The following is a 144,179-nucleotide window of genomic DNA, read 5'->3' on the forward strand; positions in this document are numbered from 1 at the left end:
CTCCAGTTGGCTGATCTTTGGGACTGTGTTTTCTCTCACTGCCCTTGGGCTACTCTTGACCCCCAGTGGGCCCCCCAACCCCAGGCATTGGAGTCTGTGGTGATACAGACGGACACCAGAAGAGCCCATAGTAGACCCTGCACGAGGTTCTTGCCTCCACCACCACAGAGACCTCTTGCTCTTTGGAGATAGGCGGAAGGTCGTGTCCAGCGATTCCTGCGATCAGTCCCAGCTGTTCGGGATATTGGCATGAAGACCCCTGAAATGGACCCTTGCCCATGGTACTGCAGGAATTGTTGCTGCCAAGAGACCAAGACCCGACGTGGCTGAATGGATGGAAACTGACAGATTGTTCTGAAAAATGGCTGCTGTCGCCTTTACCTTTTCTACTTTCTCCTCTGTGAGATAGATCTTCTGTGCCACTGAGTTCACCAAGAACCCTAAGTAGTGCAAGGCCTGTGTCAGGGTTAGGTTCGACTTCTCCCTGTTTATCAACCACCCCAGCTTTTCCAGAAAGAAAATGGTCACCCGCAGATCTCCTTGTAATTGGAGCGTGGAGGGTGCAAAAAATTAAAGGCTGTCCAAGTATGGGATGACAGATATTCCTTTCAGTCTCAGGGGGGCCAGTGCCTCCGCCAGGATTTTCGTAAAAATCCTGGGGGATGAGGACAGGCCGAATGGCAGGGCTCTGAATTGAAAATGTCGGACCTGCTTTCCCCACTTGATTGCCACCCACAAAAATGTTTGAGATTTTTCGTGGATCGAGAAGTGTAAATAAGCGTCCCTCAGATTGAGGGAGGCCATGAAGCAATCCGGGGAAAGAATTGACTTCACCATAAAGATTGTTACCATCTGAAATTTCTTGTAGGTCACCCATTTGTTCAGTGACTTCAAGTTCAGTATTAGGCGGAATTTGCCTGACGGTTACCTTTGTACAAAAACTTGAGTAGAAATTGTGGTTTATTTCTCGCTGTGGCACTGGAATAAGAACCCGCTGGTCTATCAAGTCGCCAATTTGTGACAACAAGGCTGTCGTCTTCTGAGGATCCCTGGGAGGCATGGTTATGATCGTCCTTGCGGGAGGAGTGCCCTTGAACTGGATTTGATAGCCTTCCCTGATTATACTCAGTATGAATGCGTTTGGGGTAGTCTTTTCCCACTGAGGACGGAACTTCCCCAATCTCCCTCCCACGTGAACTAAGTCACTGGGATTTGGTGGTTTTCTTAGGAAACAGGATACCTTTCTGTTTCCCCCTTCCCCACTGTTTCTTAGAGGTTGACCCTTTAGGGGTCTGCCCCAGTTACGGCCCTCGTCTTTGGGGGCAAAAAAAGCGTTTCCCCAGGGCTTTCTTACTTTTAATAGGAAAAGCCTTTTTCTTGTCGGCAGTACGGTCTAGAACTTTTTCTAGATCTTGCCCAAACAAGAGGTCTCCTTCAAATGGGATGCCACACAGCCTAACTTTTGAGGCCACGTCCCCCGACCAGGATTTTAACCATAAAGCCCTATGAGAGGAATTTACTAGGGCCATCTCTTGAGTCAATGAGTGGCTCACTCGTGGCTTGTCAGCAGCTGCTTGATGAGCCTGTGTCTGTGGCGCCAGCCCATCCATCCAGCGGTCTTCTCATCTATTCTGAAGCAAGGATGTGTCCCTTTTTAAGGCTCTCTATTGGAGGAACTGTGTGACGCTGTTTATTCACCTTCACTTGTGAGTTTATCGATTTTATCCTTTTATATCCAATAAAAAGACATTATTGCACCATGAACCTGTGCGCTCGTATTCCCTTTTGTTTTAACAGCTATCAATTCCCGTTGATCACGAAGCTGAAAGGAGTATGGTGCTGACCAGATTGCTTCACACTAAGCATTCTCATTAAAGGATTCTGTGGTTAGTGTGTTATCACTTTGAACTGGACAATTTTAGCATAAAGACAATTTTGTTTTATTCAAAAGAGCTTAAAACAGCTAATCTTAAAACCCCAGTCTGCTTTGAAATTTTTTTACCAGAGAGAGACCTTGCTGATGCAGTCTGACTGTTTTGTTGCCGTCTCAGTCTTACCATGGTATATGACCTATGATATGAAACGGTCTTCCACAACCTCACCTTAGTAGCGGAGTTTGGCTGTTCCGTACCCGGTTTTAAGCCTCCTACACTCTACACAGCTGTTTCTGTTAATGGCTGTATTTCAACCTATATATGAAATTGATGATCCTGTTTGGTATAATTGGTTAATCATACACCTGACGCTAATCCTACAAAATCTTTGTGTGCAAGTGTACAAAGTGTGCAAGTGTAAGAATTGATGCAGATTTTAATTATTCTTCTGTTTGCTTACTTTGCATTTTGTAAACTGATAAAAATTATTAAAATATATATTAAAAAGTAAGTATTCTCACTTTACAGCATTTCTTCACATCTGACTAAAACATTTGCATAGTAGTGTAGATATTCCCAAAACACATCAAGGAGAAGAGGGGACTTGTCTGACCACCTTTTGTTTTCCACCTGATAAATTAGCCTTTAGAAGAGTCTGCAGTGTACCTCCCTTCATAAGTTAAAGCAGTATTAAACCCAAAAGCAAACATATTATAGTGCAGCTTACCAATTTCTAGTTGTGATGGCTGCATTCGTTCTTTTTCAGGCTTTGTTTCCTTTTTCATCTAGGGATCCAGTCAGCAAGTCTATTGTTTTTCAAAAGAGTAAGCTGTGCGGTAGATGTAGCAATTTAGAGGGTTAAGACAAACAATTTACCACTGATAAAGGTTCTTACAATGATCAGCTTTTATTTATTCAAAACCTTTATCTCCCCCCCCGACCCAAAAAAAAAAAAAAAAAAAAAAAACACATTACTACTTGTGTGACTGCAGTGTGGGCTGGAGTTTGGCTTCCCCCTAGTTCTAAAACTGCCAATACACCTAACAATCCCCTCCTCCTAGTCTGACAATGCTGCTGCTGTCCAAAAGGTGTCCCTGTTGTGCAGGGAAAAAAGCCTAAAAAAGTAAAGTAATGCAGCCACCACTTCTAATGATTGGAATATTGCTATCTAATGATAGCAATATTTTACATTTTTAGTTTTGAGTATAATACAGCTTTAAACATGAGCCTCTGTACAAAGGTTTAAGGCTGGCCAGCTGCAATCAGATTAGGGAAAAAAAATGAATGTAAAAAGTTCAAAAGTTTTCCAAAATCTGTAAACAATATGCTAAGCTTGACAAACATATTTAGGGCGAAAATGACAGCCTCTCTGGTTTAGAGCATGTATTCATTTACACAACCTAAATATACATTGCAAGAAGGTGTTTAAAATAGAAATTGCATAATCATACCTGTTTTTCTGCTAGTTTTACCAGCTTCATGGAAGTAAAGTGGAATATATTACTTTGCACATAAAGTCATCAGCAATGACACTAATTGCAAGTGTGATGCTAGTCCTATAATTGTATGTCATTTTTTCTAAATCAACTTACCATATTATGGAAAACAGAAGAACAGTAATTACATACATAAATGGATGTATGAAGTGCACACTACACAGAATGATACATAGAGTTATCAACAAATCTGTACCTTAAATACATGAATCTAATCTCTGCAATAATAATTCAAAATTCTTCTGTCATTTCACAATAAATGTTAGTATATTCTAGGTTTCCATGACTGTAGAATAATTTTAATTCAGGTACACATAACAAAGATACTTTAGAGTTTTAGAATAGTTTAATTACAAACATATAGAACACTATTAGATAATACAATCCATTAAGAAAACACATTTATCCCATTGAAATGCATGGTTCCTTTCCATATTCCTCCAAATGAAAGCCTTTTTCATAGAAAATCATACAGGTATCTAACAATATCAAAGTTCACAGTCCTAAAAAAAAAAAAAAAAAAAGAATGAAAAGAAAAGTCAAGACAGCATCCTAGCAAAATTCCATCTTTTGGGTCATTTAACTATATGTTTATCGCAGATGGATATAAATAGCAAGTTATTAAATTACACAGACTATTCACAACACAGTAGTACATGCCTCAGCAGAAGCGCAGGAGTGTCGTTGTGGGTGCAGTAGCTACTGCCTGAATACAAGTGATAAACATGCAATTTACAACATTTCATATTTATCCTGTCATTTTCCCACATACCAAGGATACCGTACCAAGGATATAACAAGGGCAGAACGTTCAAAATACTTATGTCATTTTCCAGGTAGGTTTTCCGTGTGCTTATGCAGATGGTTCTTAGTATATGTATTCCTAAAACTACGTGCAATCGGTTTTCACAAGTTTAAGCAGAATGGGCAGACAGAGGCAGTGTGGGTGCAATAATTTCCACCTACCCAAAGTGTTTTTTTTAAATCGGAACCAACATCTAAAATTAAAAACATACATGTCCTGCAATAAAAAAAAAAAAAACCCTGCCCGCCTGCTCACAATCTTCTGTAGATCGTACACTCAGCTGCGCAGTGCCTGTGGGCTGGGACGTCTGCACCTCTGCCCATGTGCAGGGTAATGTAATCCCCCATCAGCCAATCAAGATGGCCAAAGACCAGCACCTGGAAGAACCCGGGAAGTCAGACCGTTGAAGCAGAAGTATTGTGGATTACGTGCTACTATATGAAAGCAGTATTAAGCCCAAAACCAAAAATAGAATATATTGCCGTTTACCTATCGCTAGATGTGGTGGCTGCATTCTTTTTTTTGCCTTTAATTTTTACCTTGCGATCCAGCCAGTGACAAATTTCCTGTCAAAGGGTGTCTTTGCCCTGGATAGAGAAGCATGAACGAAGACACCTTTGTACAGCAGCATTGTCAATCTGGGGAGAGGGTAGTGTAAGAAAGATGCACTACTAGATATAGATGGACTTTACCGACAACTTAAGGCCTCTTGCACACTGCAGCTTGAAAAAGCTTAGTACAGCTTTTTTTTTTACTGAGCTAAAATACAGCCCATTAAATTGTAATGTGCCTATGCACACAGGCGTGTAAACAAGAGCCGTGCATTCTTCAGTTTAAAAAAAAAAAAAAATGTAAAAAAAGGGTAAGCATTTTTAACCAGTAATTTAAGCTTCATGCGCACAAGATGCCTATTCACATATTGTGCAGAACATAAAATGCAAGAATACGTTTTCTCGCGTGCACGCAAATTTGCATGAAATTGTGCGAAAATTGCGTGAAACGTATATGCACAAAAATGCACGCAAATACATACAAAGACAAGGCCCAAAGCTCAACTCCAGCTGCAGTTGGGGGGGGGGGGGGGTGGCCTTAAAATCACACAGTTCAGCCACTTTTTAGCACCATCTAAGCTATAGTTTAAGGTAAATTTTACTTAAGATTCTACATTTAGAAATCTGTTGTATATGGTATTTTTTTACTGTATGTATTCAGTCTTTACAAACAAAATGTAATGCATGACGACAAAAGGATTCCCAAAGCTCTTTGGTTTTGCTAAGACAGCAAAATTAATAGCTGATTGCTTTACAACTACCTTTATCTAATTAAAACCCCAGATTGAGCTGTCTAATAAGACATCTTTCCGTTTTTTCAGGGCCAAACAGTTCTAGAAGCAACATGAATCTTTCAGTGTTGCTTCAGCAACACTACAATTCTAAAATCTTTAAGAGAGACTAGCGCGCCACCTTCTGGCTATAACAGAAGAATGCATGTTATGAATATGCAATATATTTATATGCCATATATTTCATAGTTATCTGACCAAAACAAACATTTTATTTTTTTAGCCCAGAAAAAATTTAAGAAAATATATTTCATTTAAGGCTTCTTTTGAAAAGCTGCTTGTACACAGAGTGACACATTACCATATATTTTTTACTTGGACCCACACTAGATAATACAGTCAGGTCCATAAATATTGGGACATCGACACAATTCTAATCTTTTTGGCTCTATACACCACCACAATGGATTTGAAATGAAACTAACAAGATGTGCTTTAACTGCAGACTTTCAGCTTTAATTTGAGTGTATTTACATCCAAATCACGTGAACGGTGTAGCAATTACAAACAGTTTGTATATGTGCCTCCCACTTTTAAGGGACCAAAAGTAATGGGACAGATTAACAATCATCCATCAAACTTTCACTTTTTAATACTTGGTTGCAAATCCTTTGCAGTCAATTACAGCCTGAAGTCTGGAACGCATAGACATCACAAGACGCTGGGTTTCATCCCTGGTGATGCTCTGCCAGGCCTCTACTGCAACTGTCTTCAGTTCCTGCTTGTTCTTGGGGCATTTTCCCTTCAGTTTTGTCTTCAGCAAGTGAAATGCATGCTCAATCGGATTCAGGGCAGGTGATTGACTTGGCCAAAATTCCACTTCTTTCCCTTAAAAAACACTTTGGTTGCTTTCGCAGTATGCTTCGGGTCATTGTCCATCTGCACTGTGAAGCGCCGTCTAATGAGTTCTGAAGCATTTTGCTGAATATGAGCAGATAATATTGCCCGAAACACTTCAGAATTCATCCTGCTGCTTTTGTCAGCAGTCACATCATCAATAAATACAAGAGAACCAGTTCCATTGGCAGCCATACATGCCCACGCCATGATACTACCACCACCATGCTTCACTGATGAGGTGGTATGCTTTGGATCATGAGCAGTTCCTTTCCTTCTCCATACTCTTCTCTCCCCATCACTCTGGTACAAGTTGATCTTGGTCTCATCTGTCCATAGGATGTTGTTCCAGAACTGTGAAGGCTTTTTTAGATGTTATTTGGCAAACTCTAATCTGGCCTTCCTGTTTTTGAGGCTCACCAATGGTTTACATCTTGTGGTGAACCCTCTGTATTCACTCTGGTGAAGTCTTCTCTTGATTGTTGACTTTGACACACATACACCTACCTCCTGGAGAGTGTTCTTGATCTGGCCAACTGTTGTGAAGGGTGTTTTCTTCACCAGGGAAATAATTCTTCGGTCATCCACCACAGTTGTTTTCCGTGGTCTTCCGGGTCTTTTGGTGTTGCTGAGCTCACCGGTGCGTTCTTTCTTTTTAAAGATGTTCCAAAACAGTTGATTTGGCCACACCTAATGTTTTTGCTAGCTCTCTGATGGGTTTGTTTTGTTTTTTCAGCCGAATGATGGCTTGCTTCACTGATAGTGACAGCTCTTTGGATCTCATGTTGAGAGTTGACAGCAACAGATTCTAAATGCAAATAGCACACTTGAAATTAACTCTGGACCTTTTATCTGCTCCTTGTAAATGGGATAATGAGGGAATAACGCACACCTGGCCATGGAACAGCTGAGCAGCCAATTGTCCCATTACTTTTGGTCCCTTAAAAAGTGGGAGGCACATATACAAACTGTTGTAATTCCTACACCGTTCACCTGATTTGGATGTAAATACCCTCAAATTAAAACTGATGGTCTGCAGTTAAAGCACATCTTTTTTGTTTCATTTCAAATCCATTGTGGTGGTGTATAGAGCCAAAAAGATTAGAATTGTGTAGATGTCCCAATATTTATGGACCTGACTGTAATTATTCATCATGTTCCATGTACTGTTATGAACATACCTACCTTGCTACAGCTCTAATAAAATCCAGCGATACAGTACATTTGTATTTTGGTCCATCCAGCTGATCATCGTGACCCACCAGGGTTAACAGCTGAAGTGTCACAAGAGAGGAGATCTAGTAACAAAATAAATAAAAATAACAGTAATAATCTAAGAACACTATTTTACACATAATGTAGTACATGTAAAAGCACAAGCATACAGATTAACATATTACGTACACAGATAACGTAACAGCTCTATTCATTTTCTGCTGCTTTGCTGTTTAGCATTTCCATTTGCACAGCTGTGACACCACAGGCAGCTCAGATGTAGTTTACACACATGTTCAAACAACTGTTAAACACAGATGTTTAGTAACTACACGTATTGATTGACAGCATACCTGAGAGAAGATGTTTGCAGTTGGAGCAACCCTACTGTCCACTACACTGTACAGAATGGCCAAAAGTCTATCCAGAGGAAAGGGCTTGGGACCAAGAAGATGGTTGCTGGTCTAATGAGAAAACAAATATATGATTATGGAATAGGAGTGAGGAAATGCAGCCGAAATATTTTAGCTCTGCATAATCAAGAAGCATCTACAAAATGTCCAAGCAATTAGTCATACAAATCGGATAATATATTATATATATATATATGACACATACATGGTTAATCTAGTTGAAAAAAAAAAGACAAGTCCATCCAGTTAAACCTTAAAAAAAAAAAAAAAAAAAAAGGGGGAAGACGACCAAAACACATAGAAAACCACCATTTACACAATCCTATACCCACAGTTTATCAAGAGGAAGGAGGAAAAAAACAAAAAAAACAAAGCATGGTCCAATTGGCTTCAGCTGGGGGAAAGAATTCCTTTATGTGAACCTGTGCCCAAAGCTGAACTTCATATTCCAGATGAGGTCTTACTAACGATTTGTACAGGGACAAAATTATATCTCTCTATCTGTAGTCCATGCCCCTCTTAATACAAGAAAGTATTTTGCCTCCTTTGGAAACCTCAGCTTCTATTATTAAGCTTATGATCTACCAGAACACCCAGATCCTTCTCCACCATTGATTCTCCCAGTTGTTTTCCCCCTAGTATGTAAGATGCATGCATATTTTTAGCCCCCAAGTGCATTACTTTACATTTATCAACATTAAAGTCCCAGGCTAAAATCCAACTAGGTCTTAAACAATACAGCACTCAACACCCCCCAGCCCACCCTTTTGGATTTTTTTAGGTTTTTTTTTTGTCTTTTGTCATACCTTATCTGCTGTTTTTTTATAGCTGAACTTCCGTCCTACCTCACCACAGCGAGGTAAGTCACTTCTGCCATTGCTTCGGGCCCTCCTCCATTCCCCCGCTGCCTTCTGGGACCTGTGTGTCCCCCAGAAGACAGGACCATTCAGAAAGCGCAGCACAACTTGTGCATGCACAGTAGGAAACCGGCTGTGAAGCCTGAAGGCTTTACTGCCGGTTTCCCTTACTTTCTTGCAATGCTGGCACCTGCACCTGAATCCGATGGACACATGGGCTTGGGTGCCGACATCTGGCAAGTGTCCTTATATTAAAATTATATTCCTTATATTATTTTTTTTATTTTTTTTTAATACAGGCTGGAACTTCGCTTTAAACCTCCTTTGCCACATAGTTGCCCAATTAGACAGTGCATTGAGGTCGGCTTGTAAGTTGGAGACATCCTGTAAGGATGTTATTTCACTGCATAGCTTGGCGTCATCTGCAAACATTGAAATAGTACTTTTAATGCAAGACCCTATATCATATATAAAGATATTAAACAGTAAGGTTCCTAATACTAAACCTTGGGTTACATCACTAACAACAACCTTAGACCATTCAAAGTATGAATCATTAATCGCGGTTCTCTGAATTTACAAAACAAATCTGAGGAAACACACCTTAGCAAAAGATACTTATATTTAAACCCTAATTCAATTAAATTCAAGTAAATTCAATTAGTGCAAAAAATAGGATTTTTATACCAGCTTACCTGCAAAATCCTTTTCTTGGAGTACATCACGGGACACAGAGCCATAGTAATTACTATGTGGGTTATAGGCCACATTTAGGTGATGGACTCTGGCACACCCTAAGACAGGAAGTCCACTCCCTATATAACCCCTCCCACTACTGGGAGTACCTCAGTTTTTGTAGCAAAGCAATATATGTGTATTAAAAGAGGGGAGGGACCTCTGTGTCCTGATATGTACTCCAAGAAAAGTATTTTACAGGTAAGCTGTTATAAAAATCCTATTTTCTTTATCGTACCTCACGGGACACAGAGCCATAGGAATTACTATGTGGGATGTCCCAGAGCAATGCCAACTGAGTGGAGGGAGACAACAAAAGTAGGGCACCATGAGACCAGAGGACTTATACTGCTGCCTGCAGCACACTGCGCCCAAAGGCGATATCCTCATGCCTTTTTACATCAACCTGATAGAATCTGGTAAATGTATGGACTGAAGACCAAGTTGCGGGCTTGCAGATTTGAGCCATGGAGACTTGGTGATGCACTGCCCATGAAGCACTAACAGCCCTGGTGGAGTGCGCTTTGATTTGAGAGGGTGGAATCTTCCTCTTCAAACCATAAGCTTGAACAATTACTTTCCGAATCCATTTAGAAATAGTAGATTTTGATGCTGCCTGTCCTTTTTTAGGACCTTCAGGCAACACAAACAAAACATCAGTTTTTCGAATCTGAGCAGTCGCCTACAAGTAGACTTTGACTGCTCTCACCACATCAAGAGAATGTAGTAACTTCTCTGCCGTAGAACCGGGTTCTGGAAAAAACTAAGGTAGAACAATATCTGGTTTAGATGAAATCCCGAAATACTTTTGGTAGAAAGTCAGGATGAAGACGCAATACTACTCTATCCTTGTGAATAATTAAATATGGCTCTTTACAAAAAAGAGCAGCCAACTCTAATACCCTTCTTGCAGAAGATATGGCTACCAGAAAAACTAGTTTCCTTGTCAAAAGGACCAAGGGAATATGTCGTATCGGTTCAAAAGGCTTTCTGCAATGCCGACAGAACTAAATTCAAGTCCCAAGGGTTGAGAGGTGACCTAACTGGTGGATTAAGCTGCGTTAACCCCTGTATAAAGCTACAGACCAAAGAATGCGAAGCAAGTGGTCGTTGAAACAATACCAATAAGGCCCAGACCTGGCCTTTGATAGTACTCAAGGCCAGCTTCATTTCTAACCCCATCTGCAGAAAGTCAAGGATTCTACCTATGACATACTTTCTGGGGTGCCAACCCCTGGATTCATACCAGGAAACATATGCCTTCCAGACTCTATAATATACGATTCTAGAGGCCGGTTTCCTTGCATTAATCAAGGTAGATACCACTGAATCAATAGCCAAACCTTTAAATTTTGCTTTTGTAAGGTAGGATGGAATACCGGACCTTGCGAGAGTAGGTCTGGACATGGTGGTAGGGTCCATGAGTCCCCCAACGCCATCCTTATGATCTCTGCATACCAAGATCTTCTGGGCCACAAGAATCCCCAACTTCCCTTCCTGCTTGATCCTGCAAAGAAGTAGTGGAAGCAGCAGAATAAGAGGGAATGATGCATAAATCAGTGAGAACAGATTCCACGGACCACCAAGGCATCTGTTCCGCATGCTAGCGGATCCCTTGTTCTTGACACAAAGTTGTCGATCTTCTTGTTGAACCTGGACGCAAAAAGATCTACGTCCGGGATCCCCCATCTTTGGCATATTGCCAGGAAAATCTAGGGGTGAAGGGACCATTCTCCCAGGAACAACTGCTGATGACTGCCCAAGTTAGGATAGGATTCACCTCTCTCTGGGCCGCACGACTTCTTGTGCTCCCTTGGTGATTGATATAAGCCACGGCGGTGGCATTGTCGGATTGGATCCTGACAGGACAATTCCGTAACTTGCTCGTCCAGGACCTCAGGGCCAAAGGCGCTGTCCGAATCTCTAGAATGTTGATGGGCAAGGCAATTTCTGATTTGGACCATTTCCCTTGGATGGTAGCCTCCTCCAGGACTGCTCCCCAACCCGAAAGGCTGGCATCTGTTGTTACCACCTACCAGGTAACTGGAAGGAAGGATCTTCCCTTTTGCAGATTCTTGGTTATCAACCACCAACTGAGACTCTGGCGCACCTTTGGAGACAGATACATTTGGAAATCTAGAGCTTGGACTTTCTTGTTCCAAGCTAATAGGATACTGTTTTGCAGCAGCCTCAAATGAAACTGAGCATAAGGAACGGCCTCGAATTAAGCCACCATCTTTCCCAACAACCTCATGCAAAGCCGAATAGAAGGATTCTTTTGTGCTTTGACCACATGAATTAGTTCCTTTATGGCGCTCATCTCTGCCTGGGGCAAGAATACCTTTTTCTGGGCTGTATCTATGATCAGACCCAAGTATTCTAATCTCGTTGACGGTTTTAAAGGAAGATTTCTCTAGGTTGAGAATCCAACTTATTATTCCAGGTAGTTGACTGTGGTGACCACACTTTGCTCTAAGCGGGCTACCGACTGGTCTATCAAGAGCAGATCATCTAGATAAGCTATAATCGTTATACCTTGGGCCCTTAATCTGGCTAGAGGAGGGGCCAGGACCTTTGTAAACACTCAAGGTGCAGTAGCTAGACTAAAAAGGCAGAGCTACAAACTGAAAATGAACATTTTCTACCTCGATACATAGATATTTCTGGTGAACGGGGAAAATCGGCAGATGGAGGTATGCATCCTTGATGTTGATTGACGCCAGAAGTTCTCCTCCTTGTAGGATGGAGACTACTGATCGGATTGACTCCATGCGAAAAGAGCGGATATTCAGGAACCAGTTTAGATCATTGCGATCTAGAATGGGTCTGACATCTCCATTTGGTTTTGGCACCATGAAAAGGTTTGAATACAACCCCAATCCCTGCTCTTGCATGGGGACCACCGAGATCACTTTTTGAAACAAAGGACGGTCCAATGCTTGAAAGAGACTTTTTTTCTCTGGATCCTTGGGAACGTTTGATATGAGAGAACGAGGAGATGGGGCCTCTCAGAACTCTAGCTTGTACCCTAGAGCTATTGAGGAAGTCACCCATTTGTCTCGACACTCTTTCTGCCAGATCCTTGAGAACTGCAGAAGTCTTCCCCCCACTCGAGCAAGCGGGGGCGCCCCTTCATAAGGGGGCTTCAGTATTTTGTTTTGTAGGTTTCCTCCCCCAGGACTTTTGTCCCTGGGGTTGACCCTGAGGTTTACCTCTTGAACCTGATGGCAGAGGCTGTCGTGACTGCCTGGGAGACTGATGCCCCCGGCACTGGAGAAGAAGCTCGTTTAAATGAAATACGTTTACTCCTTTTCCTAACTGACAAAAGGGTACTTTTCCCACTAGAAATTTTTTGGATGTGTTTATCCAAATCATCCCCAAACAGCCGTTTACCGCGGAAAGGAAAATTAGCCAGGAGCTTTTTGCAAGGTGCTTTGGTTGGCCAATTTTTCAACCATAGTATTCTACGCATATGTACCAGCCCAGGCGTAAGGCGCGAGGCCTGAAGAATAGAATCTCTCATAGCGTCTATTGCAAAACATAAAGGTACCTGGTGGCTCAGGTAAATCCTGGGCCTGCTGATTAGGGATAACCTTGAGCACCTGTTTAAACTGGTCTTTCAAGGATTGACATACACCAATTGCTGCCACCGCAGGTTGAGTCACTGAACCTGCCAGAGAAAATGCGTTTAACAGGAATTCCAATTTTTTATCCGTTGGATCCCTAAGCATTTGAGCATAGTCTACCGGACAAGTCAAACTTATTCACAGAGGATATAGCAGCGTCAATCGCTGGTATCTCCCACTTTTTAGTGAATTTTTCCTCCATAGGATAAGGTGCTGAAAACTTTTTGGGAGGAAAAAATGCTTATCTGCGTGAGCCTACTCAGAAAACATAAGCTGTTCCGGCAATGAATGGACAGGAAAGCTTGAGGAGGCTTTAGCAAACCCAAACTAGAAGTGGGCTTATCAACCGACTCAGTTAAGGGTAGCATAAAAGCGGAGCGGACCAACTCAGTAAGAGATTGCACCATCAATCTCTCAGATTGTGAAGCTGAAGGAGGTCCTTCCGTATTTGGCCCCTCAGAAGAGGAGTCATCAGCCTCTTCAAGGTCCCATGAGAGAAATTAGTCTTCTCCCGCCCCCAGTTCTTCTGTTTGATGGTCCCGGGTAGTGGAAGGAGACCTGTCGCATTTTGTCCCACTCTGGGAAGATGAGATTAAAGCCACTAACCTTTCCTATCATGGTTGAGGAAAAATTAAAGTTACGTACCGGTAACGTCTTTTCCTGTAGTCTTTCAGGACAGCCACAATAGAGAGATAGTCTCCTCCCCTTCCTCTGGAAACACTGCGCCAGCCCATAAAATCTCTCCTCCCCTGCCAGACCTCAGTTCTTTCAAGAGTACCTCCGGCCAGCTGGGGAGACACAAGAACACATTAATAACATACCAATCAATATCATTACCATATTGCGTTCTGGTCTTTAATAAGACCCCCCCAAGCTTAGGGTGGGTAACTAGGGCTGTCCTGAAAGACTACAGGAAAAGACGTTACCGGTACGTAACTTTAATTTTCCCTTTCCGTCATTTCAGGACAGCCACAATAGAGAGGATAATCGAGCACTTACCAATTAGGGTGGGACTACAGCTTGCAGAACTTTTCGCCCAAAAGCCTGCTCACCTGCCGCCACCAGGTCCACTCTGTAATGTCTAACGAAAGTGGAGTAGCTGGACCATGTTGCTGCCTTGCATATTTGCTCTGGCGTTGCTCCAGCCTTCTCTGCCTGGGAAGTTGCCACTGCTCTGATGGAGTGTGCCTTTATGCCTCTAGGGACCTCCTTCCCCGCTAAAGAATATGCCTGCCCAATAGCTAATCTAAGCCACCTGGCAATCGTGCGTCGGGACGCTCTGAGACCCTTTCTGGCCCCAGAAAATAAAATAAATAGAGAATCAGACTTCCTTATTGTCTTAGTCATCTCTAGGTATTGTAGGATACACCTCCTTACATCTAAAAAATGAAATCTTAGTTCCCTTTCACCTGAAGGATTGGGACAAAACGAGGGTAGGACTATTTCCTGGCTTCTATGAAAGCTTGACGCCACCTTAGGCAAAAAAGCTGGATCAGTCTTAAGGACTATCCTGTCTGGCAAAATAACACAAAAAGGAGGTCTAATTGATAACGCCTCAATTTCGCTGACCCTCCTGGCAGTTGTTACTGCAACTAAAAATACTGTTTTTAGGGTAAGTTCCTTTAACAGGCACTTGTCCAATGGCTCAAAGGGACTTCCCGTAAGGCTCTGTAAAACCAGAGATAGGTCCCACCCGGGAAAGGGAGGACCCCTGGTAGGTCTCTGTCTTGACAGTGCCTTAAAGAATCTGACCACCCATGGATTGGTAGCCAGAGACTTCTCCAGATAAGCACTGAGTGCTGAAACCTGACTTTTAAGGGTAGCTACAGATAAACCCTTGTCCGCTCCACACTGCAGAAATTCCAACGCAGCTACGGGACTCTGCACCGAGAAGGAGTTTTCTATGCACCATTTGTTGAAAAGGAGCCAGACCTTTTTGTAAATCTTACGGGTCTCCTTTTTCCTACTGTTGAGGAGGGTAGAGATCAAGCTCTCTGAAAACCCCTTGGATCTTAATATACCCTCCTCAGTAGCCAGGCCGCTAATTTCCACTGCTGCACCTGTGGGCAGAGGACTGGACCCTGCGACAGAAGATCCTTTCGAGGTGGAAGGAAAAGGGGAGGTTCCGCTGCTAACTGACTGAGGATTGAAAACCATGCCCTTTTCGGCCAATGTGGAGCTACCAGAATAAGAGAGGTGCTCTCTAATTGAAACTTCCTCAGAACCGCCGGTAATAGTACCGGAGGAGGGAAGGCATAACATGTCCTGAAATGCCAATTCTGATAATGCGTCCACTCCCAGTGCTCCTTCCCCTGCGTTTAGGGAGAAAAAACAGGGGGTTTTCGCGTTGTCTTTTGAAGCGAAAAGATCCACTTCCGGGGGTCCCCATTTCTCGGCTATGAGATTGAAAACCTCCTGGTTGAGGGCCCAATCTCCTTCCTTTAGACTCCTCCGGCTGAGAAAATCTGCGATTATATTCCTCTCCCCTCTCAGAAAAACCGCTGAGAGTGAGAGAGTGTTGGACTCGGCCCAGCTTAGAATGTCTTCTGCTAGGGCCAGCAGACTTCCGCTCCTGGTGCCTCCCTGCTTGTTTATATAGGCCACGGTGGATGAGTTGTCCGACCGTACCTGTACATGGTGGCCCTGGAGTTCCTTTTTGAAGAATCTGAGGGCTAGGCCTACTGCCCTCAGCTCTTTCCAATTGGAAGACCTCTGCAGCTCGTCGCCCTTCCATGTGCCCTGCGCTAGAAGGGATCCCAGATGTGCCCCCCAGCCCTTGCCACTTGCATCCGTGGTTAGGATCTGTGGGACTGGGATGAGCCACAGACGTCCCTGTGACAAGTTCACTTCCTTCCTCCACCACCAAAGAGATCTCTTTATTTGATGGGGAACCTGTACTAAGGTGTCTAGATCCCTCTGACTGTGGTCCCATACTCTTAGTACATATGATTGTAGGGGGCGAAAATGTAATCCTGCCCACTGCACTGCTGGAAGAGTAGAAGTTAGAAGGCCTAATGTTGACATTATGGACCTCTTGGACACCAGATGGTTGCACTGGAGGGAGAACACTGCTCTGTCCAGTTTTAGAATTTTTTCCCTTGGAAGAAAAACTCTCGAGAGCGTAGTGTCCAGCAGGTACCCCAGGTACACAATGCGCTGTGAGGGAATGAGACTGGACTTTTCTAAGTTCAGCAGCCACCCCAAACCTGTTAGAACCCTCTTGGTTAGATCGAGGTCTCGGATCAACTGTTCTGGGGATACTGCAAAAAGAAGCAGGTCGTCCAGATAGGCTATAACTGATACCCCCTGGAGTCGCAGGAAGGCCAACGCCTCTGCCAGTACCTTTGTGAATATGCGGGGCGAGGAGGATAGCCCGAAGGGCAGTGCTTGAAACTGCAGATGCAGTATTGTGCCCTGCAGGTCTACTGCTAAACGGAGGAACCTCTGGGAGGTTTCTGCGATAGGGACGTGTAAATATGCGTCTCTGAGATCCAGAGACACCATATAACAGTTGTGTGGTAGCAGGGCCCTGACCGTAAAGATTGACTCCATGCGGAACCTTTTGTAGCAAATTGACCTGTTTAAGGGTTTTAAGTTCAGAATCAGTCTGAATTTTCCCGAGGGCTTTTTCACCACAAATACGTGGGAATAGAACCCCTCTCCTTCCTGCCCCCTTGGTACTCTGTGAACTACGTTCTGAATCTCCAGTTCTTTCAGGGCGTCCACCAAAGCTTCGGCCTTTGCTGTGCAGCTGGGAAGCTTCGTAATAAGGAACCTTTGCGGGGGTGGTCTTGAGAATTCCAAGAGATACCCCCTTCTTATGACCCCCAGGATGAATCGATTGGGTGAGAGGGTCTCCCACTGTGGAAGGAAGGCCCCCAGTCTTCCTCCCACCGTCCCTAGAGAGTCATTGATCTTTACGGGCCTTCTCAGGAGGGCGAAAAATCGCCCCTCCTCTGCCCTTACCTCTTTGGCCCCTAGTTTTCTTCCCTTGCTTGGGAGATTCCTTGCCTTTTTTCGGACGAAACCCCTTTCTCGTCTGAGCTGGGGCTTTCCTCTTAGGCGGAAAGGACTTCTTTTTGTCCGCTGTACGGTCTAAGACCGTCTCTAAACCAGGGCCAAAGAGTAGATCACCTGTCAGGGGTATCCCGCACAATTTGACCTTGGAGGCGGTGTCCCCCGGCCAAGTTTTCAGCCAGAGCGCTCTTCTGGCCGAATTCGCCAGCGCCGCTGATCTGGCCGACATACGGACCGACTCTGCTGAGGCGTCTGCAATGTATGCGATTCCTCGCAGAATCGTGGGGAACGAGGCTAGGATAGTCTCCTTGGCTGTGCCAGCTTCAATGTGCTCCTGAATCTGGAAAAGCCAGTGCTCTAAATTGCGGGCTACGACCGTAACAGCCATTTCTGGCTTTAAGTTACCCACAGTTGAGTCCCACGTCTTTTTTAGAAGTGAGTCTATCCTTTTGTCCATGACATCCGACAAAGCCCCCATATCCTCGAATGCCAGGTCTGTGTGTCTAGAGACCTGAGAGAAGGCGGCATCCAACTTGGGATTTTTATTCCAAATGGACGCTGGATCCTCTGAAAATGGAAACCTTCTCTTAAGGGAGCTAGAAAAGAAGGGTTTCCTCTCAGGATCCTGCCACTCCTTCTTAATCGTTTCCACCAGCACTTCATGTACTGGAAAAACTTTTCTTTTTTGATCTCCCAAGCCCTTATACATAAGGTCATGGAGAGATAGGGGTTTTTTATCCTCGTGTATCCCGAGGGTTGTATATATTGCCCCCAAGAGATCTTCCACCTCATCCAGGGACAATTTATACCTGGAGATTTTCCTGGACTCCCCGTCCTGGTCCTCCCCTTCTGATTCCTCATGGGAATCAGACGTGCCACTGTCCGGTTGCCTCCGCTCCACCCCGGAAGGGCCTGACATCTCCTCTGCCATAACTAAATTGGTAGATCTGGCAGGTGCAGAGCCCTGAGCATGAGGCGGGGTTGTGTCCTGCTGAATGGGTTTAGAGGGAAGCTTGAACGTCTCAAATAAGGTTTTAAAAGATGAAAAGGTGGATGACAGCTCTTTCACAGAAGCTGCCAACCCAGACTGCTGTTCAGATTCCCTTTCCTTAACCAGGGAGTCTATGCACTCTTTACACAAAACTTTAGTCCATGCTTCCCCTAAACTGTCTCTACAAGAGGCACACTTCCTTTTAGAGACATGAGTGGACTTTGTTTTTTCTGTAGATTTCTGAAAATACATACAAAAAAAACACATATTACTTCCAGCAAGTTTAAGTGGAAACAACCCTGGGGGTGTACCAGATCCACCTTAAGGGAACTGCGCTCACCCCCCCACCCCCTGACCACCCAGGGGGACTGCCCTCCCTCTAAGTAAGGAACCATACAAGAGGGAGAGCAAACCTTAGATAGAGAGGACCCCTCCCCAGGGAACTCTTACCTTTGGAAGGCTGGAGACAGCGTCCGAATGAGCTGCAGCATCTGCCTCAGACATGACTGCAGGTGGTTGCCTGTGTAGAGTCTCACACTGTGTACATGTGAAGCGACTCACTCCAGCCTGAGCCCGGCCCCCTATCAGCCCCGCGACCCGGAACCGGAAGTCGCGGGTCAAAGGGAAAGCGTCCGCCCCCCCGCCGGAAATGACGTCACCCGTCGTCCGGCCCGCTGGTTCCAAACTTTTGCGGCCTGTATGGATACAGGGGAGAGCGGACTGTCTCCATGCTGCGGCCCTGTGGACGCGATAGGGGTCCCCCACGACCTGATGCCGCGCTCGGCAAGGAAGGGGTGGCTTCAGCTGCGGTATGTACCGCCACTCTTCATCCTGGAAGCCCCTGCTTCCCTAGGGATGATTTTTTAGAAAGAGGCCACAGTCTCCCTGACTGCACCCGGCCTGGTTCCTCTGCACAGTGTCTCCCCACCGGAGGAAACACTAATAACTGAGGTCTGGCAGGGGAGGAGAGATTTTATGGGCTGGCGCAGTGTTTCCAGAGGAAGGGGAGGAGACTATCTCTCTATTGTGGCTGTCCTGAAATGACGGAAAGGGAAAAAACTGTTCAGCAATATAGACAGGGGCTGCAGTGTTGGAAACAGGTGCAATATTTGACGGCCCCAATGGCTCACTCTGACCAACCACCTCAGATCTCTCAGGGGAGTATGCCATTGTAGAGATAAGACTAAGCTTCTGAGAGCTTGAGGGAGGCACTTTTGAGCCCTTTTTTGGGGTGTTTCTACCTCCTCTTCTGACCATAGCCCCACTGGTTGAGCAAATAGTCCAGCAACTGCTGCTGCTATCAATGCTCAGCCTGATGCTTCGGTAAATGTGCCAAGGAAATGCCTGTGTCACCACTTACATGCCCCCTTCTGCTCGTGTCCCTCCATCAGCTGCTGTCAGCAAAATGAAGCTTTTTCAATGTACTCCCCTGCTGGGCGTTGCCACACGCTAACGCCGCACCAAGACACGCCCCCTCCATCTTCCCACTGCGCCCCCTCCTCTTCTTTTCAAAAACAGCATTTTCCCGCGCAGGCTTCCGATCCAACGGGATCGGCGCATGTATGTGGAGGGGCGCGGCGAGGAGGAGAGCTGGTGAAAAAACGCAGTGCAGAGGCGGTGGAGAACGGAGTGGCATCTGACAATCGTTCTAGCTTCCCCCTCTATCCAGGGAGAGGTTCTGCCCAGGTGGGGGGTGTGTTTAGAAAGAAATCCCTCCCTCAACATCTTACCAGAGGCCTGGGACTGCTAGCCGGAGGGAAGTCTGCAGCTTCTGCTGACACAGAGCGATCTATGTAAAGCATGAACCAGGTAGGTGCTCTATACAGCCCCCAGTGGTAACTTTAGGCATGACAACATTTACTTTTAAGGGAGACAAGCCATTAGAAAATTTTAAATTCCTTAGTAATCTCCACTTACCTTATCCCGCCGCAGGGATTCTGTGGTAAAACCAACAGACCCAACCTTCACCCCTCACGGTGGGCTCCTTTACCGGGGGCCCCTTTTTAATCAGGGGATCCACACCCCTGGACTTGTAAAGCACTACACCAGGAAACTTTCTGGCTGAAAAAAAACAAAAGTACTGGATCCCGGGGTCCAGCTCTCTAAAAAGAGCAGCGTTACGGGCTAAAACCTTGTTTCTTCTGCCACGAGGCCCAGGTACCATTCAATTCGGCCTAAAAAGACACTTTGAATGGATCCGTTGCATAGCACAGCAAGGAATATTCCAGTGGAGCTGAGGATAGCACATCTTAACTTGTGACCAACACCTAAGACACTGGCAAAAAAACTGAGGTACTCCCAATATTGGGAGGCGTTATATAGGGAGTGGACTTCCTGTCTTAGGGTGTGCCAGTGTCCATCACCTAAAGGTGGCCTATAACCCACATAGTAATTACTATAGCTCTGTGTCCCGTGATGTACGATAAAGAAATACCTGTTGACCCCGCTAGAAATGTGAGTCAATAACTTCCTGTGCTGCACTATTATCAGATACACTGAGGAGAATGTATTAATACCGGACAGAATCTGAGCAGATATGCATGGCAAGCAAACAATCAGCTGCTATCTTCAGCTTTTTCAGGTAATTCCACCCAAAAGTGGAACTCCTACTTTAAGAACTCCGGACCCCCTGACATGCCACATTTGGCATGTCATTTTTTTGGGGTGGGGGAGCAGGTACCTAGTTTTGACAGGTATCCAGCTCCCACTACTGCTCGGGCCGCCTAGGCAACTCAAGCAGAAGTTTTCCTCTCCCTCCCCAAAATCTTCTGGGACAGGTCACAGAAGATTGCCCGGCCATTCAGGGCGCGTAGCTGCAAGCCGTCACAGCCGGATGCCCACACTAGTGATGCCGGCGCCAGAGAGAGGCAGGGAGAGAGAACCGAGGCTTCGGGTGGCTGCATCGCTGGATCGTGGGACAGGTTAGTGTGTAGTGGAAGTAGAGCTATGATTAAGCACTATAGTGTGAAACGCGTCAGCTTCCCTGTACTTCTTGCTGTGGCATGTACTTTTGTTGTTTTTTATCAATAAAGGCGATTATCATTTTGAGTGCGGCTGTCCAGGACTTTTCTCACATTTATCGCTACTAGCATTTCCGGCAACTGAGGCTTCCAGTTTGGAGGAGAGGTTCCTGATTGCCCTCCTTAGAGCCGTGATTTTTCTTTCTCACAGGTTAGTGTGTGTTTATTAATATCAGCAGCTACACTTTTTGTAGCAAGGGAAGAAAGTGTCAAGCCGGCATAGATTTAATAAGTAAAATACCAAATAGAATTCACAAGCAGGTGAGGGGGAGAGAGAGGATGACAGTCTGCAGTGGATTGTAATGAGCTGGGAGCTGTGTGGTAGACCTTGGTGGAGAAGAAAGCCGGCTGTGGTGGGGAGCAAGATTAGCCTGGAGTCCCTGCAGGGAGACTGGCATCAGGCTGCCTGTGGGTCGTGATGGTATATCCAGAAAATCGGATGTCCACCAAAAGACGATGTGTCCAGCTGGAGTAGTTGAGAGGAGCTGTCAGGCCAACCGCTGTGTGAGTCAATCGGGACATGTTTCAGAAGCTTAACCACGCCTCCATCGGCCTGATTGTGCTACACTATGCTAGTTTGGCACTTTCTTCCCTTCCTATTTTATAGATTGTGGATTTCCAGCCCACAAATGAAAGCAGCCTTGCCAGCACCACAGCGTCAGCCATGTTCTACTAACTGACATTTTTACTCCTATACCTCCAGGAAGAAGTATCTTTCAATACCTCTTTTTTAACTTAGTCTATGACATTTTAACACTATAGGATGGGCACAGTGTCAGCACTGTAGTGTTATTTGGTTATGACACTTTTTGTAGCTGCTGACTTAATAAAACACAGAAAACGGCTGGAACTCCACTTTAAGCTTTGAAAATGAAAGATAGAAGCTGACTGGTTTCCAACAGCAGCTGATCCAGATTCTGGCTGCTTAGCTTTTGATAAATTCTGCTCACTGCTCTCAAATGTCTCTGTGGACTACAAAGTAACTCCTCTGTATGTTACGGAAATGAGGAGGGGGAGGTGTTCTATAGACATTTCCTGGAGGGCAACACTGCTCCTCCATAGATATAGTACAGTAAAGTTAATGCTGTCACTGTGGATAGGATTTGTGTCTATTTGTCAATGACACCTGTGGGCTTTCTTTTTAATAAGCTTACAATGCAATAAAGCTGCCAAGAAAAAAAACAAAAACAAATGCTAGCATCAATAAAAATACTAAAATGCCATGTTAAACAAAACTCCCTCCCCCCCCAATATGGCTGACCACTTAACACCAACTCCAGAAAGAAGCGCTTATATCTAATCGCCCAAATAAGATCTCACGGCCGTTTTAAAGAAATTACTGCATTTACCTAGGCGTTATACAAGACACAGTCTCCCAAAAAAAAATAATGTTTCTTCCTTTGCCTGCAGACAGTCCTGTGCATATTGAAAATATATAAACGACAGCAGTAATTGGGAGGTAAAAAAAAACATCCTGGACATAAAAGGGTACTTTAATTCACAAAGCTCCCTCCCTTCATCCCTCCAGAGAGAAGCCGTGACTTATAAGCCAGCAAGGGGTTGTTTTGCATATTAGGAAAGTTGGCAGCAGGAACCATAATTACCACAGTATAATTTGTCCATGCTTACAAAATGGTCATGCAAATATACATTGCTTTTTGTATGGTTCTACAATTCTTCTTCGACACTCTTAAATGTGACTAATGCCGCGTGCACACGATTGGACTTTACGGCATACTTTGTCCAGCGTACCGGATTTTGACGGATAATTCGATCGTGTGGGCTCTAGCTGACTTTGTTTTCTCAAAAGTTTGACGGACTTGGATTTGAAACATGATTCAAATTTATCCGACGGACTCGAGTCCGGACGAAAAGTCCGCTCGTCTGTATGCTAGTCCGACGGACAAAAACCAACGCTAGGGCAGCTATTGGCTACTGGCTATGAACTTCCTTGTTTTAGTCCGGTCGTACGTCATCAAGTATGAATCCGTCGGACTTTGGTTGATCGTGTGTAGGCAAGTCCGTTCATTCGGAAAGTCCGTTGTAAAGTCCGTCGTAAAGTCCGCTGGGCAAAGTATGCTGTAAAGTCCGGTCGTGTGTACGCGGCATAAGAATTACCGACCATGGGCATTCACCCCTCACGCCCCCCCCCCACTTTTTTTTTTTTTGCTGAGGAATGTAATGTAGGTCCAGTACCTGCTGTCTCCCTTCTCAAAGGGATGATCAACATAGAACTTCAAGACAGAATTGTGTAAGCACCTTTGATCACTGTCCCATAACAAGAGCTTAGCAATTCTCCTAATGCTCTACAAAGGCCTCCAATGTACCCCAGCACACAATGCAAACATCCTGCACTCTCACGCCTCAGATCAGCCCCAATTCCTGCAACTCCACATCTCAGATGAGCCCCAATTCATGCACCTTCACACCTCAGATCACTGTCCCCCCTGCCCATCTGTTTCACCACTGTAACCCCCTGCACATCTGCCTCACCAATACACCTCCTTTCACATCTGCCCCACTGCTTTTCTGCCCCAACACTGAACCCCCCTGTTCATCTGTTCCACCACTGTAACCCGCCTGCACATCTGCCCCACCACTGTATTAGCCTGCAAATCTGCCCCACCACTGTACTAGCCTGCACATATGTCCCACCACTGTACTAGCCTGCAAATCTGTCCCACCACTGTACTAGCCTGCAAATCTGGCCCACCACTGTACTAGCCTGCACATCTGGCCCACCACTGTACTAGCCTGCACATCTGGCCCACCACTGTACTAGCCTGCACATCTGGCCCACCACTGTACTACCCTGCACATCTGGCCCACCACTGTACTACCCTGCACATCTGGCCCACCACTGTACTACCCTGCACATCTGGCCCACCACTGTACTACCCTGCACATCTGGCCCACCACTGTACTACCCTGCACATCTGGCCCACCACTGTACTACCCTGCACATCTGGCCCACCATTGTAACCCCCTGTACATCTGCCCCACCCTTGTACCACCCTGCTCTTCTGCCCCACCACTGTAACCCCCTGCTCATCTGCCCCACCAATGTTCCCCCTTTTTCATCTGCCCCACCACTGTCCCTCCATGCACATCTGCTCCACCACTGAACCATCTTCTCATCTGTCCTAACACTGAGCTTATCCGCTCATCTGCCCATCTGTTTCACCACTGTAAGCTCCTGCACATCTGCCTAACCAATACACCTCCTTTCACATCTGCCCCACTGCTCTACCCCCTGCTCATCTGCTCCACCACTGTAACCCCCTATACATCTACCCCACCACTGTACTAGCCTGCACATCTGCCCCACCACTGCACTAGCCTGCACATCTGCCCCACCACTGCACTAGCCTGCTCATCTGCCCCACCACTGTAACCCCCTGTACATCTGCCCCACCCTCGTACCACCCTGCTCTTCTATCCCACCACTGTAACCCCCTGCTCATCTGCCCCACCACTGCCCCTCCATGCACATCTGCTCCACCACTGAACCATCTTCTCATCTGTCCTAACACTGAGCTTATCCGCTCATCTGCCCATCTGTTTCACCACTGTAACCCCCTGCACATCTGCCTCATCAATACATCTCCTCTCACATCTGCTCCACCACTGCTCTACCCCCCTGCTCATCTGCCCCACCACTGTACTAGCCTGCACATATCTGCCCCACCACTGTACTAGCCTGCACATATCTGCCCCACCACTGTACTAGCCTGCACATATCTGCCCCACCACTGTACTAGCCTGCACATATCTGCCCCACCACTGTACTAGCCTGCACATATCTGCCCCACCACTGTACTAGCCTGCACATATCTGCCCCACCACTGTACTAGCCTGCACATATCTGCCCCACCACTGTACTAGCCTGCACATATCTGCCCCACCACTGTACTAGCCTGCACATATCTGCCCCACCACTGTACTAGCCTGCACATATCTGCCCCACCACTGTACTAGCCTGCACATATCTGCCCCACCACTGTACTAGCCTGCACATATCTGCCCCACCACTGTACTAGCCTGCACATATCTGCCCCACCACTGTACTAGCCTGCACATATCTGCCCCACCACTGTACTACCCTGAACATATCTGCCCCACCACTGTACTACCCTGCACATATCTGCCCCCCCACTGTACTACCCTGCACATATCTGCCCCACCACTGTACTACCCTGCACATATGCCCCACCACTGTAACCCCCTGTACATCTGCCCCACCCTTGTACCACCCTGCTCTTCTGTCCCACCACTGTAACCCCCTTCTCATCTGCCCCACCAATGTTCCCCCTTTTTCATCTGCCCCACCACGCACATCTGCTCCACCACTGAACCATCTTCTCGTCTGTCCTAACACTGAGCTTATCTGCTCATCTGCCCAACCACTGTAACCCCCTTTCTCATCTGCCCCATGACTGTACCTCCTGTACATCTGTCCCACCTCTGTTCCCCCTGCTCTTCTGCCCCACCACTGTAACCCCCTGCTCATCTGTCCCACCAATGTACCTCCTTTCTCCTCTGCCCCAACACTAAACCCCCCCCACTCCTCTTTCCCACCCACTGTAACACCCCCCCCCCGCTGGCCGAACACTGAACCCCCCCCCGCTCATCTGCCCCACCACTGTAACCCCCTGCTTTTCTGTCCCACTGCTGAACCCCCTTCTCATCCCTTCCACCACTGTACTTGTTCTTATGTCCCACCACTGTATCCCCCCTGCTCATCTGCCCCATCAATGTACCCCTTTTCTCATCTGCCCCACCACTGTGCCTCCCTGCACATCTGCTCCACCACCGTATCCCTATGCTCTTCTGTCTCACTACTGAATCACCTTCTCTTCTGTCCTAACACTGAACCCATCTGCTCATCTGCCACACTTCTGTACCCCCCTGCTCTTCTGCCCCACATCTGTACCCCCCTGCTCTCCTGCCCCACCACTGTAACCCTCCATGCTCATCTCCCCCACCAATACACTTCCTTTCACATCTGCCCCACTGCTATACCCCCCTGCTTTTCTGCCCCAACACTGAACCCCCCTGCTCATCTGGCCCAACACTGAACCCCTCTGCTCATCTGGCCCAACACTGAACCCCTCTGCTCATCTGGCCCAACACTGAACCCCTCTGCTCATCTGGCCCAACACTGAACCCCCCTGCTCATCTGGCCCAACACTAAACCCCCCTGCTCATCTGGCCCAACACTAAACCCCCTGCTCATCTGGCCCAACACTAAACCCCCCTGCTCATCTGGCCCAACACTAAACCCCCCCTGCTCATCTGGCCCAACACTAAACCCCCCCTGCTCATCTGGCCCAACACTAAACCCCCCTGCTCATCTGGCCCAACACTAAACCCCCTGCTCATCTGGCCCAACACTAAACTCCCCTGCTCATCTGGCCCAACACTAAACCCCCCTGCTCATCTGGCCCAACACTAAACCCCCCTGCTCATCTGGCCCAACACTAAACCCCTGTGCTCATCTGGCCCAACACTAAACCCCCGTGCTCATCTGGCCCAACACTAAACCCCCGTGCTCATCTGGCCCAACACTAAACCCCCGTGCTCATCTGGCCCAACACTAAACCCCCCCTGCTCATTTGGCCCAACACTAAACCCCCCTGCTCATCTGGCCCAACGCTGTACCCCCCTGCTCATCTGGCCCAACACTGTACCCCCCTGCTCTTCTGGCTCATCACTGTACCCCCTGCTCTTATGTCCCACTGCTGAACCCCCTTATCTCTTCCACCACTGTACCTCCTTGCACATCTGCCCCACCGCTGTACCCTCCTGTTCTTTTGTTCCACCTCTGAACCCCTCCTGCTTAAAGTGTCCCCACTGCTGTACCCTCCTGCTCATCTGCTCCATCGCTGTACCCTCTTCTCATCTATGATATGCAGAGTGGTGAAAGGAAGCAGAGATGAGACACATCTACATGTCCTGGCACACTCATCCTGATCCACCTCTCGCATCCAGTCCACGTGCTTGTATGTGATGTCTGTCATGTCACATACAAGCATCTGGAATAGACGCGCAATGATGAGCTCAGGTCATTTTCTGAAAGCAGTGGGCCTGTGTGCAGGATCATAAGTTGGGCACCTGCAGCTGAGAAAAAGTGGATGGGTGTGATTTTCATTGCACTGAATACTGGCTGTGGCTTAAAAGGGACACAGATTGCCAGGGTTCAGTAGTAAGTGACGCAAAGGTTCAGAAATAATTTCAACAGTTCAAAAGTTCCCAGAAGCTCAACAGTAATTACACAAACGGTCACCTGATTGGGGTTTTCTCAATCACAGTGAAATCCCTTCTTTCTGAGATTGGTAGTGGCAACCAAGCTAGTCATCTTCCTCCAGATGGTGGGTGGGGCTAGCAGGACTGCGATTGGCTTTAGCAGTGGCCAAGACAGTCCTCCTCCTCCTGGAACAGGGACTGCGCCCCCCCCCCCCCCCCCCAGCAGAACTGCACCCAATCTCTTCCCCATCACAAAAACAGACGATCACATATACAGCAAAGTTAGAAAACCAAACAAAGATTCCCATCTTTTACAATGTGCGGGGGCACAGTGCCTCCCCCTCAGTGCAGGTGCGGCGTGAGGAATTCTGAAATTGGAATGCATTAGTGTCTCTCTGACACTTCCCTGCGCTGCTCTGCCGATGGGGAGGTAGGCGAGTGCTGGCAAAAGAGGCTTGGCGTTCTGTTTGCGGCACCAGTGCCGGGGGTTGCCTACCCCTGGGCTAGAGCATCCATGTTTTTTAAGTCATAGGATGTTCTGTATTTTGAGGCTTTATGCATGTTAAGCATGCTCACTGGGATGAATGGGAAGTGCAGTTTTGTTGCATCTGAACAAGGAAAAAACAACGTTTTGAAAAATGTGTCTCTCAGTTTGCATAATGAATGGCCAAAAAATAAAATCCTATAAAACCCAACAAAACTGTGCATAAAAGCACATGAAAGTGCATAGGGGCCCCGACAGATGGCAACCAAGCTTAAACTCTCTCAATGTACATTGCATATTTTTAACCTTTATGCTGCTAGCATTAGTAAATACATAGAAAGGTATATAATTTACTTGGTTTTAAACTTTTTGTTACATTTCTTTAGTTACTTCCCAGTTTCCAGGCCTAGGCAGAAATGATGTCATACATCCCAGAAGTCTTCAGGAGACAAGGGGTTTGCTCAGCGAAGCACGCTCATGACTGCATGCCTGAACTAAGGGCACATGGATTCCTGGAAGTAAATGCCATATGAATCATCTGCCCTTACTCGAGTTGGCCAGAAATGCTAGGGGGGGGGTATTTTCCAAAGTAATTTCTCAGCAAAATAAAGCATGCAACATGGATGGATGGGAGAGTTTGCTCAGGATATTAAAAATGAATTAAATAGCATATTCACATTGTGGCACTCAGATGCAGTTTAGCTCTGCTTCAATAAACTCAGGAAACCCTTGCACACTGCTGTACAGTTGAACATGTTTACAATTATGTGCAAAACAAGAATCCCAATTCACTTGTTACAGGAGAATTGTTTACAGGCTCATAAAAAAAGAATGAAATAGCCTAGTGGTCAAAAAATGGTGACACAACAGGTGAAGATATGTAGAAGATCAGTGTTAACAGAAAATATTCTTGAAGAAAAGTAACAGATTGTAGCAATATTTATTGACATGTATGTAGCATTTAAATTACCAAAAAGGTTACACTTGACCAGCACGTAATGCAGAGGTTTTGCTTTATATGAACAAAGGTATCAAAGGGAGTAGATGTATGGGAGGGAATAAATGGAAAGGGTCAGTCTGGAGGGAGAGAAATGGGGAACAGGCAAGGCAGCATGGGTTGAGGGTATAGAAGGATAAGGGGGGTGGGAAGGGCTAGTGGCTGACCCTGGGTTGATTCCTCCATTGGCATGTCATGGAACAACACAGTTTGACCCTGGCAAGAAATTGCAATTTGTTTTCCCTGGGGGTAGGGCTTGTAGTCCCACTTGGTACAGCTAGTATGTATTAAGCCAAAATTGTAAACTGAAGAAGATTACAATTTGCTATCATCATTAAATGTGCCATAAGAAAGAAATGATTAATAAGAATAATATTAATAAGTCATTACCTTTTCATGTTTTTTTAGGAAGTCCGTTTTCTTAATTTTTCCATGATGCTTCAAAGAAAGAAAAACAGTTTATGCCATTTGGTAGCAGAGTGAGGAAGCAACACACAAAAAGAACTGGCTGTCATAAAGGAGCCTCTGAGAAAAAAAAACACGCATGTTCCAAGGTTATCAGCCTTCTCTTGGTTTCACTACCCAGTGAGTCGCTGACATGAAACAGTAAAGTGCGACAAGCGTAAACTCCCACATGCTTATTCGTACACATTACAAAAAAAAGATGCTCGTACACATTACAAAAAAAAAGATGTTCGTACACATTACAAAAAAACAGAAAGGGCAGCTCACACATTTCTATCCTCACAAAGGGAAATGGTGTGAATGCAATAAATCTGCTGTTTAAAGTGATTGTAAAGGCAGAAGCCTTTTTTATCTTAATGCATTCTATGCATTAAGATAAAAAAACCTTCTGTGTGCAGCAGCCTAACTCACACTTACCTAAGCCCATCTCGATCCATCGATGTTGCAGGAGAGACTTGTCTGCCTTGGACTCCTCTCCTCATTGGCTAAGGTACAAGCTCAGCGCCATTAGCTCATGCTGCTGTCAAAGTCAGTAAGTCAATGAGGAGAGAGAGGGGGGGCGGGGCCTAGCCAAAGGCTCCTTGTCTGAATGGACACAGGGAGCGGCAGCTTGGCTCAGGAACCCCCATAGAAAGTGGCTTGCTGTGGGGGCACTCAACAGGAGGGAGAGGCCAGGAGCACCGACGAGGGACCCGACAAGAGGAGGATCCAGGCTGCTCTGTGCAAAACCATTACACAGACCAGGTAAGTATAACACATTTGTTATTTTTAAGCAAAAAAAAAAAAAAAAAAAAAAACACAAGACTTTAGTATCACTTTAAGTTTTATTTAAAGCTTGCTAAACTAGATGTGTACATGAAAGCAGCCATACCTTTCCATCTGTATACAGATTTGGCTTCTTGTTAAAGTGGAGTTCCACCCACTTTTAAAACTCTTCAGCATTCCTCACTAAACTGTGCACTGTAAACGAATTGGATATTTTTACATTTTTTTTCTCAGCACTTACTGTATATCTGCTGTATTCATTTTTCACTTCCTCCTCCCTGGCCGCGGCCCATAGCATCATTTCCTGTTTGCAATGCCTTCTGGGAAGGGGCGGCAACTTCCTCTAACACTGCCGTTGCTATGGAAACCTGACCTGAAACCTATTACACTGCTTGTACTGCACTGAGCATGTGCGAGATCTGCAAGGATGAGATCCAGGAAGAAATAGTCTGGCTTCAGATGCCCAGACTTAAGATGGCCACGGCCTGCTGTAAGTTTATAGCAGTAGTTTGTTATTTTATAAACTAACAAAACAGACCTTAGTTTAAAGACTAACTTTACTAGAATATAATAAGCTTGTGTATTATAGGGGTATTTTTATTTAAAAAGTATAATTTTTGGCCGGAACACCACTTTAATGATGCTGCACAATATCTGAATTTATTTCTCACTTTAATACATGTCTATTAGGACTAACTGAAAAAAAAAGACGACTGCGGTAGACTATTCTACGATTTCAAAAGTCAAACATCAAGTGTGTTCACATTTTAACTGGCAGACAGTCACTAAAGAGCATTGCGCTGCTTTGCAGGGTTAAATATAGTTGGCTAAGGCAAGCATTCATTCAAGGCATTCAAACTGCAGAAAAAGGAGTCGGAAAGGTATGATTAACCATTTTTTTGGTGCCTGCTAGTACTATTTGAGTAGGTAGAGGTGTATCTATATTACTCCTGCGGCACAGATGTTTAGTAGGAAGCAAAACTACCATTGCTTATAAAATCCAGCCAAACAGTGCCTCTAGTGGCCAAAATAGAATTAATAGGTTCTGATTATTCCACAGAGCAGTTTTATCCTTTGCAGAAAGTGCTGTTTAAATGTTATATCCATCACCTTTCACAGACAGCTGATACTAGAAGTGCAGTTGCACTAATTTTCCCCCGAACTTAGTGAATGTGGTGAAACTCTGCCGTTTTCCATCATCCAATCATATGCAAGCACAATTCTGTTTTTTTTTTCCTTGCACCTGATTGGGTATTCTTTACAAAGTGAAGCTTTGCCACATTCACTAAGCTCTGAGGAAACAAAGTATAACTGCACTTTCAAAGCGCAGTCTTTTTGCCTTTAGTACATCAGCCCAGGCGTGTTTTCAGAGAGTATGTTTGGCATTACTATTGCAGGAGTTACCTTAAAGCAATTTTTGGGGGAGCCTTTCACATTTTACATGCTTGCCTCTGGGAGGGAGAGGCTATGACTACGCAGGGAAATCATTCATTTAGGTGCTTTGTGGGAGCTTTGGGTGGTGCTGAAGAGGCATCTAAAGCTGGCCATACATGGATGGAAATTCAGCCGGTTTAGCAGGGACTGGCCGAGATTCAATCCATCTATGGACAGGCTGATTGTACCCAAGTCAAACCTGTCAGTTTTTTTTTACATGCAATTACTGCTGGCAGCTATGGCCACTAGCAGTAGTCATTGTGTTCTGCTGGCCAGGAAAGCTCCCCACCGACAAAACACAACAGCACTGTGGGAGGCATTCCCCCATCAACACTGAGTGTGTTGGAGGAATCCAACAGTTTTCTTTCCTTCCACCCAAATCAAATCATGTATGGGCTGCCTAAGGTTGTCAGCTATTAAAGTATTTGATAAAAGTTTGATTAAAAGGTTAATTCAAATTGTTTTTCTCATGCTTCTACAGATTTCCTTACTTGATAAAATGTTTTCACTGTAGATATGTCTTAGCAGTTATCCTCTACAAGGTCTTGATTGGCTGTCTCAAGTGTGCAGTATGGCTAGATATTTGGAGGAATATCACTGAAAAGCATGTATCACGGAGATACAATTCTCAAAGAACAATCTGGTTTCCAGAGAACAATTAGCTGTAAACAAAAAATCTCTGCCGCCATTTGAAGAATCCCTATAATGACTAGGAGTGCACTGGAACAGATGATACAGGATAACATGTCATTAGAATCTCACTGTGTTGTTCTCCAGATTACGTGTGCATACTGAATAAGGCCAGCCATAGACAGAGCGATGCTGTGGTTGCGGGAAAGAAAAAAAAAAAAAAAAAAAAAAATCGCTTGATAACCCATCAGTACAGTCAGTCTTGATGGGGGAATCCCTCCCGTGGAGCCATTGAGTTCTCCCAGTGGGGCAAGCAATAGAAATAATCGCATGTAAAATCCGCCAGGCTGATTGTACCTAAGTTGATCTGTCAACTTGGGTACATTTAGCCTGCCGATACATGGTTCAAATCTCGGCCAGTCCCTGCTGAACCAGCTGAGATTCGAACAGTCCAAGGCCAGCTTAGGTGTTGCAAAAATGGGATCCACTAGGTCACACTCTTCTACACTCCTATCAGCACTGGTAATTACCCATATATATCCAACATACCTTGACGAAAAACCTTTTGTCAGTCCTGGCAGGGTTATACGAGGCTAAATATCCAGCAATGAGTAAAAATTTTGAGTAATAAGGCAGTTCCACATGAGCATGGGCAGACAGTCCTAAGAGAACGAATCACAAGCATTACTTTTCATTAATCATACAGATCTTTTTGAAAGTGGAGACAAACTAAAGTGATTACAAGGCAGTGTATCAATCCACCCAATACTATTACAGCAGTAACTGAGCTGAGCTATCTGCACTTTTTTCCTCTCTAAGAGACTCAAACCTACCTACCCTAGGAGCTTAGCTCTGCTCCCCCATCCCTGCCTTGGATACTCCCTTCTTCTGTAGTAAATAACCCCCCTGCCCATATATAAGGCGGGACACAAAGCTGTCTGAGACAGTCTGACTGTATTGCACTACGGGGTGCTATCAAGCCAAAATGTTTTCTAGCACGACGATCCAAATGGCAGATATTAAAGGGTAGCTTAGAAGATGAAAGAAGTAAAGAGGACGTCAGCAGTGTGATATGGTGCTTTCATTGTTCAAGAAGCTGGACAGAGGTAGGGAGGTGACACAAGAAGTTGCAGAGCTGCAACAGGGCAGCATATATAAGATAGAAATTGAGAGATGGGTAAAAACCTTTGAGTTGCGATGCTTCTCTGTCCTCCTGCTGTATCCTTTCCCACTCTGAACTGTGGAGAGACAAAAAGAAATTGTTGACGTGCCTTCAGTGACTGAAAGCGACATACATTAATTAGACTGCGATTTAGAGGTTTATGTTCCTAGATAGAGATGGATGCTTACATTCCAAGAAACCATACACTAACGTCATTCCAAGCCGAGATGCTGAAGTGGAGGATAGAGAATCATAATCGTCAGAAAATAACCTTCTATCATCCAGCGGAGAAGCAGAGACTCAGCATTAGGAGAGCCTAATCTAATTAATTAGACTGAGTGATCTGTGCATGTCTCTGGTTCAGATCCTGATAAGAGCCAGCGCTTTCTAACCTTGGACAAATCCCTCCCTCTGCTTTTCTAAGAGGTATTAAGTGCTTCTAATGCAACAAAAAGCCACAGCAGCCAAGCTTAAAAAAAAAAAAAAAAAAGAAACAACTTCAAATGGAAATAAAATAAAATCCTTAGAAATCCATCATGTAAAATCAGGACATATTGCCAACTTATAAATTTGTTGGTATTCTTCCCTTCTCAATCATCCAATATTAGTTTAAGAACTGCCCTCTTACCAAAGCCAGCAAAACCCACACACTGGCGTACAAGTCCTGTAATAAAGGACATGTTCCCTCCCAGAAGTTCAGTGACACATAAGAAGAACTGTGCCACAGTGGAGTTTAAAAAAACCTCTTGACAAAAGTTAATGTTGAAGAATATCATATTATTTTGTTTTTTTTTATGGTTTTACTGGATATATAAAAAAAAAAAAAAAAAAAAAAAAAAAAAAACACAACAGGGAAGAAAGCAACATTTCAACAAAAGTATTAAACATAAACCTTTTAGGCTCTGAACATATTGGGATAAGGAGTCATCCTGATGGTTTGTAACTATTAAATAAATGAATTACCAGTACACCCAAGATAAAAACAGAAAAAATAAAAATAAATAAATAGATAGAAGTCAGTGTCATTTACGAGGGGCGTTCAAGTCAAACCAGGACTTTTGAGTTTATATAATAAAAGAACAAGGAGTGGAAACTGCATTCATTTTTTGACATACTCCCCTGCTACATTTATGCTAGCATTTCACTAATGCCTGGAAAGCTTTGGCGTAGAAAGATTTGTCAGTACTCCTGAACCATCCTAGGACAGCCTGCTTCACTTCGTCATCAGAAAAATTCAGAAAGATTTGTCTCTATCCAGGATCAGGTGTTCCACGTGCTGAATGTTCACAGGAATGACTGCTGTGGGCCATCACTGATGGAGGTACGGCCATCTTCGAAACGTTTACACCATTCAAATCCCTTAATGCGGCTGAGCGTCTCACTACTGTACTGTGCTTGAAGTCTTCTGTAGATATCTTTTGATTTTTTGCCTTAGTTCACAAAAAACCTCATCACCACTGTTTACGCTGTTCCATGCAAGCACTAACACTGTTGTCTGCCATCTTACCGCTTCCTGATGACTTATTAAGAAGAAACATGCATCGAGGCGCACCCCGGTCACATAATTTCTGGCCACTTCTAGTTTCACTACACCAAGGCAGTGGAATGCACGCAGTTCTACCAAGTGGAAGCTGGACGGCTGCACAATCCATCTGTCTGGTGTTTCATGCTGCTATCCTCAGTGCTGGGAAAAGGCACCAACTAATGTTAGCAGCTATTTGGCTTATGTTTTTACCCTTTTTTTAAATAAATTGTGTTACGCTATGGTCCCGTTTCTATCTATTTCCTAATGGGCCATCGCTGTGGAGAAAGAACAAGGTTCCCAGCCACATCCCTAGTGGTACATCAGCAGGACCATTGACCCACATCAACAGCCTGATCTGACCTTTTTAGTTAAAGAGGTCATGGTGGTCTGGTGAGTAGGCATTTCACTCACATCCACTGGGTGATTTACATGAAGTTTGCATGAAGTATGGACTTTGCTTTGAGGAAATATTTGATTTACTGTTAACAAAGTCAATTCAACACTGGAAAAGTAGTCATGAATTGTTTATATTATATTAATTAATTAGCACTAGGCACTTTATTTTGTGTATGCACTAAGATTGTCCCTATTCACAGCACCCCCTATTATTACACATCCTAATAAGGTTCCCTGGACCGGCCCACAACATGTGCGCCGCCCCTCAGTAATAGGAAAAATTTGCCACTTACTACAGCGTGTAGTAACCACCACCCTAGCATCCCTTTTTTTATACCTGTAAATATAGTTTGACTTGAACGTCCCTTGTGCTTTTTTAACCATTTCCCATCCTGCTTATAGTAATATGACGGTCACAAGGTGGCTCTGCCATCCCGGGCGGCCATCATATGACGTCCTCGGCTTCCTGGCGGTCTAGGGGGCGCGCCCACCGCGTCACTCAGGAGCCAATGTACGTGCCTGGCGGCCGCGATGTCCCCCGGGCACCCGCGATTGCTGGTCACAGAACAGGAAAGTGGCTCTGTGTGTGTAAACACACAGAGCCACGTCCTGTCAGGGAAGAGGAGACAGATCGTGCATTCCTTGTATATAGAAACACTGATTGGTCACCTCCCCCAGTCAGTATCACTCCCTAGGTAACACATTTAACCCCTTGATTGCCCTCTAGTGTTAACCCCTTCCCTGCCAGTGACATTTACACCCTGTTCCAAATTATTATGCAAATTCTATTTCAGTGTCACAAAGTTTAAATATTTTGTTTTTCAGTTTAACTCATGGATGGCTTTGTGTCTCAGAGCTCTTTTGATCACTGAGGCTGGGTTCACACTGGTGCGACACGACAGCCGTCCTACTTTGGATCCGACTTTGCCCTGCAACTTGAAGCCGGCATGCCTCCGACTTTCAATGAACGGGGATCCGACTTGGATCCCCGCCAATACCAGGCACTGTGTTTGGTATGAATCTTGAGGGGTAACTCCGCATCAAACTTTAAATAAAAAAACGGCATTGGTTCCCCCTTCAAGAGCATACCAGGCCCTTGGGTCTGGTATGCACCTTAAGGGGAACCCCCTATGCCGAAAAAATGGCATGGGGTCCCCCCAAATCTATACCAGACCCTTACTTGAGCACACAGCCCAGCCGGTCAGGAATGGGGGTGGGGACGAGCGAGCCGCCACCCCCCCTCCTGAACCGTACCAGGCCGCATGCCCACAACATGGGGGGGTGGGTGCGGGCCCCCCCACCCCAAAGCACCTTGTCCCCATGTTGATGAGGACAAGGGCCTCTTCCCGTCAACCCTGGCCGTTGTTTGTCAGGGTCTGCGGGCAGGGGGCTTATCGGAATCCGGGAGCCCCCTTTAATAAGGGAGCCCCCAGATTCCGGCCCCCCAGCCTTTGTGAATGAGTATGGGGTACATTGTACCCCTACCCATTCACCTAGGGAAAAAAGTGTTAATGAAAAAACACAGTACACAGTAATTTATTAGGCAGCTCCGGGGTCTTCTTCCGACTTCGGGGGTCTCTCCGGCGTCTTCTCCCGGCTCCTCCGCTATATTCTGCCACTCTTTTGCTAGCGGTGGCCCGGACTTCTGCCTTCTTGTCTTCTTCCCTCTTCTCTTCTTCCGATGTTGACACAATGCTCTCTCCAGCTGGAATGCTCTCTGAGCGCTCCGCAATGGACTTATATAGGCGGTGACACCGCCCCCTTATGAGGTCACAGTCCCTGGGCATGCTGGGACTGTGCCGTCATAAGGGGGCATGGTGACCGCGCCACTGCTAGCAAAAGAGCGGCCATAAGATAGTGGAGGAGCCGACAGAAGATCAGGACACCGGGAGAAGACGCCAGAGAGACCCCCGAAGTCGGAAGAAGACCCCGGAGCTGCCTAATACATTACTTTAAAAACCTGTGTACTGTGTTTTTTCATTGACACTTTTTTCCCTAGTTTAATGGGTAGGGGTGCAATGTACCCCATACTCATTCACAAAGGGTGGGGGACCGGGATCTGGGGGACCCCTTATTAAAGGGGGCTCCCGGATTCCAATAAGCCCCCTGCCCAGAGACCCTGACAACCAACGGCCAGGGTTGTCGGGAAGAGGCCCTTGTCCTCATCAACATGGGGACATGGTGTTTTGGGGTGGGGGGGGCCCGCAGGGAGCACCCACACCCTCATGTGGAAGGCATGCGGCCTGGAACGGTTCAGGGGGGGGGGCGGGCTGACCGGCCGGGCTGCGTGCTCGGATAAGGGTCTGGTATGGATTTCGGGGGGACCTCATGCTGTTTCTTTGGCGTAGGGGGTTCCCCTTAAGGTCCATACCAGACCCAAGGGCCTGGTATGCTCTTGGAGGGGGAACCCATGCCGTTTTTGTGTCGCGGAGTCCCCCCTCAAGATCATCTGAGCACAAGTCGCATGCTGAAGTCAGATCATGCGAGACGGCGATCCGACTTCAATGATAGTCAATGGGCTGAAGTAGGATTAAAGTCGGACCAAAGTAGTACAGGGAGCATTTCTAAAGTCGGACCAGTTAGGACGGCTCCCATAGGGAAACATTGATTTTCACACGTCATGCAACATGAGCTCCCAATGTCGGAGCGTTTGTCGGACCAGTGTGAACCCAGCCTGAAAACAATCTCGGACACCTGTGATAATTAGATTGCCAGGTGAGCCCAATTAAAGCAAAAACTACTAAAGGAGGGTGTTCCCCATTAATAAGCAGAGCACCATTTTCAAGCAATATGGGGAAGAAAAAGGATCTCTCTGCTTCTGAAAACAGTGAAATAGTTCAATGCCTTGGATGAGGTATGAAAACATTAAATATTTCACGAAAACTTAAGCGTGATCATCGCACTATTAAGAGATTTGTGGCCGATTCAGAGCACAGACAGGTTTCGTGCAGATAAAGGCACATTGAGGAAGATTTCTGCCAGATTCAAGCATCGGATCAAGAGAGCAGCTGCTAAAACACCATTACATGGCAGCAAACAGATATTTTAAGCTGCTGGTGCCTGTGGAGTCCCACGAACATCAAGGTGTAGAGTCCTCCAGAGTTTTGCAACTGTGCATAAACCTTCCATTCGGCCACCACTAACCAATGCTTACAAGCAGAAACGGCTGCATTGGGCAGAAAAATACATGAAGACTAATTTTCAAACAGTCCTGTTCACTGATGAGCGCCATGCAACCCTGGATGGTCCAGATGGATTAGTGGATGGATTAGTGGATGGTTGGTGGATGGCCAACCTGTTCCAACAAGGCTGCAACGTCAGCAAGGCGTAGGTGGAGTCATGTTTTGGGCTGGAATCATGGGAAGAGAGCTGGTCGGCCCCGTCAGGGTCCCAGAAGGTGTAAAGATGTAAAGATGACCTCTGCAAAGTATGTGGAGTTCCTGACTGACCACTTCCTTCCCTGGTACAGAAGGAAGAACTATGCTTTCCGTAATAAAATTATCTTCATGCATGACAATGCACCATCCCATGCTGCAAAGAATACCTCTGTACCAATGGCTGCCATGGGGATAAAAGGAGAGAAAGTCATGGTGTGGCCTCCATCCTCCCCTGACCTCAATCCTATTGAGAATGCTTGGAGCATCCTCAAGCAAAAGATCTATGAGGGTGGGAGGCAGTTTACATCTAAACAGCAGCTCTGGGAGGCTATTCTGACATCTTGCAAACAAATTCAAGCAGAAACTGTCCAAAAAAAAACATCCAGTTCAATGGATGAAAGACTTGTGAAGCTGCTATCATATAAGGGGTCCTATGTTAAAACGTAACGTGACCTGTTAAAATGTTTAAAAAGTTAAAATGTTGTTCAAAGTTTGACTGAAATAGTTTTTGATTTCAGTAAATATGCTGCAAACACAACAAATGATAATTTTCAGTTCTTTACAACCTATAAAGTGTTTTGAAACTTACTGTGCGTAATCATTTGGAACAGTGCATTGTAAGTTTTTTATTTTGAAAAAAAAAAAAAGTTATCATTAGGAGGTTTGTTCAATAAAATTTGAATTGTACTCTTAATAGTTGATAACATGAGAATTATGCTAACTGTTGTGTACATCAATTATTTAGGTAAATGAGAAAAATATCATTGGCATAATAATTTGGAACAGGGTGAATACAGTAATCAGTGCATATTTATAGCACTGATCGCTGTATAATTGATATCGGTCCCAAAATAGTGTCAAAAGTGTCTAATCTGTCCACTGCAATATCACAGTCCTAGCAAAAATCACAGATCGCCGCCATTTCTAGTAAAAAAATAAAATAAAATAAATAATTAAAATGCCCTAAATCAATAACCTATTTTGTAGGCGCTATAAAACTTTTGCGCAAACCAACCAATATACACTTGTTGCAATTTTTTTTTTACCAAAAATATGTAAAAGAATACATATCGACCTAAACTGCGGAAAAAATTTTGTTTTTGATTTGTTTTTTAATTTGGGATATTTATTATAGCAAAAAATATTGTGTCTTTTTTCAAAATTTGTCTTTTTTTTTTTTTTTGTTTATAGCGCAAAAATTAAAAACCGAAGAGGTGATCAAATACCACCAAAAGAAAGCTCTATTTGTGGGGGAAGAAATTATCAAAATTTCATAGGGGTACTGTACAGTGTTGTATGACCGCACAATTGTCATTCAAAATGTTACAGCGCTGAAAGCTGAAAATTGGCCTGGGCAGGAAGGGGGTGAAAATGTCCTGTATTGAAGTGGTTAACCACTTCAGCCCCAGAAGAATTTACCCCCTTCCTGACCAGAGCACTTTTTGCGATACAGCACTGCATTGCTTTAACTGACAATTGCGCATGCGACATTGCACCAAAACAAAAATGACGTCCTTTTTTCCCCACAAATAGAGCTTTCTTTTGGTGGTATTTGATCACCTTTGCGGTTTTTAATTCTTGCGCTATAAACAAAAGAAGAGCGACAATTTTGAAAAAAAAAGCAATATTTTTTTAAACATTCGTATTCTCTCATGTTTACAGTCCCAGGGACAACTGTCAACAGCAGAGGCAAAGGCAGCAATATTCTACAGGTATTCTAAATCTTCCACAGCTATCAAAAAAATAAATAATTTTGTCTTTAGAATAAATAACTTTTTATGGAATAGGGTAATATTTGGTTGGCGATCATGAGAAGTACAAAAATTTGGCTTTATACCTTGAAATCTCACGAAGATAAATAGTCTGCATGGCCCTCTTCAAATGTGGCTCAATGTTTCTCCACAACTTGTGCGCATCGCCTTCCTTTGCTGAAAGTATATAAACATATTAAATATAATGGACTTTCCATAGTATTAGGTTGACAATAAAACCCAGTTTAAAAAAAAAAAAAAAAAAGTATTAAGTTAATGGTTGGTTCATGCTGATTTCCTCGGTCTGGATTCTGACTCCCTCTGTTGCAGAGTCTAGCAGAAAGGGAAGTTTAACCTCCTTAAAGCAAAGGTCCACCCTAAAAAAACATTTATACATTCAAATTTTCTTTGAAATAAATTAAAAAAACATAGAAAAAAAATTTTACTTAACAGAAACCCCTGTTGCTAGGCAGTCTTCCTAATCTGCCTCTTCCTAGTCCACGGAGCTGTTCCGTCACTTCCTCCTCTTCGGCGAGCTCCCTCGTTGTCTTCTGGGACCTGTGTGTACCAGAAGACGAAGGGGCCATTCACAAAGCGCTGCGCGACTCGCACATGTGCAGTAGGAAACAGGCAGTGAAGCCGCAAGGCTCCACTGCCAGTTTCCCTTAGTTGCAATGGCGGCGCCGGCACCCAATCAGATAGACCGATCGGCCTCGGCGGGCCGACATCGCGGGCTCGCTGGACAGGCAAGTGACCTTATTAAAAGTCAGCAGCTACAGTGTTTGTAGTTGCGGACTTTTAAAAGGAAAAAAAAAAAAAAACGGCTGGAACACCGCTTTAAAGAGGAACTGCAGTCTGCTCACTTAATTTGTAATAAAAGCATCTTTGCCATTCTGAAGCTTCCCTCCAACCACTTTGCATATTATTTTATATATACTGCGATCCCGTACTTGCCAAATATGCTGCAGAAATCTCCCTCCACTGAGTATGGCTAAAACAATTTTAACTGTGGGCAGCTGAAGCTGCTGCCTGTTCACTTCCTGGATTTACACAGACACACAGAGGCAGCCCTCATTGGCCCTCTTATGACTCATCCCCCCTCCCTTTCTGGCAAACTTTCAAGTGAGTAAGAGAAAGAGAGCTGTGCATGGTGTCATAAGCCTAGGCTTTTTACCAGACAAGAAAAGGAAGTGGGCTGTAAAAGGTATTTACTGGCAGAAAAAACACGGGCAGAAGATTTAATAGATGGAAAGACAGAAAAATGACTGAAGTTCCCCTTTATCTGCATTACCCAGAATATAAATACTAAAGCTGAACTCCGGCACAAAAACATTTAAATATACTCCTCAACACAAAATATATACAGCAAGTCCACTTTGTGCACAACTGCATCTGCCAACCCAGATATTACTGTGTAAACTTACAAGTGACATCATCACTGGACCGCACAGCCTGTGTGCAGAGCTGAGGAGAGACCCAGCAGGCTCATCCACTACAGGTTGCCTGAAGAAAACTACAGGAGAGGACAGATACAAACTAGTCACTGCACACAGAGAGAGCAGCAGTCTCCTGCTATGCAGGGTGACTAGGATTTGCAAGAAGCTTATGCACAAATGCAAATTTTCACTGGATTACTGCACAGATATGGAAGAAATACACAAAGCACATCAAGATTTAAGAGCAGACATGCCCAAATTTAGACAATATTTGCCTATTCCGGATAATAAGAGTAAATCTAACCCATGACCAAAACCTCATAAGCTTGAACATGTTAATGTAATTCGAAATGGTTTGAATTGTATTATATCTGCAGCTTTCAATAAAGTCGTGCCTGATGATCCTGCCCTGAAGTTTTTTTTTTCAGGCACTTCCTGTTATGGGGGGACAATTTTCTCAAATTGCGGTCTTGCATTGTCACCCTGTCCATGCCTCAGAGTTGTCCATCTGCGCATGTGCACCTGATGGATATAAAAGCATCTGTGGTGACGCACATTGTGCAGACATAGTCCACCACTGTCATCAGAAAACCGATCCAGAGAATATTAAAAGAAAAAGTATGGGTTTTTATACTTACCTAGGTGGATGCAGCATCAGACCGATGCTGCAGCTGCCCCCCGGCATCTCTGCACTAAGAACCGAGCCACCGAAACACCGCCGATGGCTCGATTCTCAGATTCCCGAGAGGAGAGCTGCTGACTGCCAGTCTGCAGCTCTCCTCTCTGTTTCTCCATGCTCATTGGAGCGCTGAGCTGTGGAGGGGTGGGGAGCGGCCATCAGCAGCTCGCTGAGACTGCCAACCATCAAGGCAGCTGGTGAATCCAGACCTCGGAAGTCGGGATGACACGCTGCCTCGACTGATGGCAGTGACGTCAGGGGAGAGCAAACTTCAGACCGATCTCCTCTGAAAGTGGAGTGCAAAACGAACTGCACTCCTGTGACCCTTAGGAGAAGCCCAGCCTAAAAAGCTCATGCTGGACTTCTCCTTTAAGTAGCTGAAACTGGAAAGAGTATAAGGCAATGGGAAGTGTTTGAAAAAAGCTATATGAGATCAGTAGCATTAATATAAAAAAAGGACATATGAGGGGAAAAAAAGCTATTTTTATTTATTGGAGCTATTTTAAAGCAGACCGCCTGACAAAAAATAAATTAAAAAAATCCAACTTTTGCTGCAATCTTTGCCTTCAGTCCAGAGAATTAGTCCACAGTACTTTTTTACTCCCACTAGATATTCTTAGTCTGATGGCCAGCATCATTCAACTCACTACCTCTGAGCCCAGGTCATCCTGGACCCACCCCAATATGAGACTGGAGAATAAAAGGAGAATCAGAACAGAGATTAGATCATCTCCCTGACACTTCTTTTTTTACAAACTTCTAGAGAATTCTATTATGCAATATAAAATCAAATTAAGTTGGCCATAACATGGTTCAGGCTTTTTCGTTCAGTCAGTGGGCTGAACAAAACAAAAAAAAAACTGAACCAATTCCTCCATCTCCACCGCAGTGCTGATCGAGCTCTTTTTATCCAACAAAGCAGTTGAACAGAAATCGATTGGTAGAATATTCAACTGTAGTGGCCACATATGAAGCAAAATTCACTCCATGTTTGGCCAGCTATGTTGAAAGAGCAATAGCACTGTCAGAGGGCAAAATATCAAGCAAGTTACAGAGAAAATGAGGTGTATACCAATTGTAAATGTCATTGAGCATTTTAGCAGGTTTTGTATGCATTAGTAACCCTTCACAGAGAGCTTAGGTGTAGGATGGTTTAATAATGGGACAGTGCCGTTTTTGAGCAGGAAACCTCATGAATGAAGCTTTCAGGCAGGCAGTTATCTGGCACTTGGGGCTCCATATCAGTGTTGGGGGTTGCCACTACCCAACTCCCATTGGCAGTATTGATGCAAAACGTACACATGTGGCATCTAGAGATGGGTTTGGGCGTGTTCAAAATCACACGTGCCTGATCCCGCCGGGAAGCCGGCACATGGCTAATCACAGGCAGTTAGACATTTCCCGGTCCGCAGCTGCACAGATAGGGAAATGTCGAACTTCCTGGCGGGATCGGGCACGTAGGATTTCAAACTTGCCTGAGCCCATCTCTAGTGGCATCAATCACAAATCCTCCAGGAGGCAGACAGAGGCAGCTTATGCCAAATAAGAGTTTTGGTTGTGATAGCTAACAGACTAAAGCATTGGTTATGGTACTGTTGAAGATCAAGAATCACAAAAAAATTTGAAAATAGTGACTTAATTCCTTGAGGCTTGGTTCACATGTGCAAATTGGATGTGTTTTGAGCCACATTTAATTTGCGTGACATATGAAGTAACATGGATTTCCATTGAAGCTGTTCACATATATGTGGTGCATCTACAATGCGAATTTAAAAAGAGTACTGTGCGTTTTCTGAGCACTGCGGTGCGGTTCAGGTGCAAATTCCAGGCTCATCGAGTTCTATGGGAACACTTATGAATAGCACGTGTTAAGTTGTGTTCAGGATTTAGGTCAGAATTTCAGCATGGATTGCTCTCCTACTACAGGAGTTGACACCCTTTATCTACTTTGTATTGGCCAGCACATAAACCGCAGCTGTGACAAAAAATGGTCCTGAGTCTTGCAACTTTGCATCAGACCCACATCAAAAATGGACCTGAATAGCTTTACAAATGCTTTTTTTATTCGTAGTGAAAAAGGACATACAATTCGCACCGGTCATGTGTTAACCCAGCCTTAGAGTGCTTTTATACTATACCTGAGCCAAGACATTTTCTCCATACAGGCAACCAGCAGGAAACCTGCAAAAAACCCTTAAGATGATCGTATTGGTCCAACCAGGCCAACTGACCATTATTTCACTTATCCTGCTTTGAAGGTCAACTCTAATGCCCCGTACACACGGTCGGATTTTCCGACGGAAAATGTGTGATAGGACCTTGTTGTCAGAAATTCCGACCGTGTGTAGGCTCCATCACACATTTTCCATCGGATTTTCCGACATACAAAGTTTGAGAGCAAGCTATAAAATTTTCCGACAACAAAATCCGTTGTCAGAAATTCCGATGGTGTGTACACAAATCCGACGGACAAAGTGCCACGCATGCTCAGAATAAATAAAGAGATGAACGCTATTGGCCACTGCCCCATTTATAGTCCCGACGTACGTGTTTTACGTCACTGCGTTCAGAATGATCGGATTTTCTGACAACTTTGTGTGACCGTGTGTATGCAAGACAAGTTTGAGACAACATCTGTCTGAAAAAATCCTAGGATTTTGTTGTCGGAATGTCCGAACAAAGTCCGACCGTGTGTACGGGGCATAACTCTGATAACTATATAAAAAAAAAATCTGTTGACAGCAATAATAAATCACTTAAACTTGCCTTCTCCTTTTATCACTGGTTCACAATATTTAGAAAAGTTCAGAGCAGCCTGCAAGAAACCAAGAAAAAAATGCATACAAAATATTAATAATAGGATATAAAAACCCAACAGAATAACTGTGCTGGTGTGTTAATTATAGAGAAGAAAATGGAAATATATCACTCATAACAACCAATCACTTTCCCGGTTTTATTTTCTAGCCAGAACAGAAAAATTACCCACAAATTTGACTTAAGACTCCAAATAATAAAGCTAACTGTGGCCAGTGTTTTATCTAGGAAAATGTGCACTCAAAATGATTTGAAAATACAATTTAGAGAGAAACTAAAGCCTCGTACACACGATCGGATTTTCCGCAAACAAAACGTCAGACTTTTGAGCGAAGGGTGTTGGCCAGGAACTTGTCTTGCATACAAACGCTACACAATTGTCAGCTCTTTAGCACCACCCTTTGGGCACCTTCTGCTAATGTTGTGCTTAGTGAGCTTTGATTCCGAGCATGCGTGTATGTACTTTGGACTTTAATCTGACGGACTTGTGTACAGACGATGGGAAAATCCAACAACAGACCGTTGTCCATGGAAAATTTTAAAGCCTGCCATCCAACATTTGTCCGCGGAAAATCCGACAACAATTGTCCGATAGAGCGTACAAACGGTAGGATTTTCCGCCAACAGTCTCAACACATAATTCCCGTTGGAAAAACAGATTGTGTGTACGAGGCTTAAGGCTCGTAGACTGCGATTGTGCCCGCGATTCCAGAATTGGAACAAGACGCAGAACGCATCTGCAATGCCATTTTAATGAATTGCACCCCAAACGCGGCGCAATTTTGTCACGGTTATCAAGCCACAAAACGTGCTACAACTGCAGCAAAAATAGCAACTGCTTCTGCCTCTGTACCAAGATTTGGTACATGAGCTTCTTTGGAGCATTTTTGGAGTGGAGGGCTGCTCAGGTGTGAATAGAGCCTTAGTAATTTCCGTAATCTTTACACCAGTTGGCTGAACATTAATGACATTCTTAAACTATCTGATCCTTAATGGTAAAAAACACACAGAGGGGCATACTCAAAGCAAGGAATGCAATGTTAACTACATATTCACTGTAGGCGATTCTCTCACTGCAATTTAAAACCATTGTACCAGGAAGATACAACTCCACCAAACCTTTGTTAAATATCATATTCGCTGCTTTTTTAAATATACATTTATGAGGTACACTTGACATATAAAATATTACAAGAATACTCCCACCAGGAGAAAAGTAGTGTTATTTCAATGGGAATCATCATCTACCATCTGTCTGTGCTAGGCTAAAAATTGATCGGTCAGAGAAAAGAACAAGTGTCTGGTATGTTACAGGGACTGACAAGCTCTGCACGGAACTCATCCACTTAAAAAAGCTATAAAATATTTCACCAGTACACAGTAAAACAATGTGAAGTTAGAGTTTTTCTTTCAATTGACAAATCTCTGCATTATAATGTTATTCATGTCTAGCCAGGCTTGGAATCATGCAACTTCAATTAAAACATCTTACCAAATGTCGGAGTTCCTTAATGTCCCTGCACACAGTGTAGAAGACACCCAGGAGAATATTGATGTATGATGCATAGAACTCAGGCGAGTACTCCTCAGGATAGTCACTCGATAGAATCTTTTGTAGTTCCACTATAAATGGAAAGTACAGAATGATAAAATTTTACAGAGCACATCCGAGCAACAGGTAAAATCTGTAAACTCCATAAATGTGATCTGCTTTTCTTTCACAAAAGCTGTATTGAATTTTCAACAAACATCAGGTTTATAATCGAAGTGTGTCAAGGTCTACATTCAGTTAGGCCTCATGTACACTACTGCTGGTAGACGGACGTTTAGGAGCAGTTTTTTTCAGCTGCCCCCCTACTCTCCTCTTTGTTATCTATCAGTATATGTACACCGTGTTGTTTACAGTCGTTTCTAGGCAGTGGAGTTTAGAAGCCTTTTTTGGAACGCAAAAAAAAAAATGGGTTCAGACGGATGTTCAGAGGCATTTGAAACGCCAAATGCCTGCAACAGCTTGTAAACGCTTTTTTACACAATTAACGCGGCTTAACGCGGCATGTCAACGAGGCTAAATAGACGTTTTTAGACTCCGGTTTCTAGCTGTCAAGTTAAATTGTTCAGGAGAGGTTAAACAACGTCCCGTGTACATGAAGCCTAAGGCCTCATTTACACTGCTGCTGGTAAACGAACGTTTAGGAGCAGTTGGGAGTTTTTAACATCGGTTACTATCTGTCGAGCTAAATCGTTCAGGAGAGGTTGTAAAAACGTCCCATGTACATGAAGCCTAACAATTAAGATAATACATGTACATTTTATAAAGAGGAGAAAATAATTCTTAGGCCTCATGCACACTAGACGTTTTTACAGCTTCTTCTAGGGGTGCCTGACGATTTTTTTTCCAGCCTCTAAACGCCCCTCCATGTTAGCCTATGTGTCTATACACACAGGCTTTTAGCAGCGTTTAGTGGCAAGAGTTTTTAGAGGCAGTAAAAAAAAAACCCACTGCCAGTGCGTTCAGGAGCAGCAGAGTTTGGGCAGAAAAAACATTTGAAGCCACTAAGGTTTCACGTACACAGGATATTTTTACAACCTCTCCTGAACGATTTAACTTGACAGATAATAACCGACAATTAAAACGTCCATTTTGCCGTGTTTACATGCCACGTTTGCGTTCAGAAGCTGTAAACTCGGCTTCTGAACGCATTTTTTTGTGTTCCAAAAAAGACCTCTAAACTCAGCTGCCTAGAACAGGGATCCTCAAACTACGGCCCTCCAGCTGTTGCGGAACTACACATCCCATGAGGCATTGTAAAACTCTGACATTCACAGACATGGCTAGGCATGATGGGAATTGTAGTTCTTGAACAACTTTAGGGCCATAGTTTGAAGACCCTTGGCTTAGAAACTTCTGTAAACTACCCTGTGTACATGGACAGATAAGATAACAGAGGAGAGTTTAGGAGCAGTTGAAAAAAATGCCCCAACTGCTCCTAAACATCCGTTTAGCAGCAGCAGTGTACATGATGCTTAACAGCTGCTAACAGCTTCTAAAAGTTGATAAGAGCTTCTAAAAGCTGTTAAACATGAGTGCTTGAGCATTAATTTCAATGACCAGAATAAATTATTTATTCTGGCCAATGAAATGAATGAACGCCCAAGAGCTTAACGTCTGTAAAAGCTTAAAGTGGAGTTCCACCCACTTTTACAACTCTTCAGCATCCCTCACTAAACTGTGCACTGTAAACAAATTGGATATTTTTTATTTTTTTTCTCAGCACCTACTGTATATCTGCTGTATTCATTTTTCACTTCCTCCTCCCTGGCCGCGGCCCATCGCATCATTTCCTGTTTGCAATGCCTTCTGGGAAGGGGTAGCAACTTCCTCTGAAACTGCCGTTGCTATGGAAACCTGACCTGAAACCTATTACACTGCTTGTGCTGCACTGAGCATGTGCGAGATCTGCAAGGATGAGATCCAGGAAGAAATACAGTCTGGCTTCAGATGCCCACACTTAAGATGGCCACGGCCTGCTGTGAGTTTATAAAATAACAAACTACTTCTATAAACCAACAAAACAGACCTTAGTTTACAGACTAACTTTACTAGAATACATTAAGCTTGTGTATTATAGGGGTATTTTTATTTAAAAAGTATAATTTTGGTCGGAACACCACTTTAAGACACTTTTTCTGCAAAAACGCTGCTGGCTTCTAGGAGAGTTAAATAAAAGTCCTGTGTGCATGAGGCCTAAGAATAATCATGAAACAAGTGGATATGGTGATAAAGGAACAAATGTAAGTCTTTATTAAAATCTCTATATAATACATTAGTGCATTTAACAGAGTGTACTGAGATTCTATTGCTAATATGTATTCCCTCACCCTCTACATAATGTAGTTACAATATGAATGATAAGGAGAGAGTAAAAGAAAATGATTCTAAAAAGCTATTAGCAAACCTGGGTTTGGGGTAACTTATATTATTGACTTCATAAGAAAGAGGGAAAAAAAAAAAAGAAAAAACAAGGGAGAAGTGGGGCAGATTGGGTTAAGAGAGCAAGGTGGGATAGGGGAGAAGGGATAGGGGTGAGCCGAGTCATGGGTACTGGCTAGACGCAGGCATATTCCAATGCCCTGACTTGTAAATTGTGAAAGGAGAGAGTGATCAATAATCATATGGCTGTTGTAGTCTAGCCAGGGTGCCTAGATTTTAAAGAACTTGGATTAGGTGTCATCAAGTACTGCAGTGCATATTTCAAGGTACCAAAGTTTCCAAGCTACCGTTTAACTTTTAAAAAAATGATATTTGGCCTTTTCTGTGCCCTTTGCCTGGTTGCAATGAACACAAATCAGACCCACTTTTGTTCTGCCCTAAATAAGTGACATATTGGTCTATATAGCAAGGCTTCCCAAGGGTTCTGTGTTAAGTGACAGTGCAAGACAGCCTGTCAAAGACCGCACTCCAAGATATGAAGGAATAAGTTACTTTATTGAAGATAAAAATCCATCAAAATGACAATGCAGACACAGCATAGATTGACACGTTTCACGAATCAAAAGTCGCTTAATCATAATCCGATTATGATTAAGCGAATTTGATTAGTGAAACGCGTCAATCTCTGCTGTGACCTTTAACCTTGTCCCCTATACAGCTCTAAAGCCGAATTCCAGGCACAACAACTTTTGAATAAACTATATTCCCTTGAAACAAAAAACAAATACATCTTGTGAGCATCAAATGCCCTTAGACACCCAGATTCCTGTAAAAATAGCAGTGACCTCAGGCTGTGTGCAGAGTATGCAGAGAGCGGAGCTCTGGGAGGGACCACCCACTACAGGCTGCCTGCAAAAACAACAGGAAGGAGTGGAGACAAGCCACCCTGCTTAAGGAGAAAGAACAGCAGTGGCTAGTTTTTAATACAGAACATTTTTCACACTGGGATTACTGCACAGATCTGGAAGAAATACACAAAAAACACACCAAGACTTAACAAAGAATACACACATATTACTTGTATTCATAAAGTCTTTGCTTATCCCGGAGTTCAGCTTTAGGCTACTTTCACACTGGGGTGGTGAGGGCGTCGGCGGTAAAGCGACGCTAGTTTTAACAGTAGTTTCAGGGGCGGTTTTTGGCCGCTAGTGGCCGAAAAAGGGGTTAACCACTTAAGGACCGAGCCTCTTTCTGAGATTTGTTGTTTACAAGTTAACAGTTTTTTGTTTTTTGCTAGAAAATTACTTAGAGCCCCCAAATATTATACATTTTTTTTCTAACATCCTAGAGAATAAAATGGCGGTTGTTGCAATACTTTCTGTCATGCCGTATTTGCACAGCGGTCTTACAAGCGCACTTCTTTTGAAAAAATACACTTTTTTGAATTCCAAAAATAAGAACAACAGTAAAGTAAGCCCATTTTTTTTTATATTGTGAAAGATGTTATGCCGAGTAAATTGATATCACAAAATGTCACGCTTCAAAATTGCACCCGCTCGTGGAATGGCGACAAACTTTTACCCTTAAAAATCTCCATAGGCGATGTTTAAAACATTTTACAGGTTGCATGTTTTGAGTTACAGAGGAGGTCTAGGGCTAGAATTGTTGCTCTCGCTCTACCGATCGAGGCGATACCTCACATGTGTGGTTTGAACACCGTTTTCATATGCGGGCGCTACTCACGTATGCGTTCGCTTCTGCACACGAGCTGGACGGGGCGCGTTTAAAAAAAAATTTTTTTTTTTTATTCTTATTTATTTTATCTTTTATTTTTACACTGTTCTTTAAAAAAAAAAAAAATTGTGTCACTTTTATTCCTATTACAAGGAATGTAAACATCCCTTGTAATAGAAAAAAAGCATGACAGGACCTCTTAAATATGAGATTTGTGGTCAAAAAGACCTCAGATCTCATATTTACACTAAAATGCAATAATAAAAATAAAAATTTTGTCATTTAAAAAAAATATATATAAAAAAAAATGGCCCTTTAAGAGCTATGACGTCACTTCCACCCTGCAATGATATGGAGACGAGTGGGGGCCATCTTCCCCTCACTCATCTCCAAGTCACACAGGGGAGAACATCCGATCGCCTCTGCCGCTGGCTCCAGTAAGCAGCAGAGCGCGGCGGGAGGGGGCGGGCCCCTCTCCTGCCGCCGATAAAAGTGATCTTGCAGCAAATCTGCCGCAGAGACCACTTATCTTGAAGCAACCGCCCGCTGAAGAAGAGGATACCGGGGTTACAGCAGCTAGCTGCTGCCATAACAACAATATTTCTCTTCAAAGTGCCAACGTATAACGACGGTGGGCGGTCCAGAAATGGTTAATGCCGCCCGTGTAGTGGCGCTTCGGCAGCGGTTCCCATTAATTTCAATGGGCAGGGGCGTTTTAGGAGTGGTGTATACACCGCTCCTAAACCGACCCAAAGATGCTGCTTGAAGGACTCTCTTTTTTTTTAACGACCCGCAAACGCACCGCTCCAGTGTGAAAGCAAATTGTGCTTTCACACCGGAGTAAAGTAGAGGTGCTGTACAGGCGCTTTGCAGTCGCTATTTGTAGCACTAAAAACACATGTAAAGCGCCTCAGTGTGAAAGTGGCCTTAAAGTAAATTAAAGTCTGCAGATACACAGCTGCAGCAACATGGTGCCGACATCTTCTCCCTGGCTTCTTCCAAGCATAGGATTTTTGGCTGTCTTGTTTGGCTAAAAGGGGATAATGTAACTCCTGCACATGCGCACAGGAGTTTAGTCATTCCAGCACTGAGGCGTGCTGAGGATTTTAAAGAAGATTGTGAACAAGCAGATAAGCTTGTTTTATTGCATGTCTCTTCTGCAAGATGCAACTTTAATGTAGTTTTAGGTTCTCACATTTTTCTACATGTGGTGCTGGGTGAGACTCCAGCTTCTTGTGCAGTACATCTTATGAGTCAACAAAAACTGGGTACACCTGGTCATTAAATATACATGTATGTATGTATGTATGTATGCATGCATGTATGTATATCAGTATGTTCATGAGTAATGTGACTTCATGGTCCTATAAGCAACAAAACGAACTGGACCCAGCTTAGGATACTGTCATCTTCAGCATCATCAGCCCTAAAAGTTTTCCTGCACTTCTTGATTTCATGCTAGCTGTGAGGAGATACGAAATAATGGGCAGATTTGTGTTGTGTCACAAAGTACAAAAGGATGCTTACAATGACAAATAAATAAGGGAGAAAATACCTTTGCTGTAGTCAGGAAAGTATATTGTTATAGGCTCAAAGCAGCCAGTGTTTGGTCGGAAGGTTTCCCAAACAATTTCAGTCAGGAATATCACTGTCACGTTACTCTGTGTCTACAAAAAAAATGTAGAGAGACAAATATAAGCATTTGTGAGATATAGATTATACATACACACACAGAACATATACATGAGAATAGAAGAGCTGCACTTTGAGATAAACTCTCTCAAATTTTATGAAAACTACTAAACAAATATCACAACCAATAATATAAATCTCCCAGCAAGGCTGCATAAAGAGGAGGTCCAGCCTGGGTCAAAAAAAAAATAAAATTCAGCAGCTACAAATACTGTAGCTGCTGACTTTTACTATTAGGGAACTTACCTGTCCTGGGAACCCGGATGTCAGCACCCCAGCCGATCTTCGGATCTACTCCCGGGTGCTGCCGCCGCTATTCCTGGTAAGGGAACCAGGCAGTGGAGCCCTTCAGCTTCACTGCTGGTTCCCTACAGCGCATGCGCACTTTCCAACTGGCCCGGTGGTGGGAGAAGGAGGAGCCTGGGAGATTGGGCTGCAACCTGTCTCCTGGAAGTGGGGAAGGGGACCCTGTTCCTCCCTGAAAGGTGCAAATATGAAACCAGAGGGGGGGGGGGGGGGGGGAGGCATATAAGTGAAAGTTCCACTTTTGGGTATAACTCCGTTTTAAGCTTAACGGACAACTAGGAAAGCTATTGTTTTTGGTAGGCCAAAAGATTGTACAATATGTATGGTAGCTAGCTGCCATAACCCTGGTATCCTCTTCAAGAGCAGGTGGTCGGCTTTCAGATAAAAGTGGTTTCCGTGTCAGATTCGCCACAAGATCACTTTTAATCATAGGCGGGAGAGGGCACCCTCCATTGCCCTCTGCCGCTTATCGGAGCCGCCGGCAGTGGTGGAGGTGATCGGATCCTTCTCCGTGTGTGGTATGAAGCTGAGTGAGGGGAAGATGGCCCCCACCCACCTCCATACCATTGCAAGGCGGAAGCAACGTCAAAACGTCACTTCCCCCCATAGCTCTTAAAAAGGGACTTTTTTTTTTTTTTAATTATTATTTTTACAAATGACTTTTTTTTTTTTTTTTTTTATTGCATTTTAGTGTAAATATGAGATCTGAGGTCTTTTTGACCCCAGATCTTATATTTAAGAGGTCAAGTCATGTTTTTTTCAATTACAAGGGATGTTTTTTTAAAAGAACAGTTTAAAAATAATAAATAAAAAAGTTAAATAAATAAGATCGTTAGAGCAAGAGCAATAATTCTAGCCCTGGACCTCCTCTGTAACTCAAAACATGCCACTTGTAGAATTTTTTAAACATTGCCTATGGAGATATTTAAGGGTAAAAGTTTGTCACCATTCCAAGAGCGGGCGCAATTTTGAAGCGTGACATGTTGGGTATCAATTCACTTGAGGTAACATCATCTTTCACTATATAAAAAAGAAAATTGGGCTAACTTTACTGTTGTCCTATTTTTTAATGCAAAAAAGTTGCGCAAATATGGTGTGACAAAAACGACTGTCATTTTATTTTTTATTTTCATTTTTCTATCTATCTAAGATATCTATAGATATAGATAGATAATCTATATATAGATCTATATATATATATATATATATATATATATATATATAGATATAGATATAGATAGAGAGAGAGAGAGAGAGAGAGAGAGAGAGAGAGAGAGAGATATCTCTATATATAGTTTCGGGTTCCCCATAGCAGAGCAGATGTCTCACCAAGAGCCAACAGACTGCAAGACATCATCCTAAAGCCTAGTACACATGGGCGGAATGTTGGGTAGCATTCTGTCAGGTGTACTACAGCTGAGATGGCTTCTGTCTATGGGGCATGACCGAAAAAGGTCTGCCAATCAGTACTTTCAGCCAATGGCTGAACACAATATCAGTCGAGGAAATCGTTGTACTAACATTAGATAGTTAATACAGTAGCTCCTCCGGAGCTGTCAGTATTTTTTTCATTCAGCCCTGCTGGGTTGAATGAAAAAAAATAACTACTAGCGTGTATGAGGCTTGAGGTTTGTTTGTAATGCTCAAGGACCTGCCACGATCTCTTTTCTCAAGAAGCAAATAGGGAAACGTTGGTATATAGCAACGTACCGACACATTAAAGATCTCTCGGTGCATTAACAAGACTTGGAGACTTAAAAGAGAAGTACGGGTTTCATTTAAAAAATTATACTCACCTGGGTGGATGCAGCATCGATCCTATGAAGATTCTGTACACCGCTGCTTTTAAGACTGAGAACTGAGTGACGAAAGCCAACTTATCGCTCAGAACTCAGTCTTCAGTGAGCAAAGAGCTGGTGGCTGTCAGTTACCAGCTCTCTGCTTTGCCCCTCCAGCGCTTACTGGAGTGCTGGGCTGTGGAGGGGGCGGGCTTTAGCCTGCTGTCATCTTCAAACAGGTCACAAGAGTGCAGAACGAACTGCACCCTTGTGACCTACAGGAGAAATATAGCCAAAATAGCTTTGGCCATACTTCTCATTTAAAAAACTTACAACAACCTCCATTTATCACATATGAAGCCACCGTAGGTTTCTCAATTCAATAATTCGCAAACACTTGCTCATTCATATTTTTATGGACCCTGCTTTGTGCACTGGTCCAAATCATTTGGTGGAGGGGGGATTATGGTGTGGGGTTGTTTTTTAGGGGTTGAGCTTGGCCCCTTAGTTCCACTGAAGGGAACTCCTAAGGTGTCAGCATACCCAGACATTTTGAACAAAATTTCATGCTCCCAACTTTGTGGGAACAGTTTGGGGATGGCCCCTTCATGTTCCAACATCCCTGTGCACAAAGCAAGGTCCATAAAGACATGACTGAGCGAGTTTGGGATGGAGGAACTTGACTAGCCTGCACAGAGTCCTGACTTGAACCAGATAGAACACCTTTGGGATGAATTAGATCGGAGACTGCGAGCTAGGCCTTCTCATCCAACATCAGTGCCTGACCTCACAAATGCACTTCTGTCCACACTCCTAAACCTTGTGGACAGTCTTCCCAGAAGAGTTGAAGCTGTTATAGCTGCAAAGTTTGGACCAACTCAATATGGAACCCTACTGACTAAAACTAGGATGTCATTAAAGTAGCTCTCTCTCTCTCCATCTATATCTCACACATACATAGTCACAAGGGTAGGCACCTCACTTCTAGGTTTGTGGTAAATGCCCCAGGCGCTCAACCACAAAGAAAGCCATACAATTTCAAAACTGGTAAAGGAGGCACTCACGGGTCTTAGAGGAAATAGATCAAAACAGCAGTATTTTTATTGTTGAAGTTTCGATGAAGCGCAATCCTTTCTCAAGACACTACAACATGGAAGTGAACACAATATCATATTACACAGATTGTCACCACGTGTTGTTTTGTCGTCACTATATAGGCAAACTTTTGCTCCTTTGGTCTGAAAGTGGTGATGATATTTGAGTTCAGTGATATGCCTACCCCAATCAGATTTATCGTTAAAGCGTCCGATACTGACACTTCCTGGATCTTAACATTTATAAAATAGTCATTGATGACAACACAATCTTGGGGACTCCGCTATACCGTAGGAGAAACTCCAATCCCGTAACAGCTGAACTACATCTTGATGAAATAACAGAATTATTTTCTGAACGTTTCTTTTCAAGAAAACTCCTCCAGGAACAGAGACAATGAGTAGTGTGTAGAAAAACTGCTGGGGAGTCCCAATTGTGCCCCCAGGATAAAATCCCACAAAATCTAACCTTTTTTACAACTTGGTACTCAGGAGAGAGTCAAAGTGAAGAATGGTGTCTATTCCTATTGGCAGATCGTTTCAAGCAATCAAAGCTTAACATTAGCTAACACACCTCCCCTCATGAGCTGTCGGAAGGAAAAAAGCTTGAAAGACCTCCTTATGCACACGGAATCACCACCCATTACTAAAACATCCACCTAGCTCAGTCCTGGCAAACCCCAGCTGTTACCGGTGTTCAGATTGTATCACATGTTGCCATATGCTTACCGGTCAATTATTTCTACGCCTGCAATTGGCCTAATGCATGTATATAGAACACAGATTTTTAGTACATCAGTATATGTAATATATTGTCCCTGAAGTCTGTACTATATAGGCAAGACTATCACCTCTTTTAGGGATCAGTTCAACAACCACAGATCTGCCAGGCAATTGCTTCCTGGACTTCCAACCAACCAGTGGAACGCCAATTTTTGGAAAAGAATCATCCTATACCAACTTTAAAGTACATTCTGTTTGACCACGTTCAACCCTTACCCTGAAAAGGGAGGGGGACACCAGCCATTGGATCCAATTACAAACTTTGGCTCCTAAGGGGCTTAATGAACAGCTAAGCCTCAATTGCTTTCTATTTTATTTTGGAACTTCTGGGTGACTACCCATTGGTGATTCCTGATGATGGGCAGAACAGTTAGCAGTATATATACACCTCCCGACTAGACGTATATCCAGTTAAAGGCCTTCTTTATAGTTATGCGTTCTGACTCTGATCTTTGGCAAACTCTTTGACTATATGTGCTAACTGTATGGTTTGCACTTTTTGCAATTTATATGCTATACAAGATTCTCCTGTGTGGTTTTCTTAGTGTCCAGACCCTTTTTCTTTAACGGAAGAAGATTTCCATATCCACTCCCTTTGTTTGGGAAGGCATGTTCTTTTTCCAGTGATGTTAAGCTAGCCACATATGGGCAGGCTTGTTGTACTGAAGTCAATTGATTTTAGTACAACCAGCCTGTCTTTTTTTGTTTGATCACTGCCAGAAGCTATAGACAGCAGTGATCATTGTATTCTGTCAGCTGGCGAAACCTTCTGCTGTCAGAATACAATAGCGCAGTGGGAGGGCTTGCCCCATCAACACTGACTGTGATGATAGGGGAAAGCAAGCAATTTTCTTTATTAAAGGAAAGAAAACTGCAGAATGTATGGGACTGCCTTTGTCTTGTGGTTCTCACCATCATTGCTCCTCGGCAACTATTCATATACTCCTCAGGTTTCTGCTATCTGGTTGATTTACATTTTGAAAAACTAAAGGGAAACAAGAAAAGAAGGAGGGCACACCAACCTAGTGCATTACCACTGGTAAAGCTTTATTAAAGCATTAAAACAGCAAAATGTATACTCACAAACGAGCATTCGTAAAAGGCTTTGACAAGGGAACAGGTGCGCTGTTCTGAAAATCGACACACCAGGACCTAATGTCGAGAGGGTCAAACCGATAATAAAGTTGGTCACACCACATACGTAGTCACTGGACACCTGAGCGCAGGAGAGATTTCTACTGTTTTTGATTTACATTTTGTACATTAGTATGTATTTCCATCTTTGTGTACAGTCTGTGTTTTCTTTGTATCTACGGTCTTTGTCTTGTGAGGGGTGCTATTCACTCTTATACTTGTTTACTTTTGGCACATGTGGGGTGTTTGGTCTTGTGTAGCTTTTTTGTGTGTATTTGGCTCATTTGTTGCTATGTTGTCCTAGCATCGCTTTTCATTTTTATGTCAGGTTACTAAATATCACTGGTCCGTTCCTGCCTGCTGTTTGCCATGTGCAATGGTGGACATCTTGGGAATGTTTATAATACGCTTTTTTTTCCCCACCACTTTCTGTATTTGACATTTTTTATGCAGGAGCTTGTTCTGGATAGCTTTATTTAGAGCCCTTTTACACTGAACCGCACCGGGCATTAGTGGTAAAGCGTAGCTAGTTTTAGCGGTGCTTTACCATCTTAGCGGCGTTTTTTTGTCCGCCAGCCGGGCGCTTTTAACCCCCGCTAGTGGCCGAAGAAAGGGTTAAATGCGGCCAAAAAGTGCCAGTGCCGAAGCGCTTTGGCATCGCTGCCCATTCATTTCAATGGGCAGGGGCATACACGGCTCCTCCACCGCCCCAAAAATGCTGCTTGCAGGACTTTTTCTAACGTCCTGCAAGCGCACTGCTCCAGCGTGAAAGCACCTGGCCTTTCACCCCGGGGCTGCAGAGAAGGCGTTTTTTTCAGGTGCTATTTTTAGCCCTTTAGCACCTGAAAAACACCTCAGTGTGAAAGGAGTCTTAAGGTAGGATGTTGTATATTTTGCTTTTTTGATGGACTACCATTTTTATTTGCTCCTTTTGTGACCTTTTCTTGACCTCTAACCTGCATGTGTCTTTTACCCTTGCACAGAGAGAGAGAGAGAGAGAGAGAGAGAGAGAGAGAGAGAGAGAGAGAGAGAATCTATTTTAATTATTTTTTGTGTGCTAACAGTTGAGACTGAGAAGTGTGTATACCTACCAGTTCCTGAAGTCTGAGGAAACCAGGCAGAACATTTGCCTCCATTTCCCGAAGGAGCTCAGCTTTATCCAAGACCTAAAGAAAGCAAGAGCATTATGGTAACACAAGACACTCACAAATAAAACATTGGGGGTTATTTACTAAAGGCAAATATACTTTGCACTAAAAGTGCAGTCGCTGTAGATTTGGGGGGGACATGCAAGGAAAATAGAAAAACAGCATTTTAGCTTGCGCATGATTGGATGATAACATCAGCAGAGCTTCCCCTCAGATATACAGCGACTGCGCTTCCAAGTGCACTTGCCTTTAGTAAATCAACCCCTAAAACTATATATAAATATATAATTTTTTTCTTATTTGGGTCTGTTGCCTGTGAACGGTGATGAATAGTTTATGATGCACCACTTTGCCCCCCCCCCCTGAAAACACAGCCAATCTTTTCTTTGCAGAGTTAATTTGAAAAAAAAAATGCAGTCCCAATTCTGCTAGAGCACTTGAAGTGGTTCTAAAGGCTGGACATTTTTTACCTGCATTAAGGCAAAAAAATATCCCACTAGCTGTATTGCCCCCTCAACTCCCTTGATACTTACCCGAGTCCTATATCAATCCAGTCCTGTGCCTGTCTGCAGCAGCACTGATCTCTCTCTCTCTCTCTACAGGCTCAGAGACAGCAGTGGGGGCTGTTGGCTTCTGCTGCTGTCAAACAAATCCTTTGAGAAAAGAGTGGGGGCGAGGCTGGGCGTGTCTATGGACGCACACAGCCCGCCTTGAGAGCAAGCCTGCAGATGTGCCACCATAGGAAGATGCTTCCTACGGTGGCACACAGAGAAGAAGAGGCCAAGAGCACCAGCAGGGGATCCCAGAAGAGGAGGTTCTGGGCTGCTATGTGCAATACCACTGCACAGAGCAGGTATGTATACCATGTTTATTATAAATACATAAAAATACCCTTTACAACCCACTTTAATATGGAGGAGCAAAGCAGCTCCAGCTTAGAAAACCACGACTTCTGGTTATTCGTCAGTCTACACTGTGCTACCAATTGAAGGGTCTTTCACCCACCGGAAGTAAATGAACTTCAAAAAAGGTGTACCAAGTCTGAATGGCAGCAATAATGCACCCAATTGGTTAAAAAGCAAGCAATGCAAACAAAAGCACAACTATGCAAGAGACCGCGTTTCCAACCAGAAGGAAAAACATCACTTAAATTGAAATTCCACTTTGAAGCAGTAGGTTAGAAGTAAGTTTATAGAGGTTTCATGCTGGCGGTATATACGAACATGCACCTGCAGAACCAAGTGGTAACCTACATCAAAAAAGGATGCACCGACATGTAAGGCCACTCATATTGAATATCACACCAATCAAAGAATACAAAGAATAGTAGTCATTTCCGACTCTTGTGCTCCAAGGGCTTCTTCACACCGGAGAGCATGCATTAAGCTGCATTCAAGTTGGATGGGGGATTCACTCCTGCTGAGTTATTGTGTTCGAACATTGGGGAGACTTGTTTATTTTGAGTTATTCATCATAGTTGCTCGCAAGGTTTCACTTTCTTTGGTAATACAACGATCAGCTATATTTGGATGTGCTAATTGTTTGGGAAAAACCCAACAGGCTGGTTGTACACAAGTCAATCAATAGATCGACTTGCCTACAACTAGCCTGCCCATACATGGATTGAAATTTGGCCGGTCCCTGTTGAACTGGGCAATTTTTGATCCATGTATGGCTGGTTTACAGCTGGCCATACATTATTCATTTAAAAAGGAGGATATGGAGAATGTGGATTGGAGAATGCTTCCCACTGAGCTATTGTATTCTGACAAAGGGGAGACTTCCCCACAGTCAGATTACAGTGATCAGTTTTGCCAGCCATACCCGGCAGCACTGATCGATGCAGAAAAACTTGACGGGCTGTTGTACATAAGTCGATCAAAAAAGATAGACTTGTGTAGAACCTGCCTGCACATGGATCAATATTCAGCCGGTCCTGGCTGAACCGGCCAAATTTCAATCTGTGTATGGTCGCCTTAATACACAGTGCCTCCAAGAGGCACTAAATTAGGAATAGCGGAGACACAAAGGTTTATGTGAACAGATAACACTGGCACACTTCACATGTCAATATACTCACAATGTAAATGGTTTCATTCCCAAATCCTTGACTTGAAATTGCCTTCTTATACAAGCGGATGAACTCATTAAACGTGTCACATCTCTCATAGGAGGAATACTCATTGTCAGGAGCTGGGCGGTGATTGTACAGCTGATTAAGTATTTGTTCAAACAGTAACCGTAACGTGAAGCACTCCACACAATTTACAATGGCATATGGCAGCTGTAAAACAGAGATTGCACATAATTACTATGGAGTATACATTTACTAAACTCACAAGTTTCTAACAGATGGCTTTATGGATTCTTTAAGCATGTTTCAAGATAATTTGACAGGCTATGCTTACACAGTATAATGAGAAATATAAGCTATGGTCAAAATTACGTATTTCTTTTCATTCATTCCATCAACCTTTAAGCGATCCCTGAAAACTCATCTTTTCAGAGAAGCCTATCCTGCCTTCCACCTAACAAAACTTATTCTCCTTCAGATCATCCTCCACAGTTATTACCTTTTATATCACTTAACCCTCCATCTTAGATTGTAAGCTCTAACAATCAGACCCCCCCCCCCAATTCCTCTTGTATTGAATTGTTTTGTAACTAAAATTCTGCAATCATTTTGTAAAGTGCTAAGAATACTGGCTGCCTCCATATCCTCAATGAATCCTGGATTTTTAAAGTGGAATTTCACTCTCTCAACCAACATTGACTATTTTTAATCCTCATGCTGCTAGGATAGGTAGGGAAGTATATAATATTTACTGGTTTTAAACTAATTTATTTTTTTTTAATAACAGTTCTTCAGTTACTTCCTGGTTTCTAGGCCTACATAATTTGCCTGGGCCTGGAAACCAGAAAGTAACTGAAGAAATGTAAAGAAAAAAGAAAAAAAAAAGAAGGATTTATAAAGGAAGGGGGAGAAGACTGGCATGACATCATATAAACAACACTTCCTTCTCTCTAAAACTGCACATGGACGCGTTGCATTTTGATCGCTAAACAGTGTGGATCCTTCTCCTAGAATAATCTGTGGAGATGATATGAAATAGAGTATAAGACATATGACTGGAAACAAGACATTGCAAACATAGAAGGAAGAGTGAGAAACACACTGTAGTGGGAGCTATTATAAAAAGGATCTACTAAGATACTATGGAGTATATTTATATATTTTTCAACAAAGATTCATACAGTTTTACCCAGGATTGACACATTTTGCAATTTATTCCAGGAAATATGTGGATCTTGGCTAAAAGTTGGGTGACTCTTCTGTGAAAACATTTATACACAGACCCGTATTGTATGTGATATGTAGGGGAATGAAGCAGAGAACTCTTGTTTGTTTCTTTTTTTTTAGGTACTGTATAACAAATGCAAAAATAAATAAATAAATAAATAAAAATGGACCGGGGGTGCACAGGCCTTCTTTGACTGAAAGATAGTAAAGTATGTACGTGTAAAGTTCAACTCTACACAGAATTACTGGTTTCTCTGAAAAGACTGGGACAAGCCTCGCTAATATCGGCTGCAAACATTGCACTAGGGACAAACACACACCACTTCTGTGCTTCACATTACTGCCCAGGAGGATAAATACCCAACAGCTCCCTTTGTACTATGTGCCCTGCTACTCCCTCCGCCTGCAATTTTTTTAAATTTAATTTTAAAAACACAATAATAAAAAAAATTATATAGGAGAACCAATGGCAACATAAAACACATTTCACAAGATATGGGCGTGCTGGCTGCACTTTCAACAGTGCAACACCTTTATAGTTCTAGAGAAAGCAGAGAATGGAAGCGGGACTTTATGTGAGGCAAGTTGGTGAATGTATACAAATTGAAAAAAATGTCAAAATTAAATATCAGAGGCAAATCTTATATAGGATGAGGTTATTCAAAAGAAATATTGCAGGGTAATACTGGTATAAAATTTAATAACAGATCTTGAAACCAGGTACAATCGTGAGTGAACACGTAATAAATCACCATGAAGCATATTGTAAACAGTATATAAACAGACATAATTCAATTATCGATTATACAGTTGCAGAGAAAAATACATTTTACTGTAAAATATTATGTGCATGATAGGTTGTTAGCTCTACGCGTTTCTTGGCTTGTAACCAATCGTCAGGAGTCATGATGCAATTGAGCTGCATTGAAACAATAACCGTATATTAATATATGTACAGAGGTGTGGAGGAAAGAGACATTGGGGATGCAAGTAACTGATATACTCACAGATAATGCATTGGTCAGTATTGACCCATACATAAAAGTGCAGCGTTGATCCGGGTCCACCAGATCTCCCCCGGGGTTGAGGCAGAGAGCGAGCCCTAAGAAACGTCAGCCACGGCCATCAATGGGGCCAAGGCACCCACGGGGGTCGCCAGGCCGAGGCAAACAACGAGGCCCAGGAGACAGAGGGAGAACTGTGGAGGTAAAAGGAAAATAAAGTGTAAGAGGTGTCCTAAATGTAGGAGGTGGAGAGTGAATGTGGGGGGAAGAAAACTGGAATGAGGGGCCAAAGAGAAAGTGAGTGTCCATGTGTGAATAAAAACGAAGAGCAGAAGTTAAGTGTGGGGGAATGAGTGAAATAGGTGTTAGTGCATCTAAGGAAGCCACTGCTGGTGTCAGTGGAGCAGTGTGGAGGTGTGCAAGGGGATTACCTGGGAAAAGAATGCCGGGCCAGGCTGCATGCCGCAAGGAGAACATGGCGAAACCTCGAAAGTACCCGGTCAGTGACAGCCGTTATATGGCCGCGGGCCAGGGGGCGTGCTCACGCCAGCGTCATGCAAGGACGTGATGACGCGACGGGGGAAGCGAGGGGAGGGGCAGCTGGGGAACACATGCGGCCACCTCCCAGCCCCGCAGCGCCAAAGCGCTAGATGGTAATCCACTGGGTGCCCCACTACGCGGAAGCCAGCGGCGCCGCTAGTGGGACGTGGAGAGCATGACGCCGATGCGTCAAGGTCAGGACCCGCCCCCGTCAGGGGTGGGACGGGTGACGGGTCATGGACTGGGCGCATCGCAACCCCGGGGGATAGATCAAATAGATCCCAGCATCAGCTGCATCAGAGGAATGATTGGATGAGACTGTGGTGAGGAACAAAATGTTATAGAAGGAACTGAAAAAGGGAAAAAGAAAATAAAAAGAAAGAAAGGCAGAACAAGAGATGCAGGAGCAAATAGTCTCTGCCTTGAATTAGATTCATTGATAAAAAACATTGACACAATAGACACACAATCTTGCATAGAGTTAATTCGATATGCAAAAAAGTGTGAAATATAAATAATAAAAAGCTTTAGCCCTGAATTAAATCAGTATATTGCCTGACTAAAGGGAAAAAACAAAAACAAAATATATATATATACTTACACAAAAGACTTGAAGGTAAAAAGAAAGAAAGAAAAAAAAGGAGAAAAAACAAACAAAAAACAACTTTAGCCCTGAATTGAATCAGTGTTTTGTCTGACTAAAGGAAAACAACTAAGACATAGATTTTTAGCCCTGAATTAAATCAGTATTTATTTGACTAAAAGGAAATGACTAGGACAGAAAAAACAGAAAAATTAGATAGAGTGTTAATGATGGTATCAATGAGGTAGGATGGGCTGTAGTAGTATAAATCCTATATGGCGTTTAAGGAAGAAAAAACACAGATCAAACACATTTTTTTGATAGGATCAATGTCTGGCTGATTGAGTATATATATATATATATATATATAAATAATACTTGTACGACTCTTGCACTGAAATTAATCAATGATCAAGAGGGGGACCATGGGTCTCTATAAAGTAAAAAATACTCGAGAAAAAAAAATGCAGCGTTGATCTGGTGGACCCGGATCAACGCTGCACTTTTATGTATGGGTTAATACTGACCAATGCATTATCTGTGAGTATATCAGTTACTTGCATCCCCAATGTCTCTTTCCTCCACACCTCTGTACATATATTAATATACGGTTATTGTTTCAATGCAGCTCAATTGCATCATGACTCCTGACGATTGGTTACAAGCCAAGAAACACGTAGAGTTAACAACCTATGATGCACATAATATTTTACAGTAAAATGTATTTTTCTCTGCAACTGTATAATCAATAATTGAATTATGTCTGTTTATATACTGTTTACAATATGCTTCATGGTGATTTATTACGTGTTCACTCACGATTGTACCTGGTTTCAAGATCTGTTATTAAATTTTATACCAGTATTACCCTGCAATATTTCTTTTGAATAACCTCATCCTATATAAGATTTGCCTCTGATATTTCATTTTGACATTTTTTTCAATTTGTATACATTCACCAACTTGCCTCACATAAAGTCCCGCTTCCATTCTCTGCTTTCTCTGTAATTATTGGGATGGAGGCACGTTGGTGCATTCTCATAAAAATCAAGTGGACAGGTCACAACCCCATTTCTTACCTTTATAGTTCTGGTGGCATTTACATGATTGGAACTGCCTTAAGCTCAAGAAATTCTGCAACACTGGAGCCCCAATAACAATGTAGTATTGATATCTCTTACGGTATAGAATATATATTGTTAGATGAACTAGCAGAATTAGATACACTAACTGAAGCAAAACTCTAGTTCACACTTTATAAGGAGTCACAGCAAACATTGTTTTCCTTTTAGGAAAAAGGATTTGCATTAATAATAAAAAGTTGATCATTGTAAACACCCCCTCTGCTAGTGTTAAATGGTTTTTATCTCATGCCTGTAAACTGATACATCTGCAAGAGATGGGACAAATAAATCATTTACCACTGACATGTGTGCTTACAATGATCAGCTTTTATTCATGTAAAACCTTTCCTCAAGAAGTAAAAAAAAAAACTAAATGATGTAACTGCTTATAAAGTGTTAACTGGAGTTTTGCTTCAAATTGTTAGTGTATCTACATCTGCTAGTACATCTAACACTCCCCTCCCCCAAGATTAACAATGCTGCTGTCCAAACATGCCCCTTGTGCTCATTCATCCAGAGTGGAAGCACTCCAATATAGGTGGCGTGTTATTGGCCAGACTACCGGGTAAAAAAACAGAAGGAAAAAAGCCTAAAAAAAAAACAAAAAAAAAAACAAAAAAACAAACACATACAGCCACCATATCGAATGGATTGGTAAGTTGCAATATATTTTTGGTTTTGGGTTTAATAACGCTTTAACATTTTCAGAAGGAAGCTAGCGATGACAGCCCCCGTACTTCTCACAGTACAGATTTTCTTTAAATTGTCCACACACACACACGTACTAGAGATCACAATGCTGTGGGCGTTTTAGTCTTACCTCTAGAGTGCTCAGCACTGACTTCACAATGTAGGTTTTCCCGCTGCCGGTGTGACCGTAGATGAAGATGGATGGAAAGCTTAGATGAGGACGCTGAAATGAATTTACAATTTATTGACTATAAGACATTTCAGAGGCGAGTTAAGGGAAGGGCTGTAGATGAAGACAAACATATTCAGTGTTATAAGGCAGTGCATCCAAATAAAGTGAACCTGTGCCTTGCTCAGGAAAGGCAACAGATTTACTTATTTCCAAACGAATACCTTTGCTTCATATTCCTACCATTCGGCCTCCAGAAGCATTGAAAAACTCCAAGCTCGCAATCAAAAGCTATACACTACAATTTGTAATACATTTAATAGGCAGTGACTTACAGATCAGGTAGAAAATGAGACCCCCAGGCCAATGATCTTGAGAAGTCTACAGCTGAGAAAAGGGTTGGATTAGACAGAGAATGACCGAATTCTGGTGCCTCATTTTCCATCTGATCTGTGCACCACAGGTATTGTATACCATTGCTGACACTTTTTCTATTCTCTGTAGCACCTCATTGCATGGGAACAGTTCAATAATTTTGTGTGTACACACACACACACACACGTGAGTACACCCCTCACACTTTTATAATTATTTTATTATATCTTTTCATGTTACAACACTGAAGAAATTACACTTTGCTACAATGTAAAGTAATGAGTGTACAGCTTATATAACAGTGTAAATTTGCTGTCCCCTCAAAAGAACAACACACAGCCATTCAGGTCTAAACCGCTGGCAACAAAAGTGAGTACACCCTTAAGTGAAAATATCCAAACTGGGACCAATTAGCCATTTTCCCTCCACACTATCATGTGACTCCTTAGTATTACAAGGTCCAAGGTGTGAATGGGGAGCAGGTGTGTTAAATTTGATGTTATCGCTCTCACTCTCTCATACTGGTCACTGGCAGTTCAACATGGCACCTCATGGCAAAGAACTCTCTGAGGAACAGAAAAAAAGAACTGTTGCTCTACATAAAGATGGCCTAGGCTATAAGAAGATTGCCAAGACCCTGAAACTGAGCTGCAGCACGGTGGGCAAGACTATACAGCGGTTTAAGAGGACAGGTTCCACTCAGAACAGGCCTCGCCATGGCCGACAAAAGAAGTTGAGTGGACGTGCTCAGCATCATATCTGGAGGTTGTCTTTGGGAAATAGACGTATGAGTACTGCCAGCATTGCTGCAGAGGTTGAAGGGGTGGGGGGGGTCAGCCTGTCAGTGCTCAGGCCATACACCGCACACTGCATCAAATTGGTCTGCATGGCTGTCGTCACAGAAGGAAGCCTCTTCTAAAGATGATGCACAAGAAAGTCCGCAAACAGTTTGCTGAAGACAAGAAGACTAAGGACATGGATTACTGGAACCATGTCCTGTGGTCCGATGAGACCAAGATAAACATATTTGGTTCAGATGGTGTCAAGCGTGTGTGGCAGCAACTGGGAGAGCAGTACAAAGACAAGTGTGTCTTGCCTACAGTCAAGCATGGTGGTGGTCATGGTCTGGGGCTGCATGAATGCTGCTGGCACTGGGGAACTACAGTTCATTGAGGGAACCATGAATGCCAACATGTACTGTGATATATTGAAGCAGAGCATGATCTCCTCTCTTCAGAGACTGGGCCGCAGGGCAGTATTCCAACATGATAATGACCCCAAACACACCTCCAAGATGACCACTGCCTTGCTAAAGAAGCTGAGGGTAAAGGTGATGGACCGGCCAAGCATGTCCCCAGACCTAAACCCTATTGCGCATCTGGAATGGAAGGTGGAGGAGCGCAAGGTCTCCAACATCCACCAGCTCCGTGATGTCGTCATTGAGTGGAAGAGGACTCCAGTGGCAACCTGCGAAGCTCTGGTGAACTCCATGCCCAAGAGGGTTAAGTCAGTGTTGGAAAATAAAGGTAGCCATACATATATTGACACTTTGGGCCCAATTTGGACATTTTCACTTAGGGGTGTACTCACTTTTGTTGCCAGCGGTTTAGACATTAATGGCTGTGTGCTATTTTGAGGGGATGGCAAATTTACACTGTTATACAAGCTGTACACTCACTACTTTACATTGTAGCAGTGTCATCACATGGATACAATAAAATATTTACAAAAACGTGAGGGGAGTACTCACGTTGAGATAATATGTATTATATATATATATATATATATATATATATATATATATATATATATATATATATATCTATCTATCTATCTATCTATCTATATCTATATCTATCTTGTATTACAGGACTAGACCAGGCACGGTCAAGTAGCAGTGTGCCATCTAATTTTGGCTGATTCCTACTGAATTGGTGAAATCCAAGCTTTGGGTGGTCCTACAAGCAGCTTCCACCTCAAAAAATGTCAAATGAATGAACTGGATAGAAAAGTGTCGGCTGAATGTAGTAACTGTTTAAGTATTCAGACAACTGTAGGTGCCACAGCTTTCTGAATACAACAGCCTGTATGAATAATTCCTCCAACAACACTATTAAACATAGATGAGAAATGGAGCAGTGTATGGCTAGTTATAAGCTGACCGTACTAGTAGCTTTTCATATAAACATCCATATGAAAATTCTCAGTACATTCGATGACTTGACAAATGTCATTCCAAAGTACTTCAAAGTTTTGTTCACTTTAACACTTGATATTGGAATGAATAGACTTTACCCACTTCAGCTCAAGGAAATTTTACCCCCTTTATGACCAGGCCATTTCTGGCGATTCGGCATTGCGCTACTTTAACTGGCAATTGCGCGGTCATGCAACACCGTACCCAAACAAAAACAATTTATATAATTTTTTTTTTCACACAAAATAGAGCTTTGAGTGGTGTTTGATCACCACTTTTTTTTTTAACATATAAATGAAAAAAAAAGAAGACTGGAAATTAAAAAAAAAAATAATAATCAAAACGACCTCATAAACTTTGACCAAAATGTATTCCGCTACAGGTCTTTGGTAAAAAAAAAAAATAATAAAATATCATAAGTTTATATTAATTAGTTTGCGTGAAAGTTACAGCATCTACAAACTATGGCATATATACTGCAGTTTTATTTTTTATACTAGTAATGGCGACGATCTTAGACTTATAGTGGGACTGTGAAATCGGACACTTTCTGGGAACTGATACTGACATCCAGTGACACCAATACAGTGATCACTGATAAGAATATACAGTCACTGTACTAATGACAATGACTGGGAAGGGGTTAACATCTAAGGGGAATCAAGTAGTTAATTGTGTGCCTAACAAGTGTTAATGTGTGCACTGTGTGCTGCTTTTTACTACATAGCAGGGAAAAGAAACAAAAATCGATAATTCCCTCTGTATAGAGCCCTGTGTTGGTTTATCAACACAGGGCTCTATGCTGTAATTTGACACAGATGATCAGCAGGTCCCGGCTATGAATCATTTGCTGGGATTGGTTGATGAACTCCCACTGTTGTCAAATCACGACGTACTGGTACATTTCTGCCTGTTCCTGGATTTTGGGCGTCACCGCTTACTCCCCTGTGATTTGACAGCAGTGGGAGCTCATCAAGCGGTGTAGCTGCCACCCAGCTGCAGTATATGAACTGTGGCGGGTCAGCAATCGGTTAAAGAAACAAAAATCACATTCACCATCAGAAATGTGTTCCTTTGAAAAAAAAAAAAAAAAAAAATCATCATGCTCCTTCAAACTGTCTCCTCACTGCAGTCAACAATGAACACTGATCTGACCCTATTAATGATTAGAAAATCGAATTAAAACTTTCTTAAAGGATTAAGTTCACCTTTTTACAAAAAAACAATAAACGCACATTATTCGCAGACCTGTCAGTATATATATATATATATATATATATATATATATATATATATATATATATATATATATATATATATATATATTTTTTTTTTTTTTTTAATTCCTTTATTTTCATAGAAAGTGCATTTCACAGCCAAAGTAGTTAACAATGACATCTAAAAAAATCAGATAGCAGGAAGGGTCACATAATGTGTTCAACACATCAACTGTTCCGGCATTACACAGTATGGATGGCATGAATGAAAACACAGCATGTATAAAAAATATTGTCGGTGCATAGAGCCGGGAGGGCATTCCATCAGTTACATGAAAGAGACCCAAAACTAAGCAGCAAAATAAAACTTACAGTACATCGGGAGACAAGGCGTCCCGATGGCCAGCTAAGCCCGACGAGTCCCACAAAGTCACATAGATGGAGCCGGCCGCACACAGCCAGTCGCCTAAATTGAGGATTCTGAAGGCCAGGTGGGAATTCCGGATTGCCCAAAAAAAGCACCATAGGGGAGGGTAGTGGTGCCACTAAGGAATGTTGAAAGGCATCTCTGGCCACCAATAGCGTACTGCCCAGTGTAGGGCGGTCAATGAGGTTTTTTGGCAGAGACGAGGTGATCCATGGCCAGCTCTTGGCTGTGTCGTTAAGAGTCTTCCATTTCCATGGCCACCCATAGTTTTGTCTCTACGTGGCAATGCAAGTCCACCAACCTGGTGATATGGGCCGCTCTGTAATAGGCTCTCACAGAGACCCACCCCTCCACTATGCTTCGCAAGATGGAGAAGTTGAAGCCTAATGCGTGGCCTGCGGTGGGACCAGACAAAGCCACGGAACATAGTCTACCCGCTTGGAGAATACCAGTGGAAGGTGGATAGGTAGAGCCTGCAGCAGGTAAAGTACCCTAGGCAACATGGAAATCTTCAGGGCATTGCAGCGGCCAAACCACGTTAACATGAGCGTCAATGAAGGAGGTCTGTTCGAAGACAGATAAGTAGCGGGGCGAAGTTCGTCTTATACAGGTTAGAGGGGTCGGAAGTATTGTCCACTTCCAAGTAGTGAATAGAGTCAGTAGCCCAATGCAAGGGGAACGCAGAGCGCAGGCATTTGAGAGTGTGTTCTTGCCCACTGTAATGTTAAGAATGGAGGATTTGGACAGGTTGATTTGGACTAGAGAGAGGGCACTATACTTCTGCAGAGACTGGAGCAATGTCGGGAGAGAGGTAGGCGGTTCCATCAGGGAAAAAAATTAAGTCGTCCACAAAAGCGGCCACCTTGTGGGTCTCCGAGGATTTTTGGTAGTCAGTGATGCTAGAGTCTGCCCTAATTTTGCACAGAAAGGGCTCCAGAGGGAGTATGAATATCAGAGGTGACAAGGGGCAGCCCTGCCGCGTGCCATTGAGAATTTTGAAAAAGTCTGGCCTAGTCTCATTAACCTTGACCGTGGCGGTGGGATGAGAATAGATGCATAGTATCCAGCTCAGCATGGAGGATCAGAGGCCAATGTGCTCTAGGGTCACACGCATGAAGGTCTAGTCAACGCGACCAAAGGCCTTCTCCGCGTCGGTAGACAGAAAGAGAAGGGGCTGATTCGATGACCGGGCTTCATGAATCAGGTTCATCACCCGAATGGTATTGTCGCAAAGCTTTCGTAGGGTACAAAGCCTGCTTGATCTCTATGGATGAGACTCGAGATATGCGAGAGCAACCTGTTTGCCAAAATTTTTGTAAATAGTTTCAGATCAGTGTTTAGGAGTGCTATAGGACGATAATTCCAGCATCGTAATGTGTCTTTCCCCTCCTTCGGGATAAGGGAGATATAAGCTCTCAAAGTATCTACCGGAAAGGATTCCCCCTCCGTGATAGATTTAAGGGCAGAGATCAGGGGTCGTGATAACTTCTCAAAGATGACTTTGTAATAGGTCGAGGTAAGACCATCTGGGCCAGGGGCCTTCTTCGGCCAGGGCCACCCCCAGGTCCTCAGCTGTGATAGGCTCTTCCAGCTCCTCTTGGATTGCTGAAGGGAGTGATGCCATGCCAGATGAGGCAAGATATGACTGTGGGGTGAATCCGCCACCAGGAGGGGGGTTAGTAGTGGAGGAACTGTCCAAATTATAAAGGCCTTCGTAGAAGGAACGGAACTCCGCTGCCATGTCGGAAGATGTATTTAACCTTTGCCCAGAAGAGCCCATAATATGGGAATTGTAAGTTTTCCTGGACCTTGCAATGCCTGAGCCAACAGTGTGCCGGGTTTGTTTGAAAAGTCATACATGGTAAGGTGTGCCCATGCCAGTTTTTGCTTAGTTTTGTGGAACAAGAGCGAGCGGCGTTCCTCGCAAACTCTAAGGAGATCCCGATAGGTTAAACGGGCAAGGCAGGCCTTATGTGAGTTCTCCAGGCTGCGCATCTGAGCGAGGAGTTCTTCCGTGCAACGGGTTCTCTCCCTTTTAAAGGGGGGCTCCGATTCTGATCAGCGCGTCCCGAACTACTATCTTATGTGCCTCTCAGACCACCAAGTGATTGGAGTTAAACATGTATTAGAGAGAGGCTTGAATTAACAGGTTTTAAATAAATATAATGGTGTCTGTCATTCAGCCCCTAAAGTAACTGTAAACACAATACATCCCAAACAGGAGGGGGCAAGAAAAAGTTGGGGCTTATCGAGTAACAGTAAACACTAGTGTGATAGTATCAAAACAATTATTTATTGATAGAATATAAAACATGAAGGTACGGTAAATAGGAGTGGCAGGTACTAGACTAACCCAAATCATGTGATGGCAAGCCACAATGGACTAGCCAAAAACATACACAGACATGTGGGGCATAGACAACATAAAACAAGTTAAACAAAACGTCCGTATGCCAGGTAAATCGGTCTCAGTGGTGCTCACTCAGATATACCAAGTATTTAGCAGCAGCTATGAATAAAGCAGACTGACAATAACCCCCTGGGGGCTCGAGCCATGGGAAAGTGTGGGTGGGGGACGGAGGAGAGAAGGGGATTGTAAAATTCAGTCATTACTGTATGTAGGAGAAAATAGATGGTAGAGCGGTTATAAAGTCAGTGCTGCCATAACAAGAAGATTCTCAAAAGAGAAAATGTATCCATCAAAAATTCAGGCTTCAATATAAACTTGAGTACTACCAGATTATGGAAATATGCTGGTTATAAGTGCACTATAGGCTTTGACTTTGATTAGTGGGCATTCAAGAGTGGCAGTGCAGGAGTGATACTGATGTATTGCATGAGCCATACATTAACAGTCCTAATAACGGTTTGTAGGATCAGTCAGCGCAATTCATCCTCCCAGGCAGCGCAGCTCTGCTTTGCCTATGTCTCCTAGTGTATGGAGGGACCTTCCATTCAAGTATCATATGGAGGCACAATGCTGCATGGAATAGGGAATCCTGCTTCCACTGTTACTCTTTCAAAGACTGGAGTCAATCCATAGGGAGATAAACTCCCCTGCTATCTCCCATCCATCTTGAACAGGCGATCGTGACCCATCGCTCTGACAGCGGGTTCACAAAAACCATGGGGGATGTTGCCGTAGCGTGGCATCTGGACAGAAGTGATGGCAATGCGTTTCACAATGCTGATGCGTAGCTTCGTCTTGACGTAGTAGCGGCGTACGTTTTGTTTAACTTGTTTTATGTTACCTATGTCCCACATGTCTGTGTATGTTTTTGGCTAGTCCATTGTGGCTTGCCATCACATGATTTGGGTTAGTCTAGTACCTGCCACTCCCATTTACCTTCATGTTTTATATTATATCAATAAATAATTGTTTTGCTACTATCACACTAGTGTTTACTGTTACTCGATAAGCCCCAACTTTTTTTTTGTCCCTTCCTGTTTGGGATGTATTGTGTTTACACCAAGGGATTGGAGACTGATGCTTCATTAATGGAGAAGAAATCCCGCAATGTGGTCAGTAGCTCAGAACAGGTCTCCTCTGACTGGAGCAGGGCCTCATTCAGCCTCCAAGACTGAGGGGTCCAGGTCACTGGACCCAGCTGAAGCGTCAGATGGATCGGTGCATGGTCTGAAAAAGATAGGACGTCAATACAGGAGGACACTACTCTGAGCTAATCTTTATGCGTCAGCAAGAGATAGTCTAGTCGCAAGTAGATGAACCTGAGAGAAGGAGGAATAGTCTCGATCTTGAGGGTGTAACAACCAGGGGTCAATCAGATGTAGAGTATGCAGATCCGCCTTTAGGCAAGAATAAGAGAGATGGGAGGAGCCACGCGAGACATCTAGAGTTGAATCCATAGTAAAGTTGAGGTCCCCCGCCAAAAACGAGCAAACCCTCGAACTCCGGCAACTCAGGAAGGAGCTTCCGCAAGAACTGCGGATGGTCCACATTTGGGAAATAGATGTTGGCAAAGGTGAACCGCATGTCTAACACCCTTCTTTTCAGAAGAAGGAAGCGGCCCCGGGCATCTGTTTGTTGTGCCTCTAAAGTCCAGGGGAACGATTTAGCCATCAGGATGCTAACCCCCTTAGATTTAGAGATGGGAGAAACACTGATATGCTGTCGGGAAGGCCCCATTAGTCAGTTTAGGGATTCGATCACCACGGAAATGTGTTTCCTGCAAAAAAGCAATTTGTGTTTTACATCTGTGCAAATCAGCCAACAGCTGAGAGTGCTAAGACCACGCACGTTGAGGGAGGTGACCTTAAGGAGACCCATATTGCCCTTTGGTCTGCGAGCAAGGTGTGGGGGAAAAACCCCAGCCAAGGGATCCCCCCCAGGCGAGCGGCAGGGAGTGGGGAGGACAAAGATACAGAGAAGACAGGAGAGAAGGCAAGGAAAGGCGGGGACAGAGGGAGGTGGGGGAGGGAATAGTCTGTCTACAATGTAGTTAAGCTGAGGACCCTGGTAAAAGCACAAGTAAAGCCTTCACCGGGGTCCGCCCTAATTGGGGGTGGTTGGAGCGTTAGAGGTTGCTCAAAGTGAACAGCAACTGGTCAACAGCAAAAACAAGATAGTTGGAGATGCATGGGATGGAAGCAAAGAGAAACATATGATAGGCAATGAGAAAGCCAGCCAAACTAAAAATGTAACAAAAACAAAGATCAAAAATAGGAACCAGGTAACAGAGGACCAACATCTGGGACCGTGCTGTGATGGTGCACTGGGGGAGACCTATAGATCGAGAAGGCTCCGAGTGGGCCCAGGTATTTAACAACAGAGTATGCGCAGGGCTTCTTCACTATGCCCCAGAACAGAGGGTCAAAAAGCATACATGGATATGTACCACAGACAAGGATTCAAACACAGGCCCAGGAACCCTCCATAGCAGCACCCTGATTAAGGAGACACATCTACTGGACAGGCCCCATCACCCCTTCATCAAATAAAGAGCAATAACCAGGGTATGCAGGGGGTTAGAAAATGTGTGGCAAGTTCAGGATGAAGAGTCCCCATCAGGAAACGCCACATGGTGCCAGCATATTAACAGCCAGTTTTGGCTGGGGGGGGGGGGGGGGGGGGGGGGGGGGGGCGGCGGAGGGTTGAGGTAATGTGGCATGGAGCCTGTCCATTGACCCTGTCGTTTGCCCTCGTGTCTCCCCATCCGCAATACAAGAGGATGGCGGGCATGGGAGAGCAACATGTAAGTCAATACAAAACAATTCTTATTGTGCCCATAGGCCAAGAGCAGTGAATAAAAGTTACCAATATCACAGAGAAAACCCCCCTCCCCCATATTGAAGGGTCCACCTTTGCTATTGTGTAGTTGAGCCAGGAACGGCTGATGGAGGTACAGATCGGTGCGGGCTAAAGAGCCAAAGTACGCCTGGGGCAACAGGAACCTAGTGTGGTGGGCCTCACCAGGACAGCTGCTGTAGAGTCATACCAGCTACCGAAGTAAAAGAAATCAAGCCTCTGAGGAAGTTGGATGGGATCTGGAGGCCTCGTGACTAGGGGCACAAGAGCGGGGGTCGTCTGATCCGTTGCGGTCTGGGCAAAGGTGAGCCGAGCGCCTCCTGAGTGAGTAGGTAATCATACCAGTTGGGGACACTGACAGCAGGCTTGTCTAGAAAGCCAAAGAGGTCTGGAAGTTGATCCAGTGCGCGGAGAGGCCGCAGAAGCCCTCGCAAAACCCGTGTTTGCCTGGAGATATCGGGGTAGATCCGTATGAGGGCTCCATCAAAGTCAAATGGGCCTTTCGCCCAGACCAGGAGTAGGATCTCCTCTTTAATGGTGAAAAAGTGAACCCTGCATAGAACATCTCATGGCTTATCCAGGGTAGCAGGGCACTGCGAGGATAAGGGAGGCGCCCTGGGGCCCGGTACACGATGGACCCTGTCTAGCTATAGCTCAGAGGTAGGGGGCCTGCCCAGTACCTGGTTTAAAATAGCTACCACTGTGGCCCAGGGGTCTGGACCCATAGTGGCCTCAGGAATGCCGGAGGCGCAGGCTGTTTCTCCTGCTCTCGTTTTCTCTATCGCCCAGCCACAACTGGACCTCGACAAGATGGCGGCGGAAGGCCTGGTGCTCTGTCTCCAGGGTAGTGATGCGGCCATCTGTGGTGGTGGAGGATTCTAAGACCACCACCCTCTCCTCCATGGTGTCAACCTGCTGGCGGAGATCATGGAGCTCCCACGTGAGGACATTCACAGTTGAGGCTGCCATGGCCTGGAGATCCTACTTGGTGGGCAGACCCGCTACTATATCCCGGAGAGACCCCTCTGCGCGATTGCCTGTCCCCTGTGTGTGTTCCGGGTCTGGCTGCATGTCCGATTGCGGGATAGCCAGTGACAGTATAGCGGAGAGCAGCCTATCCTCAAGTGATTGCGAGTCTCCTACCGCTGCAGCCCCTGCCTATGTACCTTTTCTGCTGGTAGTAGCGGCAGCAGTGCTCGCCGCGGTAACATGTGGCGGTGCCATCTTGGTCATGGCAGTGGGAGAAGAAACAGTGTGCTGCCGCAGGAAATAATAGGTGATCTCGGGTCCCCTCGGCTCCCCCTTTGTCAGCGGGTGTTTGCGGTCCCCTGGCATGAACGATTGGCTTTTTCACCACCTGTGTCCCATTGAGATTTCCCTTCACTTACTGTCCCATAGCCAAGCAGGAAATAATAGGAAATCCCTACAATTTAAAGCGGGATTCCAGCCGTAAAAAAAAAATTAAAAGTCAGCAGCTACAAACACTGTAGCTGCTGACTTTAAATAAGTACTTACCTGTCCTGGGTGCCCGCGACTTCGGCCGCCCGAGGCCGACCCGTCCCTCGGGTCCCGGCACCGCCATCCTAACTAAGGGAAACAGGCAGTGGAGCCTTACGGCTTCACTGCCCGTTTCCTACTGCGCATGCGCCAGTCGCGCAGCGCTTTGTGGATGGGACGCGATGTGTTGTGGGACAGACACAGTTCCCATAACACACCGCGCCCCATTCCCCAGAAGACAACGCGGGGAGAAGAGACAACATCACCGCGGCATAGGAAGAGGCAGATTAGGAAGACTGCCTAGCAACAGCCATTTCACGTAAGTAAAAAAAGGTGTTTTTTTTTTCCATTTTTTTAGGTATTTTTTTGTGCAATTTTTTTTTTCAGGGTGGACCTCCACTTTAAGGGAATTCCTTGGGGACCCCCAGGTCACCAGAACTAGTGTCCCTATTGAAAGCTTTCTACCCTCTATTACTTTTCTGGGGAAAACCCCAAATTTGTGATTTTTCTTTTACTTTCTCTTTCAATGATAACGGTAAACAGGACAAATAAAGAGAACGAATGTCCTTAATGGGGACACAGACAACAATAAAAACTGACAGGTGATCTTATTCCTCTCCAACGCTGTCCAAAACTAAAAAAAAAAAGTTTTGCCTTTAGTTATACTTTAAGATAAGTTGAAAAGAAAAGAAAGCACAGAAACACGACAATCACCTCTCCAAATATCGCCAGCAGTGTTGATAACTGGGAATCCCGGCAGACTATGTGTTTCTCCAGTTCCTTCAGGTTTTTCTCTTGATATGAAAATTGTTCTAATGAGGTCATGGTTCACTTCCACATATTCTCTGTAAAAGAACATAAAGTTTACATACAAGACAATAAAAGGGACCTAGAAAACAATGTTACTGCTGCCAGTATTTGCAGTCTTGTAGCCAGAGATGCATTCGACTCTCTAAAGCCACATAATGTGACACTCACTAAATAACTTAAAACACATGCACCAGGATGATTTACATGCAGTGAATGTTTGGCGAATGTCACATCCACTGCTTTATACATATGCGCCACAATTCACCTGTTTTTCCAACATCTCTCTAATTACAAACTAGGTGTAGATAGGGGATGATGCAAACGGCTGGTTAGGGCCATACATCAGCCAGATTATCGTATTTCTGTGGTGAGTATGACCAGCTGTGGCCCTAGAACGGTCTGTGTCCAGGGCCAACATTTGCCCCTAACTGCAGGTAATCGTTCCACGAGTCGTTACATTCAAACAGCCCATCATCGACTCTACAGGTTTCCCGTCTCTTACACATACCCCTTCCTTCCCAAAACACCCTGCACCAGCAACAAATCTGATCATTCCTTATATCATCCTCTCTCAACTCAAAGGATTCACCTTAGTAAAAAATATTAAAAAAAAAAAAATGCACATCTTTTTGCAGGTAAAAAAATGTGCATTTATTTATTTTACTAGAAGCCCACAAAGCATTGCACCCACGACCAGCATATATTGCAGGTGCAATGTGGGACTCCTGCAGACTGTATGTGCAAGTTGGAAACAAGATATACCAGTGCTCAGATCCCAATAGCTTGTACATGCATATAATCTACCAGGTGCTAAAAGGGCCGGACCACATTAACACCAAAAATACTGGATGGACCCTCTGCACACTGCTATACCCTTTCAAGCAAACTCTGAATCGCTATGAGCCTGCAAACATTACAACCCACCTGACACTCTGGATTCAGACATCATTGAAACACCTTTAATACTGGCCATACACTATACGAAAAATCTGCCGAACCCATTTTAAAAAAACTAACATTCGGCCGTGAGAGCAATAGTGCCATCATGTAATGACCGATAAATTGTTCCCTGGACATAAATGAATCAATTTTTTGTTAGTTTTTTTTTTTTTACATATAACTAGTGCAAACAAACAGTTAGGGCCCTTTCACACTGGGGCGGGCGTCGGCGGTAAAGCGCCACTATTGTAAGCGGCGATTTACCTTTGGTATGCGGCCGCTAGCGGGGCGGTTTTACCCCCCGCTAGTGGCCGAGAAATGGTTAAAAACCACCGCAAAGCGCCTCTGCGGAGGCGCTTTGCCGGCGGTATAGCCGCGCTGTCCCATTGATTTCAATGGGCAGGAGCGGTATACACTCCGCTCCTTCACCGCTCCGAAGATGCTGCTAGCAGGACTTTTTTTACCGTCCTGCCAGCGCATCGCTCCAGTGTGAAAGCCCTCGGGGCTTTCACACTGGAATGAAAGCAGCAGCACTTTAGGGTCGGTTTGCAGGCGCTATTATTAGCGCAATAGCGCCTGCAAACCGCCCCAGTGTGAAAGGGGCCTTAGAATGGGAAACACATTAACCTTTCAATTTATCATTCGTTTGGCAGAAAATTTCCAAACTTGTCCTTTGTTTTTTCGGCTCAAAAATATGCCAACGATTATCGATTTTGTGCCCATTAACTGGCCGAAAAACGAACAAACTGTCTAAATGATTGAATTTCGGCCGATTTTTCGTATAGTGTATGGCCAGCATAAGTAATGAGACAACCACTCAATGAGTTTATATTCTATTAACATTTACTGGAATAGTTTAGCGAAGATATTGTTGTAAAAGAGGAAGCTTTGAATAACAGCACAAACTCAGTAGAAGGATTCCACAAGAAATGCCAGTTAAGACTGTTGGCAAACACAGAATACTATATACACATATGTACAATGGAGTAACACTTGAACATAACCTGAAAGGCATAAGTAAAAGCTAAGCATCAATTCTGACAATACTTCTAAAAGAGAAACCCAGGCCGGCTTGTTTAACGTTTGTTCCTAATGAGAGATGAAGCTAAACATGGATGGAATGTGGGCCCTTTAAGCAGCAATGACAGAATGTCCCCGTTGCAGATCTGATGGTCTTTACCGGCAGTCGGAGCTCATTAACCACTTACGGATTGCCTGCCGTCATTATACATTATATATATAGCTAGCTGCCATAACCCCGGTATCCACTTCTTTCGCAAGCAGTGCGCTTTCAGATAAAAGTGGTCTCTGCGGCAGATTCGCCACAAGATCACTTTTATCGGTGGTGGGAGAGGGGCCCCCCCGCCGCTCTCCAGTGCCCTCTGCCGTTTACTGGAGCTGCCAGCGGAGGCGATCGCGTCCTCTCCCCTGCTTGGCTTTGAGCTGAGTGAGGGGAAGATGGCCCTCGCTTGGCTCCATACAATTGCCAAAATGTCACTTTCGCCCAGAGCTCTTTAAAAGGGACTTTTTTTAATTGCATTTTAGTGTAAATATGAGATCTGAGGTCTTTTTGACCCCAGATCTCATATTTAAGAGGTCCTGTCATGCTTTTTTTTCTATTACAAGGGATGTTTACAAAAAATAAAATAGAAATAAAAGTGACACAATTTTTATTTTAAAAGAACAGTGTAAAAATTAAAAGTAAAATAAGAAAAAAAAAAAAGGTTTTAACGCGCCCCGTCCCACAGAGCTTGCATGCAGAAGAGAACACATACGTGAGTAGCGTTCAAACCACACATGAGGATCGTTAGAGCGAGAGCAATAATTAGCTCTAGACCTCTTCTGTAACTCAAAACATGCAACCTGTAGAAATTTTTTAAACGTCGCATATAGAGATTTTTAAGGATAAAAATTTGTCGTCATTCCACGAGCGGGCACAATTTTGAAGCGTGAAATGTTGGGTATCAATTTACTTGAGGTAACATCATCTTTCACTATATAAAAAAGAAAATTGGGCTAACTTTACTGTTGTCTTATTTTTTCCCCACCAAAAAAAAAAGTGAATTTTTTTTCCCCCCCACCAAAAAAAGTGCGCAAAATAGACGCAAATACGGTGTGACAGAAGTATTGCAACAAAAGCCATTTTGTTCTCTAGGGCAGGGATATACAATTAGCGGACCTCCAGCTGTTGCAGAACTACAATTCCCACGAGGCATTGCAAGACTCTGACAGCCACAAGCATGACACCCAGAGGCAGAGGCATGATGGGACTTGTAGTTTTGCAACAGCTGGAGGTCCGCTAATTGCATATCCCTGCTCTAGGGTGTTAGAAATAAAATATATATAATGTTTGGGGTTCAAAGTAATTTTATAGCAAAAAAAATAAAAAATTATTTTAACTTGTAAACAAGTTTGAAAAAATAGGTCCGGTCTTAAAGTGGTTAACTATATCCAATAAGGTTTAGTAACAGAGTGGTAGTATATCTTGTGATGATTGTGGCTACAATGTCCATGTAAAATGTTCAGATAGAGGTGCAGTGAAATGTTCCCAAAGTAAAGCTGTCTGTACACAGTGTCCCAGTAAACAACCAAGGAAAGATTTGCAAAGGTGGGCAAGGACCAGGCCAATTCAGTGCCTTCCAGATAGCGATTCCTGGATAGATGTCGTAGCTGCGGACCCACTTGTGATGATCACCCGATATGGAGCCCGTAGCATGGGTTGATGCACTATCGAGTTGATGCTATTCAGAAGTCCGACGAACCGATTGCAGCGCTGGGCCCCCGTCTTGGTCAGGCAGGAATTCTGGATACCATGTGGTAGGCCGTGACCTCACTCTCCTCGCACAGGGAGGTCCATCTACACACAAGGCCCATGAAGAAGAGGTTGTGGAGCAGGTCTCTGGTCTCGTTTATACCTCTTCCCAGCAATCTCTGTGATGGTAGCAAAGATCCTTGGGACGTGTGGTCCAGGTGTATAGTCATGCAAGGGAACAGCCATCTGAAAGAACCACAAATCCCACAATCCCTTTGGTTGGGCTCACAAATATGATGTCAGTTTAACCACTTGCTGCCCACCCACCGTCATATGATGGCGGGACGGTGCAGCTGTTATCCTGGGCCGCCATCATATGATGGCGGCCCTTCCAGGTCCCCCAGCGGCCGCGATGTCCGCCGGGAACCCGCGACTGCCGCTAACCGAGCAGGACCGTGGATCTGTGTGTGTGTAAACACACAGATCCACGTCCTGTCAGATGGGAGGAGAACGATGGTGTGTTCCCAGTACAGACCGATCGGCCTCCTCCCCTTGTTAGTCCCCTCCCCCCACAGTTAGCATCACTCCCTAGCAACACGATTAACCCTACAGCGCCCCCTCCTGGTTAACCCCTTCATTGCCAGTCACATTTATACAGTAATCAATGCATTTTTATAGCACAGATTGCTGTATAAATGTGAATGGTCCCAAAAATGTGTCAAAAGTGTCCGATATGTCCGCCGCAATATCGCAGTCACGATAAAAAACGCAGATCGCCGCCATTACAAGTAAAAAAAAAAATAATAAAAATGCTATAAATCTATCCCCTTATTTTCTAGACGCTATAACTTTTGCGCAAACCAATAAATATACGCTTATTGCGATATTTTTTACCAAAAATATGTAGAAGAATACGAATCGGCCTAAACTGAGGAAAAAAATTTGTTTAAAAAAAAAAAATTGGATATTTATTATATGAGACTCGCCTGATCACAGATCAGGGTAAGGGGTCGGTCCCGACCCCTTACCACATGATCAGCTGTCAGCCAATGACAGCTGATCATGTGATGTAAACAGAGCCGGTAATCAGCTATTTTTCAAAAAAACTGATCACCGGCGGCCGTGAGAGGGACATCAGTCCCGATCGCGCCGATCATCTGCCCCCACAGCAATAGCCAGCAGTGCCGCCTACCAGTGCCCACCAGCGTCACCCATCAGTGCGCACAGTGCCACCCATCAGCGCCCACATCAGTGCAACAGTGCTGCACATCAGTGCCACCTATCAGTGCCCATCAGTGTCACCTACCAGTGCCCATCAGTGCCACCCATCACTGCCCCCCATCAGTGGTACCCATCAGTGGTACCCATCAGTGCCACCCATCAGTGCCACCCATCAGTGCCACCCATCAGTGGCGCCTTATCCGTCCCCATCAGTGCTGGCTTAACTTTGCCCATCAGTGCCGCCTTAACTGTGCCCATCAGTGCCGCCTTAACTGTGCCTATCCGTGCCGCCTTAACTGTGCCTATCCGTGCCACCTTAACTGTGCCTATCCGTGCCGCCTTAACTGTGCCTATCCGTGCCGCCTTAACTGTGCCTATACGTGCCCATCAGTGCAGCCTATCAGTGCCCACCAGTGCCGCCTCATCAGCGCATATCAATGAAGGAGAAAAATTACCTGTTTGCAAAATTTTATAACAAACTATGAAACATGATTTTTTTTTTTTTTTTTCAAAATTTTCCATCTTTTTTGTTTGTTTAGCAAAAAATACAAATCCCAGCTGTGATTAAATACCACCAAAAGAAAGCTCTATTTGTGGGAAAAGAATGATAAAAATTTCATTTGGGTACAGTGTTGTATGACCGCGCAATTGTCATTCAAAGTGCGACAGCGCTGAAAGCTGAAAATTGGTCTGGGCAGGAGGGGGGTTTAAGTGCCCAGTAAGCAAGTGGTTAAACATGTATTGCAATATATGTGTACTAAATATCCCTATTTTTTTTTAATTGCACAGTTTGCTTAAAAGGGTATACCAGTGTGCAGAGGGGCCCATCCAGTATTTTAAGTGTCTGTGTAAGTTGTCTTTTAATACCTTGTTTAGACAGGCAGTTACACACAACAGCGCACTGGTAGTTCATTGAAAGCTGCAAACCTACATCTTGAAAGGATATTGGTACTTGTAGTTCTCTCATTCAGAGAAGTTCAGGGAGAAGATCCCCAGCTCGCTGTGACTAGAGGCGGTGGGTCAGGGAGCGGCTTTAAGAGTGGGAACACGTTACATGTTCAACCCTAAAAACGGGAGTAACATGTTCCCAAAAGGTAAACTTATCCTTTAACATGGAGAAACCCTTTAAAGGGGTTCTAAACCCTCAGCATTTTACACCTTAATGCATTCTATGCGTTGAGGTGAAAAACCTTCTTTACTGCAGCAGTGCCCCTGAGCCCTGTAATTCCTGCAACGGGAACGAGTACACCAGCTCCGGACGGTGTCTGGGGTCTAGATTGATAGCAGCGCAGGCATTGGAAGAAAGAAGTGTCAACTATTTAGTTACACCCAGGGTTATTCCAACAATAACACTGCAATGTAATAAGTAATAAAAAACAAATATGCAGGCCAAATATCAGGCCTCATTTAAATAGGAGTACCTATCCATACACCTGTGCAAAGGGCTGTCTTTGCCTACATGAAATGAACAGGTGATCCATGCATCTGCGTGCAGGCACACTGTGTTCAGGGACATGAGCCTGCAAAACTGTTATCTTGGGTCCAGTGGCTGTGTCCATACTGCCCTACATCCCAATAGACATAAATGGGACTTCATGCTTGCGGATGCATGGAACATCTGTGCATTGTGTGGGCAAAGACTGTACTTCACATGGGTAGGTACGCCCGTGTGAATTAGGTCTCACCATTGGTGATCAGTAGAAAAGGTCCCCCCCAACTAGGTCGGGGCTCTGCCGAGAAGCTCGGGTGCCCCTACCTCGGGGCTCTGCGGACAAGGGTGCCCCTACCTCGGGGCTCTGCGGACAAGGGTGCCCCTACCTCGGGGCTCTGCGGACAAGGGTGCCCCTACCTCGGGGCTCTGCGGACAAGGGTGCCCCTACCTCGGGGCTCTGCGGACAAGGGTGCCCCTACCTCGGGGCTCTGCGGACAAGGGTGCCCCTACCTCGGGGCTCTGCGGACAAGGGTGCCCCTACCTCGGGGCTCTGCGGACAAGGGTGCCCCTACCTCGGGGCTCTGCGGACAAGGGTGCCCCTACCTCGGGGCTCTGCGGACAAGGGTGCCCCTACCTCGGGGCTCTGCGGACAAGGGTGCCCCTACCTCGGGGCTCTGCGGACATGGGTGCCCCTACCTCGGGGCTCTGCGGACAAGGGTGCCCCTACCTCGGGGCTCTGCGGACAAGGGTGCCCCTACCTCGGGACTCTGCGGACAAGGGTGCCCCTACCTCGGGGCTCTGCGGACAAGGGTGCCCCTACCTCGGGGCTCTGCGGACAAGGGTGCCCCTACCTCGGGGCTCTGCGGACAAGGGTGCCCCTACCTCGGCGCTCTGCGGACAAGGGTGCCCCTACCTCGGGGCTCTGCGGACAAGGGTGCCCCTACCTCGGGGCTCTGCGGACAAGGGTGCCCCTACCTCGGGGCTCTGCGGACAAGGGTGCCCCTACCTCGGGGCTCTGCGGACAAGGGTGCCCCTACCTCGGGGCTCTGCGGACAAGGGTGCCCCTACCACGGGGCTCTGCGGACAAGGGTGCCCCTACCTCGGGGCTCTGTGGATAAGGGTGCCCCTACCTCGGGGCTCTGTGGATAAGGGTGCCCCTACTTCGGGGCTCTGCGGACAAGGGTGCCCCTACCTCGGGGCTCTGCGGACAAGGGTGCCCCTACCTCGGGGCTCTGCGGATAAGGGTGCCCCTACCTTGGGGCTCTGTGGATAAGGGTGCCCCTACTTCGGGGCTCTGCGGACAAGGGTGCCCCAGTATTAAACTCACTGATAGCTGAAAAACTCACTGGTATCTTTGGTAACTTACCCGATATGTAGCCTCGGCTCATTTCCCAGGGGACTCCTAGTGACCTCTGGAGGATCCCTAACATTCCACAATACCGGGTGATAAGAAAGCCTCATATTTACCACCCAGTCACTGGATAATCACACACTGGCCGCCCCCTCCCCTCTACCGTGTCACGTCAGCCCGCCCGGTATATTATACGGTGTATACAGCCGGCTCTGTCCGCACTCTTTCACAGAATACCTCACACCAGTGCTCAACACACGAAGTACAGTGTCCCTCCTACACACGGTGCTCACCCTCCGCCCCAACTACTTACCGCACCAAAATCCCCCGTACTCCGCTCCCCGGCTACAAGAACCTGTACACAGCCGGGAGGACATGTGTCACTCTCCCGCCACCAACACAACTCCGACCACTCCTCATCCTCCTCCTCCTCATCCTCCCATAGAGTGTGTCACTTCCTCCTCCACACAGACACTCCTCCTCACTACACTGTACAGAACACCATCATTACACTGTGTGTATCCTGTGTACAGTACACCATCATTACACTGTGTGTATCCTGTGTATAATACACCATCATTACACTGTGTGTATCCTGTGTATAATACACCATTACACTGTGTGTATCCTGTGTACAGAACACCATCATTACACTGTGTGTATCCTGTGTACAGTACACCATCATTACACTGTGTGTATCCTGTGTACAGTACACCATCATTACACTGTGTGTATCCTGTGTACAGTACACCATCATTACACTGTGTGTATCCTGTGTACAGAACACCATCATTACACTGTGTGTATCCTGTGTACAGTACACCATCATTACACTGTGTGTATCCTGTGTACAGTACACCATCATTACACTGTGTGTATCCTGTGTACATTACACTGTGTGTATCCTGTGTATAATACACCATCATTACACTGTGTGTATCCTGTGTACAGAACACCATCATTACACTGTGTGTATCCTGTTTACAATAAACCATCATTACACTGTGTATCCTGTGTACAATACACCATCATTACACTGTGTGTATCCTGTGTACAGAACACCATCAATACACTGTGTGTATCCTGTGTATAATACACCATCATTACACTGTGTGTATCCTGTGTACAATACACCATCATTACACTGTGTATCCTGTGTACAATACACCATCATTACACTGTGTGTATCCTGTGTACAGAACACCATCATTACACTGTGTGTATCCTGTGTATAATACACCATCATTACACTGTGTGTATCCTGTGTACAATACACCATCATTACACTGTGTGTATCCTGTGTACAGAACACCATCATTACACTGTGTGTATCCTGTGTATAATACACCATCATTACACTGTGTGTATCCTGTGTACAATACACCATCATTACACTGTGTGTATCCTGTGTACAGTACACCATCATTACACTGTGTGTATCCTGTGTACAGAACACCATCATTACACTGTGTGTATCCTGTGTATATTACACTGTGTGTATCCTGTGTACAGAACACCATCATTACACTGTGTGTATCCTGTATATAATACACCATCATTACACTGTGTGTATCCTGTGTACAGAACACCATCATTACACTGTGTGTATCCCGTGTACAGTACACCATCATTACACTGTGTGTATCCTGTGTATAATACACCATCATTATACTGTGTGTATCCTGTGTACAGAACACCATCATTACACTGTGTGTATCCTGTGTATAATACACCATCATTACACTGTGTGTATCCTGTGTACAGAACACCATCATTACACTGTGTGTATCCTGTGTACAGTACACCATCATTACACTGTGTGTATCCTGTGTACAGTACACCATCATTACACTGTGTGTATCCTGTGTACAGTACACCATCATTACACTGTGTGTATCCTGTGTACAGAACACCATCATTACACTGTGTGTATCCTGTGTACAGTACACCATCATTACACTGTGTGTATCCTGTGTACAGTACACCATCATTACACTGTGTGTATCCTGTGTACATTACACTGTGTGTATCCTGTGTATAATACACCATCATTACACTGTGTGTATCCTGTGTACAGAACACCATCATTACACTGTGTGTATCCTGTTTACAATAAACCATCATTACACTGTGTATCCTGTGTACAATACACCATCATTACACTGTGTGTATCCTGTGTACAGAACACCATCAATACACTGTGTGTATCCTGTGTATAATACACCATCATTACACTGTGTGTATCCTGTGTACAATACACCATCATTACACTGTGTATCCTGTGTACAATACACCATCATTACACTGTGTGTATCCTGTGTACAGAACACCATCATTACACTGTGTGTATCCTGTGTATAATACACCATCATTACACTGTGTGTATCCTGTGTACAATACACCATCATTACACTGTGTGTATCCTGTGTACAGAACACCATCATTACACTGTGTGTATCCTGTGTATAATACACCATCATTACACTGTGTGTATCCTGTGTACAATACACCATCATTACACTGTGTGTATCCTGTGTACAGTACACCATCATTACACTGTGTGTATCCTGTGTACAGAACACCATCATTACACTGTGTGTATCCTGTGTATATTACACTGTGTGTATCCTGTGTACAGAACACCATCATTACACTGTGTGTATCCTGTATATAATACACCATCATTACACTGTGTGTATCCTGTGTACAGAACACCATCATTACACTGTGTGTATCCCGTGTACAGTACACCATCATTACACTGTGTGTATCCTGTGTATAATACACCATCATTATACTGTGTGTATCCTGTGTACAGAACACCATCATTACACTGTGTGTATCCTGTGTATAATACACCATCATTACACTGTGTGTATCCTGTGTACAGAACACCATCATTACACTGTGTGTATCCTGTTTACAATAAACCATCATTACACTGTGTGTATCCTGTGTACAGTACACCATCATTACACTGTGTATCCTGTGTACAATACACCATCATTACACTGTGTGTATCCTGTGTACAGAACACCATCAATACACTGTGTGTATCCTGTGTATAATACACCATCATTACACTGTGTGTATCCTGTGTACAATACACCATCATTACACTGTGTATCCTGTGTACAATACACCATCATTACACTGTGTGTATCCTGTGTACAGAACACCATCATTACACTGTGTGTATCCTGTGTATAATACACCATCATTACACTGTGTGTATCCTGTGTACAATACACCATCATTACACTGTGTGTATCCTGTGTACAGTACACCATCATTACACTGTGTGTATCCTGTGTACAGAACACCATCATTACACTGTGTGTATCCTGTGTACATTACACTGTGTGTATCCTGTGTACAGAACACCATCATTACACTGTGTGTATCCTGTATATAATACACCATCATTACACTGTGTGTATCCTGTGTACAGAACACCATCATTACACTGTGTGTATCCCGTGTACAGTACACCATCATTACACTGTGTGTATCCTGTGTATAATACACCATCATTATACTGTGTGTATCCTGTGTACAGAACACCATCATTACACTGTGTGTATCCTGTGTACAGTACACCATCATTACACTGTGTGTATCCTGTGTACAGTACACCATCATTACACTGTGTGTATCCTGTGTACAGTACACCATCATTACACTGTGTGTATCCTGTGTATAATACACCATCATTACACTTTGTGTATCCTGTGTATAATACACCATTACACTGTGTGTATCCTGTGTACAATACACCATCATTACACTGTGTGTATCGTGTGTACAGAACACCATCATTACACTGTGTGTATTCTGTGTACAATACACCATCATTACACTGTGTGTATCCTGTGTATAATACACCATCATTACACTGTGTGTATCCTGTGTACAATACACCATCATTACACTGTGTATCCTGTGTACAATACACCATCATTACACTGTGTGTATCCTGTGTACAGAACACCATCATTACACTGTGTGTATCCTGTGTATAATACACCATCATTACACTGTGTGTATCCTGTGTACAATACACCATCATTACACTGTGTGTATCCTGTGTACAGAACACCATCATTACACTGTGTGTATCCTGTGTATAATACACCATCATTACACTGTGTGTATCCTGTGTACAATACACCATCATTACACTGTGTGTATCCTGTGTACAGTACACCATCATTACACTGTGTGTATCCTGTGTACAGAACACCATCATTACACTGTGTGTATCCTGTGTACATTACACTGTGTGTATCCTGTGTACAGAACACCATCATTACACTGTGTGTATCCTGTATATAATACACCATCATTACACTGTGTGTATCCTGTGTACAGAACACCATCATTACACTGTGTGTATCCCGTGTACAGTACACCATCATTACACTGTGTGTATCCTGTGTATAATACACCATCATTATACTGTGTGTATCCTGTGTACAGAACACCATCATTACACTGTGTGTATCCTGTGTATAATACACCATCATTACACTGTGTGTATCCTGTGTACAGAACACCATCATTACACTGTGTGTATCCTGTTTACAATAAACCATCATTACACTGTGTGTATCCTGTGTACAGTACACCATCATTACACTGTGTATCCTGTGTACAATACACCATCATTACACTGTGTGTATCCTGTGTACAGAACACCATCAATACACTGTGTGTATCCTGTGTATAATACACCATCATTACACTGTGTGTATCCTGTGTACAATACACCATCATTACACTGTGTATCCTGTGTACAATACACCATCATTACACTGTGTGTATCCTGTGTACAGAACACCATCATTACACTGTGTGTATCCTGTGTATAATACACCATCATTACACTGTGTGTATCCTGTGTACAATACACCATCATTACACTGTGTGTATCCTGTGTACAGTACACCATCATTACACTGTGTGTATCCTGTGTACAGAACACCATCATTACACTGTGTGTATCCTGTGTACATTACACTGTGTGTATCCTGTGTACAGAACACCATCATTACACTGTGTGTATCCTGTATATAATACACCATCATTACACTGTGTGTATCCTGTGTACAGAACACCATCATTACACTGTGTGTATCCCGTGTACAGTACACCATCATTACACTGTGTGTATCCTGTGTATAATACACCATCATTATACTGTGTGTATCCTGTGTACAGAACACCATCATTACACTGTGTGTATCCTGTGTACAGTACACCATCATTACACTGTGTGTATCCTGTGTACAGTACACCATCATTACACTGTGTGTATCCTGTGTACAGTACACCATCATTACACTGTGTGTATCCTGTGTACAGAACACCATCATTACACTGTGTGTATCCTGTGTATAATACACCATCATTACACTTTGTGTATCCTGTGTATAATACACCATTACACTGTGTGTATCCTGTGTACAATACACCATCATTACACTGTGTGTATCGTGTGTACAGAACACCATCATTACACTGTGTGTATTCTGTGTACAATACACCATCATTACACTGTGTGTATCCTGTGTACAGAACACCATCATTACACTGTGTGTATCCTGTGTACAGTACACCATCATTACACTGTATGTATCCTGTGTACATTACACTGTGTGTATCCTGTGTATAATACATCATCATTACACTGTGTGTATCCTGTGTACAGAACACCATCATTACACTGTGTGTATCCTGTTTACAATAAACCATCATTACACTGTGTGTATCCTGTGTACAGTACACCATCATTACACTGTGTATCCTGTGTACAATACACCATCATTACACTGTGTGTATCCTGTGTACAGAACACCATCAATACACTGTGTGTATCCTGTGTATAATACACCATCATTACACTGTGTGTATCCTGTGTACAATACACCATCATTACACTGTGTATCCTGTGTACAATACACCATCATTACACTGTGTGTATCCTGTGTACAGAACACCATCATTACACTGTGTGTATCCTGTGTATAATACACCATCATTACACTGTGTGTATCCTGTGTATAATACACCATCATTACACTGTGTGTATCCTGTGTACAATACACCATCATTACACTGTGTGTATCCTGTGTACAGTACACCATCATTACACTGTGTGTATCCTGTGTACAGAACACCATCATTACACTGTGTGTATCCTGTGTACATTACACTGTGTGTATCCTGTGTACAGAACACCATCATTACACTGTGTGTATCCTGTGTATAATACACCATCATTACACTGTGTGTATCCTGTGTACAGAACACCATCATTACACTGGGTGTATCCCGTGTACAGTACACCATCATTACACTGTGTGTATCCTGTGTATAATACACCATCATTATACTGTGTGTATCCTGTGTACAGAACACCATCATTACACTGTGTGTATCCCGTGTACAGTACACCATCATTACACTGTGTGTATCCTGTGTACAATAAACCATCATTACACTGTGTGTATACTGTGTACAGAACACCATCATTACACTGTGTATCCTGTGTACAATACACCACCATTACACTGTGTGTATCCTGTGTACAGAACACCATCAATATACTGTGTGTATCCTGTGTACAATACACCATCATTACACTGTGTGTATCCTGTGTACAGTACACCATCATTACACTGTGTATCCTGTGTACAGTACACCATCATTACACTGTATATCCTGTGTACAGAACACCATCATTACACTGTGTGTATCCTGTGTACAGTACACCATCATTATGCTATGTGTATCCTGTGTACAGTACACCATCATTACACTGTGTGTATCCTGTGTACAATACACCATCATTACACTGTGTGTATCCTGTGTACAATACACCATCATTACACTGTGTGTATCCTGTGTATAATACACCATCATTACACTGTGTGTATCCTGTGTACAATACACCATCATTACACTGTGTGTATCCTGTGTACAGTACACCATCATTATGCTATGTGTATCCTGTGTACAGTACACCATCATTACACTGTGTATCCTATGTACAATAAACCATCATTACACTGTGTGTATCCTGTGTACAGTACGCCATCATTATGCTGTGTGTACCCTGTGTACAGAACACGATCATTACACGGTTGTGTATCCTGTGTACAGTACACCATCATTACACTGTGTATCCTATGTACAATACACCATCATTACACTGTGTGTATCCTGTGTACAGTACGCCATCATTATGCTGTGTGTATCCTGTGTACAGAACACGATCATTACACGGTTGTGTATCCTGTGTACAGTACACCATCATTACACTGTGTGTATACTGTGTACAGAACACAATCATTACACTGTGTGTATCTTGTGTACAATACACCATCATTACACTGTGTATCCTATGTACAGAATAAGGATGAGCTCAGGCGTGTTTGCAAACAGAACCTGCAGAGCCCACCAGGAAGTCGGCATTGCGGAGCGCTATTCACAAGCAGTGAGACATTGTCCCGATGCGCGGCTGCAGGCATTGCCTGTGATTAGCCCTGTGCATTGCCGACCACGCGTCCCGGATTGCCCGGAAAAGTATCAAATCTTGGAGGTCTGTCCCAGGTCCCGGGCACCTTCATTCCGGGACAATACAGTGTCCTGGAATGAAATTGACATGGCCGATGCAGCTGTTCACGATTCTGTGGCCATGTCTGTCTGTCTCCTCTTCCGGCTCTCCCACCAACGATTTCATCCTATTAGCACAGAGCAAGAGGGCAGGAGGAGCTGGAGATCCACACAGACAGCGGGTTTGGCAGAGTCTTTTCATAACAGCTCCTCCTGCCTCCTGCCTCCTGCTCTGCTCTGCTGATAGGTAGGGTCGTCTTTGCCCTCAAGGTAGTAGAGGGTGATCGGTTGGAGGAGCGGGGCTGGCAATGGGGTAGTAGTAAGGTGGATGGAGGTGTAGGTCGAGAATAGTGTCAGATGTGCAGTGTACGGCAGATCCCGGTGATCGGTGATATTGGCACTGCTCGTCTCTCGTGACTTAAATGGGGGCGGGGTGCTGCCTGTGTCCCCGAGTCCCTACCGTGCTTCCTAGTCCTCGGGTCACTCCTTCTCGGTGCTCGCTCACCCCCAGCTGCTCCCTCCCTGATCGTCTCCCCCAGCTCTGATCCAGGTCCCTCCGACCCGTTCCAGGCTGTCAATGTCCAGGGTCCCCTCTGACACTGTCCTCTGCCCTCTACTCCTCCATTAAACCCTGTGTGGGAGCCCTCTCTTCTTCCTGTACCTCCCATCTACCCTTCACCCCTCACCTCTCTACTCTACAGAACCCTGCCCCCAACCCACAGTACCCTGCACCCCTCAACAGAACCCTGCCCCCAACTCATAGTACCCTGGACCCCTCCACAGAACCCTGCCCCCAACCCATAGTACCCTGCACCCCTCCACAGAACCCTGCCCCCAACCCATAGTACCCTGCACCCCTCTACAGAACCCTGCCCCCAACCCATAGTACCCTGCACCCCTCCCCAGAACCCTGCCCTCAACCCATAGTACCCTGCACTCCTCCACAGAACCCTGCCCCCAACCCATAGTACCCTGCACCCCTCCACAGAACCCTGCCCCCAACCCATAGTACCCTGCACCCCTCTACAGAACCCTGCCCCCAGCCCATAGTACCCTGCACCCCTCTACAGAACACTGCCCCAACCTATAGAACCCTGCACACCTCCACAGAACCCTGCCTCCAACCTATAGTACCCTGCACCCCTCCACAGAACCCTTCCCCCAACCCACATTACCCTGCACCCCTCTACAGAACCCTGCCCCCAACCCATAGTACCCTGCACCCCTCTACAGAACCCTGCCCCCAACCCATAGTACTCTGCAACCCTCTACAGAACCCTGCAGCCCTCACTATACACCCTGCCCCCAACCCATAGTACCCTGCACCCCTCCACAGAACCCTGCCCCCAACCCATACTACCCTGCACCCCTTTACAGAACCCTACAGCCCTCACTATATACCCTGCCCCCAACCCATACTACCCTGCACCCCCTCTACAGAACCCTACAGCCCTCACTATACACCCTGCCCCTAACCCATACTACCCTGCACCCCTCTACAGAACCCTACAGCCCTCACTATACACCTTGCACCCAACCCATAGTACCCTGCACCCCTCTACAGAACCCTGCACCCTTCACTATACACCCTCACTATTGGCTGGCAAGTGACACTGCATCTGGTGGCAGGCTGTGGGTGGCAAGTGGCACACAGCATCTGGTGGAAGGGTATGGGTGGCAAGTGGCACACTGCATCTGGTGGCAGGCTATAGGTATAGGTGGCAAGTGGCACACTGCATCTTTTTTTTTTTGTTTTGTTGTTTTTTTTTGGGGGGGGGGGTTCATTACCAATTCAGCCCGGAAAGGTTTACCCCCCTTCCTGACCAGGCCATTTTTTGAGATACGGCACTGCGTTGCTTTAACTGACAATTGCATGGTCATGCTCGTTGTACCCAAACAAAATTGACGTCCTTTTTTTCCAAAAATAGAGCTTTCTTTTGGTGGTATTTGATCACCTCTGCGGTTTTTATTTTTTGCGCTATAAACAAAAAAAGAGTGACAATTTTGAAAAAAACACCATATTTTTTTACTTTTTTGCTATGTAAATATCCCCCAATTAAAAAAAAAAAAATTCCTCCTCAGTTTAGACCGATATGTATTCTGCTACATATTTTTGGTAAAAAAATTGCAATAAGCGTATATTGATTGGTTTGCGCAAAAGTTATAGCGTCTACAAAATAGGGGGTAGATTTATGTCATTTTTTTTTTTTTTTTTAGTAATGGCTGTGATCAGCAATTTTTATTGAGACTGAGACAATGCGGCGAACAGATCGGACACTTTTGACACTATTTTGGGACCATTGACATTTATACAGCGATCAGAGCTAAAAATAGCCACTGATTACTGTATAAATGTCACTGGCAGGGAAGAGGTTAACACTAGGGGGCGATCAAGGGGTTAAATGTGTGTTCCCTAGGTGTGTTCTAACTGTGGGGGGATGGGACTGCCTGGGGGAGGAGACCGATCAGTGTTCCTATATAGGAAAAATAATATTAGTTGCGGTTTCTAAGTCATTTTCTATCAAAAAAGTTTACTTTTTTACATACTGTAAATGTGAGAGGTGTCAGAATTGGCCTGGGTGTCAAGTGGTTTAGGCCATATAAATAATTTATAGAATGACATGTATCACCATTGTACTGAGCAGGGATGGGCTTACCTTTGTCCTGAACCAGGTTCGTTATTGAACCCAGAAGTTGGCTGGGTAGGGCAGAGCAAGATTTCTACTGAAAGGAGAAGAATCAGCACAAGGGACATATCATACCAAACTGAAAGTTTAAGTCCCTCGTGCTGATTTTTCTGTTTTTAAATTCAGGTCAACCTAGGCTTTAAGGCCATCATGTGAGCACTCAGCCAAGGGCAATTAAAAATAATAATAAATAAATATATACATAGTAATACCTCGGATTGCGAGCTGTTATTTTTTAAAAATCCTGACTCGGTTTTCAAGCCTTTTCTCGAAAAATGAGCAGGATTCAAGCCTCTGCAGTGTGCAGTACCGCATTTGGCCAGAGGTGCGGGGGTGCCGATGACACTCAGAGCCATTCAGATGCACTCAGAGCCACTCGGAAACACTCGGTTCGAGCCTCTCTGAGTGTTTCCGAGTGCATCCGAGCGGCTCTGATCGGTTTCCGAGTGTCTCCAGCGCCCCCACCTCTGGACACATTCAGTACTGCATACAATAGAAGTCATTGTGGAACTAATTATCTGAGTTTCCATTGACTATGGGGAAACTCGCTTTGATATACGAGTGCTTTGGATTACAAGCATTCTTTTGGAACGAATTAATGCAAGGCACCACTGTGTATATATCACCAGATATAACATATATTAAAAAATAATATCAAAAATAAACTGGGTTCAGGTCTGAACACGAAAGTCAGCTGCCTTCCCTTACATCAGGGTCCCCATTAGATTGCCTTCTACATCAGGGTCCCTATAAGCGTCCCCTTTACATCAGAATCCACAGCAGAGTCCCTCTCTTACTTTAGAGTTGTCAATACAGTCCCCGCCCCCTTTACATCAATGCCCCCATTAGAGTCACCCCTTATATCAAGGTGGCCATTAAAATCCACCCCTATCTCAGAGTCCCCCCTTACATAGGGGTCCCCTCCTTACATCAAGGTGCCCATCATAGTCCCCCTTACATCAGAATCCCCCCTTACAACAGGGTCCCCCCCCTCTTACATTAAGGCCCTGATTGGAGTCCCACCTTTACATTAGAGTCCCCAGAAGAGTCCCTCCTTACAGAGTCAGGGTGCAGGTTGGGGGAGGAAGAGGCAGAGGCAGCCATTGCTAACCTTAATTCTTAAAAGTGTTGCAGGCCAGGTGGGCTGTAGTTTGGAGACCCCTGCTCTAGAGTTCAACCTTAATAAAACAAAAACTTTTTTTTAAATAGTGTGTCCCGCTTTGCTTTATCAAGGGGCAGAACATAGGTTGTTTTTTAAAATCTTATCACTTTATTGGTGCAATAAATCCATGTTGTCCATCGTTCCCCTGGTATCATCTCTGTGGTTTAGAATTCCTAATAAAACACATTCTGGAATAATTTGAGCCTGATTATTATGCAAAAAGTGCAATTTTTTTTACAGAATCCCCCCAACACTGGTCTTAAATGGACAAGGAGTGATGGGAAATCTCTACAATAAGGACAAGGTCAAAATCAAAAAACATTTTTCTATTAAAGCGGTGAGTTAGAATGACTGAAAATATATTTATTGCTTAAGTGCATACTTGTTCTGGGTTAGTAATTTAGAGTAGTGAAGGAAGGGGACCCGCATGTTTTCATTTTTATTTTTTTTTCAATTTACCGTATTTATTGGCGTATAACACGGGCCGGCGTATAACACGCACCCCAAGTTTAGGAGGGAATTTTAAGGAAAAAACTTTTAGGAGGGAAGTTTAAGGAAAAAAATTTACATTTAAATCCCCATCAATGCAGCATTATCAGTGTCCATCTGTAGCCTTGACAATGTCCATCTGTAGCCAGTATCATCTGTAGCCAGTGTCAGTGTAACCTTGTCAGTGTCCATCTGTAGCCTTGTAAGTGTCCATCTGTAGCTAGTGTCAGTGTAGCCTTGTCAGTGTCCATCTGTAGCCTTGTCAGTGTCCATCTGTAGCCTTGTCCCCGTGTCATTTGCAAACTTGTAGGTTCACTGCCGTTTCGGCAGCTTTCGGACGCACTCCGCCATTCGGACACACTCAGCCACCGAGAACGGCCGAAAGCGTCCGAAAGCCACCGAGAACGGCTGAAAGCCGCCGAGAACAGCCAAAAGGCTCACAATCAGTGGGGGATTGGCGTATAACACGCACCCACGATTTTCCCCTGATTTTAAGGGGAAAAAAGTGCGTGTTATACACCGATAAATAAGGTATATATTTTTAATAGAGTTACCTGCAGTTTCCACCTTGGCCTCAAGATGGCACTACATGATGCAAAAACACATGGTATGCCGGGGATGGTGGGGACTCGGTATAAAAGAGGGTGCAGCACATTATACATAGGGCTATGGGGGGGGGGGGAGCTCTCAGATAGTCATTTGAACCCTTTCACTGTTGGAGATTTTTGCTGATTTTTGTTCTTCTAGCATTCCATAGTTTGTGAAATGATGAAGGCCCCAGTCACACCTCTGACATACACCTGGATAGCAAACACCTAACAAGCATAGCACCTTCCCCCTTGATTTCAGTGCGTTGCCCTATGTCCCACAAGCGTGACAAAGTAGCTCATGGCGAGTTCCGCTTTGTTTTATTTCCCACGCATTTTGCCAAATTTGTTGTATTGGGGTCTCACATTTGGGGGGACATTTACAATAAATGGCACTACAAGCGTGAGGCACATATTTTTTTTATATATCAAATCTTTTTTTAATTTTTATAATGCTTGTTCAATACAAAAAAGAGACAGATATTTTTTATACAAATAAACATCTTACAAAATTTACCATCGTTTCATTTCATAATATACACATATTCACAATAAAAAACAAATAAATACAAAAAAACATCAAAAACTCATATATAACTAGTCACCACCAACAATAAACATACACCTCACATTGATTTTCAATTGGTTTTACTTTGTTCAACTCCCATTATCTTAATATGTTATAAATCAAGATCAATCTCCTCATCCCCAGCCTCTTCCCCCCCCCCCCCCCCACCAACCCCTCCACATAAGCCATCATACAGCAAATTACTCGAATCAATCCAGTAATGCCAGATTTTACTAAATTTCTGGGGGGGTCCTCTATGTTTATATGTTAATCTTTCTTTTTTTAATATATAGTTTATTTTATTACACTACTGTTTATGGGTTGGTGGATCCGGGTGCAGAGCTGTGCTGTGCTGGCCATTGTGTTCTGCTATCTATGGAAGCTGTGCCCCCACTCCCACTCACACACAATACACACGTTTTCAGCATGGCTCTTTATGTTGGAGCAGATGACAGAGAAGAAGAATAAGACAGCAAACCGAGGAACTAATTAATACAGTAGAGGAACCAGAGAATCCAGCACTGCCTGCTTCCCTATACTGTGTGCTGTAACTAAGATAGATTTACATATTCATATATAGAGCAGAAGACATGTATGTCTGCAAAATGATGATCTGTGGGTGTTACTACCTTATTGCTCATTGATCCTAAAATCTTCCTAGTAGAGACTACTATATTTATAAACTCAGAATTCTGACTTTGAAACTCAGAATTCTGACTTTTAATCTCAGAATTCTGACTTTGAATCTCAGAATTCTGACTGTGAAACTCAGAATTCTGACTTTGAATCTCAGAATTCTCACTTTTAATCTCAGAATTCTGACTTTGAATCTCAGAATTCTGACTTTGAAACTCAGAATTCTGACTTTGAATCTCAGAATTCTGACTTTAAATCTCAGAATTCTGACTTTTAATCCTAGAATTCTGTAAATTTTTTTTTTTAAACTCACGATTCTGACTTTGAATCTCAGAATTCTGAGTTTGAAAGTCAGAATTCTGACTTTCAAACTCAGAATTCTGTAAAAAAAAAAAAAAAAAAAAACATTTTTTTTTCAAACTCATAATTCTGTATTTTTTTTTATGATGGCCCCAGGGCTCTTCCATACTTCCATAATCCTTAACTGTCCATTCTGTAGGATAAGTTTACAGGCTAGGTAGAGAGATCTAGTCCACATTATGTGCATATCTACAGGTAAAATTCCATCTGGAATTATTCCCAGTAGTGTTAATTTAGGAGTATTTATTATTTCTGTTCGCGAAATTGTATTTAGAGTCATAAAGACTTTTTCCCAATATCTGTAAAGTTTGGGACAAAGCATGTGAACAAGGGAGCCATTCAAAACTAGACATCTTGAACACAAGGCGATATATTTTTTCCCCATGCAAATAATTTTTGTGGGGTATAGTGGGTTCTATGTAGAATGAAGAGCTGAGTCAATTGCTGATATGGTGAAATAGATACCTCAGGGAGGATCTCCATAGCACGAGTCCATTCATCTTCATTAAGATCTATCAGATCCTTTTGCCAACGAATAAAACTCTTATGCCCCGTACACACGGTCAGACTTTGTTCGGACATTCCGACAACAAAATCCTAGGATTTTTTCCGACGGATGTTGGCTCAAACTTGTTTTGCCTACACACGGTCGCACAAAGTTGTCGGAATTTCCGATCGCCAAGAACGCGGTGACGTACACCACGTACGACGAGACTAGAAAAGGCCGGTTCAGAACCAAGCGCGGCACCCTTTGGGCTCCTTTTGCTAATCTCGTGTTAGTAAAAGTTTGGTGAGAGACGATTCGCGCTTTTTCAGACTCGTGGCTTTCAGATCGTTTTCTGCCGTTCAGTTTGTGCTTGTGGGTTTGTATCTGCTCTTCAGTGCGTGCAGTCAGTTTGTATCAGAGTTTTCTGTGCGATCTTGCCCGCTCGTTGCTGTTTTTCAGGTCGCTCTTCACAGGCCTTGCTGTTCTTCAGTGCGTTCTGTTACTTCGTTCTGAGCAGCCGACCGTTTTCTAGCCATGTTTCGTATGCGTACTCCTCGTAGAGTTCGTGCTGTGCGGGGGCTTGGTGTTGGGGTCCTGACCTTGACACAAGTCCAGTCCATGAACAGGGTGGGGAGGAGTTCATGGACCAAGAATTGGTTGTATCAGCGTGACCAGTTCTGTCATATGCCTTTGCTCCGTGAGATCCGTGAGAATAATCCTGATGATTTCAGGAACTTTCTCAGGATGACGGACCCCGTATTTCACCGTTTGTTGACTTCGCTGACCCCCTATATTAGCAGGCAGGATACCTGCATGAGGCAAGCCATCACTCCGGAGCAGAGGTTGGTCGCTACCTTGCGGTATTTGGCCACAGGGAGAAGTCTGCAGGACTTAAAGTTCTCGACAGGCATCTCCCCCCAGGCTCTGGGGATCATTATCCCAGAGACCTGTTCTGCCGTCATCCAGGTCCTGCAGAAGGAGTATATGAAGGTAAGATTTTTATCCTTTTATATCACATTTTTATTGTATTGAATGTTTGATAATATATTGTATTTCTTCCCTCATTCCCTAATTACCATGATTGTAATATGCTGTGAATGTCCCCTTTGTTCTCATGCATGCTGGATTTTTAGGTAATTATTATTTTTTGTCCTTCATACATATTTGCCCTTCAATAACCTCCCCAGCATGGTCTTTCCTGGCCTATATTCACCTCATGTAGTCACTTAACAATGTATTTTATCAGCTCCATAGTAGTGCTTTACCCCAAACACCCCCTAAAATGTTTGGAAATGTTATTTTTGATTTAAATTCAGGCAGAGTGCCAGAGGCTTTTTTTTGTGGTGTCCCCAAATTTTTTGTAACCCTCCCTCCCCCCAACTGCTAAGTCAGCTGATCACAATTCTCTATCCTCAATCATCTATCTGCTGACTTTGCCAAACCCATACACACTATACCCATCTCTTTACTGGTCAGATTTATGGATGAATTCCCCAAAGCATGTAGTGCAAGAGCCTGCCTGTATACTTTCCAATGGTACTGTTTAAAGTTTTTGTATCCTATTATTATCTTGATAGGTAATAGCAGAATGTTCAAATGTCCTCAAATGTGTACAGTGTGTATTTATATCTTTGTATTATGACAATTCTTACCTGTCCAGTGGTCTGCCAATAGTGTAACTAAGGAGGGGCTGTTCCAAGTAATACCCTGTATTTAGGCATTCATCTCTCAATGAAGTGAAGAGGGTTACCTGTCCAAGAGTTCCCCCCCTATAATGTTAGAAATGGCCCATGAGAGGGGGGAGGGGGAATATGATAGGTGTACTTTATACTTTGTTGTTGTTAAATTCCCCTTAGTAAATGCTATCTGGAGGTTGCCCCATAATGTTTGTGTCTAATCTGCTTGCCATGTTTCTGTGAAAAAATAGTAATGTTTATTGTTTTTTCCTCAACAGTTTCCTTCAACGCCACAGGAATGGCAGACTGTGGCCTCCCACTTTGCCCAGCGGTGGGACTTTCCTAACTGCGGAGAGGCAATTGATGGGAAACACATCCACATCGTCCCACCACCCAACTCGGGGTCGTACTATTATAATTACAAGGGGTTTAATAGTATAGTGATGTTGGCGGTGGTGTTGGCTAATTACGAGTTCTTGTATGTGGACGTGGGGAAGAATGGCCGGATGTCCGATGGTGGAGTGATCGCCCAGACGGAGTTCTACAGGCGTCTCCAGAATGGCAGCTTGGACTTGCCACCTCCAGAGGACAATGTTGAAGGTCTCCCATTTGTGTTCGTTGCTGATGAAGCATTTGCGCTGGGGGACCACCTGATGCGGCCATTCCCGATGAGGACCCTCACCCCGGAACAGAGGGTTTTTAATTACCGGCTGGCCAGAGCCTGAAGAGTGGTGGAGAACACATTTGGAATCCTGGCCAGCCGGTTCCGATTATTTCTGACACCCATCCATATGGCGGAGTATAAACTGAACCATATAATACTTGCCTGCTGTGTTCTCCATATTTTTTTAAGAAAACATTCAGCCAACTATGCTGGCTCAGTTGGGCCTGAGGCCGGAATCCCTAATCCATCAACACTGACGGCGCTTGAAAGTGGCCGTCCTGGCTTGCCCTCCCTGAATGCCCGTGATGTCCGGTTACGCTACCTGGAGTTCTTTGCGGGTAGGGGGGCTATCAATATGCCAGACAATCTGTGACACCTTTTTCAAATAAAAAACAACCAAAAGAAATTCTTTGTGGACATTTACTGCTTGTGTTTATTTTAGCTGACCCTGACAGAAATGTGTTGAGTGCAGAAAATGTCGTGATTGGGTAACCTTATAAAAAACAGTGTTGGCTGGTACTTCCTAAATGCAAAAACACATTTCACTACAAGTGCACTTGCAACTGCACTGAACCTGCACTTGTAGTGCAAAGTGTATTTGCCCTTAGGAAATAACCCCCATTTTTGCATAAAACAGCAATTACATCACCCCAAAAGTGTTGTAGTGTTGAGACAATAATCCACACATTCTTGAGTAAGGCACTTTTTTATACCTGCACAATCACATGTGCATTTCCCAAAGGTTTTTAAAACAAACCAACATGTTTGTTGTATAACAATGTTTGCAGTAGCATTATCAAAAATCGAAATATCCATTTCAGATAAAACAGGCCTGTGTAAAACCAACAAGAAAGCCAAAAAACTTGAACTTACAAAGTTCACATTAGGTAAAACCTGAAGGCTATATCAGACATCAGTATTTAGGAACTGGGTTTGATATAGCGTTCAGATGGGGGGAAATCACCCCTGGAAAAGCCAAATTTGGAAGATGCACACCAATTTACGAATGTCAACATGTGCTATCTGCCATCAGGGGGGATCAAGGGACGTGTTTTGGGGGAGCAAGCCCTTCCTCAACGCTACTTTATAATTGAGGAAGGGGTTGCACCCCCAAAACGCGTCCATTGATCTCCCGTGATGGCAGATAGCACATGTTGGCACACTGTGTGCATCCTCCAAATTTGGCTTTTCTAAACATTGAAAAAATTTTCGTACGATAAAACAGGTGATTTTGTGGGGTTTAAATTCGCCCCAAAACATCAATGATGTTATTATTTTTTTTAATAACATCACTGATTTGTTGCTGGATGTTTTGCAATTGGAGATTACACCCCATGATCTCCCCGATCAGTATCTGGGCACTTTCAGATGTAAAGCATTCTGGATCACGATCACCTAAAAAGAGATAAAGAACAAAAAAAAAGGTCTCAAAAATCTGCCACCATCCATCTCTTTTACCTGAGCCTGTGGTCGCAGACACTCACCTGTTGTGGTGCCAATCTCCACCATGCCTTCTTCTTCCTCCTGCTCAGCTTCTTGGGTTGGTATTTCCCCTTCTTCCAGAGGGGGGGGGGTCTCTGGTGTCCTGGGATGAGGGGTGTCTGAGTCTTTTCTCCCCTATCTAAAACAAAAATGGTATAATTAGCACACAGATATTTGATGGCAGAACTAGAAATAGGAAACATTGCTTGGAAGTGGGGTACAATTGTCTATTTTAGCAGAGTTCCAAGATGTATATTTTTTATTGCCCTTTGTCAAGCTGCAATACTTTACCTGTTTAGTACAAGCTTCACAGATGTAGCCCCCCCTATAGTATACACTGGAGCACCTGTGTGGCCCCCCCTAATAAAAATGGTGTTCTTGTGTCCCACACTAGTGCTCCAGTGTCCAAATGTGAAAACAGCTGCTGAGTGTCCTCGCCTTACACACAATCTAGTTTGCATTTAATTCTAGTAACAAACCCATCTACACAAACAAATATTTGGCATCCAAGTAGGCCCCCAAAAATGTGTGAAAATGCATATGGCCTAAACAATGGTGTTCTAGAGGCCGAAAGAAAAATGTTTGATACGAACGAATAATGGGCCCATGAACATTAAAGTTGACCTTTTTAAACGTTACAATTAATAAAAGCATATGGAGCAGAACGAAATTAATAAAGACAGAAAGAATAGGAACACAGCACAACTACTTACTTTTTTGCAGCACTCTCCGGATCTTTCGGTACTGCTCTGGCTCTCTCAACTTCAGGTCCGACCACCGCTTCCTGAGCTGATCTTTAGATCTTCGTACCCCGAAATTCCTCTCAAGACTCCTGACCACTTTCGCCATGATCTTGGCCTTTCGGATGTTCGGGTTGGGGTAAGGCCCATATTTTCCGTCATAGTCGGACTTCCTCATGATGTCGACCATCTCCAACATCTCCCCAAACGACATATTTGTGGCCTTAAAACGTCTCCTTCTGGATCGGGACGTGCCTGGATCCGGGCTTTCCTCCTCCTCCTCCTCGTTGCTAGAATTAGCACGCACCTGTTGTAACTCCGCCATGTGCTCTTCACCCACTGCGCCGAACGAAAAGGGGCGGGGAATACACTAGAAAGAACATCAGGGGCGGGCGGAGTTACACGCATGCGCAGTGTGTATAAAGCGTAACACGCGTGCGTATTACGTACGATCTGTGAGCGGAGGAAGGAGCATTGGACGCGCCGATCGTAAGAACGAAGGTAAGAGACAAACTTGTGCCTATACTGCTTCTAGATTGAGGCCTATATTGTAACAAGATTAGGAGAGTTTTGTCTGACATTAGGCTTTGTCTTGTGTTGTGTCTTGCAGTGAACATGGATATCTTAATGAAAGACAATGACTTCATGTCAGTATTCATAGAGATGCTAAGTGAGCTGCCCTGTCTGTGGGAGATTAAACACCCTCATTTCAAGAACCAAGCAAAGAGGAAGGCAGCACTGGAGCAATTGTGTGAAATTGTGAAGCAGGTGACCCCCACGGCAGACATCACCTATTTAAAGATATTAATTGGTGGCCTGAGGAGCACATATCTAAGGGAGCGCAAGAAGGTCCTGGATTCACAGAGATCCGGAGCAGCAGATGACATCTATGTCCCCAGGATGTTGTACTACGACAGGCTGCACTTTCTGGCAGGCCAGACTGAACCCAGGCCATCCCTCTCCAGTCTTCCTTCCACGCTTCCTTCCCCCCCGGCTGAGGCTTCTGACACCCAACCTGGGCCAACCAGGCCACATGTGGAGGAGCCCAGATTGAGCCAGGTATAGCATTCCTCTAAATATTTCTGCTTGTCCAATCAATGATGTTAACTAGATGTTAGTTGGGAGTACTAATTTAGGATTGTGATTGAGGATGCAAAAACTAAAACCATGTCCCTTTTTCATACACAGGGAAGTCTCAGCCAGGAGGTGGCCGGGCCGAGCCGGCTGGCTGATATCAAGGTCCCTCCACCCCCCCTGAAAACAGAAAGTGGCAGTAGGAGGAGTACCCTAGAGGAGGCTGCTATAGCATTCTTTTGGAGGGCTACAGAGGTCCTGGGAGCACCCCACACCATGCAGGAGAACATTGCTGCCTTCATAGCCTATAAAATGCAGAGGATGGAGGAGGGCCAAAAAGCCATGTGTGAGGCCCTCATATCGGAGGCTCTGGAGAAAGGTATGAGGGGCCAAATTACACCTCACACACATCTTTGGGATGGTCCTCCTCCTCCTCCTGCAGGTCCTCCTCCTCCTCCTCCCTCTCCTCCAGGTCCCCCCAGTCCTCCTCCTCCTCCAGGTCCTACACCTCTTCCTGCCACATCTCCAACTGCACAGCCACAGCCGGGAAGGAAGCGTGGAAGGAAGACCAGACAGTGATTGCCCTGGGTTCAGTCTGGTCGGCCAAAAGATGCAGCCTCTTGTGGTACCACAGCCTGGGGACACACATGTCATCTGCTGCTTTCCAGATCTCTGCGAATCCCGGACCAGACTGCACTCCCTTACATATGGACTCCTCAGGCCACCAATTTTGATGTTGAAGAATTGATGTCTGCCGTGGGGGTCCCAGGCTTTGCTAATTTCTCCTGTTGATCCAGTGTTGCCTTCCTCTTTGTTTGGTTCTGATCCCTTAATAAAGGATTTTTGTTTTGAATTATACTCTCCTATGTGTTTTACTTCAAAAAGGACAGTTTGTTTGTGAGGATTCAGGTACATTTCAAATATACAATGTGAAATGAACAAGGGACACCAACACCAAACAATCTCCTTGAGATTAAATAATAAAAGATATCAATGGTGTTGGGGTAACTTGACACACAAAACACACCCAAAAATATTCTGGAGTAAAAATAAAAATAACATTGAACAAAGATCAGCCTTGGAAAAAATCCAAACATTAAAGAAAAAAAAAGGCTTAAAATCCAAAATAAAAAAAAATGAAAAAATATAAAACTGTCAGATGTGACAACTAATAACAATATATTCAGGGAATCCCACTAAAAAAACACAAATAAAAGTTTGTGAGAAGTGTGTGTGAATATGAGCAGCAAAACTACTTAATTCTTGTCACATTATAAAGAAGAAGAGAGTGCGCTGTATTAAACCATTTTGAACATTGCAGCGTGACGAAAGTGCTGTATCCATTGCGAACGCTAAGTTTACCAGAACGAGCTGTCCCGTGTCGGAATTTCTTCTGAGCATGCGTGGCACTTTGTGCGTCGGAACAGGCCACACACGGTCGGAATTGACACGATCGGATTTTGTTGTCGGAAAATGTTATCTCCTGCTGTCCAACTTTGAGTGTCGGAAAATCCGATGGAAAATGTCCGATGGCGCCCACACACGGTCGGAATTTCCGACAACACGCTCCGATCGGACATTGTCCATCGGAAAATCCGACCGTGTGTACGGGGCATTAGCCTGTCCATCTGCCTTCGTTGAATTTAATAAAATGTGGTATAGATCCCCTATTAGTCCTCGTTTAATAAGCCTAACTGAAGTTGCTTTCAGATTTTTGCGTGGAAATGTACATTTCTGTGCATTACCGGAACGCAAAAATATGTGACCGGAGACTGATATGGTGGAAAGTTGTCACCGCGGCACGCTTAGGCACTGGTGCTGGTGCCACAACACTGCAACCCCTCACAGATACTCTAGTTGGAGCGCAGGAGCTAGCCCTGCTGCAAAGTATTGCATCAAAAATTGTAATTAAACGCCCCTGTTAAACAGGGGCTTTAAAATTGGGCCTTAGCCACTGGTGGCGGCGCCCAGAACCAAAAATATTCTTACAAGCTATCAGCATGATCATTGAGGAGGAAGAGGATAGTCACTCAGCATAACAGGATAGTCACTCAGCATCAGCATAGGCAGTCTTGAAGGCATCTGACATTTAAAAAAAAATTACTCGGTTACATCAGCATCAGGTGCTTGGTAGCTGGTGGTGATCCAAGACTGATTCATTTTTATGAAGGTCAGTCGATCGACCGAGTCGGTGGACAAGCGCACCCTGTGATTGGTTACAAATACTCCAGCAGCACTGAATGTGCGTTCCGAAAGAACGCTGGATGCAGGACAGGCCAGTAGCTCAATTACATACTGTGCAAGCTCTGGCCAGTGATCCATCCTCAAGACCCAGTAACCCAGAGGATTTTCGGTGGGAAAGGTGTCCAAGTCAGATCTTGCCCCTAGGTATTCCTGCACCATATAAAACAGACGCTGGCGATGGTTGCTGGAACCGATCATACCTTGGGGCTGTGGACTAAAAAATTGTCTGAACGCATTGGTCAGACGGCCACCTTCTCCACCGCTCTTTCTTTGACTGACCGAAGCCTCAGCAACACGTTGTCCAGGAACAGGAGTTTGTAACCTCCCAGTCTCTGGGAACGCGTTGCACAGACCTTTCTGCAAGGCCTTCCCTAAGATGTTTCATCCTCTGCTCCCTCTGCGACGGCAAGATAAGATCCTCAACCTTACCCTTGTAACGTGGATCAAGGAGGGTTGCCAGCCAGTATTGATACCTCTCCTTGATACTACGAGGATCCTTCCGCAGGCTTTGCAGGATCAGGGAGGCCATGCAGCGTAGGTTTGCTGAGGCATTCGGTCCGGAGTCCTCTGGGTCACTAAGGACGACATAATCCACAGCCACCTCCTCCCAGCCACGTACAAGTCCATGGGTTTCTTGGGACTGTAAATGATCCCTTAAAGACTGCTGCTGATGCTGAGTGCCAGGCTCTACCTTCATGCTGACACAATCTTCCTCCTCCTCCTCGTCCTCTTCCTGTGTGATCGGCAGGCACGCAGGAACACTGTCTGGATAAAGAGGGCCTTGAGAGCTAAGGAAGTCCTCCTCTTCCTGCCTCTGTTCTGCCTCAAGTGCCCTGTCCATTATTCCACGCAGCGTGTGCTCTAACAGGTGGACAAGGAGGACAGTGTCACTGATGCATGCACTGTCACTGCTCACTATCCCTGTGGCCTCCTCAAATGGTGACAGGACAGTGCATGCATCCCTAAACATGGCCCACTGGCGTGGGGAAAAAAAAAACAAGCTCTCCTGACTCTGTCCTGGTGCCATAGTCACACAGGTACTCATTGATGGCCCTCTGCTGCGTGTGCAGCCGCTGCAGCATGGCCAACGTTGAGCTCCACCTGGTGGGCATGTCACAGATTAGGCGGTTCTTGGGCAGGTTAAATTCCTTTTGGAGCTCAGCCAGCCGAGCACTGGCATTATATGACCTGCGGAAATACACACAGACTTTCCTGGCCTGCCTCAGGACATCCTGTAAGCCCGGGTACCTGCCCAAGAACCGCTCCACCACCAAGTTAAGCACGTGAGCCAAACAGGGCACATGGGTCAGTTGTCCCTGTCAGAGGGCGGAGAGGAGGTTGGTGCCATTGTCGCAAACCACCATACCTGCCTTAAGCTGGAATGGCGTCAACCACCTCTGAACCTGCCCCTGCAGAGCTGACAGAATCTCTGCCCCAGTGTGGCTCCTGTCCCCCAAGCACACCAGCTCAAGCACCGCATGGCATCTTTTGGCCTGCATGCTTGCGTAGCCCCTTGAACGCCTATGGAGCACCGCTGGTTCCAAAGTCAAATCAGCACAGGAAGAGGCCATGGAGGAGAAAGAAGAGGAGGGGGTGGAGAGAGGTGTGGCAGAATCACCACTAGTAGTATTTTGGAGGCGTGGTGGCAGAACAACCTCCAACACTACTGCACTTTGTCCTGCATCCTTCCCAGCTGCCAGAAGAGTCACCCAGTGCGCGGTGAAAGATAGGTAACGTCCCTGTCCATGCCTGCTGGACCATGAGTCAGCGGTAATATGCACCTTACCGCTGACCGCCCTGTCCAGCGAGGCCAAGACATTACCTTCCACATGCTGGTAGAGAGCTGGAATCGCCTTCCATGAGAAAAAGTGGCATTTGGGAACCTACCACTGAGGAACCGCACATTCCACAAACTCACGGAAGGGGGCAGAGTCTACCAACTGATAAGGCAGCAGTTGAAGTGCTAGCAATTTAGCCAAGTTAGCATTCAACCGCTGGGCATGTGGATGGCTGGGAGCGAACTTCTTTTGGCGGTGCAGCAGCTGGGGCAGGGAAATTTGCCTGGTACAATCTGACAATGGTGTACCGATAGCAGATTGCCCCCAAGTACTTGGCTGTGACATACCTAATTCTACACCTTCATTCCTCTCAGTGCAGGTCTCAGAGAGGACTGAAGGTATAGTGGGGTTGGAGATCCCAGCTGATGAGGAGCAAGGAGAGGTCCTCTTTGTTCTTTGGTGTGGGTCTTTTAGGTACGCTTGCCAACGAACTGCATGGCAGGTCAACATATATCTGGTCAAGAATGTGGTGCCCAAGCGGGAGATGTTTTGGCCACGAGAGATACGCTTGAGACATATGTTGCAAATATGCAGCGGTGGGATCTGATGCACTCGTCTCAAAAAAGGCCCACACCAAAGAACTTTTGGAATAACGCGCAGAGACAGCAGCACCCTGCACATGCGGAGCTCTGCGGTGTGATGCAGTCGGTGTGCTGCCTTAAGCTGGCCCCTGGAGGGCATCCTGCCTCGTTGGTGATGTGCCTCCTCCTCCTCCTCCTCTCTCCTATCAGGCACTTACGTGGAGTCAATGACCTCATCATCCCCTCCCTCCTCATCACTGGAGCAAAGCTGGCAGTATGCTGTAGCTGGGGGAACATGACTGCCAGATTGCTGTCCTTCTTGGGCACCCCCTCTCTCTGGGTTCACGTTACTGCCTTCCTCTAGCTGGGTACCATCATCGGAGCCTTCAAAACACTGGGCATCCTCCTGGAGCATGTACCCAACACTGTGGTCAAACAGTTTGGGGGACTCCTCAGGAGGACATGGTGGGGCTAGGGAAGGAGTGACTGATGCCATTGATCCAAGGAAAGAGACTGCGTTGGCAGCTGCTTTGCCAAAGTACCCTGAGCCTGGGTGAGAGAGGATGAGGAGGATGAGGACGGCTTGGTCATCCACTCTACCAAGTCTTCCGTATGTTGTGGCTCAACACAGCCAGCTGCCGAAAAAAAAGACAAGCGTGTCCCACGGCCACGTGCTGATGAGGATGCACCGTCTCCACGACCAGCACTGTTGCCTCTAGACACAGAGCCTGCTTGCCCTCTTTTATTGGCTTGTGACTGTCTGCCTCTCCTTGTTGGCCTTCCAGACATACTAATGGCCTGCAGTGAGATGTAGCTGCACAAAGCTGGGATGTATATATAAACTGATACTGCAGCTAGCAGAATCAACTGCCTGCCTGTAGTATTATTAGTATGAGAACACCAGCAATTGTCTTCCGGTAGCTTTAGGTGCACACTGTGCAGAGGACGCACTACACTAACTGTAAATACTGTAGCTGCCTGTCTGTGGTATTAATAGGATCAGAAGAACACCACCAATTTTATTCAGGTAGCTTTAGGTGCACACTGTGCAGAGGACACAGTACGCTAACTGTAAATACTGTAGCTGCCTACCTATGGTATTAATAGGAGCAGAACAACAGCAATTTTCTTCAGGTAGCTTTAGGTGCACACAGCAGAGGACGCAGTACACTAACTGTAAATTCTGTAGCTGCCTGCCTGTGGTATTAATAGGATCAGAAGAACACCACTAATTTTCTTCAGGTAGCTTTAGGTGCACATTGTCAGTGGACACAGTGCACTAACTGTAAATACTGTAGCTGCCTGCCTGAGGTATTAATAGAAGCAGAACAACAGCAATTGTCTCCAGGTAGCTTGAGGTGCACACTGTGCAGAGGACGCACTACACTAACTGTAAATGCTGTAGCTGCCTGCCTGTGGTATTAATAGGATCAGAAGAACACCACTAATTTTCCTCAGGTAGCTTTAGGTGCACACTGTGCAGAGGAAACAGTACACTAACTGTAAATACTGTAGCTGCCTGCCTGTGGTATTATTAGTAGCAGAACAACAGCAATTGTCTCCAGGTAGCTTTAGGTGCACACTGTGCAGAGGACGCACTACACTAACTGTAAATACTGTAGCTGCCTGCCTGTGGTATTAATAGGAGCAGAAGAACACCACTAATTTTCTTCAGGTAGCTTTAGGTGCACACTGTGCAGAGGACACAGTGCACTAACTGTAAATACTGTAGCTGCCTGCCTGTGGTATTAATAGGAGCAGAACAACAACAATTGTCTCCAGGTAGCTTTAGGTGCACACTGTGCAGAGGACGCACTACACTAACTGTAAATGCTGTAGCTGCCTGCCTGTGGTATTAATAGGATCAGAAGAACACCACTAATTTTCTTTAGGTAGCTTTAGGTGCACACTGTGCAGAGGACACAGTACACTAATTGTAAATACTGTAGCTGCCTACCTGTGGTATTAATAGGAGCAGAACAACAGCAATTGTCTCCAGGTAGCTTTAGGTGCACACTTTGCAGAGGACGCACTACACTAACTTGTAATTACTGCAGCTTCCTGTGGTACTGTACTATTAGGATCAGAAGAACACCACTAATTTTCTTCAGGTAGCTTTAGGTGCACACTGTGCAGAGGAGGCACTACACTAAGTTGTAAATACTGCAGCTGCCTGCGGTACTGTACTAATAGGATCAGAAGAACACCACTAATTTTCTTAAGGTAGCTTTAGGTGCACACTGTGCAGAGGACGCACTACACTAACTTGTAAATACTGCAGCTGCCTGCGGTACTGTACTAATAGGATCAGAAGAACACCACTAATTTACTTCAGGTAGCTTTAGGTGCACACCGCGCAGAGGACGCACTACACTAACTTGTAAATACTGCAGCTGCCTGCGGTACTGTACTAATAGGATCAGAAGAACACTCATTTTCTTCAGGTAGCTTTAGGGGCACACTGTGCAGAGGACGCACTACACTAACTGTAAATACTGTAGCTAATAGGACTAATAGGATCAGAAGAACACCAGCAATTTTCTTCAGGTAGCTGTAAATACTGTAAAAACACCTGCCTGCCTGTCAGTAGTAGGAAGAGAATAACAGGAACGGATCTAGCTAAACTGAATACAGTATATATATATATATATATATATATATATATATATATATAACACCTAGGATGTATATATATATATATATATATATATATACACAATACACTGTAAGTGCAGCTAACTGACTCGCCTGCCTACTCTATCTAATTTAAATCAAATGACACTGTCTCTCTGTCTATCTATCTCTCTCTCAATGCCGGAACACACTACATATGGCCGCCATGCAGGCGGTTTTATATAGTGTGGAGCATGTACTGAACCACCTGAGCCACAATTGGCCAAATCCACCCTGGCTTTGGCCAATTACGGCTCTCTGTACAGACGGCGCTGTGATTGGCCAAGCATGCAGGTCATAGTGCATGCTTGGCCAATCATCAGCCAGCAATACACTGCGATGCCGCAGTGAATTATGGGCCGTGACGCGCCACTTGAATTTGGCGCGAACGGCCCATATCGTTCGAAATTCCGGAAGTGTGGGAGGAAACCGGCATCCCCAGAGAAAACCCACGCAGGCGCAGGGAGACTGCAGGCAGGTGGTGCTGTGGTTGGGAATTGAAGCGACGACCCCGGTGCTGCCAGGCAGAAGAGCTAACCACTTAATTCCTCTAACTTGTGGTGGGACTGCAGCTTCTTGTTGTATGTTTCTGTACAATTTAACAACTCCTATGCTGCACTGCATGTGGATTAAGCTGGACTCGTAGGAACATCTTAGTCTGCCAAAGACAAGCAGTTACTAATTGGGCCATTTTATATTTAAATGTCATTTTATTAAAAAGCCAAAAGAGAGAAATGAGAGTGAAAAGAGAATAGTTTGTATAGAGAGGGAAGATGATCGGAGGAATGGCGGTGCTGGGGGAACTACTTGGAGGATATTAATGGATAGAAATCTGCTGATGGAGCTGGTGCTGGTCTGGGCACTGGAATGTGGAAGCATATAGATTGTGGGAGGAACTTCTAGGGGATTTATTAATAAAAGTTGTACGATGACCTTGTCACTTCCTTTTTGGGTGATTGGTGGAAATCCATTGAGGGGAGAAAATATCTATTGGATGAAGAAATGCTGATTTGGTGGTTTTTGATAGAATAACGTGTGATTGGCCCAGAGGTCCTCAGGGTTCTGGGGGAGGGGCTTTAGCACCATCACTGGCGGGGAGCACTTTTTATATTGAATTTTAAGGATAAAAGCACGGGGGATGGGATGGCGTTTGATAAATACAAAAACACGGAATTTTGTGGATGAACATTTTCAAGGACTGTTTTTTGGGGTTTTTTTCACGTTTATAACAAATCTGGATATTGATTTTATGATGTAATGCACTGTGTTGTATCCCATGTTTTATCTTCATATGTCTTTCACAAATGTGGATATTTAGGATTTATTGTATGGTGGGGGATGTTATGGAAATGACACAACTAGATATTGTTGGTAATATAGATCAGCAGTTAGTAGTGAGGAGGATCAGCGCCGACTTTATTTTGCTTTTTTATTAATATATTTATGCCGTCTATTTTACAGCTCGGTTTGTAAACAAACCGGTTGCTATGACAAAAGTGTTGTTTACCTTTCTAGCTGATATCTCATGTAGAGGCCCCCTATATTTCCTTCTAAATCTAAACAACCTTGTTGTCACAGCAACCGGTTTGTTTACTTGTTTACAAACCTAAAAAAAGGTTTGTCAGCTAAAAGGTAAACAAGGTTGTTGTCATAGCAACCAGTTTGTTTACAAATCTGGGCTGTAAAACAGACAGCGGGAGGATGTGTTTTTTTTTTTTTTACAGCTCAGTTTTGTAAACAAGTAAACAACATGGTTGCTATGACAACAAGCTTGTTTACCTTTTAGCTGACAAACCTTTTTAGGCTTGTAAACAAGTAAACAAACTGGTTGCTATGGCAACAGTGTTGTTTACCTTTCTAGCTGATCTCTCACGTAGAGGGCCCTTATGTTTTTTTTATTTTTACATCTAAACAACCTTTTTGCCCCAGCATATGGTTTGTTTACACATCTGAGCTGTAAAATAGACAGCGGGAGGATGTTTTTTTTTTTTTACAGCTCAGGTTTGTAAACAAAATGGTTGCTATGACAACAAGGTCGTTTACCTTTTTGGCTGACATCTCATGTATAGGGCCCTATGTTCTCTAGAACAAGTATACATACATGTAACCATAGCTCCCAACTGTCCCTGATTTGAAGCAATGTCCCTCTGTCCCTCATTCCTCCTCATTTTTCCCTCATTTTGGTCTGATATATATAGATGTTTTTTAAAATGCACTTTTTATCTATCAAAAAGTGTTTTCCAGCACTAAACCTTTCATCTGATTTCTAAATTGCTGCATTTGTAAATTCCAAAAGCCAATATAAAGGAATAGTAGTGGAAAACAGCAAATGTGGGTTTAAACAATCTTGTTTTTTTTTTGTACAATTCTCCTTTAAGGGGGCATGGCAGGGGGTGTGTCCTATGCCTGCATGCTTTTGCTGATAGGTGTCCCTCATTCCCATCTCAAAAAGTTGGAAGGTATGCATGTAACCAATCGCAACCAATCAGAGGTTGAGTAAAGAAATGAGAGTGTTTGCTATGAGGGTGGGGGGTGGGGGGTGGGGGGGGGGGCATCTTGTAAAGCCCCTGGATTGTATATTATGGCAGAATACAGAGACTGAATCTACTCATTGCCTGGCTGTCAGTCTGATCCATTGTTTTCTGTCCATTCTCCATCACTGATTGGGAAGAAGTTCTAAATGAACATGCAGTGATGGAGTAAGCTTGGAAGCCAGAGCCAGCCAGGAGTATAGCATTTTCAGAAGGCGGTCAGCAATGGCAGCCTACATATTTCTCTCAGTATGGGTTCCCATGTAACCATTTGGGGGAATCCTAGTGGTCCCCGAAAACATTCATCCCTGGAAAGAGACTCTGCAATCCAAGATGGCCGCTGTGTGTACAGTAGATGCTCCACCCCTTATTTATTGCTATGGGAGAGATTCTGCTCACTTCCTGCCTTTCTGACCCTGGAAGAAGTGAGGGCTAAATCTCCACTATGCGGCCTCAGACAGTGATAAAGATCTAAACCACTCCCACTCTACTATTGTGACCAATCAGATGATGGGATTACACCATGGAAACAGAAATACATTTATTATCCATTATGATTGTATCCTTTCCATTGAAATTCACTTCCCCAACATATGACATATTGATTGAATGTGTTGTCATCCATAGATCGATTATTCCTATTGAAGTAGATCAAACAGAAAATAAATTGATCATTTATCAAAGTGATTATCGCCACCATTTGGGTTTAACCTCTTCACCTCCAGAAGATTTACCCCCCTTCCTGTCCAGGCCATTTTTAAACACCCCCCCCCCCCTCCTGACCATTGATACGGCACTGCATTACTTTAACTGACAATTGCACGGTCGTGCGACTCTGTACACAAATAACATTGATGTAATTTTTTTCCCACAAATAGTACTTTCTCCTGGTGGTATTTGATCACCTCTGCGGTTTTTATTTTTTGCGCTGTAAACAAAAAAAGAGTGACAATTTTGAAAAAAAAAACAATATTTTTTACTTTCTGCTATAATAAATATCCAATGAAAAAATGTAAAAAATCGAATTTGTTCATCAATTTGTTCCAATATGTATTCTGCTACATATTATTGGTAAAAAAATCCCAATTATGCCCCGTACACACGGTTGGATTTTTCCGACGGAAAATGTTCGATGTGAGCTTGTTGTCGGAAATTCCGACCGTGTGTAGGCTCCATGGGACATTTTCCGTCGGAATTTCTGTCACACAAAATTTGAGAACTGGATCTCAAATTTTCCGACAACAAAATCCGTTGTCATAAATTCCGATCGTGTTCACATGCTCGGAATCAAGCAGAAGAGCCGCACTGGCTATTGAACTTCCTTTTTCTCGGCTCATCGTGTTGTACGTCACCGCGTTCTTGACGTTTGGAATTTCCGACAAGATTTCTGTGACCGTGTGTATACAAGACAAGTTTGAGCCAACATCCGTCGGAAAAAATCCATGGATTTTGTTGTCGGAATGTCCGATCATGTGTACGGGGCATAAGTGTATTTTGATTGGTTTGCGCAAAAGTTATAGCGTCTACAAACTATGGGATATTTTTATTTATTTCATTTTAATTTTTTACTAGTAATGGCGGTGATCAGAGACTTATAGCGGGACTGCGATTATGCAGCGGACAAATTGGACACCAAGTGACACTTTTTGGGGACCAGTGACACCAATACAGCGATTAGTGCTAAAAATATGCACTGTCACTGTACTAATGACACTGGCTGGGAAGGGGTTAACATCAGGGGCGATCAAAGAGTTAAATGTGCTCCCTGGGATTGATTACTGACTGGGGGGAAGACAGAGATCCGTGTTCCTGCTTAGTAGAAACACAGGATCAGCACATTCCCCTCTCACAGAACGGCGATCTGCATTCACATAAGCAGACCACCGTTCTGCCTTTCTCCTGAACGATTGTCGGTTCCTTCCGCCAGAACCCTCTGATTGGCTCCCACTGTGTCCATTCACAATGGGAGCGGGTCACCTGAGGCATGTGCACACTAGGGTGACTACGTGTCCTAGATTGCCCGGGAAAATCCTGCATCTTGGAGGTCTGTCCCGGCACCTTCATTCCAGGACATCTGTCTCCTCTTCCGGCTCTCCCGCCCCACCAACGATTTCATCCTATCAGCACAGAGCAAGGGGGCGGGAGGAGCTGTAGATCCGCACAGACAGTGGGATTGGCAGAGTCTTTTCATAACAGCTCCTCCTGCTCTGCTCTGCTGATAGGTAGGGTCGTCTTTGCCCTCAAGGTAGTAGAGGGTGATTGGTTGGAGGAGCAGGGCTGGCAGTGGGATAGTAGTAAGGTGGAATGAGGTGTAGGTTGGGGATAGCGGTGCTGGCTCCCTGTCAGATGTGCAGTGTACTGCGGATCCCGGTGATCGGTGCTCTGGAACTGCTCGTCTCTCGTGACTGAAATGGGGGCGAGGCACTGCCTGTGTCTGTGTCCCCGAGTCCCTCCCGTGCTTCCCAGTTCTCGGGTCCCTACTTCTCGGTGCTCGCTCACCCCTAGCTGCTCCCACCCTGATCGTCTCTCCCAGCTCTGATCCAGGTCCCTCCGACCATTCCAGGCTGTCAATGTCCAGTGCCCCCTCTGACACTGTCCTCTGCCCTCTATTCCTCCATTAAACCCTGTGTGGGAGCCCTCTCTTCTTCCTGGTTCTCCCATCTACCTTTCACCCCTCTACTCTACAGAACTCTGCCCCCAACCCATAGTACCCTGCACCCCTCTACAAAACCCTGCCCCAACCCATAGTACCCTGCACCCCTCCACAGAACCCTGCCCCCCAACCCATAGTACCCTGCACCTCTCTACAGAACCCTGCCCCCAACCCATAGTACCCTGCACCCCTCTACAGAACCCTGCAGCCCTCACTACCCTGTGCCCCTCTACAGAACCCTGCAGCCCTCACTATACACCCTGCCCCCAACCCATAGTACCCTGCACCCCTCTACAAAACCCTGCACCCTTCACTATACACCCTCACTATTGGCTGGCAAGTGACACTGCATCTGGTGGCAGGCTGTGGGTGGCAAGTGGCACACAGCATCTGGTGGAAGGGTATGGATGGCAAGTGACACACTGCATCTAGTGGCAGGCTATAGGTGGCAAGTGGCACACTGCATCTGGTGGCAGGGTATAGGTGGCAAGTGGCACACTGCATCCGGTGGCAGGCTATAGGTATAGGTGGCAAGTGGCACACTGCATCCGGTGGCAAGGCTACTGTTGGCAAGCAACAAACTGCATCAGATGGCAAGTGACACACTGCATCTGGCAGCAGTCGACGGTGGCAAGTGACAAGCTGCATCTGGGGGCAGGCGACGGTGGCATGCATATCTGGTGGCAAGTGACAAGCTTAGGGTTCCCACTGATTCTGCATTATGGTGAGTTGAACTATTTCATTATATATCACAATGTAGTAATAGAAACAATGTGATTTGATCATCCTGACACCATATCAAGCATGGTGTCGGGATGATTTAAGTGCTAACATCAGCCATTCATGCGACAAATCACCCGCCGAATTCCCTGTCAACCCAGAGACTACATTCCTCCCCCCTTCCACGAAACTGGTCCCCCATGCAAAAAAGGTTGGGGACCACTGTTCTAAAGTGACATCACTTCCTCCTAGCCTTCTATGATAGAGATAGCCACACAGGAGGGAAATGAGTGACAGATTCCATCGTCGGCGAGGGTTTTGAAATCATATTTTTTTGGGAGGGGGGGGGGGGGGGGTCCCTGAATGGCAGTTTGGAAATGTGGTCACCCTAGTGCCGACTTCCTGGCGGGCTCTGCACATGTTGTTTGTGAACACGCCTGAGCTCATCCTTCATTACACGGTGTGTAACCTATATACAGAACACCATCATTACACTGTGTGTATCCTGAGTATAATACACCCGGCATAGTCCCGGGGCATGATGGGACTATGCCGTCATAAGAGGTGGGGTCACCCAGTGACATCACACGGTGACCACTCCCCATGCCTATATAAGTCGCCGCACACCTCGCAGGTGGCATTACAGCGGGAGAGAGCGTTGTGTCAACATCGGAAGAAGAGAAGAGGGGAGAATAAGAGAAGAGGGGAGCTAGCAAAAGAGCTGGAAGACGATAGCGGGGGAAGCCGGCAGAAGATACCGGAGAAGAACCGGACAGCGGCAGAAGATCTGGACAGCGGCAGAAGACCGGGCCCCCACTAGCAAAAGAGCTGGAAGAAGATAGCGGGGAAGCCGGCAGAAGATACCGGAGAAGAACCGTACAGCGGCAGAAGATCCGGACAGCGGCAGAATACCGAGCCCCCGCTAGCAAAAGAGCTGGAAGAAGATAGCGGGGGAGGCCGGCAGAAGATACCGGGGAAGAACCAGACAGCGGCAGAAGACCGGGCCCCCGCTAGCAAAAGAGCTGGAAGAAAATAGCGGGGGAGGCCGGCAGAAGATACCGGACACCAGGAGAAGAGGCCGGACAGCGCGGAGAAGAACCGGACAACGGGAGAAGATGCAGAGAGCGCGGAAGAAGACCCCCGAAGTCGGAAGAAGACTCCCGGAGCTGCCTAATAACTTACTTTAAAAGCCCGTGTAGCGTGTTTTTTTCCTTGACATTATTAAAGGGGGCTCCCGGATTCTGATAAGCCCTCCGCCCAGAGACCCCGACAACCAACGGCCAGGGTTGTTGGGAAGAGGCCATTATCCTCATCAACATGGGGACAAGGTGCTTTGGGGTGGGGGGGGCCAGCAGCGCACCTACCTTCCCCAAAGTACCCATCCCCCATGTTGAGGGCATGCAGCCTGGTAGGGTTCAGGAGGGGGGGCCCTCGCTCGTCCCCACCCCCTTTCCTAACCGGCCAGGCTGCGTGTTCGGATAAGGGTCTGGTATGGATTCTGGGGGGACCCCCATGCCTTTTTTTCGGCGTAGGGTGTTCCCCTTAAAATCCATAACAGACCGAAGGGCCTGGTATGCTCTTGGAGGGGAACCCATGCCGTTTTTTTATTTAAAATTTGGCGTGGAGTTCTCCCTCAAGATTCATATCACAGTGCCTGGCAATGGCGGGGATCCAAGTCGGATCCCCGTGCTTGTCGCTCATTGGGAAAGGAAAAAACATTTTGTCCTTTCCTGATGAGCGAGCCAGCTCGGCGCTGCTATCTGCAGCTGACACAGTGCAGTGCGATTACCTGCGGTTATGTGCAGATAGCTGTGCTAAATCGCTCCTGGATGCAGTCAATTCTATTTTTTCTATCCGCACCAAACTGCATGTAATCAAAACGCAGTGTGTGAATGGGGCCATAGGAAAGCATTGTGTGCATTTAGCTGCGGTAGAAAACGCAGCTAAGAGCACAATTCTATCCGTCCGTATAAAAGGATAAGGCCCCTTTCACACTGGCGCGGTGGGAGCATCTGCGGTAAAGCGCCGCTTTACTGTCGTTTTAGCTGCATTATTCGGCTGCTAGTGGGTCGGTTTTAACCCCCCCGCTAGCGGCCGAAAAGGGGTTAAATACACCTGCAAAACGCTGCTGGAGCGGCATTTTGCCGGCAGTATCACAGCACTGCCCCATTGATTTCAATAGGGAGGACCGGTGAGTTCACCGCTCCAAAGAAGCTGCTGGCAGGACTTTTTGTGACGCCGTGCCAGCGCACCGCTCCAGTGTGAAAGCCCTCACTGGAGTGAATGGAGCTGCTTCTTTAGGGCATTTTTCAGATGCTATTTTTAGCGCTGTAGCGCCTAAAAACACCCCCAGTGTGAAAGGGGCCTAAAAAAAAGGCCTGCTAGCAGCACCTTTGGAGCGGTGTATAAACCGCTCCTGCCCATTGAAATCAATGGGACAGCGTGGCTATATATAAACCCCTTTTCGGCCGCTAGCGGGGGTTAAAACCGCTAGCGGCCGAATACCGCCAGTAAAGCGGCGCTAAAAATAGCGCCGTTTTACCGCTGATGCCCGCACCGCCCCAGTGTGAAAGGGGCCTAAGGCCCCTTGCACACGGAGGGACCTTTCAGGGCCGCCTCGGACTTGCGGACCTGAACGGACACTCCATAGACCTCTATGGAGGGTCGGATGTCAGTGGTGACATGTCCGCTGACATCCGACCCACTCCAATCCGAAAAAGTGTAACAGAGGAAAAACCTATTTTTACATCCGTCTGCGGATCAGGTGACGACGGACTCTATGGTCCGTCATCATCCGATCCCCCATAGAGGAGAGCGGCACTCTGACAGGTCCGTCCCTGCACAGTGTGCAGAGACAGACCTGTCATCTGCCTGCTCAGCGGGGATCCACGGAGCGATCCCCCGCTGAGCAGAGCGGGCTCCGTACACGGACACGTCCGCATAAAAGAACCCTAATGCCGCGTACACACGGTCGGACTTTTCGTCTACAAAAGTCCGACAGCCTGTCCGACATACTTCCGACGTACCTTCGGCGGACTTGCGGCAGACTTTCTTACGAACGGACTTGCCTACACACGACCACACAAAAGTCCGACGGATTCGTACGTGATGACGTACACCGGACTAAAATAAGGAAGTTCATAGCCAGTAGCCAATAGCTGCCCTAGCATGGGTTTTTGTCCGTCGGACTAGCACACAGACGAGCGGATTTCGGGGTCCGTCGTACTTACGACGTAAAGATTTGAAGCATGTTTCAAATCTAAAGTCCGTCGGATTTGAGGCTAAAAAAGTCCGTTGAAAGTCCGGAGAAGCCCACACACGATCGGATTACCAGCCAGCTTTAGTCCGTCAGCGTCCGTTGGACTTTTGTAGACGAAAAGTCCGACCGTGTGTACGCGGCATAAGGCCAACGCCCTTTGTACAAAAATCCACGGGAAAGTTTGTACAAAGTCCCATCGTGTGTATGAGGCTTAAACACCAGAAATTCAAGTTTTCATATCTTTAAAGGTCACCATACACTGGCCAATCAGTTAGATCTTCCATAAATTAGATTCAGTGCAAGAGCCTGTTTGGTTTTCTACAATTACAAGTAATTCTTACAGTGCATCTTCCTATTACCGCTTTAGCCTAATGCTCTCTTTCCACTATTTAAACCCCAAAGTTGCTTGATTTACAATGTGCTTTTTCGGCTTGTTTTCCACTATTGCAACTTGTCATGTCATTAGGGACTGAAAAGTTGCATCACAAGTTCTACCCCATGATTTACAATGAGTACCGTTCATATGTCTGCGACTTCAAGTCGCAGCAACTTAAAAGTAGTCCCTGCACTACTTTGGTCCCACTTTCATGTGACTTGAGGTTCATAGACCTCAAAAATACACAGGCATTGCTTCAATTTTCGGCAAAAAGTTGCGGGAAACTCGCGGCAAAAAACACGCAACGTTGAGCTTGCAATAGTGGAAACCGAGCCTTAATGCCATGTCATGAGACTAGTTCAAAACATCGGAGAAAAAGTCGCACTGAAGTTGGAACAAAGTAGTGCAAGAACTTTTTTTGGCGTTGCACCAATTAGAACGGGGGAACATTGAAATACATGTGTTTTGACTTTTCCTGCGACTTCACATGTGTCAAGTCATACAACAACTCGCAGTAGTGGAAAGACAGCCTAAGGCCACTTGGGACTGAAAAGTTGCATCACAAGTTCTACCCCATGATTTACAATGGGATGGGTACCGTTTATATGTGTGCGACTTGCTTACGCCCATGCCGTATACACAGCGGGCACACATCTTTATTACAGAAATCCATATTTGGCATGGAAATTAACCACTTGCTTACTAGACACTTAAACCCCGCTACTGTGCAGACCAATTTTCAGAGCTGATGCACTTTGAATGACAATTGCGTGGTCATACTTAGCCAAATGGGTTTTTTTTTAAGTTCCCACAAATAGAGCATTCTTTTGGTGGTATTTGATCACCTCTGTGTTTTTTTTTTTTGTTTTTTTTTCAAAAAAAAAAAAAAAAAAGACAGATTTTTAAAAATAATTTTGTATATTTTTGTATATTTTGATATTAAATTTTGCAAACAGGTAATTTGTCTCCTTCATTGATGTACACTGATGAGGCAGCACTGATGGGCACTGATTGGTTACACTGATAGGCAGCACTGCTTGGGACCACTGGTGGGCATTGATAGGTGGCACTGGCAGGTGGTACTGGTGGGCACAGATGAGGCAGAATTGCCTCTTCGGGACCAATGTCCCTTGCACCTAAGCTGGTGATCAGCTTTTATTTTTATCCTCATGCTGTCAGCGTGAGGAGAAAAAATAAACAATTACCGAGCTTTAGTTTACATCGTGAGATCAGCCGTCATTGGCTGACAGCTAATCGCGTGGTAAGGGGCCGGGATTGGCCCTTACTTCGATCTGTGATTACCCGAGTCTCAGTGACTCAGTGCGTGCTGCAGGAAGCACACGGGAAGCCCGTCCTATGACAGCCTCCCAGAAATTCAGGTCCATGCTGTGGCCGTTGTTTGGCTATAGCACAGACACCAAGTGGTTAATAGAAAAACAGATGCAGATTTCTAGGACTGGCCAAAAATAATGTTTAGAGTCAAAGGCAACTGATGACTTTTTATTAAAGGACTAAATGGGCCATTAACATGCATCACAATTGAACTTAGGAATGTGTCTTTGCAAAGTTAAACTAATTAAAATCCTCTCTTATTTTTGCTTGGGGATAGACTGCAGAGGGATTAGACGTTTTGGGGGATGTCTACACCTCTGATAGGGTGAAGACGACTCCCAAATTTCTCATGCCAATTTCTCATTCAAAATTATTCACTTCCTGTCACATTGCCAAACAGGAAGTGAGGGTAAAACCCTACCAATGTATGTCCTTGGGGACACACAGGTCAATCTTATTTATTTATTTTATTTTATTTATTTCAGGTACTTATATAGCGCCGTCAATTTACGCAGCGCTTTACATATATATATTATACATTCACATCAGTCCCTATACCCTCAAGGAGCTTACAATCTAAGGTCCCTAACTCACATTCATACCTATACTAGGGCCAATTTAGACAGGATCCAATTAACCTACCAGCATGTCTTTGGAGTGTGGGAGGAAACCGGAGTACCCGGAGGAAACCCACGCAGACACAGGGAGAACATGCAAACTCCAGGCAGGTAGTGTCGTGGTCGGGATTCGAACCAGCGACCCTTCTTACTGCTAGGCAATCTAAATAGTTTCCCTATTCGGGAAATTGTACTCTTGCATTTTGCCATGTACATCCCAAATTATTATGTATCTTGGGGTTTATTTACTAAAAGGTAAATCCACTTTGCACTACAAGTGCACTTAGAAGTGCAGTTGCTGGAGATCCGAGGGGGACAAGCAAGGAAAAGAAAAAATACAACATATTTGCCTCTACATGATTGGATGATAAAATCACCAGTACTACCCCTCAGGTTTTCATCAACTACACCTGTATTGCAGAAAGGATTTGCCTTTAATAAACCCCAAAATAACTAATAATTTGGGGTGTACATAACAAAGTGCTAGAGTGCAATTTGCATAGTGGGGGCACTAGTTAGATTGACCTGTGTGTCCCCAAGGAAAAATATTGTTAGGGTTTTACTCTCACTTCCTGTTTGGCTATGTGACAGGAAGCGAAGCCAATTTTACGAAAAGGGACACAAAGCCCAACCTTAAGCAAAAAAATAAATAAAAATAAAAATCTTGATTTCCCTCAAATGTCCACAATTAGAATATGATTGTCTTCAGCTTGATTTTAGTTCCGTGCTCTAAGACCCCATTCACACAGGGACGACTTGTCAGGCGACCTAGTCGCCTGACAAGTCGCCTCCCGTTCTGTACTATGGAGCCGTTCTAAGGGGAGCGACGCAAGTCGCTCCGACTTAGAAAAAGGTTCCTGTACGACTTCGGGGGCGACTTGGGGCGACTTGCATAGACTTCTATGCAGAAGTCATTTTGCAAGTCGCCCGGCCATTCGTTTGCAGGTCGCCTCGCTGAGGCGACCGGCAAGTCGTGTTGCCCCTGTGTGAATGGGGTCTTAATCAGTGCTTCTCAACCCTGTCCTCAAGTACCCCCCAACAGGCCATGTTTGCAGGTTTTCCTTCATCTTGCACAGGTGCTTTAAATCAAAGTCAATGGTTTTGTATTTTGGACAGCTATTTTAGATAAGATAACATTTCCTAACCATGTCCTGTCATGTCCTGAAATGTTACTTTCCTGGTCACTATCCATGGCAGCATACGCACAATCCATGCATGTACTACCATGAAGGCACCAGGAAAGTAACTTAAAACTAAAAAAAAAAATAAAGGGATTTGTCTAAGACATGCTAATCAGCCTAGTTAAGCTGCAGCTGGGAAATCCGTTGCATGAAAAGAACACACATAAAACATAAAAAATTTGAAACAATTTTATTGGTCCAAAAAAAACAGGACTTGGAAAAGAAGCAAGGAAAGCAAAATACACACATGTATGCCTAATTTGAGACACTAACAGAATATGTTTGAGGTTTGACCCTTTTGCAGTGTAACTTAACAGAGTTAAAAGGAGTGCACCCACAAATGGACATCTATTAAGGATTAAAACAACATTAGGCACAACATCTTGAGAAAGAATTTTAAAAATAAGGCAGCACAGACAGTTAAATCAAAGTGAACAACGTAAAAACAACAAAAATTGCCAACATAAAAAAGATTGCATGGTAAAATAACCACCACCCAAAAAAAAACAACAAACCAAAGTAACAAATAAATTGCATAAAAACACATCTGTTTTGCAACAACATAATAAACAAAATACAAATCGAAAATACATGTGTTAGAAACTCGATAAGGACACCCAAATGTACATTCCTGGTGCCTCCATGGCAGCATACCAATGGATGGTTGCTCCGCCCCGACCAACCCACAGGACCACTTTAACTCTATAAATAAAAGAGTTGTTCCTCCCCGCCGGCATTCTTTTCTCTGTCCTCATTCCTGCAGGATCACGCTCAGCCCTACCTCACCGCTTTATGGTGTGACCATTGCAGGTTAATGCTCTTCTGCAGTATGGAGTCCCATTGCTTGGGCTGCTAAAGGCGCCAGATAAGTATGGGAGCCCGTTTTTCTGTGGATCTTTTTGGGGCTTTATGGGTTAACAGGAGCCAGATTATCTCCTCTATGTTCCCTTGTTCGGCATACCGGGGGGTAAATGCTTAAATGCTTGTGCTTCATTACAAACGCTATGGGGTATTCCTGCTTACCTCCACAGCGTACCCCATGTGTCTGTGTATCTCTCCTCTCAGCCAGGAGTGTGTAGCGCTTTGCGCGCGGCATTCGGCTCTGCTTTCCCGGCGGGGGGCGGGGCCTCGGTGTGACATCACGGCGCATGCGCAGTAGCGCTGTGAAGCCAACGGTGCCCATCTTGAGACTCCCAGATCGCTCTCTGGTATAAAAGAGAGCTTGCTTTTAGTAGGAGAGCAGCTGTTTAAGGGAAGACATCTCTAAGGTGTCTTCTCCATCTCTTCTATCTTTCTCCCCTGTGCAATGGAGCCCAGCCAAGGTACCAGGGGGGATATTAATTTTGAGTATGTTTTTATATATATATATATATATATATATATATGTATGTATATACCTATGTGTATATTTTGAAAAAAAAAAAAATTTTCCCTCTTCTTTTAATCTTTTTGCCTGCTTTCAAAGCACATATTCAATACCAATTGTTCTTTTTTCAGCTGTCCCTAGTACTATAATGCCGCATCAAAAAGATCCTCAACATACCACTAGGTAAGGGCTTCAACAATCAGGTAAGTTATTTAAAAAAAAAAAAAAAAGAAGAGCACCCGGGCTGGTTGAAACATCCTTTCTTTGTTTCTATTTTTTATTGTAGCCCGCATCACGGATCATCCCGCAGGTCATCCCACAGAGATTCTCCGGATAGGAGATCAAAAGGTCATAGGAGCTCGGGTCATTCTCACTTATCCTCGGCTCGCAGTGGTCAGAGATCACCCCGACATACCTCTAGTAAACATGACTCCCAGCGCAGATCTGTGTATCCAGGAGATAAAGCATGCTGGGTGTGTGGCAAACAAACCCTCCCTGATAAATTGGTATGTGGTCAGTGCCTCCTAGAAGCCACAGGGGACAAAGAAAGAGATAAACTAGGATCCATGGAATCAATCAAAAACCTGATCAAAGACTCTATCCGCGAGTTGGCCTTATCCCAAGACCAAGTAACCCCACCCTCGGACGAAGCAGTAGTAAATACACCCAACCCGCAGCCGGATCCAGAGGTTATTTCTGAAGACGAGACGGAAGTAGGGGAGGAAAATGCTTCAGCCTTTGATTTCGCTCTAGTAGAGCCTTTTATCAATGCGGTAAAGGACGCAATCCAATGGGAAGAAGATCCAGAGCCTCCATCTAAAGCAAAGAGATATTTTCCACACCTGAAGAAAAAATTATCAGCCTTCCCCTTAATGGAAGAAATAAAGGAAGTCGTGAAGGATGAATGGCAGAAAGTGGACAAAAGACCCTTAGCTTACAATCGCTTTCTCAAATTGTACCCACTTGCTGAAGCAGATGCGCAGCTTTTGGATTCGCTTCCAATGGTAGACGCTTCAATTATGAGATTAGCCAGAAATACAACACTACCTCTAGAAGAAGCGGTCTCCTTTAGGGATGTCCTTGACCGAAGGATCGATTCAGATCTAAAAAAAATCTTATCAAGCAGCAGGAGGGGCATGCAAGCCAGCGGTAGCCCTGACTTCGATCTCACGGGCTACCAGAGTATGGTCAGACAATATTGAAAGAGTCCTCAGACAGGGTATGGGCTCTAACGAAATCATCAAGGCACTAGATTAGCTGAAGTTGGCCTCAGATTTCATAGCAGAGGCTGCCATTAATATCCTAAAGTGTTCCTCCAGAGCTATGTTGTATTCCATCACTGCCAGAAGGGCATTGTGGCTAAAGCCATGGTCAGTCAACCCAACTTCAAAACAATCATGGTGTCGAATACCATACAATGGTAAAGCTCTGTTCGGCGACAAAATGGATGCAGCAATTACCAGAGTCACAGGGGGGAAAAGCGGTCTAATTCCCCAAGACAGAAGCAGGAGAAAAAGATCTGTGTCACGTCCAGCTGGTCAGCAGAGAGCAAGAGATTCCAGAATGTACTGCCCAGGTAGGGAGTACAGAAGAGGCTGGAAGGGCTCGCAGGACACTTTCTTGAAGATAGGGAAACCTAAAGCCTCAACATCCAAGGTTGAGGGCCAGAAGTCTTTTTGACTCCCTATCCACCCAAACCGATCCAGTAGGAGCTCGGCTCAGGGCGTTCGCCCAGGTTTGGGTGGAGAATTGTACAGATCAATGGGCAGTCTCCACTGTCATTCAGGGGCATTTCTGGAAATTCAGAAAACGACCCCCACCCTTTTCATTCCAGCCCACCAAAATCCCAACCTCCAAAGAGAAGAGGGAGGTCCTTCTTCAGTATGTGCAAATTTTTATTCGTCAGCAAGCAGTAGTTCTGGTTCCGGACTTGGAAAAACGCTCAGGATTTTATTCCCCAGTCTTTTTGGTCCCCAAGAAATTGGGCGGCTGGAGGCCTGTGTTGGACCTGAAGAGGTTGAACAGATACATCCGTATAGAACATTTCAAAATGGAATCCTTAAATGCAGTGATCCTATCAGTATAACCAGGGGATTGGATGGTCTCTATAGACCTCCAGGATGCATATCTCCATATACCTATCCTGCAGCAGTTTCAGCCCTTTCTACGATTCAAAGTAGGCGACTTACATCTACAATTTCAATGCCTTCCCTTCAGGATCTCAACAGCTCCCAGAACCTTCACCAAGGTACTAGTGGCAATCCTGGCTCCTCTTCGAGAAAAAGGGATTCGGATGCTACACTACTTAGACAACATCCTGATTCTATCCCAGCACAAAAAGAGCCTAGAAATACATGTGCGACTGGTCCTAGACATGCTCAGCAGGTTCGGGTAGCTAATCAATTACTCAAAAAGTCAGCTCACACCTACGCAGAAGATGACATATCTAGGAGCACTCTTCAACACTCCAGAGAGAGCAGTTTCACTTCCTTCAGAAAAGATTCCTGCCCTGATAGGGAAAGTAAAGAAAGTACTGGCAAGCCATTCCATGTCGGCATCAGACTGTCTGAGTCTGCTGGGGTCCCTTTCCTCATGTATACCCATGGTGAAGTGGGCCAGGTGGCATCTACGGGGATTCCAGCTGGGGTTTCTGTCACAGTGGAGGAAGAATCGCCTGGATCAGAGGATATTAGTCACATCCACAATGAAGTCCAGTTTTTGGTGGTGGACGAGACCATCCAACCTGCAGGTTCACTGTTCTCTAGGGCCCATCTCGTGGACCATTCTTACATCAGACGCGAGTCAGTTGGGCTGGGGTGCACACTTCCAAGATCAACTAGTTCAAGGAAGATGGCAGTTCAATTCGGAGGCGGTAGTCTCGAACATACTGGAACTAAGAGCAGCATGGATGGCAATCCTACATTTAGCCAACTACCTCAGAAGGAAGTCCATACTTCTACAGATGGACAACAAAGCGGCAGTAGCCTATTTCCAGAACCAGGGGGGAACACACAGCAGGTCCCTATTCAGCGAAGTAACGCCCATTCTGACCTGGGCCGAGAGGAACCTAATCAACCTATGGGCCTCATATATCCCAGGGCCCGAGAACCAATTAGCCGACCATCTGTCAAGATCATTCATCAACAACAACGAGTGGTCCCTGAATCCCAGGGTTTTCCTTTGGATATACCAGCAATGGGGCACCCCCCAAATAGACCTTCTTTGCCTCCCCACTCAATGCGAAGACGCCTCTATTCTTCTCAAGATTCCCGTCTCCGAGGTCAGCGGCAGTGGATGCTCTAGTCCAGCCTTGGAAATTTCAGAAAGGAAATGCATTTTCTCCAACTCCTCTGATATTGAGGTTTCTCCAGCGCCTGACAACAGAGAAAGTCACAATCTTGGCAGTAATCCTATATTGGCCCAAAAGACCGTGGTTCACACTCCTAGTCAAGTTGGCCCTGTGCAAACCACTTCCTCTTCCACACCTGAACAACCTTCTGTCTCAAGACAATTTCTCTCACCCGCATTCGGAAATCTTAGACTTGAGGGCCTGGATATTTGGCGGAAAAGGTTGGATGATTTAGGATGCTCACATAATGTTATTCAAACACTTCTACAGGCAAGAAAGTCTTCCACTAATTCCACCTATTACAGAATTTGGAGAAAATTTACAGAACTGGCAGAGGTTAACCATTTCGATCCCCTGGATCCTGGGGTCCAGAATGTACTTCTCTTCCTACAGAATGGCTTAGACTTAGGTTTAGGCCTAAACACACCTAAGGTCCAGGTCTCGGCCCTTTCAGCCCTAACAGATACACGATGGGCTTTGAACCCTCTGGTCGAACGCTTTTTGAAGGCAGTCCTGAGATTGCGACCTCCCAGGAAAGCATTGTACCCCAAATGGGACTTGACGATTGTGCTTGATGCCCTATCAAGTCCTCCCTTTGCTCCCACAGAAGATTGCACCTTAGAGGATATTTCCTTGAAAGCGGTGTTCTTCATCCCAATCACCTCGGCTCGCAGAGTATCAGAGATCCAAGCTCTAGGATCACGAGAACCTTACATCACCTTCTTCCCGGACAGGGTGGTTTTGCAACCCATCCATCAATTCATTCCTAAAGTGCCTTCACTCTATCATCTTAACCAGGACAGGGATGGGTTCTCCCAGCATTTGGGGAAGACCCAGACTCCCCAAGATTACACGAGTTAGATATAGCTAGATCCCTGAGGCACTATCTAAGTTTAACACAACAGTTTCGCAAAGATCAAAGGCTGTTTGTCATCCCAAAAGGCGCCAAAAAGGGAATGGCAGCATCCAAGATGATCTTGGCAAGCTGAATCGTAAAATTATTCCAAAGGGCATATCGGGCTAGTGGTCTAACAGTTCCAGATGCGGTCCACGCGCATTCCACACGGGGAATGGCCTCCTCTTGGGCAGCTTTGGAGCGAAATTTGGGGAGAGAACCTTGCAGTTATCAAGGCTGTAGTTTTCATTAAATTTCTTATCGCAGTACCCTCCCTGAAAGTGAGTTGGACAACCCCAAAAACAAAACAAGGAGAAATGCCTTTAAATATGCCAAATTGCTTAAGGGCCAGTTCACACCAATGCAGTCCAGTGCATATTTTATGCATCAAAAATGCATGGAAATTCAGTTATATGGTTCCCCTTAAAATCCATACCAGACCTGAAGGGCCTGGTATGGATTTGGAGGGGGACCCCCACGCCGTTCCAGTGCGTTTTTGATGCATTTTACAGCGTTCCAGTACAGTCCAGTGCATAAAAAATGCAGCATGTTCTACATTTTTTTTTCTGGAACTGGAAACACACTGGAACTGCAAGCACTGGTGTGAACTATGCCACTGAAAACCATATAACCGGTTTTCCATGCGTTTTTGATGCAGACAAAAACGCACTGGACTGCATGTGGTGTGAACTGGCCCTTAAGGAATTTAAAAATACTCGCGTCTATAATGAAATGTCGGTCCGGCAATACACATAAAAGTTCATTGATAAAAACAGCATTAAGAAAAAAAACAAAATTAAGAACAAAAAAAATGTGTGGGGTCCCCCCCAAATTCCATACCAGGCCCTTCAGGTCTGGTATGGATATTAAGGGGAACCCCGCACCAAAATAGAAAAAAAATGGCATGGGGGTCCCCCTCAAAATCAATACCAGGCCCTTCAGGTCTGGTATGGATTTTAAGGGGAACCCCACACCAACATTTTTTTTAAAAATGGCGTGGAGGTCCCCCTCAAAATCCATACCAGGCCCTTCAGGTCTAGCATGGATTTTAAGGGGAACCCCATGCCAAAATGTAAAAAAAAATGGCGTGGGGTCCCCCTAAAAATCCATACCAGACCCTTATCCAAGCACGCAACCTGGCAGGCCACAGGAAAAGAGGGGGGGCGAGAGAGCGCCCCCCCTCCTGAACTGTACCAGGCCACATGCCCTCAACATTGGGAGGGTGCTTTGGGGTCCCCAACAAAGCACCTTGTCCCCATGTTGATGAGGACAAGGGCCTCATCCCCACAACCCTTGCCCGGTGGTTGTGGGGGTCTGCAGGCGGGGGGCTTATCGGAATCTGGAAGCCCCCTTTAACAAGGGGCCCTCCCCCCTGTGTGAAATGGTAAGGGGGTACAAAAGTACCCCTACCATTTCACAAAAAAAGTGTCAAAAATGTTAAAAATGACAAGAGACAGTTTTTGACAATTCCTTTATTTAAAGTATTCTTCTTTCCATCTTCTTTCTTCTTTCTTCTATCTTCTATCTTCCTTCGGTTTCTTCCTTCATCTTCTTCTTCTTCTGGTTCTACCTCCGGTGTTCTCGTCCGGCATCTTCCTCCGCGGCATCTTCTTCCCTTCTTCTTCTCGGACTGCTCCGCATCCATGATGGGAGGCTCCCGCTGTGTAACGCTTCTCGTCTTCTAACGGTTCCCCAAGGCTTTCCTCGTGACGTCAGAGGGGGCGAACAGGGAAGTCCCCGTGCGTCCGTTATTTAAGAACCGTCAGAAGACAAGAAGCGTCACACAGCGGGAGCCTCCCATGGATGTGGAGCGGCCCGAGAAGAAGAAGGGAAGAAGACGCCGCACAGGAAGATGCCGGACGAGAACACCGGAGGAAGAACCAGAAGAACCTGAAGAAGAAGAAGATCAAGGTAGAAACCGAAGGAAGATAGAAGATAGAAGAAAGAAGATAGAAGAAAGAAGATAGAAGAAAGAAGATGGAAAGAAGAAGACTTTAAATAAAGGAATTGTCAAAAACTGTCTCTTGTCATTTTTAACATTTTTGAAACTTTTTTGTTAAATGGTAGGGGTACTTTTGTACCCCCTTACCTTTTCACACAGTGGGGAGGGCCGGGATCTGGGGGTCCCCCTGTTAAAGGGGGCTTCCAGATTCCGATAAGCCCCCTGCCCGCAGACCCCCACAACCACCGGGCAAGGGTTGTGGGGATGAGGCCCTTGTCCTCATCAACATGAGGACAAGGTGCTTTGCGGGGGACCCCAAAGCACTCTCCCAATGTTGAGGGCATGTGGCCTGGTACGGTTCAGGAAGGGGGGGCGCTCTATCGTCCTCCCCTCTTTTCCTGCTGCCTGTCAGGGTGCGTGCTCGAATAAGGGTATGGTATGGATTTTTAGGGGGACCCCACGCCATTTTTAAAAAAATTTTGTCGCAGGGTTCCCCTTAAAATTCATACCAGACCTGAAGGGCCTGGTATGGATTTTGAGGGGCACCCCCACGCCATTTTTTTTTTTTTGCCATGGGGTTCCCCTTAATATCCATACCAGACCTGAAGGGCCTGGTATTGAATTTCGGGGGAACCCCACGCATTTTTTTTTCTGAATTTTGTTTTTTTTCTTAATGCTGTTTTTATCAATGAACTTTTATGTGTTTTGCCGGACCGACATTTCATTATAGCTGCGAAGTGAACCAGCGTAAAAAAAAAAAGTCTAGAGGTGCGCCTGTTCAACCTATGCAAATGCATTTACGTTGCTTGACATTTACTAAGATTTTGCCGGCACAGTGAACCAAAGCATTTGAACAAGCGCAAATGCCGTTTGAGCATGCGCCGTGTATAAATTTACCTCCTGCAGCTCTAAATGTATTTGCCGGCGCTGCCGGCTTGTCAGAAAAAGACACTTTCTCATTCTATTTTGGCCATATTTGTTACTTGGACAGTTAGTACTACACTCCCCCACATCACCCCCATAATATTGGCACTTCCAGCTTGTTTAAATTTTAAGTTAAGTTTAAGATGCCGTGCGCCATGTCTATAGTGGCGTACCGATCACCTCTTCCCGTGTGCCGGGAAGAGAATAGTAAATGGGGGATCGCGCTGTGTTACCGGCGCAAATGCTTTGTAAATACGAAACTGTCATTTGCGCATCAGCGTTCACCACAAGTAATGGCGCAAATGCTTCGTAAATCAGCCCCCTTGTTTAATACCAGCAATGTGCTTGTTAACTCTAACGGAAAAAGTTTGAATAGTACTTCCCACATACTGCTTTTTACATGGGCATGTGATGAGGTAAACAATGAAGCGTGTGGCACATGTAGTGAAATACTTAATTTGGTAAATTGCAGACTTGGTGGTAGATTCAAAACTTTCAGTCTTCCTACGTTCGCACACATGTATGCAGACACTACATTTTGGGCACGGATAGTATGCTTTAAGACTGTGGAAAAAAAGTAGGTCTCATGGGACGATTACTCACATTAGGGGCAGTTTCATTCCTTAGGGACGGAGCTCCCCTGTAAATAACCCCGGCTTTGTCGGGAAGAACTGGGCCCAAAAGTGGATAATTTTTCAGTATTTTCCAGTGGTGATTGAAGATGTTTTTAATTTGTTTGTGCTGCACAGAGAATTGGGTTATAAAAGACCATTTAAATTTGGTATCAGGCGTACGCTTAGGTTGTTCAATAGTAAGCGTATGTCGGTCTAGCGAGGAGACTTAGTTAATCTCCTCATCAATAGCTGTCGGGAGATACCCCTTCTCTACAAATCTCAATTTCAGAGTCTCAGCTTGTTGGAAAAAATCAGATAGATCAGTGCAAGGAGGAAGAAGCAGAGGAAGATATAGGAAGAAGCAGGGGAAGAACAAGATGGAGAAAGAAGAACACCGAAGGAAGACCAGAACAAGATGGAAGAAGAAGCAGGGAAAGAAGAAGACATTAATAAAGGAATTGTCAAAAACCGTCTATTGTCTTTTTTAACATTTTTGACACTTTTTGTGAAAAGGTAGGGGTACATTTGTACCCCAACACCAATTCACACGAGGGGGCGAGATCCGGGGGTTCCCTTGTTAAAGGGGGCTTCCAGATTCCGATAAGCCCCCGCCCGCAGACCCCCACAACCACCGGACAAGGGTTGTGGGGAGGAAGCCCTTCTCCCCATCAACATGGGGACAAGGTGCGTTTGGGGGCTACCCCAAAGCACCCTTCCGAACATTGAGGGCCTGTGGACTGGTACGGTTCAGGGGGGGCACTCTCTCATCCCCCCTCTTTTCCTGCAGCCTGCCAGGTTGCGTGCTCGGATAAGGGTCTGGTATGGATTTTTGGGGGGACCCCCACGCTATTTTTTTAAAAAAATTTGGCGCGGGGTTCCCCTTAAAATCCATACCAGACCCTTCAGGTCTGGTATGGATTTTGAGGGGGACCCCCACACCATTTTTTTTTAACTTTTGGCACGGGGTTCCCCTTAATATCCATACCAGACCTGAAGGGCCTGGTATGGAATTTGGGGGGACCCCCACGCATTTTTTTTTAAAATTTTGGTTCAGGGTTCTTCTGTGGGGAAATCCCATGCCATTTTTTTCAATTACTTTTATGTGTATTGCGGGACCGACAATTCATTATAGCCGCGAGTAGTTTTAAATGACTTTTTTTCCTTTAGAAATGTCATTTTGCTCTCAGACTGTTCTAAACACGGGAAACATGCGCCACTTTACAGGCATACTATAGACACCCAACAGGTACGAAATTTAAAGGAATATTACACTTTTGTTGTTTCACTTTAAGCATTATTAACTACTTCCCACTCGGCCAATGTACATAAACGACCAGGTGGGCGCTCTCTCCATCTGATTGGACGTTCAAGAACGTCCCTCAGAAGGAGGGGGATCGCACGCAAGGGCGCGATCCCGATGCGCTCGTGTCACCCGGACACAGTGCATCTCCGATCGGCAGGAGGGCTCTGTGATTGGTCCTCCTGATCACCTGACGCCCGTGTCCAATCACAGCCGTCATGTGTTGTAAACACAGAGCCGGTTGCTAGGCAATCGGCTCTCCTCTCCTCACACAGAAGTTGTCGATGAGGAGAGCGGATCGCTGCAGCTGGCTGGTGATCACTGAGTATGAGCTGTTTTTTACAGCTTTTTACTCACTGATCACCAACCTAGTGTCACCACTCAATGTAAAACACAAATGCGCCACACAATGTCCCCAAATAATAAAAACACCTGTCCCCCACATATGTCCCACTAAAATCACATGTCCCAATGATTATCTGCACACATATGTCCGTGATCACCTGCGCACATCTGTACATGATCATTTGTGTACATATGTCCGTGATCACATGAACCAATTATCATACACTAACGGAAATTTTTTTATCAAAAACATAGCAGAATACATTTTGGCTTAAATTTAAGACAAAATTCGATTTTATTGGATTTCTTTTAAAACAGAAAGAAGAAAATATTGTTTTTTTTCCAAATTTTCGCTCTTTTTTCGCTTATATCGCAAAAAATAAAAAAACTGAGTGGTGAATAAATACCAACAAAAGAAAGCTCTATTTGTGCGAACAAAATGATCAAAATTTCATTTGGGTACAGCGTAGCATGACCGCGCAATTGCTATTGAAAGTGTGAGAGCTCTGAAAGCTGAAAATTGGTCTGGGAAGCAAAGGGGCAAAAGTGCCCAGTATTAATGTGGTTAAAATCACTGCTCCCGAAAAAACGGCCATTTTTAAAACTTATTTTTGCATTGATACATGTCCCCTGGGGCAGGACCCAGGTCCCCAAACACTTTTTATGACAATAACTTGCATATTAACCTTTAAAATTAGCACTTTTGATTTCTCCCATAGACTTTTAAAGGGTGTTCTGCGGCTTTCAAATTTGCCGCGAACACCCCAAATTGTTCGCTATTCGGCGAGCAGCCAATGTTCGAGTCAAACTCATGTTCGACCCGAACATAAAGCCCATCCCTATTTATTGACATCTACAAAAGTCTGAAATTTGTTCAACTTTTTTGACGGAACAAACTTGAGACCCTTGTCCAAAGTACGTAATTCAGCATCTGAAAAAGTCGCCTGGCTAAGATTAAAAATTCCACTTGCGTTTATGGTCTCTCCCCCCTCGGGTGCCTCGTTTACTTCTGCTCCTTGTTTGGGGCCAATGAGTTCCCTGGGAAGAATCGGTTATATGTACAAACTGGGGTATGTAGGTTTGTTTTTTTCTTTCCCAAACTTCTATTTTAATACTGGAAGTATGTTACTGGCTAGATCACCAGATGAAAACAGAGGGGGGAAAGAAAACTAATTCAGCCACCACATCTAATGATTGGTAAGCTACAAGTAAGTGGTTTTGGGTTTAAGTGATCTTATTTAGCATAATTTCGAACATGGAAGGGCTAATTTCATACATTAGGTACCAATCGCTCCTAAGTCTATTCATCGCTAAACCATAGTAAACCATGTTTCCAATGCTTGTTTGTTAATGAATAGGAAGCCTGTGAGCTGAGGCTGCAGAGAAAGGGACTGACGAATCTGTCCTTAGTCCCCTAAATCTTAAAAAATGTTATCAATAAAAAAAATCTAAAACGAAATGTAAAAACATGTGTATTCTAAAAAAATAATTTGAAAAAAAATTACTTGTTCATGTGCGTTTTGCTCTCTATAATTTCTGCAAAGCATAGCATTGTGCCCATGGTATGTGTACACCCCTAGCCGCCGTCTCTGTTGCTCTGTGTTTGAGCTTTTGGGTGCCCACCCTAATACAATAGGCTGATCACAGCTAAATTATGGTCTAAATTATTTCAGGAGTTAGGTTGCTTGATGCGTTTTTCAGGCACATTTTCAGTGCATTTTGCGTTTTTAAACCAGCATTTTTTATGCCTTTTTTGCATGCAGTTTTATTGCATTTTGCGTTTTTACTCCCCCCATCTTTAAGCACTGAAAAACACACTGTATATAGCTGGTTGCTAAGGAGGGGGCTGGGAAGCCAGCCACCATGTCCTTAGCAACCGATGATTTAGCAGCTGTCAGCAGGGTTCCCTGCTGAATGTAATAAAAAAAAAAAAAAACGGCATGGTGTTCCCCCCAGGTCCATACCAGGCCCTTCAGGTCTAGTATGGATTCTGAGGGGACCCCCATGCCAAAGAAAAAACAAAAAAAATGGCGTGGGGTCCCCCCAAAATCCAAACTAGACCCTTATCCGAGCATGCCGCCCAGCAGGTAAGGGAGGGGACGAGCGAGCGCGCACCCCCCCTCCTGAACCATACCAGGCCACATGCCCTCAACATGGGGGTGGGTGCTTTGGGGCAGGGCAGGCTCTGCATCCCCCACACCAAAGCACCTTGCCCCCGTGTTGATGAGGACAAGGGCCTCTTCCCGACAATCCTAGCTGGTGGTTGTCGGGGTCTGCGGGCAGGGGACTTATCGGAATCTGGAAGCCTCCGTTTAAGAAGGGGGCCCCCAGATGAATGGGTATCGCGGGACGCATTTGTGATGCCATTACTTCTTAATGGCAATTTTGCTGCAATTGTCACCCACGATTCAAATCGCCTAGGTGTAAATGAAGCCCAATGGTTTTTGCAGATCACATTCCCTTATATAACCAAAAACTGCTTTAGAGATTATTGCATCATTTTATGGTTTAAGTTAAATGGTGCCTAAGATTTTTATTACCTTTTAATAGGCAGTAGAGCTTCCTCCATATCCCTGTCTAGTCCACTTTCTTTTTGTTGTTTTTACTTTTTTTCATGAGTTTTTACTCATGATTAAGGAAGTGATTTATAAATGAAAGCGCATATTCCTGTCTGCTCTGTATTAATACTGTAAGACCTTGGTTTGCGAGTAACTTGGTTTGAGAGCGTTTTGCAAGACAAGCAAACATTTTTAATAAATTTTGACTTGATATACAAGCCATGTCTTGATATACAAGTAGTGTCATGTCACAATTGAGTATAAAAGAGAAGAGAGGCGCCTCTAAGTGTAGCAATATGGTTACATTTAACCACTTCAGCCCCGGACCATTTGGCTGCCTAAAGACCAGAGGGCTTTTTACAATTTGGCACTGCGCTGCTTTAACTGGTAATTGCGCGGTCATGCAGTGTTGTACCCAAACAAAATTTGCGTCCTTTTTTACCACAAATAGAGCTTTCTTTTTATGGTATTTTATTGCCTCTGTGATTTTTTAAATTTTTTGTGATGTATAAACGGACCAAAAATTTTGAAAAAAAAAATTATATTTTCTACTTTTTGTTATAAGAAAAATACAATAAACTCAATTTTAGTCATACCCTGTTTCCCCGAAAATAAGACCTAGCGTGAGTGTCAGTGATGGCTGCAATATAAGCCCTACCCCCCAAATAAGCCCTACCCTGTTTCCCCAAAAATAAGCCCTACCCTAAAAATAAGACCTACAAGGACTTTAACTAGGGATAATTTGGGGGGTAGAGCTTATATTGCAGCCATCACCGACAATCACGCTAGGTCTTATTTTCGGGGAAACAGGGTACATTTAGGCCAAAATGTATTCAGCCACATGTCTTTGGTAAAAAAAAATGTCAATAAGTGTATTTTTATTGGTTTGCGCAAAAGTTATAGCATCTACAAACTAGGGTACATTTTCTGAAATTTATGCAGCTTTTAGTTTGACTGCCTATCTCATTTCTTGAGGTGCTAAAATGGCAGGGCAGTACAAACCGCCCCCAAATGACCCCATTTTGGAAAGTAGACACCCCAAGGAAATTGCTAAGAAGCATGTTGAGCCCATTGAATATTTAATTTTTTTGTCCCAAGTGATTGAAAAATGACAAAAAACAGTTGTCACTAAATGATATATTGCTCACACATGCCATGGTTATATGTGGAATTACACCCCAAAATACATTCTGCTGCTTCTCCTGAGTACAGGAATACCTCATGTGTGAGACTTTTGGGAGCCTAGCCGTGTACAGGACCCCGAAAACCAAGCACCGCCTTCAGGATTTCTAAGGGCGTAAATTTTTGATTTCACTCCTCACTACCTATCACAGTTTTGAAGGCCATAAAATGCCCAGATAGCACGACCCCATTTTGGAAAGTAGACACCCCAAGCTATTTGCTGATAGGCATGTTGAGTCCATGGAATATTTTATATTTTGCCACAAGTTGCAGGAAAATGACAAACTTTTTTACTCGGAAGAAGCAACAGAATGTATTTTGGGGTGTAATTCCACATATGCCCATGCTATGTTTGAGCAATATATCATTTAGTGACAACTTTGTGCAAAAAAAAATAAATAAAAATTGTCTTTTTCCCGCAACTTGTGTCAAAATATAAAATATTCCATGGACTTGACATGCCTCTCAGCAAATAGCTTGGGGTGCCTACGTTCCAAAATGGGGTCATTTGGGGGGGGTTTGTACTGTCCTGGCATTTTATGCACAATGTTTAGAAGCTTATGTCACACATCACCCACTCTTCTAACCACTTGAAGACAAAGCCCTTTCTGACACTTTTTGTTTACATGAAAAAGGAAAAATATTTTTTTTTTTGCAAGAAAATTACTTTGAACCCCCAAACATTATATATTTTTTTAAAGCAAAGTCCCTACAGATTAAAATGGTGGGTGTTGCATTTTTTCTTTTCACACAGTATTTGCGCAGCGATTTTTCGAACGCATTTTTTTTTTTTTTTTAAAAAACACTTTTTTTTTATTTTAATGCACTAAAACACACTATATTGCCCAAATGTTTGATGGAAAAAAAAAGGTGATCTTATGCCGCGTACACACGAGCGGACTTTACACCAGACTTGGTCCGGCGGACCAGAGTCCTCGGATAATTTGATCGTGTGTGGGCTCCAGCAGACTTTTTATTCCCAAAAGTTTGACGGACCTAGAAATTAAACATGTTTCAAATCTTTCCGACGGACTCTAGTCCGGTCGAAAAGTCTGCTCGTCTGTATGCTAGTCTAACGGACAAAAACCGACTCTAGGGCAGCTATTGGCTACTGGCTATGAACTTCCTTGTTTTAGTCCAGTCGTACGTCATCACGTACGAATCCGTCGGACTTTGGTTGATCGTGTGTAGGCAAGTACGTTCATTCGGAAAATCCGTCGAAAAGTCCGCCAGACTTGGTCCGTCGAAAAGTCCGCCCGTATGTACGCAGCATTAGGCCCAGTACTTGTATACCAAACACGACATGCTTTAAAATCGCGCACAAACATGCAGCGGTGACAAACTACATACATTTTTTAAAGCCTTTACAGGTTACCACTTTAGATTTTCAGAGGGGGTCTACTGCTAAAATTACTGCCCTCGATCTGACCTTTGCGGTGATACCACACATATATGGTGCAATTGCTGTTTACATATGACGCCAGACCGACACTTGCGTTCACCTTTGCGCAAGAGCAGGGGGGACAGGGGCGCCTTTTTTTTTTTTTTAATTATTTATTTTGCTTTTTTTATTTTTAAACTGTTCCTTTCATTTTTTTTAATCCTTTTTTTTGTTATCTCAGGGAATGTAAATATCCCCTATGATAGCAATAGGTAGTGACAGGTACTCTTTTTTGAAAAAAATCGGGGTCTATTAAACCCTAGATCTCTCCTCTGCCCTCAAAGCATCTGACCACACCAAGATCGGTGTGATAAAATGCTTTCCCAATTTCCCAATGACGCTGTTTATATCCGGCGAAATCTAAGTCATGAAATGCTCATTGCTTCCGGTTTCTTAGGCCATAGAGATGATTGGAGCCGTTCTGGTCTCTGATCAGCTCTATGGTTAGCTGGTGGAACCACCGGCTGCATTCTCAGGTTCCCTGTTGGGACAGGAGAGCCAGAGAAAACCATAGAAGACGGTGGAAGAGGGGGGACGTTCCCTCCCACTGGTTGTAAAAGCAGTCTAGAGGCTAATTAGCCGCTAGGATTGCTTTCACATGAAAGCTGACTGCTGGCTGAAAAGGATGATACCAAGATGATACCTAAACCCGCAGGCATCATTCTGGTATAACCACTCAAATATAACTACCAGTACGTTGCTGGTCCTTGTTGGGCATATTGTAATCCTTTTTTTTTTTCATGCAGCCTGTGGGCTGAACGAAAGAGAGAGGTTGATCGGTGGGTATGCCCACCATTAGAATACCTCCCTTCATCCACCCACTTCTAATGATGGGCATTCATGCACCATTTTGTTTTTAACTATAGTGGTGAAATCACCTCCTACAGCGCCAGAGTCACGGCTTTATGTATCGTGGGAGCAAACGCTGCTGCTGTCAAGATAAATAAATCCGCCCTGCAGCTGAATGGCATACCTGAAAACAAAAAAATTGTTAAGAATAAAACACAGTAGACAGTAAAGTATAAAAAAATTACATACCTGAAAAGCAAACATGATAAAACATAATAATAATAATAATAATAATAAAACATTGCAGAATAGAATACAGTAAAAAAGAGCAGAACAATAGAGAGAGAGAACAATAAAACGACAACTATTTTTGTTTTTTTTATTTTATATTTTTTTGTGTTTTTTTTTTAATTTATTTTTTTGTAACTGTAACGGTTCGTTCCAGGCTCGGGTCTCCCAAAATGTGATGGCATCTTTGGAGACCCTGTGAAAGTGTGTCCTAGTCTGTGCAGTGCTGTGCCCTATGCCAATACTCCACTAGTATATGGTAGTGTTCAAAACATTCACCAATGCACAGACCAGGAATGTCAGGACAGAGTGAACAATAAAAACAGGTGTCACGCCTATATCCATGCCTGCTACAGACACGACATCTTCTTTGGGAGGCTCGTTGGGTATAGGTACCAGGGAGGACATACGGAAAATGCCTCGTGCAGCCGGCTTACTGCATTTGGATTGGGATGGTGAGGTGAAGCACCATCTGGAAACAGAAGGGCTCTGAAGATCTCTTCCTGGAATTTAAGGAAGGATCCAGTCCGTCCTGAAGCTCTGTATAGCACATATAGTTACATAGTAGGTGAGGTTGAAAAAAGACACAAGTCCATCAGGCCCAACCTATGTGTGATTATGTGTCAGTATTACATTGTATATCCCTGTATGTTGTGTTAATTTAGGTGCTTATCTAATAGTTTCCTGAAGCTATCGATGCTCCCCGCTGAGACCACCGCCTGTGGAAGTGAATTCCACATAATTGCCGCTCTTACAGTAAAGAACCCTCTACGTAGTTTAAAGTTAAACCTCTTTTCTTCTAATTTTAATGAGTGGCCATGAGTCTTGTTAAACTCTCTTCTGCGAAAAAGTTTTATTTCTATTGTAGGGTCACCAGTACCGCATTTATAAATTGAAATCATATCCCCTCTCAAGCGTCTCTTCTCCATAGAGAACTGGTGCCCAGAACTGGACAGCATACTCTAGGTGCAGCCGGACCAGAGTCTTTTAGAGTGGGAGAATTATAGTTTTATCTCTGGAGTTGATCCCCGTTTTAATGCATGCCAATATTCTGTTTGCTTTGTTAGCAGCAGCTTGGCATTGCATGCCATTGCTAATCCTATTATCTACTAGGACCCCCAGGTT

General features: G+C 44.6%; 1 protein-coding gene across 1 annotated transcript; it reads right to left on the reverse strand.

Moving 5' to 3' along the window:
• Window positions 1–3,697: 3,697 nt before the first annotated feature.
• Window positions 3,698–86,340, reverse strand: ORC5 (origin recognition complex subunit 5). The gene is made up of 15 exons (XM_073631782.1): window positions 86,201–86,340; window positions 78,097–78,227; window positions 66,365–66,457; window positions 61,073–61,276; window positions 58,936–59,010; window positions 52,613–52,724; window positions 46,885–47,015; window positions 45,342–45,390; window positions 40,547–40,637; window positions 33,435–33,487; window positions 32,799–32,911; window positions 29,346–29,393; window positions 7,923–8,033; window positions 7,540–7,652; window positions 3,698–3,873 (listed from the first exon to the last, which is right to left on the reverse strand). The coding sequence occupies exons 2-15, from the start codon at window positions 78,205–78,207 to the stop codon at window positions 3,828–3,830; spliced, it is 1,350 nt and encodes a 449-aa protein (XP_073487883.1). The 5' UTR covers window positions 78,208–78,227; window positions 86,201–86,340; the 3' UTR covers window positions 3,698–3,827.
• Between the last annotated feature and the right edge of the window lie 57,839 nt (window positions 86,341–144,179).

Source organism: Aquarana catesbeiana, linkage group LG05 (genome assembly GCF_042186555.1).
Source record: "Aquarana catesbeiana isolate 2022-GZ linkage group LG05, ASM4218655v1, whole genome shotgun sequence".
In the NCBI taxonomy this organism is placed as follows: Eukaryota; Metazoa; Chordata; class Amphibia; order Anura; family Ranidae; genus Aquarana; species Aquarana catesbeiana.

Bases quoted from the DNA above. Each gene is read 5' to 3' on its own strand.
- ORC5 (XM_073631782.1), bottom strand. From the start codon at position 78,207: ATGACCTCATTAGAACAATTTTCATATCAAGAGAAAAACCTGAAGGAA. The intron at 40,638-45,341 runs GCAAGTTTAAGT...ATATACTTTCAG, and splicing joins ACCAGTGATAAAAGGAGAAG to CAAAGGAAGGCGATGCGCAC. The intron at 29,394-32,798 runs GTATGTTGGATA...CTTTCTTTGAAG, and splicing joins ACAAAAGGTTTTTCGTCAAG to CATCATGGAAAAATTAAGAA.